Raw genomic sequence first — 131,980 nt, 5'->3', positions numbered from 1 at the left:
TGAATTTGCTCTTTAATCATGTCTCCTGTGCAGCCTCCTGGTAGAGCCAGTTTGACAACTTCTTTCTTTCTAAAATCATACAATTTTAAAACCAAGAACAAGTGCCAGAGTAGGAGGTAGGTTTGTACCCTCTGAGAGAGATTTCTGCAGAAGGAAGAGTCCAACTGTAGGCGTGAGAGGCAACAACATCATCATTAACAAGCAGTGTGTCCAGCGAGGCTCATATAATGCCTCTGGACCTCATTTCTGCATCTGCAAAATGAGAACACCAACACAGCTCCAAATCCCCATCAAGCTCAAACACTCTGTGACAAATTTCCAAGAGGGTGGATTCAGGAGACTGATTTTCAAATTGATTGAGCAGCATAGAGTTACTGCATGAAGAATTAAACTGCTGTTCCTAACAATTCATTTCCTGAGTTCAGCCTATCAACCAACATTTATTAAGCACCATTTACTTTGCGATAGCCTGGGCTGAGTGCTATGGAGACACAGAAGTGGTATCATACAGAATCCATCCCCTGGAGGAGTTTGTTATGTAATCAGAGTTTATTATATAATAAAAGCTTACCAAGCTCATGATCCTGCAAATTACTTTTTGTTTACCTAAAACTTGTCTGGAAAACAAAGTTTGCTTAAATAATTACATGTCGTCTTTATGTGAACGGTACGTTCTGCATGTCATTTCTGTTATTTTATTTGAAACACACACATATGTACTTTATGTTTAGATATAAATATACACTTTATATATGCTTAAACATATAATGATATGTTTAAGACATACATACTTAAAATAACTTCCTTGACAGGCTGTTTTTGTTGTTGTTGTTTTACTTTTTAATCTACCAAATGATCTAGATTTTCAAATACTCACAAAAGTAGAGGGAAGAATATTGAGCCCCACATGCTTATCACCGAACATCTGGACCTATGCACCTATGCACAGTCATCAACTTTCTGCTCCTGTCTTTCTTCAGTCTCCCATCCTTTTTGTTGTATGCCAAAGCATTGTTTCTAAAGCTATCAATGGCAAGAGATGTTCTCGGTTGATTTACAGTTTGCCATGGACCCATACTGGCACACATCTCAGGCCCATGCCACACACAACTTAGCACCTAAACTAGCTTCCATCCTGGTCAAGAGATGAGTCCACCAATCATGGCTTGGATTGCTATGGCAATGTCCATGTGTTACAACCATTTCTAAATACTTATTGTCAGTTCCTATACTTATTACAATCCAAGAGAACACAGTTTGCAAACTGGCATCAACCCATGGACCACACTTGGAGTAGTACTGCTCTAGAGTATTCTAATGCAAACCTTGGGCATTCTTTTATTGCACCTGTAAATTGATTCTGTATCTCTAATGGATAAGGACTTTTAAAATAACCAAAATACATGACTTCTCCCAAGGAAATCATCAATAATTTCTTAACATCATCTAATATTTAGTCCATGGTCAAGTTTCCCCAATTGTCTCAAAAATGCCTATTTAGAGCTGATGTGTTTGCATCAGGAGCCACATAAGGATTTGCCATTGCATTTGGTTGAAATACCTCTTATGCATCTTTCAAACTATAGTAGTCCCCCACTCCTTCAAAAGCTCTTTTAGAAGCTCCCTCCAAATAGATTGGTTTGCCCTTAACCATAAAAGTTTTCCTGACTCATAATGTTTCCACTGGTTTTTCCTGCATTTGCTATCGTGTGATCTTCCCTTTGCTTACAGGAAGGCTTAAAAATAAATGACTCCCTGTCTCCCATAATATATGCATGCTAACAATCACATTCCCACTCCTCACCTTTGTTTTAAGAACCACACAACTATTTAGATTTCTGTGATGTAAAAGTGCCAGTCTCTCTTATTGTCCTATCATCTCTGATTCTCTTTGTCTTCAGTGGCCTATTTGCATAACAGTTGTCTGTGAACTTTATTAATTGTACCATGGATTTTCTCACCTTTGGTATACTAGAGTGATGTTTAGCAGGTGTGTTCACTGTTGGGGGGACCTATGCACCTATGCACATATAGTGACTAAAGACACTCAAGTGATTTGATTTGGACTCAATCCAACTATGGTTTTCACACAATGAAATGTTTTTCTGTATCCCCACCCATTACCACTAAGAACGCAGACTCTTCTGCATCCTTCAAGTTTCTTCATCTTTCATTGGTCAACTCTTCATGTAGAATTATAGAACTTTAGAGTATTAAATTAAAGTCACCTTAGCAATTAAGTGGTTAGTCTTGCTAAAGGGAAAGAGACAAAGTCCTCCCCACCAACATCTAGATGCTCCCTGGACAAGATCCCAGGTCTCTGACCTCCAGAGGAGACTCTGCACATGATGGAATATCAATTTCTGTGCCTGTCAGGATACTGAGTTGTACATGAGAAAATTGAACTCTAAGTTCTGTAATGGAGAGGCAGTGGGTAGCTGATGGAATTGACTAGAAGAATGATAACCAGGTTTTAAAAACAGGATCTGAGGGAAGCTGGTCAGCAGGGACACAGCCAAAGTCATGCTTCAAGGACAATCAGGTTAGGATGTCTCAAACTCTGACCCTGCTGCCACTGTGGTTGTTGGACATCCCCACAGCTGAGCAGAGAGCCAGATGCCATGGCTGCTATGGAATTCGAAACTGTCCCTGAGTCCAAATGAAAAGTCCTAGTGTGAGCATGTGATTTGCTGAGTCTGGATTATACGACTGTCCTCTAGTGGCTGGGGACCAGAGAAAGGGCATCTAGCTTGACTCCCATCTATAGTAGGAAGTAGATCCTGCCTCTCATCATGATCCACATCACCAAAGGAAGGGCATTGGGTTGCTAAATAACCACCCATGATGACAAATGACCACTCCAACTCCATAATTGAACTTTGATTAGCATATAGACATAGGCAATATTTGCTCTCCCCAACAAGCCCAAATGCATATACCCCCAAACAACACTATTCTGAGTGCGAATTTGCAAGGGCTTTAAACTCATAAAAGAGGAAACAGTTTCTCCATGTGTCTTCGTGATTCTGTGATTGTCACCTGGCCCAATCTTGGAGGAGGACCAAAAATCAATCTGTCCACTTGACTTGTGCTGAGGCGTTCAGTGTGAGCACATTAGCTTCCAGGATTTTAAAACTTGTTCTCTAAGGGTTCCATTAGTGATTAGACTTGCACTTAAAAGTGTTTCATGCTCCTTCATATCAGATGGGGTCAGGGATGAAGTGGCACACAGGAGATTTCTTGAGGCAACAACAAGGATTCTGCCACCAGTTTTTCAGCATTTTCCTGATGGCTCTCAGATTCCATAATGGGAGGTGATGGTGTGTGGTTCAGTAATACGAGGCCAGAGCTGACACTGTGACAGCTATTCCCCAAGGCACAGGGTTTCTTTGTTACTAGGAGAAGATGCCCTTGAATTTTCTGGGTGGAGGTAACAGTGTTTGTCAGACCCCATTTACTCTGCTTTCTGATAGCCTCAGTGGATTACAAAATGGAAAATAATAAGCCAAAGGGACCTTCGGATTGTTTGTTCACTGCCTGTGTGTCTAGTTTAGATTCCCTTCATAAAAAGATTCTGAGGCACAAATTAAGTGCAAATAGTTTATTTGAGTAGAGGAATGGGGAACTGAGACAGAGTAAGGAAGGAAGCTGGTAGGAGGAAAGTTATCAAGCAATCAAGCAAGTTACCATTGTGGACTACTGGAGACTGATTTTTTTTTTTTTTTTTGTACCAGGGATAGAACGCAGGGGCACTCCCCACGTAACCACATCCCAAGCCCCCTTTATTATCTATTTCAAGACAAGGCCTCACTAAGTTACTTAGGGCCTCACTAAATAGCTTGGGCTGGCCTCAAACCTGCAATCCTCCTGCCTGAGTTGCTGGGATTACAGGCATAGGCCACCACAAACCCAAACTGGAGATTGATTTTACTGGGAAACTGCAGCCAGTGCAGAATGTGAGTCTTTGTTATCTCGCACAAGGAATGAGGGAGCTGAGGCATATAAATACCAATTCCCGTTAGTTTTTGGTTGAAAGCTGCGAAGAGCAGGATGCTATTTCTCCAGGATGGTTGGCCTACTATGTGCTTGGGTAGAGCAGTCCTTGGCCACTAGACAAAGCCCTAGTGCAAAGAGGCAGATGCTGCCAGTTGGAAGTGAGGCTGACCTGCATAAACTGCCAAGGCCCAAGGGCACCAGGGACTCCCTCAGCATCTGCTGCACTGGCACCCTCTCATCCTCCACACGTGGACAAACCTTCAGTCCCCCACTCATTCGAAGCCCAGCATAAGCCTCCCCAGAATCAGTCAGGAGGTACACATCCTCCGCCACCCCCTAAACTAAATTTTCAATTGGTACAAATTGCTTATCTCACTATTTAGTCCTCAGTATCTCTCCACCACATTTCAGGGTCATTCTGCAGTTTAGTTGTCTTTCAAACCCACCCAATAACTCATTAGCAGCCCACAGACTCTGACCTCAGCCCTGGAGTACCTGAATAAATGCTCACTGGCTGACTAAATCCCACTTTTTCCTATTTGGCTAATGTTCTGCCCTCTTCAAAACCCTGTAGTCCACAGCCTATGTGCTTTCAACCGGTCCTTGTCAGCTTTGATGGTTTTGAAGAGATTTATGATTTGCCACACATGATGAGTTCGAGAGAGGTGGAGAACTGTGATCTTGATAGAATGGTACTTGTGCTGCCGAAGCGAACAGATCTTGATGGAATGGAATATGTTTCTTCTCTGGGGGAAAGAGGCTGATTTCCTTCAGGATTCATTTAAATAAATGGTAGCATTTATTTAAACCAAGGGTCAGCCAGTTGGCAACCTGGGTTGGCAACCTGGTAAGGCTTGAGAGAGAGGCTGAGATGTTGGTGAATGCGAACACACTTGCTCAGTGCTCACTTATGTCTGGTGTATGAACAGCCAACTAACATTTACCAAATGAGTTGAAAGGCCATCTGAGGTTAGCTATGTGATCTCATATTAGTGAAGAGGTCTCTTGAAATCTAATGTCTCTCTGGTTTTCATTATTTCTTTTACCAAAGTATGAGCTGTTTGTATAAATTGAATATTTCAGGATTGGGTGGCTCTAACCAAAAGGGCCTTTGTAGATCATCTCAACTTCTCTTACTGCAGGCAACAGCACACTTAAACCATTTCGGACAGGTACTGCTTACCCATGGTTTGAAGACTCTCCCAAAAGAGGGTTGGAGATTTGCTACAGCTTGCCTAGTCTCCTTAATAAACAGGGCTTATGCTGGCTTGGGTTCCAGATTAAAATTTTTAGCAAATACTATAGCAACTTCCTTAATCCTGCAAAGATTTGTTCTGAAGAACATCTTGCTGGCTTAGTGTTTATTACTAACATCACAATATTGTTGCTTATGGGCTCTGATAAGCAACCAAAAGGCTCTCATTGTGACTTGGATTGGAGTGAGAAGGTAAGCACATGCCTGATGCTTTTCATTCATATTCTCTGCGGGCCTCCCAGGACCAGAGGGCACCTGGTGCAGACACATTGTCCCACAGTTTATCACACTAGAGATAAAAAACAATTTCCTTTCAAAAGGGCAATCACTGTACTTTGAGAAACTGATATGGTTTGATCACATCTTGTTCCTCCCAGATAGGTTTTGGGCTGGAACAAATACAGTGGGTCCGTGGGAAGCTGCAGAACTTGCTATTTCACCCAGGGTTCTTTGGGCCTCAGAATAGTGAAAGACATCTGATTCCATGATCAAAATGGCAACCCAGGTTGCCACCTTGCCTTAAGACTCCTTAGGCAAGTGAGCTGACTTCTCAGTCAAGACCAAAGTAAAATGATGTTTCCAGATGAAACTGAAGATAAGACAAGCAAGAAAAAAAAAATCCGTGTGGCTTCTGTAGCCTGTGATATTTGCTAGATAACGTTTCTTTCCTGTAGAAATCCATTGCCTGCTGGAGACCATTATTTTTCCTCCCAGAACAAGACTGGCCCTAGGCAGTTTCAAAACAGACTCTCGCTCACCTTTTTATATCCTCATTTGCTGTAATTTTCCCACATCCTTGAGGCTTGAAAGTGAGAAATCAGAAATTTTCTACTCATTATTATAAGTTTCTTAACATTTTTAAATAAATAAGACATTTCTGTTTAGTAGTACTCATAAAGAAATTTAGCCTATAGCAAATATCCAACCGTTGCAAAATGCCAGCAAACATTGTTGAATAAGTTTTGAATAACCCAGCATTTGAATCTAATTTAGCAAAAAGTTAACAGCATTGCACAAAAATAACATTTCAAAGTCACTGATTTGTGGACTTTTTGCTTCCAAAAGTTATTTCTGGGAACACACTCCTAGGATCTGTGTATGGTATGCTATAAAAAGTATGAAGTTATTAATATTTTTTATCTTCAAGTATGACTCCCAGATAGCAATAGACAGGGCCAGTGTATCATCCTTAAAGAAGAGGGGGACAGAAAAGCACTATGTCCCTCAACACTCTGTTCCCTTTTCCCCCCCAAACCTAGACAAATTAATGGAACAATAAGAACAATCCTGGGCCTGGATGTCCAGATATGTACTATTTTGAAGAACACTGGCTTTCTCTTATGCACACTGGGAACTGGGGGAGATTATCGTTATCTGTAGAAAGCTACTTTCTTTCTTGTACTCCAGGACAGTCACTCTTTGTGAAGCCAGAATTAGACAGGCAGATAGGCAAGGGTCAGATCCAGAGGAAGGAGGAATTGAAATGTTAATTTCCCTTCCTCCACCCTTATCAAGATAACCTGCTGCTGCTCCAACCTGTTGCTAAGGTAACCTGTCTCAGGGATTGTTCCTTTCTACAGGGAGTTGTTAATTATGCCCCCTTCTGTCAGATCACTCCAACTTGGCCCCTCCAGGAGCCCATCTGCTCCTCACCTTTTGACCATCTCCTGGGCCTAGTCACATGTGCAGGAAGGAGAGAGATAAGGGGAAGAGAGCAGGAGAACAAAAGAAGCTTAAGTTTTACAAAAAAGGCAGAACACCCTGGACTCTTGAGATACCAGATACCTGCTTTATATGCTTCTCTCATGTTATACTTCAACAAGGGAGGGAGCAGAACTCACCAGTAACTGGCACTATCACTTGGGATGCTGATCATGCAAGCAAACCAAGCAAGTTAATGCAATGATGTCACTGTTCCTTCAGCCTAACACAAAACCCCTCTGTCAGTGGCGACTGGGATGAAACTGAGGGCACTGTGAAAAGGATATGTGTTACTCATCCAAGGCCAGCATTGGACCAAACACTCAGGAAGACTGCTTGGAGAAGCACCTTGAGGGATGAGGTGCTACCTGATCAACCCGTCATCCCTGAACTCTTCTCGGAGCAGTCACGCTGTCTCGTATTCCCCAATGAATCATATGTCTTTCCAGGCACTTTCTTTGGCCTTTCAGCCACTTCCCCCACTGCCCTGGCACAACCGAGCTCTGGATATCACAGCCAAGAAAACACACTTCTAACAGGTAACAACTCTGAGCAAGACTGATCACCCCATGACATCTCTGGGACATTCTCTCTGGTTCCTAGAAATGTCCACCTCAGCCTTCAACTCCTGGATCACTGTTTCTGACTTTACTTTCAGTGGATCTCTTCAAACAAGGAGTGTCTCTGATGATTGTTAAGCTTTAATTTTCCCTGGAGAATTATAATAGGTTGAGCCAGAAATTTAATTTAGTGGTAAAGCGCTTGCCTGGCGTGCCCAAGGCCCTGGGTTCAGTCCCCAGCACTGCAAAAAAAAAAAAAAAAAAAAAAAAAAAGATAAAGAAAAGAAAGACAGAAAAGAAAAACAGAGAGAAAATTGAAATACTTTCTTGTATTTTTCCCATTTTTTCAACTGATTTGTCTCATAATTTGAGACTAGAAAAAGTATATAAATTGCCCAAGAAATGCTGGGAAGGAATTTTTCTCATGGCAACACTACCTGTCACTCATCAGTGGAGACTCCCTCTCTCCTGAATCTGTGTTGATTGCTCGAAGTCCTTTTCTACCTGGTCCCACTCAATTTGACTTTTCACCTGCATCATTTTTGCCTCCAAGATTGAAGCCTCCCCAGAAGTAAGGCTTCTGTTCCCTCTGGGTTGGTTTTAAACTTGAGGAGAAAAGCAATTCCACTCATCATTTCAGAGGTATGAAGAACTAATGTCTCTTGTGGTAATTAGAAGCATAATCAAGATAATAAAAGTAATTCTGCAAGTGTGGGGAAAACTGCCCAAAGCCTACCCTTCAAGGATCACAGAAGCTAATGATTTCAAAGGCCTCGTAGGTGACCAACTGTAGGGACTACATGGCTGTAAGGCCATAATGAGACAGAATGTGGTAAACACGAGAGTTTAAGCTGCAGTTCAAGGCTTAAATTCAAGTATTTAAAAGAATCAACCAGTGCAGACCAAACATAACCCACCGGAAGGTCATACTTGGCTTTTGGGCTATCAGTTTTCCATCTGCATTGAGTGCTCCAGTGAGATTCAGGCCTGAGACAAATCAATTCCTTCTGTTAAGCAGACTTCAGACTCCAGAGTCTTAAATCACAGATAAAAGATTCTAACTATCATATTTTAAAAAATCTAAATAAAGCCAGGAGCAGTGATGCATGCCTGTAATCCCAGCAACTTGGGAGTCTGAGGCAGGAGAATCACAAGTTTGAGGCCAGCCTCAGCAGGTTAGCAAGACCCTGTCTCAAATTTTTAAAAAAGAAAAAATTGGGGATGTAGCTCAGTTGTAAAGTGCCCCTGGGTTCAATTCCTGGACCCTCCCCTCTCCAATTTAAACCAAATAGGCAAATGTCAGCATTTGAAATGTGAGGCTTTTAATAAATTTAGAAATCAGAAGAAATTAGCTACACTGAGATTCCATCTCACTCCAGTCAGAATGGCAATTATCAAGAATACAAGTAACAATAAATGTTGAGGAGGATGTGGTGGGAAAGATACACTTATACATTGCTGGTGGGACTGCAAATTGGTGCAACCACTCTGGAGAACAGTATGGAGATTCCTCAGAAAACTTGGAATGGAACTACCATTTGATCCAGTTATCCCACTCTTTGGTGTATACCCAAAGGACTTCAATTCAACATTCAACAGTGATGCAGCCACATTAATGTTTATAGCAGCTCAATTCACAATAGCTAATCTGTGGAACAAACTTAGGTGCCCTTAGAAAAATGAATGGATAAAGAAAGTGGGGTGTATATATACACAATGCAATATTACTCAGCCATAAAAAGAATGATTTTATGACTTTTGCCAGTAAATGGATGGATCATGGTAAGTGAGATAAGCCAAAGGTCAAATGTACTTTCTGATATGCAGATGCTAACACACAAAAAGGGGGTGAAGAACAGAAGTTCAGTGGATTAGACAAAGGAGAATAAAGGGAAGGGAAGGAAGGAATAGGAAAGAAAGTAGAATGAATCTGAAATAACTTTCCTATGTTCACATATGAATACACAACCAGTGAAACTCCACATCATGTACAACCACAGGAATGGGATCTAAATTATTCGCTATGTAGGCATAAAATGTCAAAATACACTCTACTGTCTTGTATATCTAAACAGAACAAATAACATTTTTAAAAGAGGAGAAAGTCATATCCCATATATAGGCTGTAATTTTGTAAATCAAATATTATGGTTTGGATCAGAAGTATCATTCAAAAGCTCCTGTGTCGACTCATGAATATTTAGAGGTTAAATTATTGTATTATGCAAACTGTACCTAATCAGTCCATCCTAGTTTGAATGGACTGGGTAGTAACAATAAATAGGTGGTGTGTGGTTGGAGAAGGTGGTCACCCAGGACTTGCCCTGGAAGGGTGGATCTTCATCTACCAGCCCTTCTCCCATCTCTCTGCTTCCCACCTGCTCTGATTTGAGCAGCTCTCCTCTACCAAGCCCTTCTGCCATGATGATATGCCATCACCTCAGACCTAAAGCAATGGAGTGGACCAACCTTGGACTTAACCTGTGAAACCATGAACCAAACTAAGCTTTTCTTCCTCTACACTGTTCTTGTTAGGTATTTTGGTCACAGCAATGAGAAGCTGACTTACACACAAAGTGAGGTAGGGAATTCATGAAATTATAACTTTTTCTCTCCCTATTCAACTAGTGCACCTGTGTTAGGAATGTCCTGTTTATTAGGTACTGAGTTGATTACCTTCATCAATATACAAATTCAATGCAATCCTAATATTATATAACTCAGAGCATTTTTTTTACATGTATTTACCAAAGGGAATCATTGGTGGCTTTTATCAGTTAAATATTTTATAAATGCAATCACAATGCTAACCACAATTGTTTGATGTGATTCCTTATAATTCTAATGGGAACATATCTATTTTTTTAATATTTATTTTTTAGTTTTAGGTGGACGCAATATCTTTATTTTTTGTTTTTATGTGGTGTTGAGGTTCGAACCCAGCACCCCATGCATGACAGGTGAGCATGCTACCGCTTGAGCCACATCCCCAGCCCCAGAACATATCTATTTTTTAGTATTTTTTCTGTGTAAAAAATGTGTAGAATTTTGACTATTGCCTGCTATTCTAAATCGTTTTTCCTTTAACATGCTATGTAATTGTGGTGCCAAAGAAAAGATGTCACTTGAGAAAAATAAAAGATTCTAGCCACCATAAACAGCAGCTCTCAGATCACTTCTGAACATAATGGTGGTTTCCATGTACATAATGGGTCTCAGTTCTCTCAGAGGATTTTTCTTGGCATTTCTGTGATGATTCAAAATTCTATTCTTAAATGACTTCTGAATCTTTCTACCAGATTGAGATGATCTTTGCAATGAAGAAGGCCTTGAACTTTACTGAAGTCCTACATTAGTCAGCTTTCTATAACTATAACAAAACACCTGAGATAATTAATTTACAAGGAGAAAAGGGGGGTTTGGCTCACAGTTTCAGAGGTTCCAGTCCATGATTGATTGTCCTCATTTGTTTTGGACCTGTGACAAGGCTGCCAACATGGCAGGAGGACATACTACACCATCAGGAGCAAAACTACACACCTGATGGTCTGGGAAGAAAAAAGAGAGAATGAGGAAGGGGCTGGGGTCCCACAATCCCTTTCAAAGTCACTCTCAATGACCTAAGGACCTTCCACTGGCCCTATCTCCTAAAAATTTCACCACCTCCCATTAGTGTCATCTGTGGAACAATCTTTTAACACATGGGCCTTTGAGGATTGTTCAACATTCAAACTATAGCAGGTCCTAAAATCTCCTTTATGTGTGTGTGTGTGTGTGTGTGTTTATTTAAGAGTTTTAATATCCCATCACTGACTCTATCATTTGACACTGTTGAGATGGCCCTTTCCCACTTGGGAAGAACACCTGCCAGGTAGAGTGTCACAGGGGAAGGAATATGGGTATTAAAAGTCAATGAGCTTGTTTTAGATATCAGTTCTGTCATTAAAAGCTGTGTGAAGAGGGAAAAGAAGAGGAAATGAGTGCAAGCTGTGCAACCTTCAATAAGTTGCTTAACTTCTCTTAACTTCGGTATTCTTTCCTACAAAATGAAGGGAATGGCCCTACCTCTCATGGGAGTAATGACTTTTACAATATGGGAAGCACATCGTAGGGATGAAGGAGATGTAAGAAGGCCCTCAATGAGTGCCAACCATTCTTATTCTTCTCTGTTCCCCAGATATCCCTTACACTTCCCACCTTCCTGCCCCTTATGAGAGAGTTCTGCATCCATTTCCTAGGATGGCTTAAAAACAACAGGAATTTGTCTTCTCACAGTTCCAGAGCTTCAAGTCTGAAATCAAGGTGTCAGTGGGTGTTTCTCCTTCTGGAACCCATCAAAAGGGATTCTTCCTTGCCTCTTCCCAGTTTCTGGTGGTTGACAGCAGTTCTTGGCATTTCTTGGCTTGTAACTACATCACAAAAATTCCTGGGTCCCTCTTCATGTGACCTTCCCTGGGTCTCCTCTGTGTCTCTGTATCCAAAGCTCCCTCTCCTGTCTCTTATAAAGACACCAGTTACAGGAGTTAGCACCTGCATTAATCCAATGTGACATCACCTTAACTGACCGCATTTTTAGAAACCCTATTTTCAAAATAAGAACACATTTGAGGTTCCAAGTGGACATGACTCTATTCCATCCAGTACATTCACTTTGACTTATCCAGTGTCACCTGCCACAAAGGCCCCGCTCACCTTCTATCACCAGGTGTACTGTCTCTGTCAGTTGTTACAACCATCCCCTCAGACAAGCCACAGTAGCACACCTGTCCTGTGCTTAGGAATGGGCTAGTAATGTTTAGCAACCAGCTGCCTTGGGCAGGCATGGAGAGAGAAACCCTGATAGTCATAGAGCTGGTTTCTGTGTTGTAATTTCCCCCATCATAACAAAATTTAAGCTACCAATGTGATATTAACCCATCTTGAGATCCCTGAAAATGTATCACTTGGCTCTCCAGCTCCAACACCAGCTCCCCACTGCTGGAAACTGCTGTTTTGTCTTCAGTGTTATACATCCTATGAAATAATAAACTCGTCTGATATGTTTATTGAAAAGGCAGCTCAGAATCACTACCATGGAAGCCTTGAGAGCCCCCCTGCCAACCTTCAATACCTCTATTGGCCCTAACTTGTATTTTGTGTTTTCCTCCAAGGTAGCTCTCAAAATCCTGTATTACTGACGGTCCCTGAACGCCAATGCTAGTTTGACCTACAATTTTTCAAATTTATGATGATATAAAAGCCACGTACTTCAGTAGAAAACACATTTTGAATTTTGGTCTTTTCCTAGGCTACCCAAGTGCAGTGCAATTCTCTCATGCAATACTGGGCAGCAGCAATAAAGCACAGCTCCCAGTTACACAATCACCATGGAAAACAACTGATTCTCCACACTGGACTCTGTTGCTAAGCTGGGGCATTCTGCAGATTGTTTTAAATGCATTTCCAACTTGTGAGATTTTTTCAATTTACCAGAGGTTTGTCATGAAAAATCCCATCATAAAACAAGGAGCATCAGTATTTATTTGCTTCTTCCAAGTCCTAATAGGCTCACTGAGATCAGTTACTGTACGACGTAATTGTCCTTGAATTCCAACAATACATGCAGTATCAGACTTTCAGCAGGAGGTTTCTTGTCAAACTTAATTGAGCTCAGGGGCTACGGTCCATATCTTGTTTTGTGTGGGTACTAAAGGCCCCCTTTCCTCAAATCACTCAGTGTCATAGTTTTGGCCCCAAAACTAGACCATCTGTTGGTTGACTGTCTTTCCTAATTATGGTTCCTATATCTGCTTATATATTATGCATTCATTCAACAACAGGCACTGTACAGCCACCACAAGTCAAGTCCTGCTCTAGGTACTGGCAGTAGACTGCAGAATGAAACAGGCAAACCCCCATGCCCTCATGGAAGAGATGGGCAACAAATAAGTAAAACATATCTGGTGTTTTACTGATGGTGATAAATCCTTTGGAGAACAGTGAGCTAGAAGAAAGGATAGGGAATTTTGACAAAGAAAGAGGGGGAAGGTCTGTGATGGTCTCACTGAAAAGATGACAGTGAAGCAAAGCTCTAAAGGAGGTAGGAGGTGTTATGGGCCAGCCTAGGCAAAGACCAAACAGACTCCATTTTACCCTGAGACTCCATATCATGTAAGAAATGCTTCTCCTATGGGAAGGCCCCACCTCTGTACCCATTAATAGTTACCTAGCAGTTCTTATACAATGTAAAATTGTTCTCTTTGATTTGCATATTTCTTGGACAGTGTACCTTGTGAGAGATTAATTGTCTAGACATTAGTAACCATTCTCTAACTTGTACTCAACTAGGGTCATTTTGACCCACTTCCTGTCTGCTTGCTTGCTGCTATGCCAACCTGGAAAATCCTGTGGGAAATACCAATGTAACCCATTGCATTGTCTCATTAACTGCCCAACTCAGCTTCTGTACTTGCTTGTTTACATTGGCTAAACCCCCAAACATCCCTTTTGTGGTTTTTTGGCTTAAATATGAGGCCAAATGAAGATGGATGTGTCACTCTGACCATCTCACTTTTAGAGCGTAGAGTGTCCGCCACTGGCCAGCAATAAAGGCTTTATTGGCATAAAACTGTGTGATCTGAGAGTTATTTGAGGGTCTCAGTGTAATATTAGTTTTGGTATAACAGAGGGAGCATGTGGAGTTCTGGCCCTGTGTCAGGGCACAGTAAGTACAAAGGAGGCAGGAGGGTGCTTAGCAGGTATCAGGGATGGTACAGAGGCCAGTATTGCTCGAGAAGTGTGTGTGAGGGGGAGAAGGGGAGGAAAAGTGAGACAGGTAATGGAAACCAGATCATAAAGAGCTGGTGGACACCACAAGGACTCTTGCTTTGTGAGAGAGATGGAAGCCATTGGAGCATCTCCAACAGAGGAGTAGCAATACCTGACTAATCATTCTAGTATATGCCCTTTCTAGCTCCAAGTGGAGGAAAGACCATAAAGAGACAAGAGTAACATTTTAGGGCTCTAAAGACTTGACATTTTTCAAGATTCATGGGAATTTTATTTTGAATTTTCTGTGAGAGCATTCGCTAAGGAAATATTTTTTGGGGGGGGTGGGTGGATACTGGAGTTTAAACTCAGGGGCATTTAATTCCCAGCCCATTTTGTTTTTTATTTAGTGACAGGGTCTCACTGAGTTGCTTAGCACCTCGCTTTTGCTGAAGCTGGCTTTGAACTCATGATCTTCCTGCCTCAGCCTCCTGAGCCGCTGGGAGTGCGCCACTACACCTGGCTCACCAAGGAAATTTTAAAAAGCAACCCAAGGAAATGTGTAACCTGCCTAAAAGTAGAGTCAATACCAGAAGGAACTTCTAGAAAATCATCATGTATGAATACCACTGCAGCCACCAATGTGATAATCATGGTGATTTTTATCTTCTTACTAGGTAATAATAATAAAGAATATTATTACTATATGTTTCCACATACCTAATTTACTGATCTTTATATTTATTAAGTAGAATTATCAAATGTATTCTAAACTTTCCTTTTCTATTAGTGGAGTTACTCAATGAATATGAAAGCAATACAATTATATTTCTTCAAAATAAAAAAGAGAGAGAGAGAGAAGAGCAAAATCAGGGAGACCATGAAGGATAACAGAGACTTGTGGCAGTGATGGCAGTGATGGCACAAAAATATTTTTAAAAACCCACTTGTATGCTTTGAAAAGATATATTGTTATATCTCAATATAGTTGTTATTTCTTAAAACATAATATAAGCTACCATGTCTTGAGTGCTCCACATACCAGGCACAATGCTAGAGGGTTTACAAAAACTAGCTCGTTTGCTGCATAGCCCAGGCCTCTGAGGCTGGCCTTGTTACCCTCTTTTTTTAATTTTTTATTTTTTTGGAGGGGAGTACCAGGGATTGAGTACTCAGGGGCACTCAACCACTGAGTCACACTTTTTTTTGTATTTTATTTAGAGACAGGGTCTCACTGAGTTGCTTAGCACCTGGCTTTTGCAGAGGCTGGCTTTGAACTTGTGATCCTCCTGCCTCAGCTTCCTGAGCCACTGGGATTACAGGCGTGCACCACTGTGCCCAGCTTACCCTTCTTTTATAGATAAGGAAGGCAAGTTTCAGAATTAGGTTAACTTGTCCACAATCACACAGCTGATAAGTAGCCTAAGTGGGATTTGATTAGAGGTCTAAAACTCTTAACCACACGTTATATAATATTGGACTAGAATGGAGGTGGCTAGGAACAGGACAGAGACAAGGCCAGTTATAAGAACTCAGATTCCAGATTGGGCCAGACCATGTATAAATGTAATCTGATGCTAAATTCTGTGTCTCTCCTAACAGAGACTACAGGAGATTCCAAGACTCAGATGTGGCTGAGCTCATAAGTGTCAGGTAAAATGTGTTAGTTTTGAGTGAAAGAAAACAACAGAAGCAGTCAAGTGATGCTCTGAGATCAACACCCCTTTAACCCTGCTAAGATGCAGACCACCTGATCCAGGCAATCATCTCTGAGTTGGGGCTAGATGCTTCAGAGATAAACAAGAACCCATACCCTCTTCCTAGGAGTTCTGGAAGGCCTTCCAACCTACCACCTATTCTGCAGTACTCACTGAAATGTCCACTTGAGCAGGCTCCCCCCACCCCACCGCCAGGCTGTTACCATGAGAGTTATCAATTCCAGGTGAACCAGAGCAGAGTTGGCCCACTCAGTTAAGAACCATAGGTTATGAGCTGAGGTATCCTAAGAAGGTTCTTAATGGGAAGGGTGTCCCTGGTGGAACCTCTGCACTGAATCTGAAATTCTACTCATGTTCTCATTCCACTTTGGATGTCTTCTGGAACAGGTTGTTCTGAAATGGCTTCAGGGATAATTTGAGTTTGGAGCCTCCCAGCATTTACTAGCACTTCATAATAGCACATTTTGTGCTGATTACCTTTTTCACCTTTGGATATGGTATGGTGGGATGTTAATCAGGTTATTGAGAGGCAGGCAGATGATGCAGGTGGACTCATTTGGATGCTTACTCTGGAGCAGAATGACAAGAAGACAGAGAATAGTCTCTGAGTTACTCCCTCATCTTCCAAAGTTGCCTTGGTGTCTTCCTTTCATTGAGAAAGGCCAGGGGAAATGGAAGAAAAGAAACAGATTGGGGGACACTGACTGACTTGGTATTTTAACACCTGCTCTGAGCCTTGTGTGACCTTCTATGTGACTCTCAAAGTATGAAGCCGCTTCCAAGAATATCATGTGTGGGTTTACCAAGAGCAGAGGGTGGGAACTCTGTGTTACATTCTGCCTCTTACAAACACTTCCTGTTTCCTTTGTCTCTTCACATCCCCACTGTCCAAAATGTCATCCAAAGTTTTACAATGAAGTCTTGTGAGTTACTGTACAAACACATTGTTGCTCTAGCCTTTGAAGAATGCTGTGTGTCCATCTCACGGAGCCTTTAGGTGAATTTAAGAAATGAGGAGGGCACGGGTTGTGGCTCAGTGGTAGAGCACTTGCCTAGCATGTGTGAGGCACTGGTTTTGATCCTCAGCACCACGTACAAATAAATAAATAGATAAAATAAAAGTAAAAATGTTAAAAAATAAAGAAAGAAAGGAAGAAACAAGGGACTCAGGTTCACTTTGAAGTGACAAGTCCATTTATTTCCCTAGAGACAACTCCCATCCTCATGCTTCTCTGAACATTTTTATTTTTCAGTCCTTCCTTGTGTTGAAATTGGTAGGACTTTATGGTTGCCTTTTTACTTTCTCTTCTATCTCTGGCCTAGAAGTCAACTCATCTTCCAGCAGACTCCACGTCTGGAGAACCCTGATGATTCTGCTTTAGTCTGTCAAAACTTGGTTACCACTCCACCCCTTGGGTCACATTCCTGAAAATGACCTTGTCCTTTCCAAAGGTAAATTCTCCACTGTGCTTCTGGGAGGTATGGAAAAACCACATTCAGCAAGTCTTTTAATTTTTTTTATGTCTTTTAAGATAACATACCTTCTTAAAAAAAAAGATTAAGATTGCTTCATTTATTGGTCATTTAACAGTTTCAAACAAGACCGTGTTTCTATGGAAGTCTAAAATTATTTGGCACTCTTTTCTGAGCTTTGTGAGTAAACGAAAGAAAGAAAGAAAGAAAAGAGAAAAGCAGCTAAGAGAGAGGAACAATCCTTTAACAAAACTTATCAGAAGTGACCCACGGTACATCTCTATTTCTGTTACCCAGAACAAAAATATGGGCAATTATATTGTGGTAGGTTTCAGACTATGAATATTTACTTAACAATAATGGTTCCTCAAGGGCCATTATGAGTTATTGGGAAATAAAATATTCATAGGTGTAAAATTGAAATTAGCCTACATGAAATTTTCCTGGAGTTTACCTCTACAGAAAGCATTTTTGTTGAGGAGAGGCCGGCCTGGGAGTTAGTATGCGCTAATATTCACCATAAATAATTAAAAATTCTGCATCAGTGGAATGCTCCTCTCAGAGCTAAGTCAGCCAAATCTCTCAAAATCATAGAGGCAGAACCAACTTACATTTTATGACTCCTGAGGATGACTGCTGAGAGAAGGGCCAAAGGAATTCAGCAGGCAGAGCAGGATAGGGAGACCTCAAAACAATCAGCACAAGTCTGCTTCCAGATTTTTGATCTCAGCCATATTTGACTGTAAGTGGTGTGATTTCAGGATCACAGACCTCAATTCTGGCTGGGTGCTGCAAATGTGACATATTTAAATACATATTTGGGGATGAACTCAAATTTCAAAAATCCCTAGGAAGAGTGCCATAGAGAAAAGGTTTGTTTCAGAGGAAGAAAAGAAGGAGGCTGTGAGTTTCAAGGCACCAGAGGTAGAGTAGTAAGCTGCTAAGAGGTGGAAAGAACCAGAATGGGATGAGGGCTTGACACCTTAGGTACTCTCGCTCAGCTAAAGTTGGAGGAAGGAAGAGCCACCACACATTGTGCTTCTACCAGGGACCCCAGCCAGACTTCCCAATAGTTACCTTCAAGTCCCCTTCTGCTTCTGGGCTTGAAGGAACCCCAAATCTCCCCCAATCTTTTGCATTAGTCCTGAGAGTCTGAGATCTTTCTTCTCCAGTATGAACTCATCTGCTTTTATTTTTATTTTTTTGGTGGGGAGATTGTCAGAGTACTTCCTCTTGTATTGTAGCATCAATATTTGTAAACAATGGGTATATATTTTTCAATCCTATATTATACATATAGCATTTTGCAGATGATGAATTTGGAAGGTACATGCAGGAAACAGCTTCAACTGTTCTCTCACAACTTCCTTCAAACATGTTCTTGAAGGATCTCCCCTCCTGATCCTGGATTCAGGCTTTTCATTAACTCTGGGCCATACCAACAGACTTATCTAGGCCTGGATTTCCATGCAGATGCATGTGTGTGAAGCATCACTCTGATCTCTTGTGGAGCCTAAAGTTGAAGAAGACTGGAACATCCTCTCATTCTGCCACATTGATCTAGTCTTTCTGCTGTCAATTCTAGAAATAAATATTAAAGCAAAAGATGTTAAGGAAATGAACAAAATTAATAAAATATTCCCCCAGTGGGTTTCAGTACTCTTCCTGCATTGACTCTGCATTAGCACTGAATAAACAGGAATAACTTCTGTTTCTAGGTCCAAGCTTTGAGCAAATGTGTGAAGTAAGTGAAATGTGGTTTGCATTAGTCCTTTCTGAGAGTCTGTGGTTTGGTCTTTTTCTACCCAAGACATCTTGGAATGAAATGCCCCACTCCCAACTCCAGGGGGTTTGCACCAGGGTGTTACATCACAGAAGAGCGCCATGGGACATCCAAACAATCTAGATTTGAAACCCAGTCTCTCTCTGGTGTAGCCATTTTAGAAAACTAGTAGTGTCTGCTAGATCTGCTGAATAAGTGTACATAGAAGTGAATATTCATTAGAAAAAAGTGCCTATGTCTCACATAAGTCATATGTACACAAATATTCAGAGCATTATTCACAATATTTCCAAACTCGGACCAATCCAAATATCCACTAGCTGTGGAATACATAAACACATTCTTCTATGTTTATACTATGGAATACTATGTAGCAATTTGAAAAATGAATTTTTGCTATGCATAACAACATGGAGAATTCCCACAGACTTGAAACCAAGTGAAAGTAGTCAGACAAAAAAGAGCACAAAGTGTATGATGCCATTTATACAAAATTTTGACAGGCTAAAATAATTTCTGGTGGTTGACATCAGAAGAGTGGCTATATATGGTGGAAGTGTTGGTGGGGAGACACAAAAAAGCATTCTGGGGTTCTGGGAATGTTCTGGATCTGGATGGTGACTATATGCATGTATATATGTGTAAAACTCTAATGATTTATACACTTAAGATTTGTGTGTTTCACACTTGGCTCTATGTTAATACACTCAATTTTTAGAAACAAATTGCAAAAATTAATTTTAAGAAGTTAACGAAAACGAATCTCAATCCTGCCTCTTACCAATATGTGATCATGGACAAGATGTTTTGTTTTTTATTTTAACCTCATTTTCTTCATCTATGAAGTGATGATTGGAGACCTAAGCAGTCTGTTTCATCATTTTTTTAAATATAAAAACCCAATGTGCAACATTAATGAAAGTGCTTTGAAAAACGAAACTACTCTACTTAGTGAGCATGTCTTAGAGGGAGAGACACATAAAAGAACATGAAGCACCCTCCATTCTAGTTCTGTATCATGTGATGTTTTACTAACTCTAGAGATTTGTCAAGAGCCTGATGGTCTTGTCAACTCATTAGGCTTGAAGCACCCTTCTCTTGCCTACTTCCTAATGTCAGGGTCTTAATTTTTCATATATATATATATATATATATATATATATATATATATATATATATATTCATCTGCCACATTCCATTATATGTAAACTTCAGACTGAGAAGAATATTCTCTGCTCTGTCGCACTCCAATGATTGTGGTTTTACCTCTTGACTTCTCTTGAGAAGTGCTAATTTTCGTTAATACTTATCTACATGCAAGTTGCAAGGAGTTACATTATCTACAATGTGGTAGACTAACAAAACAGTCTCTATCCTCTCTTGAGATGAAGGTTTGGTTTGTAATTTTGTAAATACTTCTAAGTGCCTTAGGAGTTTTACCTGACATAAGAAACGTATGCCAGGACCAAATTACCCAAGGAAAATGACTTGTTGATATGGTGCTATTTATTAGGGAAAAAAAAACCTTAAAGTCATAAGAGATAAATGTTTATCTCATTGGTCACAAACACAGGGAATTCTGTGTTTTCAGGGAAGCAGTTTCCATGGTAATGCCATTTCCCCCGACATGCCATGCTCTCTCACCCTCCATCACTGGAACTGGAGTCTACTCCACACCTCACCCACGGTTACTCCCTAACTGGCTGCTGGACTCTCCTAGAGCAATAGGAGTGTACCCCTTTGCACCATTAACGTTGGATTTGACCATGTAATTTACTATAGCAAGAGGAATATGTGTTCATCACGGTATTTGACACATAGTCAGCATTCATATAGGCAAATAAACTGAACTAGTGATACCTCTATTCCTGGGTGGTTTTGATCTATATGCCATTCATTGTCTGTTTGCTTTCCACTTTTCTCCTCTGCACCATTCTGCATCACTGGGGGATGGGAGAACTAACCTTGCATACTGTATTTTCAGGCTTTTGTCAGTAGGTCCGAGATAGGTTCAGTCACTAAGAAGCACTAACAGTGAAAAGAAGGAAAAGCCAAGGTGTTTCTCTCCCTTTCTCTTCTTGGGAGGAAGAGGATGCATCTCTAGCAGGGGCTACTTCTCTTCTCTATTTCCAGCTCCCATCAGACAACCCTTCCTCCCCATGAATCCTGCCTTTCTGGCCTGCAGTTCTATGAAGTGGCCTGTGTTTCTGGGAAGCAGGGAGGACAGATCCTTCCTTAATCCTTCCATCCCTAGGGGTGAAGCAGCTGGCTGTGGTTGCTAATCTCTGGTTTTCCTTGCCTTTCCCTATTTGCTCTTTGAATGTTTCTAATCCCTGCTATTTCCCCTTATTAGTTTCATTTTTCAGGCTGGACTATTTCAGAAGCTATGTACAAAATCAGGCTTTGTCTTAAATTCTGGTCCCTTAAGGAGACATGTTTGTTTTCCTCTCTTTTTTGGAGAGGATTCCTGGAAGATATTTTTCTCTATGGCTTCTTTTCCTGCTATTTTGTACTACTTCAGATAAGACTGTATTCAGAATATTATCAGCAGTCAAAAAGCTAACTCTGGTGCTCGATTTGGCAATACATATGCTAAAATCGGAACAAAACAGAGAAGATTAGCATGGTCCTTGTGCAAGGATGACACCCAAATTTGGGAAGCATTCTATATTTTTTTGTGTGAACTAAATAAACTTTTCTATATTGTTGTACTGTTTTTTTTTTAAAGAGAGAGAGAGAGAGAATTTTTAATATTTATTTTTTAGTTTTCGGCGGACATAACATCTTTGTTTGTATGTGGTGTTGAGGATCAAACCCAGGCCGCATGCATGCCAGGAGAGCGCGCTACCGCTTGAGCCACATCCCCAGCCCCTATTGTTGTACTGTTGAAAAAAAAAAAAAAAAAAAAGCTAAACTGCTCAAAATTGTGAAGATGTCAGCTGTTCATAAATTGATCTATAGATTTGCTATAATTCCTCTCAACATTCTAATGTTTTTTTAAAAAATATTTTTTAGTTATAGATGAACACAATACCTTTATTTTATTTACTTATTTTTATGTGTTGCTGAGGATTGAACCCAGTGCCTCATACTTGAGAGGCAAGCGCTCTGCCACTGAGCCACAATTCCAGCCTTAATGTTGTTTTTTTTTTTTAATGGAAATTGACAACTGATTTCACAATCTTATGGAAATGTAAAGAGTCAAGAATAGCAAATACCCACCTAAAGAAAAACAAAGTGATAAGAGCTTTTCCACCAGATAGCAAGACATATTAAATAATATGATGCAGAGAAAGTGTGGTACTGCTTCAAGGAACAAGTAGAACAATGAAATGGAGTGCATCCATGGTCTAGAAGTGTCCAGAAACATACCCATAAATTAACTCTAGATTTTTTTTTCAAAACAACATTGAAAAACAGGTAAAAAAGGAAAGTGACTTTAATATAATATTTTCAGGACAATTTGGTGATGATATGGTAAAAAAAATGTGACCATACTCCTGTCTCATATCATGTTTATTCTGAACCCTGCTTCCTTAAGGAAATATTAATTTTCCTTCTTTATCTTGTTTCAGAGAATTCTTCAGAAATACTCCTCCTGATAACTTCTTTTATTCTGGAACAAATAGATATAGATGTAAGAGGTAAAATCATAAAAAGTTTATAAGATAATGAAGAGAGAGAGAAAAAAGGAAAGCTGAGTCTGAATGTGGAAACTGACTATAGGCCAGGGCTGCCTCCCCCACTCCATTCCAATTGGCAATAATGAAAAGACCTTTCCGACATCAAGGTTTTCTTGATGACTAATAAAATCATCAGCCCAAGCACACTCTGAAAAGCCACAAAATGATGTTAATGTGCTTACCAAGGAGCAAGAAAAAAGGAAAGCACTGGAAAATCAGAATGCAGATGCTTCTGGAAGGTGGTGATTTAAAGGCCTATTGGCAATCAGTACATTTTAAAGAGCAGTTGGAACCCTTATATAAATTCAACAGCAGAGAAAGAATCTCTCACTTATCTACATCAAGGAAGGGCCTCATTTGACATCTCCTTTTTCTGTACCCACTGCTTTACAGACGTTTTGAACAATATTTTTTGGGCCCTGAACATTCTTTTTCTTGTTTTGAAAGAATTTCAGATTTCAGACAAATATTAAAAATAGTATACATATCCCTATACGTTGTTCACCCCAATTGTCCAAATACTAACATATTGTCCTACTTGCCTTAGCATTCCCTTCTTCTTTTTCTACTTCTTTATTTTTTTCCTAAAAATTTGAGAGTAAGTTGTACATATGAGATCCTTTTACTTTTAGAGACCTCAATGTTCTTTTCCTAAAAACAAGGACATTCTCTTACATAATCACAGTACTAATTCTCAAAGCAGGAAATTAACATTAGACAATTAGACAATAAGATGATGTAATTCATAGATCATATTCCAATTTTACCAATTTTCCTACAAATATCCTTTTTAAGACGACTACTCTGTGAAATATTCTTTGGCTCTAGTTTTGGTGAGATAATTCCCAGCTTTTTCAGGAAGATGTAGCCAACCACTCAGCACATGCAAAAAGAATTTAAGCCTCATTATTTTTTAGTTGTACATGCAGGCAATATCTTTCCCCGAATGAAGAGAACCCAAATGAAACTTTGCTTTGTTCCCCAAAGCCTGTGTTATTAGAGAAGATTGTTTCTCTTCTCTGTAGGGTTCTTGCCTCATGTTTTTTCCTGATTCCTCATTAGGCTGAGGCAGTTCATGTAAAAAATACTCTGTAAGATGTTTTCATCTCCTCACATATAATAACAAGCTACTTTCCTATTTCAAATTAAAAGCAAGAGAGTATGCACAGGGTGTTCTAGTTCCTGAAAGCAGGTTATTCCATAAGCCACCCCTAATTCTATGCTTTTGTTATAAAGGAGTTATCAAAGGGCAAAGGGTAACAACCTAAATAAATGTCCATCAGAAAGAGAACTGGTTTGTCAGACATGGTGGCACACACCTGTGATCCCAGCGACTCCAGAGGCTGAGGCAGGAGCATTGCAAGTTCAAGGCCAGTCTCAACCTTGTCTTAAAAACAAAAACCAAAAGGGCTGGGGATGTAGCTCAGGGGCAAAATGCCCTTGGGTTCAATTCTAGTGAGAGAGAGATAGAGAGAGAGAGAGAGAGAGAGAGAGAGAGAGAGAGAGAGAGAGAGAGAGATGCTTGAATTCCAGCCTATCCATACTATGTAACAGTGCAGCCATTCAAAAGAAAATGCAGCTGTATAAGTTCCAAACCAAACTAAATCTAAACCATAGAAAGTGACTCTGAAGAGGGGAACTGGGGAACTTGAGAATTGAGACTGAGGTGGGAGTACACCATTTTGTATCCTCTGATTTTTAAAATTATGAGTATATATTATGTTTGGAGGGGTGGGAGAAATCATAAATGGTAGATAGATTCAAAGACCCCAAATTTGAAGGAACAGCAGGCCCCATAATCCCTAGCTGTGCCTTCTATTTTTAAAACCATCACTTCCTTTTTCATTTTCCCTGAACGACCATCTAGTACTGTCTCGTTAGCAGGAATCTTTCCCTCAGCTAGGTAGTGAAGTCACAAAACAGACCGAGTCATGCACACACTCTCAGCAGAACTGCCCGCACGTGCACACAGCCTCAACTACACGTTTTTAGATTTGGAGGGGTGTGTGTGTGTGTGTGTGTGTGTGTGTGTGTGTTGCGGGGGGGGGGGCGGGAGAGACGGGAAACAAGCTTGAGCAATCTAAACCAGACCCCCTACCTCTCCCGGTGTCGCAGATCTACACTACCTTCCGTCACCCCTTTCCTTCCACCGCCTTACTCCCCACCCCCCGCTCCAGACCTCGGAGCCTGGACTGGCGTAAATTTCCGCCTACTTGCGCCACCGCCCTGGGGGCTGCCTGATGACGTCAGGGCTGAGCGAGGGGGGTGCCGCCTTCTGGCTGCCCGCCCCTCCCAGGACTTGCGGCCCCCGCCAGCCCTTTAAAAGAGCGTGGCCTGCGCCAAACGCGCCACACCGCGGGGACCAGGACGCACAGCTGGTTTCCCGAGGCATCTCCATCTCGCCTTCCTTCGGCACCTCGCCTCCCTGGTCCAGCCGCATCCTTTTTTCCGCGAAGGTTTGGGCGAGTGGGGCCATGCAGCCGGCGGTGCTTCTCAGCATCCTGGGAGCCGCGGTGCTGGCCGGTGAGTGGGCGCGGTGGGCCCTTCAGCACCGCGGACAGCGCCAGCCCCGTTGTCCCCGCAGCTCCGGGCGTCCTGGCTGGCGAATAATGGGAATCAGGGAGGGTTAAGTGCAAGATTTCTCCCTTTACTTGAGGTTATTCATTTCTTCCCGTCCCTGGTTGTTTCCCTTAGATTATCCACCCCCGCCAGTGCTCCCCTCTGACTTGGAAAAGCCAGAGGATTCCCTAGCCCAGCCAGGAGAGTCTCGGTTTTGTCATGTGTGGTTTTCCAGGTAGCTAGAAAGGGAGAAAGCGTGCCGCACCTCCAAGGAAACCCCACATTTTTTGCTCACTTTAAAGATGTCACACTCTCTCTGCTGGTCTAGAAAGTCGTTGTTGAGGTCTGGATTCTGTATTTGTTTTGACTTTTTATAGCCAGGTGACTACAGAGAGGTGGAAATTATGTAGTATGATATTAGTTGGCACCTGAATAATTTATTTTATTATTATTACTATTACTTCGTAAACAATTAGGTAAAACTGAGTTCCATATGCATAAAAGATAAACCTTTTTCTTAACATGTTTATATGTATGTTCACATATATGTGTGTACACATTTAATATATTTCTGCAGTTTGTTTTTTTCATATCTGGAGAGAGGAGATTTCACATTCAGTTAATCTATTTTTAAGTTATGAATGGAAGCTGCACTAGACCTTTGTACTCCAGGAAAATAACTAGAGTATTTAATAATCACAAAAGTATCTCTGGAGTAGTGGAAAATATTTTGTTTTAGTCAGGTTGGGAAGATGAAAATTTTAAGTAGTAGATATTTGATAGTTTTTCTTTATGTGTGGAAGATTGTGGGTTCCTCTTTCAAACTACTCTGAACCTCAGAGAAATGATCTTGGAAGATTCAAAGTTGTGTGTGTGTGTGTGTGTGTGTGTGTGTGTTTTGAAGTAAAGTCCCAATGGATAATCAGTCTATTGAGAAGTAAGTATACCACCATCAAATTAAAATAGAGGTTTTCTTTAGCTGTTTTGATGACCTATCGGAAATTATTTTCTTCTGAGGTTGATATTCCTGTCTAGAATTGAGATATTGAATATTCATAGCTATACCCATATCCATGAGTATGAAACTCTTATCGACAGCAATTTCTGTGTCCAAAAAAAATGTTGAGACAAAATTAAAGCCAATGATAATTTATTTTATTGGAAACTACATGCATTCAGGATTTTCTAAAATCTTTGTCATGCTTGCAAATTGCTAATAAATGTTCTCAATTTAATTAAAGGAAACCAAATGAATAATTTAGAATTCTTTATGGTCAAAATATTTTTAAAAAGTAATTGCATAAGAGGACAAAGAAATGCTATCTATTGTGTTATAGACTAAAAAAAAGTGACATTTGTGGGACTTAAATAAGTGGGATCAACTATGATGATAAAATACTTACAGATCTTTCATATAAGAGAATATTGTAATCAAGGTTCATATGTTAATAGCAGCTAAAATGGAGTCATAATATTATTTTTAAATGTCTGTTAAGCTCTAATTCACACATCACAAAATCCACTCTTTTAAAGTGTATAATTCAATGGCTCATAGTATATTTACAGACCATGTGATCATTACCAATATCAAATTTGAGAACATTTTCATCACCCCGAAAAAATAACCCAAATCCCATTAGCAATCATCTCCCCAATCCCCCTCCCACACTCCTGGCAATGAGACATCATATCCTTCAATTGGAGTTTGTTATTTGGAAAAATCACAGGGCTGAGGGGAAACCTCAGAAAGCCATCTAGTTCATTTTCTACCCTTAAGAGCATCTAGAGGAAGTTCCACAACTGTCTATGGTAACTTTTGTGCATTTTAAAAATTAATGTAAGTGAAGTAGCCACATGATCACCATCTAGGTTTCTGGCATCTAGAGTTTGATTGACTTTCATTTTAGGAGGAACTTTGAGGTCTTTGTAGCTTATTAGCAGAAGAGCTTGCCTAATCTGTTTTGCAGTTATATTTTCAATCTGGAATCAAGCCTTAATAGTCTTATGCAATATTAACATTTTAGAAGTTATTCTCAGACTTATTATATTATTATATTATTTGGTATAATTTTTAACCACTTGATTACTTTTAACATGAGCATTAGATTGTTTTATCTTTTGAGCTCTTAGGATCTTACTTTCTACAAAACTAAGTTTAACTACATCATTTTGGCTATCATTTCATTGTCACAGATTCTATTGGAAGAAATACATTGACACTTATACATCTCTCCAAATGTATAATGTACTTACACAAATGGAGTCTAGCTCCTTTCCATCAAAAAGAGTCTGAAGACATTAATACCCTTTGTGCATATATGATTACATGACCGGTGCAATTCTACATCATGTACAACCAGAAGAATGAGAAATTATACCCCATTATGTATGAGGTGTCAAAATGCATTCTGCTGTCATATATATCTAATTAGAACTTAAATATATTTAAAAAAATAAAATAAAGAGTATGAAGAGCCTCAATTAGGGAAACAGCGCTGTTCTGTAATGTCATATGCAAACCCCAATTGTCTAGAATATTGAAGAAACATATCCCTCTCCATCTGATAACTGTTAATACTTTGGTAATGTCAGTAGTTAATAAAAGCATCTATTTTACATTTATGAAAGAAGACAGAAGTATTAGCCTGAAGCTGTGTTACCAGAGAAGGTTTACTAAAGCTGAATTTTTAAAAAGGCAACTTCTAGTGTATTAGGAGAGTAATTCTTTCAGTTAGTTCTTTCCAGAGGATTTTATAGCTTTCAATGAAAAGAGAAAGTGCCAGAGTAAGTAAGTATACCAAATAACAACCATTTGGTCTATAAAAGAATAGCCCAGAATATTGGATCCTGGGTACTAAAGGTTGGTCATTGAGATCTGGTGTGACCTGTACTGTAGGAATAAATCAGGGTCTTCATAGCTTGTTAGGCACTTCTCAAACATTTTTAAATAATTCTAATAATCTGGGCAATTTGGGGCCTCTTGAAACACTTTGGGTAGATCCCAGGCCCTGCTTTGTAAAGAGAAACTCAGTAAAGTAAGCAAATGAAATAGGTGTTTTATTTCTAGGCTGAACCCAATGATATGTAATTGATTGGATGAGGATGGGTTGATGTTTAAAGAGGCTTGGGGAACAAAGCATTTTGGAAGGAAAGGTCTAGTTACTGGTCACAAATAAACTACATATGAGTAGCTCCCATGTTTGGTGTCTGAGGGTTTTGCTCCAGCTAGTTCTTCTTTAGTTTCAGAGACCTAGAATAAATTTCTGTACTGTGTCTTTCATCATAATATCAGGAGTGCCAGAAGAACTGTAGAGATGGACCTACATGTAAAAAAAGCATTGAGCTTCTCCAATGGAAAGGGCGCAGGCAAGTTAAAGATAAAAGTGAAAGATAAAAGAATCAAAGCAGCATTGAGAGAGAAAAAATGGCACTGGAAAATTTAAATTACCTGAAACACTTCCTACAAGTTTTTAAAGCAGTCAAACTCTTGTGAAATTTGATATACATAAAATTAAAATTTTCTCCTTTTAAAATATTCGTATAAACCTATTGTTAAACATCAATTTGCATATGATATTATGAGCTCCATCCTGTACTGGGAGAACTTGATACTTCCCACATTCTTGACATGCTTATAGATAATAGAAAGAAAGGGAAACACAACATTGATAGGGATGCATAAGCAAACTTGTTCAGAAAAAGACCTTGGGTTAAAAAAAAAAAAAGCACATGTGGGAATTATTACCCAATGATAATGTTTTTGTAAAGTTAGTTTGAGGGAGGATATTTTATTGGGAACAAGCATAGGAAGAGAGAACTACAGATTTGTACCCATAGGGTATTGAGGAGGGTATATCTTAGACTATATTTTTAGTTTTAAATTTTTTAACTGAAATATATAGAAAACTGCAGGAATCATGAGTATACATCTTAATAAACTTTTTGCAAAGTTAGGACAACTGTGTCACCAGCATCCAGATCAAGAAATGAAACATTACCAAAATCCAAGAAGCTCCTCTTATTTTTGTTCTGGATTTGATCTATTCTAGATTTCTTATAGCATTCATTTTCAAAAGTTTGAAGCATTGCTCAGGAAAAACAACTATGTGTGTATGTGTACGTGTACATGTGCACATATGTATGTATGTGTGGGCCTGTGTGTATGTGTGTGCAATGTGTGCATGTGCAGTTGGGGCAATTGTGGCCACTGCAGCAGTTGTCCCCAGCCATCTGCACTCTGCTCAGTTCTGACTCTGTCCTTCTCTCCAAGTAATGTGGGGTGACTTGGGGAGTATGGGTGTATGGCTTCCAAAAATCAACTCAAACCAATTTTTTTCCACTCTTTTTCCTCCTTCAAAGCTGTCAGCTCTGTGCCAGTGGATAGCAGGAACCACAGTGAAGAGATGGTAAGTCAAATGTCAGTTGATTCTAGCTTCTCCTGCTCTTTAGCATACCAAACCCAACACAGTCTTACAAAGCCAGGTTTTCATCCATGAGAGAATGGTGACAAGGGATGCCCCTCCCGCACTGAGCTCCTACATCCTCTAGGGAAGGTTTAGCAACTCTGAGATAACTGTGTCATCATAACGTTTTCCTTCTGACCTGTTCAGGAAAGGAGTTTATTTCCCTTCTCGGGGTAATCACAATTCAGTGACTTCTTCCATCATTCTGGTGTAGGGGCTTAAGGGCTTCATCTAGGTACTGTGAATCTGTTTCCCTGCATTAAGAATCCTGCATCAGTAGTCAAGTCTACCTGACAGCGGTTCTGGGTTGAGTCATCATCCCAATGACACCAGTTTTTCCAACCTGCTTTTGTGTCCTCCCCCACTACTCTAGGTGACTCGATGTATCATTGAGGTCCTCTCCAATGCTCTATCAAAGTCCAACATTCCATCCATCACCCCTGAGTGCCGGCAAATTCTGAAGAAGAGTAAGTATACCATGCTGCAGGCAGACCAGCATCTCTGCAGTGATTCTTACTGCTGCTCCCTCCACCTCACCTACAGATGAGCCCAGGGCATAAGGCAGGAGGAGAAATAGTGTTGATTGACCAGACTAGTACCTGGGGATATGGAGATATGACTTCTATTCTCTGCTCTACCACTTGGTAACTGGGTGACCATAAGGGAAGACCCTTTGTCTCCCTATGTTTATTTCTTCAAAGTAAAATGAGGGAGATGAGCTCAAAGATGATCTTTGAGATGTTTATCAGTTCTTAAATTCCTTGGTTTCATATTTTAAAAACACATCTTCATTTGGGTGGAAGGAGCTGTGGGAAGTACTTCTTTTGTGATTAGATGAGGAGGGGTTTGGGGACATGCTAGATGATAAAAGTGCAGAGCTATATTTAAAAATCACTTTGCCCTCTACTTTTCCAACGGTGAGAAGTTAGAAACTTAGAAAGGCAATCCAAAGACTTCTGGCCTGTTTACATAACAAATTAGTTAAGACATTTTAATGCATAGCTTATTAGAGTGGAAGGTACTGCCAAATGGTACAGTAGTTTTAGTTCTGAAGACTGGAAGGGTTTATAGGGCAGAAGCAAAGCATCCTAATGAGTCAGACTAATGGCCTTCTGAGTCAAGACTGGGATGCTTTCTTTGCACTAAAGAGCTTCTGTGGGAAACAAGATTTGAATAGTGATAGAAGCAGCATTCATTGGGAACTGACATTATGAGATCAATTTTACAAAACTATGCAGTCCTTTTTATGCTTGAAGTCAGACTGAATCAATAAGTGGCCTCTACTTTTAGGTTTTTAGTTGAGCTAGGAACAGTAGTCTGCTGCCTTTAAAATCTTTAAAATATTGCAAGACAACATGCTCTTGCAATTGCTGCATATGAGTTCTCATGCATAGAATGGTAAAAACAAGTATTAGCAATTGGCCCAAAGAGTAACCTGGGTAGCTCAATCTGCCTTTGGGGTTTTCAGGATAACCATGGGAGCCTTGGTCATCAGGGATTCCACAAATAATGGAAGCTTTCCTATCACTCCCAGCCCACATGGCTTTCTTTGAATTTCATGTCAACTTTCCATTCCATCCATTACAGGAAGTGAGAGCAGAGTGGATCTTCAGCAGGGAATAAAGACTGCTCCTTGGTGCAACCCTATCTTGCTATCTCCCTTTCCCATTGTTTAGTGGATACATGCAGAAGTGAAGGGTCTGTTGTGTAAGGTCAGGATGTAATTATGATTGCTTAGGAAAAGTTATTAGATGTCAGGCTCTGCTTGCCTACCAAAGTCATATGCTTATCCCTCAGGTTGTAAACATAGTAATTCCAGCTTCTGCCTGTCACTAATTGTGCCCTGAGGTCTTTTGGAATCTATTGAGAGAGCACCAGGGAAAATGGTAAAAACCAAATGACCCATGTCTATAAGAACCTTGAAGATGTGGAGAGTGGCAGAATACTGAGACAGAAAAAGTTTAAGAGTTCTCCAAGGCTACAGCCTCAAAAACCAGTCAGGGCCAGACAAACAGATAATATAAAGAAATAAGGCAGGACAGGAAGTGAGTCACAAATTTGAGATCACATGTCCCTTCCGAGTGGAACATATGTTTCTCAACACTTATCCTTTTGTGGAGAACTATAGACCCTGCTTAAATCTTGCAACTTTTCAAAAGAAGTTACAACTTTTATTTTAATTAATTAATTAATTAATTATTTTTTTTCTGTGCTGGGGGTAGAAGCCGGGGCCTGCTGCATACTAGGCAAGTAAGTGCTCCAGAACTAAGCACCCCCAGCTAAAGTGTGCTCTTTAAGCCACATGCATTTAAATATTACCTCTGAATTCAAATTTACTAAAAATGCTGTTTAGGCCAAATAGAACTCATTTCTGGGCCACCAGTTTGCAACATCTGTCCTATTATAGTCTTAACTCTCTTGGCAATATATTCTAAGCTAACCAGAAGACCGGTAGAACTTTGGCCAATTTGATGCAAGATTCCTGCATGCCATCTCTGTTCTACCCCAAGCCCATCTCCTCCCACTCTCTTCTCCACATCTCTGAGTCAGCTGTGCTCATTGAGCAAATGAGCATTTGGGGAGAAGGAAAGAATCATTGTTTTATGGAGACTTTAGGGAATACATAAACCAATTTCTTAGCAGGTAAAAGGTCTTTCTGACTAGGGTCGATCTCATCATCCTTGCAGCATGGCAAAAGTACAAGGTGCATTTTCCCCTTTTAACTTTAAAGTAAGGGCGAGCTTTACACCTTGGTTTTACAGATTGACAATGACTGTGTGTTGATTACCACAGCCCTTTTCCAATCTCACCTGCGGGGGCTTAGAGCTAAATTTAGGAGGAAGTGGCTAAGCTTCAGGCACAAGCTGCCACAGGCAGTACACTTTTAACTGAGAAGAAATAAAAATACTTCTGTTCCTGTCACTTAAGACCTGTGTGCACCAGCAGGCCACATGTCCCCTTCCCCTGGAGGCTGAGATCTGTCTGATCTCAGATCAGCTCTCCTTCAGGTGACTCCAAAATGACATCAGCATCTGCCTGTCTCAGCTCAGGATGCTATAACAAATACCATAGGCTAGATAGCTTGAACAACAAATGGTTATTTCTGGTGTCCAAGATCAAGATGTCTAGTGAGGGCCCACTTCCTGGTTTATAGACAGCTACCTTCTCATTGTGTCCCTGTGTGGGGAAAAGAGATAAATGATCTCTCATGTCTCCCTAATTGGGGGACCAATGCCATCATGAGGGCTCCAACCTCATGATGTAAAGTACCTTCCCAAGGCCCCACTTCTTATTACCAGCACATTGGGAATTAGGACTTCAAAAAGAACTGAAAGATGAGGACACAAATATTCAGTACCACCCCAAACCTCCCTGTTTAACTGTGCCCACCTGCTAGCCTTGCCTCAATGTCGTACACACCATCATGGACTATTAAAGTTCAAAGAGACCAGTGATGGAAAGGCCAGCCCTCAGGTATCTGGATACGGAAGGTTAGAAACATTCCTATTGACTCATAAACTTGAGAATGTTATTATCATGACAGGCTTGGCTTTAAATAGAGAGGTACAGACTGTCTGCTATTTCTTGAACTTTTTTTTTAATAGAACAGATCAATTTTCTTTCCTTTTGTAAATATCAGCTCAAAATGACTCATCAGTGTCTTTCAGTAGAAAATTAATATGAGCCACAAATATAACTTCTAATTTTCAGGTAGCCATAGTTTTAAGAAGTAAAAATGAAATTAGTTTCAATAGTACATTTTATTTTATCCAAATAGGTTTTATCTAATTATAATTTTATATATCAAATATATTTGTAATATATTCTCTAATACCTTCAAAATATTATCATTTTCAACATATAATCAGTATGAATTTTTAAAAATATTTCACATTCTTTTTTTTTATATGAAGTCATGGAAATCTGATGTGCACTTTACACATACAACATGTCTTGATTTGGACAAGTGCTCCATAGTTCAAGGGCTCCACAGCCACAGGGGCAAGTGACTCCCACAATGGAGAGTGGAGATGTTGATGCCAGAGGCCTTGGCTTCAGGCTTTCTATCTGAACTTAGTGAGATAAGTTGAAGTTCAAGTCCTCCCTGCTAACCACTAAGACAATGTTAACTGTGTATATCCTTTCATGGGAGGTACAGACCATTTTGGTTAAGGAAGATCAATAAAAGAACTGTTGATATTTGGAAAAAATGGAAGAGAATAGCAACATATCAGTTAACCATCTACTGTTGACTTGTGAAACAGAAAAACAACTCAGTTTTCTGAAAATTATACTCAACATCTAAGAACATGTGAAGTAGATGTGACCTGAGTGAAGGAAGAAATGGTCCTTTCCATTGCAGTGCCATTTTCTCAGGGAAAAAAAAATATACCCTTATTATCACCAACCACAGTCATGCATTGCTTAACAAAGGGATTCATTCTAAAAAATGCACTGTTAGGCTATTTTCTTGTGGTGAAAACATAGGATGTCCTTATGCAAAATAAGATAGCTATGACATCAGTAGATAAAGTGATCTTATGGGCCCATCATCGTATATTTGGTCCATTGTTGGCTGAAACATCATTATGCAGTCCATAGTTATACTAAGTTAAGTTGCCATTTACTTGCAGGTTGTCTACACAGTTGATTGGATGATCAGGTCGTCAGATAAACAATTAAGTTTTTTTTAAAAAAATATTTATTTATTTATTTATTTAGTTTTCGGTGGACACAACATCTTTGTATGTGGTGCTGAGGATCGAACCCGGGCCGCACGCTTGCCAGGCGAGCGCGCTACCGCTTGAGCCACATCCCCAGCCCAACAATTAAGTTTTAAGTCCTCCTTTAATCTTGATATTACCTATTTGGGCTGCCTAACTTTATTTAGCTCAAGTATAGTTAGAACCATTCATGCAATGCTAACTTTTTCAGCCAACTTTGAGGAAATACAGGAAGAATGGTTCTGAATTTTACCACTCTGAGGATCAGAGTCCACCACATCTGCAAAAAAGAGGAGGTTGGACTGGAAGAATTCTAAGATTTCTTCTAGTTCTACACTCTAATATTTCATAAATCTATCTGGATTTTGATTTGATCATTGACAGTCCCAATAATAAAAGCTGATTGGATATTATGAAAACTTAAAAATATATAGAATTTATTATTAAATTCAAATGTAGTTAAGACGCTTCCATAGCATTTTAAAAGGAACTGTAGTATGTTTTTTTATTCATTTAAAAATTATCTAAGGGCTGGGGTTTGTCGCGATGGCAAAAGGTATGACTTATGCAGTTGGTGGTGGGAGGGGAGAATGTCCACATGCTTCCGCCCTTTTCAATGCTTTATTCACTCAAATCACTCAATACAATTTCACTCTATAAGTCCTTAATAAAGAAAATGACAATCCTTAAAAAAAAGAGAATGACAATCCTTAATGCTAGGCACTGCAATAGACATAATCAATTCACAGCAAACAATTATAGATTGATTCTCAGCACTGCAAACACACTTAATCATGACAGGCTCATGACAGACATTCCCTCTGCAGGCTAAGCTCAAGTGTCAGATCAAAAGTCTCAAGCCTTAGGCTCTAAGTCCAGCAGATGCACACTCATTCAGACAGTGGTGATCAGGTCAGGAACCAAGGCAGGCTTATCCTGAGATGGAGTGATGGCTGGCTGAGGAGAGGGTCGTAGGGAGAAGTCGCAGCTCTCATCAGGGTCAAGATGTGGCTATAAAATTTGAGAGCGGTGAGGAAGATGCAGAGGATCAGGCAGATGATGAGAAGAGTTGGGATGTCAGTCCAGGTCCTCATCAGGCTCTCAGCGTGAGGGCATCAGTGTCGGCTGCCTGAGTGTCTGTTCATTTGCTCCATATTTATACTAAATTTGGGGGTTTCTGACCATCCTTTCAATCCCTATCAGCTGCCATCAGATTTCTCAGTGATGTCATTTTCCCTGGGGTTAAAGCATCTGGTCTGGTGGTCCCCACCCTGATTTTCTTGCCTTTCCCCCTTATTGGGGTGAGAATAACATGACAGACTCTGAGCTTTTCAGGGTGAGGAGAAGTGACTTGTTTGTGCTTGAGGACCATACTGGAGGGCTCCGAAGTTGTGCCTGGGGAAACTGCAGGTTTCAAACCTGAGTTTTAAAATGGAGTTGCTTAGGTTCAGGCCTAAGGCCATCCTTACAGGGTTGTGGCTCATTGGTAGAATGCTTGCCTAGCATGTGTGAGGTACTGGGTTCAATCCTCATCACCCCATAAAAATAAATAAAAATTAAAAAGGTATTATGTCCATCTACAACTAAAAATTTTTTTAAAGAATTATCTAAATAATTTTTAGGGACCTCAAGATTTGAGGTGATTACTGAGGCTGGTACTTGTTGAACTACAAGCATGACTGATATTATCTTTACTCTTACATTTTCATGGTAGGTGGAAAAGAGGTCCAAGATGAAGAGAAAAGTGAAAATGAAAACACAAAGTTTGAAGTAAGATTGTTAAGAGACCCAGTTGGCACCTTGGAAGCCCACAAGCCCTCCAGTGAGGAGGAAGCAGGAGACCTGGGGGAAGAGGATCCTCAAGGTCCTACAAGGCCAAACCCAGAGAAGTGGGCAGAGGGAGGCAGGCATAGCAGAGAGGGAGCAGAGGATCCCCAAAGGAGCCCCCACCCTTCCAACAGTCAAGTACCCAAAGAAGCAAAGGCACACCATTCTGAGAAGAGCCAGGGAGAGGATGGAGAGGAGGAAGAGGGAGAGAACTATCAGAAAGGGGAGCGTGGGGAAGAGGCCAGGGAAGGGAAACCCCTTGAAGAGCCAGAAGAGACACAGAATACTTTTCTAAACAAAAGAAACCAGGCTGCAGCCAACAACAAAGAGGAATCAGTGGCCAAATCAGATGCACTCCCTGTTGGGCAGTCTGAGGAGAAGACGCACAGCAAGGAGAAGAGCAGCCAGGAGAGTGAAGAGGAGGTGGGGAGCCAGGAGAAACACCCTCAGGAGTCTGAAAGTCAACCCCAGAGCAGGGAGGAATCTGAGGAGAGCGAGGAAGACACTACCTCTGAGGTAACCAAACGACGCACAAGGCCCAGACACCACCACGGGAGGAGCAGGCCCGATAGGTCCTCTCAGGAAGGGAATCCTCCCTCTGAGGAAAGAGGACACACCCTCGAAGAACCTGAGGAGGCAAAGGTTGGGGAGAAGAAGGACCACCATTCAACCCACTACAGGACTTCAGAGGAGGAACCCGAATATGGGGGAGAAGTGAGGAATTATCCAGGCGTCCAGTCTCCCGAGGACCTGGGTGGGGGGCACTATGGGGGCAGAGGAAGTGAGGAATACAGAGCTTCAAGGCCTCATAGTGCCGAGATCCAGGAGGAGGAGGAGGAGGACAAGAGAAACCCCCCCAGCTCAGAGCTTGACCCCATGGCACACAGATATCGTAAGGAAAGTGAGGAAGAGAGGGGCCGCGAGAGGGGAACAGGACACCATCCCAGAGGCAAAGGAGGGGAACCCGGGGCCTATTTGACTCCTGACACCAGAGAAGAGAAAAGGTTCTTGGGAGAAGCCTATCACCATGTTCCAGAAAGCCAGAGGGATAAGGCCAAGAGGCACCGGCAAGGTGAGTGGCAGGAGCCGGACAGAACTTACCTCAACTATGATGAGGAAGGACTCCAAGGGAAGTGGCCACAGCAGGAGGACCCCAGGGACCTTAGAGAGGACAGGGAGGAAGCGAGTCTACAAGACAAACAATACGCCTCCCATCACACCACTGAGAAGAGGAAGAGACTAGGGGTGCTGTTTAACCCGTACTACGACCCTCTCCAGTGGAAGAGCAGCCGTTTTGAGAGAAAAGACAACGCAGATGACAGTTTTCTGGAAGGGGAAGAGGAAAATGGGCTGACCTTGAGTGAGAAGAATTTCTTCCCAGAATATAGCTATGACTGGTGGGAGAAAAAGCCCCTTGCAGATGATGTGAATTGGGGATATGAGAAGAGAAGCTACGCTAGGGCCCCCAAACTGGACCTGAAAAGGCAGTATGACAGAGTGGCCGAGCTGGACCAGCTCCTTCACTACAGGAAGAAGTCCGCTGAGTTTCCCGACTTCTATGACTCTGAGGAACAACAGATGGGCCCGCACCATGAGTCGGAAAATGACAAGGAGACGGCTGACCAGAGAGTTCTGACAGAGGAAGAGGTACACGGTGGAGATTTTTGTTTAAAGTTTATTTACTATGGTCAAGGTTAATATGTTCAACACTAATATGAATGGGGGAGAAACTGGGGAGAATTTGTCACCATGGGAACATAGCCCTAGAAACCAAGTGGAGGCCACTTCTGGGATTGAGTTCACATCCATCCCTACCCACCTCTCTCTAGCGGGGTGTTTCTTAACCCTGTCTGCACAATGGAATCACCTGGTGAGCTTTGAACTTTACCCTATTTGGGATCCACCCTCAGGGTTCTGTTTAATGGATCCTGGGTGCTACCTGGCCATCAGGTGATCCCAGTGTTTAGCCAAGGTTAACAAACACTGTTCTGGTGTCTTTCCTTTAATCATTTGACTGCTCATTCCTATCTCCCAGCGTCAGGAAAACAGATGATACAGAAATTAGTTACTTTGGTATGTCTTTTTGGTTCATGTCATACTTCAATCAGAAGTTTACATCTGGGAGAGGTAATATGATTGAAGATATACCTACCCAAACAATGCTTCCCACTCCCATTAATATGTTAGTTGGTGCTTCTCAAACTTGAATGTGCATCAGAATCATAAGGGATTTCTAACCCCCAGAGTTTCTGATTCAGTAGGTTTTGGGTGGGACCCCAAAATTTGTGTTTCTGACAAGTCCCTAGGAGATACTGGGAATGCTGATGCTACTGGTCAGGGGACTACACTGTGAGAACCACTGATATAGGTTGACTTGTGTACCTTGTAGCATATCTAAAATTCATACCCCCTCAAACTATAGCAACATCAATTGATCTGGAACCTCATATTTCCACTTTTTATTTTCCAGGAAAAAGAACTTGAAAATTTAGCTGCAATGGATTTGGAACTACAGAAAATAGCGGAGAAGTTCAGTCAAAGGGGCTGATGGTTATTGGAGCAGTGGTTGGTTTTAAGGAGCAGCAGCCCTGGCATTATCTATTTTCCACCACCGCACTGAAAGACACAATTTATTTATCCAAAGGCAGAAAGTAGGATGTACTACTCATTAAATGTTCGACACAATTGAAAATGTCATTAATTTTTTGCCAAAATGCTATTGAAAATATGAATAGCATGACTTGTAGCATATTCTTTCTTGCAAAGTAGATATGTTAACATGCTTGTGACAATGACTTTGTGCTACTGTCTTTGAAAATATGTTTGTCTCGATTTGAAATAATAAAAGATTCACCTGAGACCCAAAACTTCATGGTCCTCAGCTTCCTTTGGGCTAATTAGGAGGAGTGTGATTTTTAAATCATTCTGTAAATTCTGAAAGATGAAAGGATTTGTTGGTCTTTGGATGTGTAATAGAAAAAATGGAAAACCTTTTGAAGTAAAACAATGCACAAGATCTAAAGTGAATGAGATCAGGAAAAAATATCTGCTGCCCCAGTTGAGAGAGATTAGCTAGGCTTGAAGTACCTGTTTTTAACATAATCATAAAATACTACTTTAAAAACCCTATAAACTGGAGGCTGGGGGTTGGGCTATATCTAGCAGTACAGTGCTTGCCTAGCTTGCGTTTAAATCTCCAGCAACGGGTGGGGGGGTTGGTCAGGTAGAGTGGGGGAAGCAGTATAAAAGAAAAAGCGGCTGATCCTCATTATCAGCTGGGTACAGTGGTATGTGCCTGTAGTACCATCTACTTGGGACCCTGAGGCAGGAAGATTACTTGGGTCTAGGAGTTCAAGGCCAGCTTGGGCAACATTTATTAAAATCCATTTCAAAACAAATAAAAATTCTATAAACTAGAGAGCTCTAGGAGTAGCCAGCCAAGGGCCTCCTGTCCCCCACTACCCTGCCCCTGGCCCCACTGCTAAAAAGAAAGCCTGGATAACAGGAAGAGCCCTGATTGGCACACAGAACATCTGGTCTATTAGACAGTTCCTTGGTCCCTCTCTCATGACATGATTTCTCCCTGTAAGAAGACAGAGCTCTGACTTTGTTACTGTGTAATAGCAGCTGTGAGCCTTTGAGAAAGTGACTTTCCCTCTTTGAATCATCAATGGGACACTTGTCTGGTTGGGTTCTTACAAAATGATACAAGTTCATATGAAACACTCAACAAGGTGACTGGTATGTCAATGGCATAGGAAGTTTTGGATACTACAATTTTTATCCCCGTAGCTTCAAGACAGTTGGACAATTTCCCTTTTACCTTCTATTATTACCTGTCATTTTATTCCTCACCAATGACAGCTTCTGCTTGGCTATTTGTACTGTTTTGCAGTTCAGGTAATGAGCTGTTCTCTGAGAGGTGGAAAATAGATCTGGGGATCACAAGTTGTCTTTTATCCATCTAGGAAGTCTGGTTCCCTTCCTCTGTTAAGAATTGCTTCGCCCCAGCAACTTGGGAGGCTGAGGCAGGAGGATCCCAAGTTCAAAGCCAGCCTAAGCAACATCGAGGTGCTAAGCAACTCAATGAGACCCTGTCTCTAAATAAAATACAAAATAGAGCTGAGGATGTGGCTCAATAGTTGAGTGCCCCTGGGTTCAATCCCAGGTACCAAAAAATAAAATAAAAGAATCGCTTTGCTAATTTAACTAGTTTCTTTCCAGATAAACTTTCAGCGACATACTTTTTCCAGGTGAGTTGCAGTTTTATAATATGGATACAAGTGAACTGGTGCTATGAATTTGACAGCAAATTGTTCTAAACCTGGGCACATACTTCTAGAAGTTTGCTTACTATTTCTCTGCCTGGGATCATTTTTCCCTGGCCATAGAGTCATGACTTTGCAAAGGCCAAGGAGGGGTGCCAGGGAGATTGTGGCTTCTGGAGGTGGCCCTCATAGTGGATAAAGGACTGATATATAAGTATCATACTAGTTTCCAGGGCTACCGTAGGAAAGTACCACCAACTGCTTACAGCAACAGAAACATATTCCCTCGCAGTTCCGGAGGCCAGAAGTCCACATTAGGCATTAGCAGGGATGTGCCCCCTCCAGAGTCTATAGAGGAGGATACTTCCTTCCCTTTTCCTAGCAGCTTCTGATGGTCCCAGTCATTGCCTGGCTGGTGGAGGTATAACTCTAATCTCTGGGTCCTCTTCCTATGCCATCTCATTTTTTCTCCGTCTCTGTTGCTTCACATGGCACTCTTTTGATAGAAGTATACCAGTCATTTTGGTTAAGGGTCCATCCTACTCCAATATGATCTCATCTCTGCTAATTATATCTGCCATGGTCCTATTTCCAAATAGGGTCATATTTTGAAGTTCTGTGGGGTGGGACTTGAACATGTCTTTTTCTGGGTACTGGTTCAACCTATAACAAGACAGTCTAGCCACCATCTCCCTCTGGTGGAGTGACTCTGAAGCACATACTCTTCACTGCCTTCTGAGATTCCCTAGTGAGTTGGGCCCAGGTGACGCCACAGGGACCTTCTCCATCATCCTGCTCCATCTTTTACTGGCTGCCTTTACCCTCCTGTTTGCAGCCTTCTGGTGACCTTACTGGTATTTCCTGGGAAAACCTCCCTCATAAACTGCTTATCCTCAAATTCTTATCTGAGGATTTGCAACTGGAGGATCTTGACCTAAGAAACCATCCAAAGTTGAGGCAAGTATCTTTAACAAATAATAAAGCCACAGTTGTAATATATCAGAGTTTGTCTATCAAGACATGTAAGATACTAAAATGTAAGTTACCAAGAAATGCTTAACTTGTGCCCAAACACAGAACTCAGTAAGACTCTGCCTTGGACTGGGGTTGTGGCTTAGTGGCAGAGCGCTTGTCTTGCATGTGTGAGGCCCGGGTTCAATCTTCAGCACCACATAAAAATAAATAAAAATAAAGATATTGTGTCCATATACAACTAAAAAAATATTTTAAAAAAAGACTCTGCCTTTTTCCCAATTGCATCCCAGTGGAAAACAAAATCATTTCCTAAGTAAACAGCATTTGAGGGGCCCAAGATGGATAGGAGTTGATCTCACTAGAAGAGAGAAAGCAAAACACTGCAGTGCACCAAATGCCAGCCTAGCAAGTCTCACACACACACACACACACACACACACACACACAAATGCATTATGTGTTGCTTAGGGACAGGGACATGTTCTGAGAAATGAGTCCTCAGGAGATTTCTTCATGTGACCATCATAAAGTGCACTTGTACAACTAGGGGATATAGCCAAACACATATGTAGACTATGTGGTGTGTGTGTGTGTGTGTGTGTGTGTGTGTGTCTAAAATAGCATATGCTCTAAAGGCCATGATGAAGAGAACAATATGAGATTACATTGAGCACAGAGAAAAGGATGCAATCAAAAGAGACAGTAAACTTGGGGGAGGGAGGAGGGAAGGGAAAAAAGAAGGGAAAGAGGGAAAGAGATGCAGTCACCTGTTATTTTAGAGTTTTTAAAAAATTGAGTATTTTAATTGTCATGGCCTCTAATATGCTATCAACAGATGGGGAAGACTGCAGGAGGGACTAGCTTGGGAAGGAAGAGGCGGGGAGCTCAGGTTTGGATATGTTAAGTTTCAGATGAGAAAAAACACATGTGGAAGATGAGTTGGGCACGTAGGGCTGGCTGAGGGAAAGGACCTGTGCTGAAGACAACCTGGGACTCACTGTCCTGGAGATGGCATTTGAAGCTTTAAAACTGGGTGAGGTCCTTCACATTATATAAATGTCAAGGATGACCTCTGTGAGGTGACTCCTAGACTGCTTATTGCTTCATTGTAGGGCCAGACTGGTTAGCTCACCTATGCCAAATACAAATTTTATATATCTATTTTAGACACAGTGTAAGCAATCTTATTTAGCCATTTAGGGTCTGCTAGTCCCCTTCCTCCCCCTTGCCAACACACACAGCAGACTAAGCCCAACAAAGGTCAACCAATGACAGCCATTGATAGGAGAGAGCCTTGTGGTTTAAGAACCCAAGTTGCTTCCCAAGAATCCTGCTCAGCAACATCACCAAGATGAGCTGCCTCTTTCAGGTCCCCTCTCCCTGGGGTGGAGGTAGGGGTGCCTTGGCTTCCTTTCTCCCTTTCTGAGTAGTAACCCTGGTGGTAAGGCCTCTGGCCAGACTCATCCTCTCTTCCCCATACAAACCTGTTAAGAATGTTAGTTACCCAGTGAAGCATGTATGCTACTGCCACCTTATGGTCACATCTTTCTTTGATCGGCTCCCAAATCATCATTATCCTAGGGAACCAGTATAGTAGTAGAAGGAAGAAAGGTGCAAGGTTGAGCTCAGAGCACACCAGAGATGAGAAGGAAGCAGTGAAAGAAATCAGGATGGGAGGAAGCTGGGAGACAGTAGGGTCCTCCAAGTGAGCAGACCGGCAAAGGGAGTACTGGGTGGGCTGGTGATATGGCTCAGTTGGTAGAGTGCTTGCCTCACATGCACAAGGTCCTGGGTTTAATCCTCAGCACCACAAAAAAGAGGAATGGGATGCTGCTGACAGACTTAAGAGGTCTAAGAAACTCTGGATTTCCTTTTATATCTTTGCTGCCTACTCCAGACTGTCTGTGGTTTCATTCAAAACACAATGCCTATAAATGAAATTTTAATGGAACACTCTGCTTTCACACTGTGACACAGCTGAATAGTTGTGATTAAACCCCAAAATATTTACTGAGACCCTTTTTAGTTTGTTGATCCCTGAAAAGCTATGAGAGAGATTATGTCAGAGTAAGTTTGTGAACCACTGAATTAAGTCATTTATACTCACAAAGAAGTAAATTACATTTGAGAAAAAAAATAACACAAGTTCACTTTCGTTGTTGCTGGGGAGGAGTTAGGTTCTCTCTCAGGGCAGGAACATGTACAGGCAGGGCCTTGGTAGCTGAGACCTGACCCATCCCTCTGAGAACTGAGAACCCATGCCAAGGGGTTAGGGAAGGAAATGGGACTTGGAAACTGGTTGAGTTCCAAGTAGAACACTGTTTTAACAGTGACCAGAGGAGACAACGCTACTGAATCTCATCTACACAGTTTTGTCTTCTCGATAAACTTGACTGGTTGTATACAGATAGGTGAAAAATCTGATTGATATTCAGTGAGGTGTGCTCTCTACCAAGACAGACCATGCATCACAATTGACTGGAAGCTATCAATATGGCACCATGACTGCATCATTAATGACAGTTACACAGATCATAGTAGGAAACACTTTTATTCTTTAAAAACAACTGTTTTAAGAAAAAGGAATCAAAATTGTACTTGTTGGTAATCACACTGGCCATTATCAGAATAGCACATGCTGTTAGGAAAAAAATTTTTTCTGTGATTCCTCATTGGATGATAACCATCTATACTATGACAATGTGAACAATACACAAGAGCATGTTCTAGTAAGCAAGACTGATTCTCAAATGGATAAGAGCTGTGGCTTGCTCAGAACACTTTTATTTGCTGCAACAGATGATTAAATAATCTGATTATAATTTTTCAGAGTTTATAAAGGTTAACCACCTAGTCCTGGCAGAGCTTTTCAGACCAGTATTTAATAATCACCAGAAAAAGGCACTTTTAAAAAACATTTGACAAGGAGCAACAACAACGCAATGAGAACTGGTCTAAGTCCTGCACAAAATTTTATCATATTTCAAATAAATAATATGTTCTCTGTGTGTATTAATATAGGTAGTACATTCTCTGTGTGTATATATGTGTATATACCAACACCTATACACCCATATACATGTGTGTGCATGTGTGTATATATGTATATACAATCATCTATACATACATATATATACGTGTGTGCACAAGTGTGCATATATACACGCATGCATGTTGTATATCATTAAGTCTCTGGGGAAAACAATTGTTTCTTTAATTAAATATCATACAAAAATTCTAGTCACTTTATTTCAAACAGGGAATAAAAGGATTGGCAAATTAACACCAAAAAAGTACCTACTAAACCTTCCTAATGTTACCCCCCCGCCAAAAAAAAAAGAGACAGTAAAATGAATACTTCGAACTTTCTCAGGTTGACAACTATTAGAATAATAAAACCTAGCATTTAAAAAATGCTTTTTCCATGGTGGGGAACAGAGTGGATATTTTTGGTACTATAAATCTCATATACTCACACATTCATATTGCTTATGTTAAAGAGAATGGAATAAGCACAGGAAATTTCTTCCACAAATTCCTTCCCTTCAGTACCCATCAAGTTTTAGTTATATTGTGTTATTCCACTTAGCTTAAAATGCAAACAAGGTCTTGTATAAATACGTTTTCAGTATTCTGAAATTCTCAAGATATTTGCCGAGTATTTAGAATTACTCAGAGGATTTTTGTTAAATAAACAAAATTGTCTGATTAATCCACTACTGCATACTTGAGTTGTAGTTTGGACAGAGTAAACACATCTGTGTCAGAAGTGGACAAAGGCTATTCCTTCTTCCCAGAAGGCGTATACAGCCATGTTCTTATTCTCAGAATATGAAAAAGAACAGTTAACTGCAGAATGCCTGAGAACAAAAATCAAAGCCACTTGAAGAATTAAGAGCCAGATTCTGGGCATTTCTGTCTTTTAGCTGCTGGTTCTTCAGTCTTGTGTGATTCTAAAGTGCTCACGCTGGACTTGAGGCTGGTGTCTGCTCGAAGATTGTCCAAGACAACAGTGAAGCCTGACAGAAGGTACCCCCCGCCTCCACTCATCAGCAGCTTGGGATGACTTCGATCTGGCAAAACCTAATCAAAACAAAAAACAGACATTCACATTTTCCCAAGATGATAAAGTACATGCCAATGACACATTTACTAAGAATCATTAACAAATTCTCTTGAAGATTTAAATGAGTGAATTTCTAGAGTTCATTCCTCCACATGTCAGTGTAGAAATTGGGCAAATTGTTTGTGCAGTATTCTGGGTCTATGTGCTACTTTCCTCTTGGTTTTAGGAAGTTTCATAGCCAACATGGCACCTGGGTTTATGGAAAGGTGGCTACTAGATGCACACTCAGAACTCCCTTCCCTGCTGCCCTGTTAACTGACAAGAACTCTTCTCTCCTGTTACCCTTAATTAAATAAGACAACTTTCATAAAGGGTAAGGTCATTCAGGGCTCAACAACATCCCTACCACAGTATGACAAGATGCCAAGTAGTAGAACAGGGTGTGGTAGTATGGAAGAGCCCCCAGCCATTTTCCCCAGATGAGGGAACTGGCTTTGAGGCATCCAGGCAGCAGAAAGCTGCAGAAATCAGTTGCTGCTGCTTTGGGATCCACTACAGTAACCATACTGAGGGAGATCATGGCCTGCTCGCAGTGGTAACTGAGCAGAGATACCAAGAGTAGACCTTTCTGCCCAACACAGTACAATCTTTATTCCTGAGGTCCTCAATAGCTGGGCTGAAACTTTCTCAGAACAGCACTGCAGGCTCTTCCTCCCCTGCTCTCCTTCTTCCACCCTCCCACTTTAAAGGCATCAACCTGCACCTAATTCTGTTCCGTCTCACCTTACCTCTTTTTTTTGGTGGTGGTGGTAATGGGGACCCAGCATTGAACTCAGGGGCACTCGACCACTGAGCCATTTTCCCCAGCCCTATTTTGTACTTTATTTAGAGACAGGGTCTCACTGAGTTGCTTAGTGCCTTGCTTTTTGCGGAGGCAGGCTTTGAACTTGGGATTCTCCTGCCTCTGCCTCCAGAGCCACTGGGATTACAGGCATTTGCCACTGCACCCAGCTCTTTTTATCTTTCAAAGGCATTTTCCCAATAAATCTTATACTCGATTTCCATCTCAGCATATGTTTTTCAGAAAACCTAACTGACATAGACTCCACCTGCAAATCCTAAAAACATGCTGTGAAGATGTTCTAGCAGAGAGAGAGAGAGAGGGCCTCCCTCATTCACCTGAGGATTTTGCTATTATCGATTTGTCCCCTCTACAGAGATGTCGAGGTCTTGGGGAAATAAGAACTACAACTCTTTGTACTTTACAGGCTTCTGGGCTAGAGTAATGAACCTTGAAATGAAAAGAGAGTCAAGAATGGTAAGGGGCCCTTTCCCTGAGTCACAAGAAGAAAACATATCCATTGCAATAGCCAGAAATATTTCTACTTAACCACTTCCAGTACTACTGTAAGGAGCCGGCAACTCTGGAGAGCAGCTCCTCAGACAGACTGTAAGAACATGTACCTGATAATTTCTGAGCCAGGTTTCAGACAGCCTGAGGTTGATGACTCCTCCCCTCTCACGCAGTTTTGTGTAGCATTCCAACAAAGGCTGAAGGCAAAAACAGAGTTCTGTTAAGAAATACTTCCTGTGCTGCAGTTTGAGAATCAAAATTCAGATGTAAGAATGCCTGTCCATCTTGTTCTACTATTACCTCTTTATACTGACAGTAGACCACAAATGGCCTTGAAGGGGCCACAAAGTCCAACAAAGACAGCAGCAATGGAGTGGGATGGAAACGACTGGCTACAATTAAACTGCAAGGAAAATGTTAGACAAATTATTTCCCTACTACTCCGAAGTGAAATTTATTTAAAATAAATTTATTTATTTCACACAAGAAGGACTTAAATATGACATTCTAGAAATTCAAAACAATAAAATCATGAGCTATTTATTTCTAGGAAACACAAACTGGGTTATAGTTCTCAAATTTTTCTCTGGCAACAAGTCCAACACCAGATATACTGGTTCTGTAGATACTTAAATATAACTCTCCCTGTCAGGAGATTTTCATTAGATCTTGCCATTAGCCAGTATCACAGCTATTTAAATGTCCCACCCCTGCACCCAGTGGGACCACACAGCTTTGTCTGATGCATTGTCACTGGAGAACACTCAGATTTCTTCTGAAACAGACTAGCACCATCAATGTCCCACTTCAGCCAGATCCAGCCTTTCTTAAAAAATAGATAGAGAATCCTTATCTCGGTTCCCACTAGAATCAGAGCAGACAGGCAGAAAGAGAGTGCTGATCCATTTGAAGCAGAGCCTACGAGCACCAAAGAAGTACCCTGCATTCTTTATTAACACACCCATCTGCGTTCCTTTCACTCAGTAGAGCAGCAGCATCCAAGTGTCTCTTCCTCTGCTCTTCTTGTCTCCTTTGCTTTTCCTGAATCTTCAAGAAGAAAAAAAAGAAACTGATGTATGGAGGTTATTCAGTCAGGTTTACAGAAATACTTTGGTTTATCAAACATTTCAATGATATTTATCAACTCAGGCTAAAGCAACAGAAGGAGGGTCTTTGTAAGAATGATAAAAACCTATTATAAACCCCCACCAAGCAACTACACAATGTTTCTGAATCCTAGAGCTGCATTCCAAAGATTAAGTCACGTGTACGTGTGTGCACATACACAGTCTCCAACTATTTTGATATTTATCAACTTGGGCAGGGATGTTCCATAGCCAAATCAAATCTCATTACTTAAGTTAATGAAGGCCCTGGGAATATTACAAGGGATATGATTCTTGACATTCTTACATAATCTTTTTTGCTTCCTCTATCTTTAGGCTCCTTATATTCTGGATCTTGAGGAACAACTTCCATTGATTCTTGTTCTGGGTGATTGCTCTCTGGGGCCTCTGCCATGCTGTCTTCATTGTCTGGTTTAGAAGCCTGCTTTTCCTCAAGTGCACCATTACTTTCTTCAACTGATGCACTGTCTTTTGGCTCTGCATATAACATCTCAGCAGAAAATGTTCCATTTAGGAGACTGTCCACTTTGTTGAGGGGGAATTCATAAAGACCACTGAGAAAAGATTTGGGAAATCCAAAACACGCTGTTGCTACCCGAACAGGTCCGTCTCCAGGGTAGAGCTGAATAATGGAGCCAAAACCTGAGCAAATAAAAGAAACAAACATCTGCACAATGGAGGCAATTCTAGACTACATAAACACGTAGAGAGTTTTCCACAATAGTAAGACTTTCCTACTCTGTTTAGAGGCTGAGGAATGATACAGCTCCTCTGGGTCTATTTGGAGCCTATGCCTATTTCAAGTGAAGAAAACATAATTCCAAAACAGATAAATAAGAAGTCTTAAAGAAGCTACCCCCACTTGACGTTACCCTTAAAACCCTGGGATCATGGGTTGGGGTGTGGCTCAGTGGTAGAGCACTTGCCTAGCATATGTTAGGCTCTGGGTTCGATCCTCAACACCACATAAAAATATATAAATAATATAAAGGTACTGTGTCCAACTACAACTAAAAAATATTAAACAAACAACCCCTGGGATCATGTGAATTTGTCTTTTACTCCAATCCTTAAGCGGCATAATTTATATAACCTTCAGGCAAATCAGGTTGTATTCTTCCAGGAGACAATACTTCCCCAGTAGTTTTCCCACTCAATCCCTTCAATTTGGGTCAATAAAATGAGCACCAGCTATTTTACCGAAATCTGTCCTGAAGATCCTAGCCAGCCACAGGTCCCACACTCATCCCCCACTAATACTGAAGTGGAAAAGGACAACCATCAACAAGGGTACCAACACAGTAGGATAGATATACAGACCACAAAGGAAGGTCCCAGAACGGCAGTTATAAGAGTTCATGCCAAATCCCTTCATTAATCTTGAAGTAACAATCCAACTTTTAAATTTTTAATTTTTGGACTAGAGATTAAACCCAGGAGTGATTAACCACTAAGCTACATCCCCAGCCTTTTTTTTTAACTTTTAATTTTTAGAGCGGGTCTTACTAAGTTGCTAAGGGCCTTGCTAAACTGCTGAGGATGGCCTTGAACTTGCAATCCTTCTGTCTCAGCCTTCAGAGGGGCTGGGATTACAGGCATGTGCCACTACATAGGGTTTCCTTAACCCAGCTTCTTATCAGTTTACACTTTTGGGCCTCTCTACTAATGCTAGAGTAGGATTTTACTGAACTTGCAAATGTTAAATCTTACCTCCCATTCGTTCCATCATTGCACCCAGCACCAAGCCTGAACATGTTTCCATTACGATCATTTTATTGCCAGCACGGATATTTCCCAATGTCAGCATCTGGGCTAGTGTATCATATCTCATATGGCTAAAGAAAAAAAGGATGGTTCACTCACTTATTGCTAAGTAAAAGCCTCAAATTTTAATCATCATTTTCAAGTTTCACTTGCTTAATAAAAATTATGTTGATAAAGACTAGTGATTGCTTTGGAGGTGACAGTAAAAGGACTTACAATTTATGAGGTAGGAGGGCACTTTATGCAGGTGAGCAAGTTTTTCATTTTATTTAAAATCATGACTTTCTTAAAGATACATTTTCCCCCAATTATACTTTTGAAAGGAAACAAAGCGTACTTAATTTTTCCAGGTTCTCTTGCATAATACATAATTGAAAGAATACGGGTAGATGGCTTCAAAATAGTTATGACAGCTTCATATCTGGGGGAGTTAAAAACAGAAACCAAGTTTTTAACAAATGTTTAAAACATTTTATTTTTTAGTAATATGTACTTTATAAATACAAAAAAAATCAAATATTTTTCATCATTTCAAACTGAAACTACTTACTTCTTTTTCTTCTTTTTTATATATTTATCTTGAGCAAATTCTGTCTTGTCTCGGAATGTTGTACTATTTTCAATTAACTGCTGAACTATTTCCTATAAAAAAAGGAGCAAGCAGATTTCCTGAAACTTCACTTTCACAGAACAAATAACTTCAAGGGTTTCTTACCCCAGAATATATCCACAGGTCTGATTTTCCAGTCCCTCTTCCACAAAAGTCCAAATAGATCAACTCTGTAGTTCTATACTCTATTTAAAGTATTTTTTAAAATTCATTTAAACCAAGGTAAAGAAGAGAAATATCCAATAAAGAGATAAAAAACACTGTCATTTCTAAGGGCACTGGCTGAAAACATTACTAAAAATACAGTTAAATCCTAATATGTATTGTTATTAAATTCTATAGCATTAATACTATTGGTAATATTATTCACTTATATTCTTGCACTTAAGAAACAAAATCTTGGGCCGGGTTATGGCTCAGTGGTGCGGCGCTTGCCTAGAATGTGTGAAGCACTGGGTTCAATCCCAGGAACCACATAAAAATAAAATAAAGGTATTATGTCCATCTACAAAAAAAAAAAGAAAAAAGAAAAAAGAAACAAAATCTTGATTATTGAATCGCATGTACATTACAACCTATTTCTAACAAAAGTATAACATTATTTTTTCCATTTTGCCTTTGGTAAAGACTGCTTTAAAAACTGAACCATTTCCTATATACCAAGCAAAGACAAAACTTTAAAAATCCTTTGAATATTACCTCTCCTTTAATGCCCTTGTCTTTCAAAGCTTTAATGTCATCTTGAGTAAGTTTCTGAGATTTCCCATCATCAATTATATTTCGATTATCAGTGCCAGCTTCTTTGGTCTCTAAGGAAAAGAAATTGCTCTATGATAATGACATTTATTATCGGAAATTATTTTACAATTTTTTTTTTTCTCCAAGTAAATTACCACATCTATCCCATGGCCATTCCAGTGTGGCTTTCCAGTTCCTTTGCCCTCATTGCAGTCTACTCTCCTGTCTTGCGGTGACTAATCCAATCTTTTAACTCATTTTCCTGTTTCCACTCTTACCCTCTTCCTATCCACATGGATTCCAAAGTGCCGTTTTTAAAAATAAATACTGGTGCATCTATTTGGATGTTTAACAGCATAGAGTGGTTTCCCACAGCAATGAGAATGTGTTCCAAAAGTGACCTGCAAGGTCCTATCTATCTGATGTGGACCCTGCCTCCCTTTCCTGGCCTTATCTCCTGACCCCTAAGCATCAGCTATATTGCCCTTCTTTCTGTTCCTTGAACATTCCAACCAAGGTCCCTCAGCAGAATTTTGAGACTTGCTGCTCCCCTGCCTGGAAGGCTCTATGACATATCTCCAAGTGGCTGTTTCTTGGTCATCCCAGACAAGGTTCATCTTGTCCAATCAGGCTCTAGTACACACCCCCTGCTTTACTATTTTCACATGTACCATCATCAGAAATCATGCTATTTGCTTGTTTCCTTGATAATTTTGGTTATTCTCCACTGGTAAATACATTTTATAAGATACCATGTCTTATAAATTGCTATAATAGGGCTAGGGTTGTAGCTCAGTGGTACAGCGCTTGCCTTGCATGCGTGAGGGGCTGGGTTCGATCCTCAGTACCACATACAAATAAGTAAATAAAATAAAGACATTGTGTCCATCTACAACTAAAAAATATTAAATAAATAAATAAATAAAAAATAAAATAAATTGCTATTAAGTACCAAATAGGTGCCAGGCATGATTAGGGAACTAATCATGCCTGGCACCTATTTGATACTTAATAAAAATACAGATGTTAATTTTAAAGTATCTAATTGTTCTGACTTAGAACTTTAACAGTATTTAAATTAACTTTTAGTAATTATTTAAATATATTTTACTGGAAATGTTAATTTAAATAAGCAAGAATTTATCTTCAGTTAATAATAGCTAAAATTATAAGACCTGACTATAGGCAAGGCACTGTTGGGATCTTCCTAAGAAGGCTATGTCACTAAACACGCATCATAACCTAGGCATTAAACATGTTTATGTCCCCACTTAATGAATTAGAATCACACAAATCAAATCATCTGCCCGAAGTTGCAAGTCAAGTAATAAAGCAGGCACTAAACCTAGTCACTTTATTCAAAGCCAGATCCTAATCTTCACCCTATCCATGACTCTGCACCAGTTTCTTAGCTTTTGGATACTGAAAAAGTTTTTTGCAACAAAACAGCAAGACTCATGGGATTAACTGCCTGGTTCAAGGTCAGGGAGTCAGTTAATAGTGGGCTAGAGCCAGAATCCAGGTTATTTCATTGCTGAAGGAAGTATTTGCTTCATTCCACCAAGATACAGTTCTAATTGGTGCACCTGAAGTAGGCTCTTCCTTCTTTTTCTTGAGCTGAAGACCTCCTCCACTAGTCACTTCAAATGTGGCTCCATAATTATGGCCAATCACGTTATCCAGGTAGAACCACTGTTTTTCAAAAGTTACTTTCCTGGGGGAAGAAAAAGCAATTAATTAACTGATTTCTTTTGTATTCAGTCAAGAAAAGTCTGTTCATTCTAATTTATTTCAAAAGTGGTCTCCTCAACAGATGATCAACAGCACAAACTGACAAACTACAGGGAACAAGTTTGGGGCAGAGACATAAAATTAATAAAGAAGCCAGGAAAACACTGAATTTTGGAAAGAGGAAGCAAAGACAAAAGATGTTTCTCCTCTAGGGCATCATCTGAACCCCTTTTGTACTGTCTACCAGGATGTCCAAACTCATAGGCTCTGCAGATTCCTGAATAATACACATGGTCACCAAGATGCCAGGTCACTGGACATGCACCGTGACACCCCTCACAACTCACAAGTACCAAAACAGAACAATCACTGAGATGACAAGGATTACAATCAAGACCAAGGAACTCCTTGGTCTTGGTATACATAGCCATTTTACTGAAAAATTATCTAATACAAGCAAATCACATTTCAAATAAACATTACTGGCAATCTATATATTTCTATACATTTGGAAATGGAATCTAACACTGACAATGCTCTACTGTGACTGTGGACCAGGAAAGATTTTCTTATTACCCAGATTTGTATCTTACTGTTAGGAGGGGAAATCCCATAAAAACAAAAATCTTTCCTTTCAAAAGAAGAAAACTGATACCTGCTGCTGAACATCAACCAGAGATTAGGCACTATGTTATGCTTTTTAATTCTCATACTAATCCTGGGACACAGCTCTCTCCAAAAGAGAAATCTGAGGCTTAGGGAAAAATGTTCTGTTCAAGATTGAGTTACAAGGTGCTAGAGCTAGGATACAAATTCAGGTCTGTCTGACCTCAAGGAATAGTTAATTCCAATATATTACACAATATTTCTCAGCAAAGGCCAAATGACCTTAGGAAGTACCATTGAGCTTCAGGGCCCAGCCCACATCCAAAAATTTCTGAATTTTGGGAGATGTAGTGCCTGTCCTATTTGTGCCCTCCTTCACTCCTTATCTTCCTTTGAGCTCCTGGAGTATAACACAATGCATGCTGTATCACCTGGGTTCTCATCAAATGCTTCCCACCACTGCTAGTTCCCAGGTACGTCACCTTCATTTTTTTGGTTCCTTATATCCTGCCACACCTTTGTATGTGTACGTGTCCCATCTTCATTATATGTTACTTGACCACATGAGGGAAATACGGCATGATCCCAAGTGATCCAGACAAGGCCAATTCTTGTTTCGCTGGGTCCCCCAAAACTAACACATACCAGATATTCAAAATATTTGTTGACACAACCCCCTGAGAAGTTGAAACTCAGCTCAGATATACATCCGCCACCCTCATCCTTCAAACACTTTAGTGTTAATGAACCAATGGATCTAAGCTTGGGTGAGTTATGCCCCAGTCTACTTGATATGCAAAGGCAGGGAGGGGTGTCACTCAAACTGATTGGTTTGACAGGCCAATACACCAGGCGGGAAGGGCATGTGTAGTCAGAGAGGATGTGGACACCCCATCTTCACTGGGAAGGAGTAGGGCTTGCCGTTCTCAGAGAGGCAGAACCACTTCTACCTAACCAGATGAGTGCAGCCAAGAGTGAAAGATGATGGGAGTCTGGCCTGGGATGCAACTGAGCTCAGAGGGTCATTTTCTAATTAAAAATAGACATCATGGCTTTGTCAAGAGAGACCAAAAATAAGTGTTTCCAAATCAGGCCTAAAGAGAACCTATTAGAATTAAAGATGCTGCTATCTCCTTGGTAATGAAAAAGCTCCTGTTTAAAAGAGCACATAGTTAGAAGCACAACTATGCTTGAAAATTAAGGCACTTAGAAGAATAGTATGAAAAAGAAAGTAAAAATGCTTCACCTGGATAGTTATTATACAGATGTGTAAATTGGGCTTAATCATCAAACTATATACTTACAATTGTTATTCTTCAACGAAAAAGTTCAAGCAATTAGTATTGGAAAGCTCCAAAAATTTTGCACTTGGAAGCAGGCACAATTTTTTCCCCTTTTAAAAATTTGTTCTTTTTAGATATACATAAATAGAGTATATTATAACTTATTATACATACATGGAATATAACTTTAGAATAAAGCTAAATAATAAACCATTCTTGAGGTTCTACATGATATGGAGTTTCATTGGTAGTGGTGTGTTCATATATGAACACAGGAAAGTTGTTTCAGGTTCATTCCACTGTCTTTCCTATTCCTATCTCTCTCCCTTCCCTTCATTCCCCTTTGTCTAATTCACTGAACTTCTATTCTTTCCCTCCTACCCACTTGTTGTATATTAGCATCCTCATATCAGAGAGAACATTTGACCTTTGGTTTTTTGGGACTGGCTTATTTCACTTAGCATGATAGTGTCCAGATCCAGCCACTTACCAGCAAAAGTCATAAAGTCATTCTTGATGGCTCAGTAATATTCTATTGTGAATATATACCACATTCTCTTTATCCATTCATCTGGTGAATGAAGGACACCTAGGTTGGTTCCGTAGTTTAGCTATTATGAACTGAACTGCTATAAACATTGACTAATTTTTAATGATACGTGCTTCACCTTAAATACTAGTTTGATGAAAACAGTAGTAAAATAATTTATGTGAAGTAAGCATTTATCAGAAATTCAAAATACTTAATGCCTAGCTTTTGGGTCTGCAGTCTCCTGCCACTGCATTCAACCTGCACCTTACTTCTTTGTCAAGAGTTGATATAAGACTGAGGTTGTAGCTCAGTAGTACAGCACTTGCGTAGCATGTGTGAAGCCCTGGGTTTGATGACCAGCATTGCAACAAACAAACAAACAAAAAAGTAATATAATAACCTAGCTCAAAAAATAACTCTCAGTACAACCAAGCTATTAGAATTTAACAACCTCACCATTGTCATTGCCAGAGTTATCAAAATCCTACTTCACTAGTACTAACACAGAATATTAGGTAGCAGGTTCATAAATTCTGAGACCTTGAGTAAATTGCTTTTGAGCAATTCAACTTTTCTGGAATTTGAATACCTTGGTGTAAAAATGAAGCAAGCCCCATTGGACTCCATACTTTACAGGAAGTTGTCTTCTTTCCTTATTCCACGTAGACAGGTTTTCCCGTTTGGGTAGAGAAAAGGCCGGCCAGCCAGAAAGCCAGGCTAGGTAGAAGAGGTCATTTTTTTTGGCCGGGGGGTGGGGTGGGGGCTGAACTGATCCTGGCTGAGGGATAAAAAGGAAGGAGACCTGTGAGGAAAAGGGGGGCAAGCAAGGAGGAGACTCTGAGAAGTAAGGATGAGAACCCACATGAAAAGAGTGGGGGTCTGTAAGAACACAGAGCAGATCCTAAGAACCTAAAGATAGAAACCCAGGCGGTGGGAAGCGGGGACGACGACGGTGGAGAGGGAAGCATTCAAACTGAGCAATCAAGGACCAATAATGGGATTCTGGGGAAGGGTCTCGGTGGCAAAACTGGAAAGGATGCCGAAGGTAGACCGCCGGGTATGGAGTCGAGAAGGGGGACTCTGTGGGAAGGCAGGAGGGACATGGGAGAACCTGAGTGTCGAGACTGGATAAGAATCTCGGAGGAAAAGGCCACTGTGACAGGATTATTTGAGAAGAGGCAACGACTGCGGGGGATGGAGATCCAGTGAGTTAAGAATAGGATCCTGGAGAAAGAAAGGGGTTTTGGGAAGATCTGAAGGGAGGGAATATCTAGGTGGGGAGGGAGACCCCAAGGCCAGCAACCTGACTTACTTTCTCCGCTGGACCTGCACTGCTTTCAACACATCTTCCCGTTTCAGCACCACAAAGTCGCCCTCGTGGATGCGGTTATCCCCGGGATGCGGGGGCTGTGGGCTCGGGTGTTCCCCTGAGCCCTCCATGACGCTCAGCCGGTCTTGCTGTTCCGCCACGTCCCTGCAGTCCCAAGCGCCACGGCCGCGGCCGCCTGCCTCAATCCCCACAACACCACGGAATCAGGAGCCCTCCGACCGGCACCGCCCCCACGTGCCGTGCGCCGCTTCCGCTTTCCGGTCTGGTCCTTTCTTTCCGGGGGCTTCACGACTTCCGGCTGACCGAACTCTTTGATTGGCTACTCTTCGCCCTTCCCTTCTTGTTTCGCCGCTTCCTGGAACGGAAATTGCGTCACGGAAGCGCCAAAAAAGAATTAGAGGGAGACTGGACAGTGTCTTGAGATGTTGGGTCCGTTTTCTCCGGGGTTCTTTCCCGAGGTCGCAGTGGAAAAACTGAAGGTCCTGAGCTGCTGTGACTGAAGGGATCCGGCCCTGCGCAGGGACGTCAAAGAAGCTACGGCTGAAAAAACTCAAGACCTGAAGGGTCGTCTGAGGAGCTGGAGGCTCTTCATAGCCCCGTGTGCTTTCCACTAAGGAGGGAGGGAGAATCAGGCCGTTGGGATTAGCAGGTACCCCGGAGTCGTGAACTGGGAGAGCCTGTTTGAGTTTTCTCCATGCAAGTAAGAACAGCCTGAGGAGATGTAAATGAAGTATTTAACGACGCACAGCTGCCCTCTTAAGTTTGTGTTGGAATTATTACTATTCTCATATTTTCTTGTCTGAGAAGGGTATGGCACATAGCGTTATCTGAAGGAGCACTTCAGCTTGGGAGTCTGAAGACAGTTTGTCTGCTGTACTGTCACCAAACAAGTTTGATCTTCATTCGTTTCCTTAATTTCTCTGAGCTTCAGTTTCTCAATATATAATGTCTGGTTGATGATGAGAGACCTGTCCTGCCCTAGAATCGTGAACTTTTTAGTTATTAACTTATTTACTAACTAAGCCCTCTTTAAATAGGGATTTGTAAAGGTCTTTGTGATGAATTGCACTACAATGTACAGATATATTTTTATTTGTGTCAGTAGGATGTGGAGTTTTGTAAGTAGAACAATTTTTTAAAGAACAGTTTTAGTTTTTGGAAAAAATTGTGCAGAAAATGGATATGATACTGTGGGACTGGAGCTATGATGATGTTTCCCTGGTATCTCATAGTTCAGAATTATGTTCAACTATTCCTGCTCTGTAATAAGTTTTAAACACAGCAAGCAGGCATCTTAGAGTTAATTACTTGTCTTATCTTTATTTCTGTCATGGAAGCTCCTTGAAAACTGTTACAGTATAGTACCTTATTCTTATTCCATAAGAACTTAATGTTTTTAATAAAACATCTACTGTATACCTTAAAGAGTGGTGGAAATTAGAAGAGTAATTGCAGACTGTTTGAATTTTCTCCCATAGTATATACAACTTTGTAAACCTATATTCACTCAGAAGCAGAATAAATTTTCTGTTTTGTACTACATTAATACATTTTTAAGAGCACAACTTTCCCTCCTGTTTTGGTGAAGTCTTTTCTAATATCTATTTATTAGAAGACATGAATGGTGAGTGCAGAGGCAGAGGATTTGGACGGGGAAGATTTCAAAGCTGGAGAAGAGGAAGAGGTAGTGGGAACTTTTCAGGAAAATGGAGGGGAAGAGAACACAGACCTAACCTGAATAAAGCCATTGGAAAAAATAGCTCTGGTATGTATGACCATGTGAGACAATGATTGTTGTTTTTTCCTTTATGAAGCAAACAGTTCATCCCTATCAGACAAAGTAATTTAGCTCAAACTTCAATCTTTTATTTGATGTTACTCCTTAGCAAGTATTTGAAAATTAATGTGCACAATTCTTCCAGAAACCTTTTTTAGGTGCACTATTAATGTCATTTCGTTGTTGAAAGGGGAAACAAATTGGAGAGAAAAAAAAAAAAGCTTTGCTTTGTTTTTATTAACTTAGCATTTTAGTTTTTGTTTTGTTTTCCAGAACAAATCCCACAGCCTTTGCTACTACAGTCAACATTGGATCAATTCATACCATATAAAGGCTGGAAGCTTTATTTCTCTGAAGGTAGAATTAAAAGTACAAAAAGTACCATAAGTTATATTTCCTTAACTTGCCTTGTTACATCTTATGTTTCTGTGATTTATTTGGCTTACTGCTATGTACTTCCTAATCTTTGTTTTTTCAATTAAATCATGTTTATATTAAAGAGCGTTATTTTTAGGTTTTATATCAGGTGGTAAAATACACTAGGTATTTCAGAAGAGAGATTTATTATAAGAAATTGGACATTCAGATGAAAAACTGAAAGAGCAGAAAGGGGAGATCAAAGTAAAACCCCAGAAAGTAGTAATTTGAGGAAACAGTAGCCATTCTTAACTTTAGCAGAAGTTAAGAAATACTGAGATTATCAGAACCTAGGAATTCAAGGGTAGAGGCATAGCTGTTTGGCCTCTAAAGGGTACCCTATAAAGCTGTACTTAGGCCCCTGAGGGATACACTGTAGCACTGTGCTCAGATCACTGATATAAATGAAACTGGTTGTCACTGGTAACTCAGGGGGCATGACTTAGTTGTTGCTTGGACCTGGAGGCTAGAACTGTAGTTATCCTCTGCAGCTGTAGACATATTGAAAAGAATTGGAGACAAGAAGAAATTCCTTTCCCACTTCCTGCTTTCTTCCAGTTTTTTGAAGTGCCTCTAATTGGCAGAACCTAAAAGGAATCTGGGAGGTAGGGTGCAGATCTTGATCAGAGCAGAAAACAGACGATAGACCTGGAACCAGGAGCAAGTAACCAACACAGATTTCCATAGAAACCAGTTAAGAAATATCTCTGAATACCAATCTTTGTCATACATCTATGTGTATGGATATGGGGGGCTATCTTTTCTGTGCTCTTATAACATCTATGTGTTCGTTATCTCTCTTATAAGATATGGGTTTTGTTTTATATATATGTGTGTGTGTGTATGTCTGTGTTACACTGCTTGAAGTCAAGGACCCTGCCTCATACCAGACGCCCATGATTTATTTTATGAATGATGCTTTACAAATATTTTCCTTATTGGCAGTCTTTTTTTTTCCCCTATTAAATAGACACATGTGTTTCATAGATTGTCTTGTTGCTTCAGGATACATTAGTCACCAACACTTCAGTTATTCCCTTAGTGGTTAACCTCAGAACACTATAAGAGATTTTGGGACTGATCTTAAAAATAAAGTGCAAGAGATGCCTTAGGCATTACTTCATTATCCTGTTTCTTTGAGAGGGTACTTGAAAATATATAGCTTTAGGATGTTTAAAAAAAAATGGGGGCTGTGGATCTAGTTCAGTTGGTGGAGTGCTTGCATTGTATGGCACAAGGCCCTGGGTTCGATGATGTTTGGTTTTAGCTGTTGTGTAAGCTATTTGAACTGATATATCTAATTAGGTTTCTAAGGCTCCTCTAAAGGTTTCCCAGATATTGGGCTTTTTACAGAGATTTTCTGTCTGCATTTTGGATTATGCAGGCCTAAACATGTTTTAGAATCTTATGTATATGTTTATGCTAGTTCTTGTTTAAGTGTAATCAGAATACAGAGCAACTGGAAGAAAAAAAATCTGTCAAGTTTATAGTGTTATCTAATGAAAACATAGTGCTAATGCCATGTTTGTTGGATTAGTTTACAGTGATAACTCTCCTTTTATTGAGAAGATTCAAGCATTTGAAAAATTTTTCATAAGGCGTATTGACTTGTATGATAAGGTAAGATTTTCTTACAGTAACACTACCTGTTGACCTTTATGTGTCATCTTATTGAACAGTATATTTGAGGTGCTAGTGATTATGATCATATGCACTGGAGTTGGACTGCCTTCATACAAATCCCAGCTCTGCCACTTACCTACAGTATGACTTTGGTGAATTACTTAACTTCTCTGTGCCGCAGTTTTCTTTGTCTATCATTTGGAAGTAATAGTATAAATAGCTATCTCAAAGAATTGTTAAGAAGTACAAGTGAGTTAATATATTGAAAACATTAGGACTGTGCTTGGTGTAAAGCTTATATGGTACTTAGCATTTTCACCATATAAACATGGTATGCTTTCTCAAAGTATATAATTGAATGCTCAATTATGATAATTAACTCTAAAAGACCAATTGTTACTTTAAAACTTTAATCTTTTCTAGGATGAAATAGAAAGAAAAGGAAGTATTTTGGTGGATTTTAGAGAATTGACAAAAGATGATGAAATAACTAATTTGATACCAAATATAGCAAATGAACTAAGGGATGCACCTGAGAAAATCTTGGCTTGCATGGGTCTGGCAATACATCAGGTAAATATTTATCTTGTGCTGACTTACATCAGAATTTTAAAGAAAGATTCCAGTGTCAAGACTTTCTTTAAAAGATAATAAGATTACCTGGGTGTGGTGGTACATGCCTGTAATTCAAGCTACTCAGGAAGCTAAGGCAGAAGAATTGCAAGTTTTGAGTCCAAACTAGGCATCTAGCAAACAAGACCTTTAAAAAAATAAAATAGATTTTACTAACAGATAGTGGTTACTGGCTTGAAATGAAGGTTCACAATCTTGTGTTTAAAAATTACCATTCATTCTATGTATAAAAGCTTATCTAAATATAACATTATTTCTAATGTATTTGAATTAGCCTAATATCATTAAAAATGGGGCAGATATTAAACTTTATTTTGGGGGAACTGTTCAGTCTCATAGGAAAGATAAGACAAGGCATCATGATGTTGGCAGTTATGAACTTGGAGCAAAAGATCAACTTCAGATCTAGGTTCTATGGCATGAAGCAGATCACTTCATTTCTCATATGTAAAATAGAAATAACAGTTTATTTTGTTCTTGCCTGAGTTTTTTCTCAGGGTCAGATGGTATACATATATGAAAGCATTTTTCAGGCCAGCAAACAGGTAAATGCATTAAGGTAAAGAGTTGCAGATCTTAGGACAGACATAGATTGTATTGCTGATTGCAGTCAGAGGCAAATGTAATACCCTCACCTGTAGGGGGAGAATGGGGAAAACTCAGAGATTATAGTAGGTCTTAAGAGTGTAGCTAGAATTTGGACACTGAGCAGGTACAAGGAATAGTTTATCACAAAGGTCTACACTCCTAGAAATTCTAAATTGTAAACCTTGCCTGTTGTTTTCAGACTCATTCAGCACCTCATTAACCATATCTTTTCATTTCTCTTTCTAAAATGTCTCTTAAACTGGGTGTAGTGGAATGCTGCTGGAGTCCCAGTTACATTGGAGACTGAGGCAGGAAGATTGCTTGAGCCCAGAGTTTGAGGCAGGCCTAGGCAACATAGCAAGTTCAAACAAACAGAAAAATGTTTATTAAGTCTACCTCCTTTCTATCCTTACTACCTCTGTCTCAGGCTAGGCCTTTATTGTTGTTCTTAAACAATTGCTTTTGTAAAATATAATTTGTTCTTGAAAACTGGTCATCCTTTTCTTCTAAATGAAGTCAAAATCTTTTATATGAAATCTTTTATGTAAAATAAGTAGTTGTAATCTTTTATATGACTTTGAAAACCTTCCAAGATCTGGCTAAATTTCATCTCTCCTGTCTTACATTCACTATGACCCAACTAAACCGAGCTTCTTCCAGTATTCTCTAAGTACTCTTGTACATGTTGTCCATTCAATATAGCATTCTCTTTATCTCACATATCCAAATTCTTGTGGGCCTCTTTTCGCTTTGTAAAAGCTTTCTTAAAAATCGTTTTCAAAACTCACATGGCATTTTATCTATAAATCTTTATGGTCCTTATAACAATTATAACTATTTATGGGCATCTAATTTTGCCTCTTAGATGTCAGCACGCAAGTATTTTATATTTATTTAGTATCAAATGCCAACAGAGCTGGTATAGGGTATTTTATTTTTTTAAATTTATTTTTATATTTTATATATACATGACAACGGAATGCATTACAATTCTTATTACACATATAGAGCACAATTTTTCATATCTCTGGTTGTATACAAAGTATATTCACACCAATTCATGTCTTCATACATGTACTTTGGATAATAATGATCATCACATTCCACCATCATTTATAACCCCGTGCCCCCTCCCTTCCCTTCCAACCGCTCTGCTCTATCTAGAATTCGTCTATTCCTCCCATGTTCCCTCTCCCTATCCTACTATGAATCTGCCTCCTTATATCAAAGAAAACATTCGGCTTTTGGTTTTTTGGGATTAGGTAACTTCACTTAGCATTATCTTCTCTAACTCCATCCATTTACCTGCAAATGCCATGATTTTATTCTCTTTTATTGCTGAGTAATATTCCATTGTGTATATATGCTACATTTTTTTTTTTTTATCCATTCATCCCTATTGAAGGGCATTTAGGTTGGTTCCACAATTTAGCTATTGTAACTTGTGATGCTATAAACATTGATGTGGCTGTATCCTTGTAGTATGCTGTTTTTAAGTCCTTTGGGTATAGACCAAGGAGAGAGATAGCTTGGTCAAATGGTGGTTCCATTCCCAATTTTCCAAGAAATCTCCATATTGCTTTCCATATTGGCTGCACAATTTGCAGTCCCACCAGCAGTGTATGAGTGTACCTTTTCCCCTACATCCTTGCCAAGACTTATTGTTTGTCTTCATAGTAGCTGCGGTATTGGGTATTTTAAAAATCATTACTTTTTCTATCTTGATTAATCAATGAATATGGAGAAGTAGAAAAAAATTTTTATAGAAATCAAGGTATAATGGCTTTGGGGACTATTATAAGGACTTAATAATATTAAGTTTATTTGGGACAATAGGTAGCAGACAAGGATGCTGAACATTTCCAGTTCAGGGACAGCAAAATGCCAAGTAAAACAGTCTACTATAAAATAAGTAGTTGTAATTAAATATTAGACTTTCCAAGGGCTATTAGAATCTTGTTCTTATTCTGTCTTGTTCTGAACTGTTTATATTGGTAAACTTGAGATTCTCTCTATATAAAGTTCTGCTTAAAGAGGATACTTTATTTTTTAACTTTGAGTAAATGTTTGTTCTGTTTAGGTGTTAACTAAGGACCTTGAAAGGCATGCAGCTGAATTACAAGCCCAAGAAGGATTGTCTAGTGATGGGGAAACAATGGTAAATGTGCCACATATTTATGCAAGGTGAGCAACTTACTGGTGTTATTTAGAATATGGCCTAATGACTGTTTAAGGATGAGAACCTTATTTTATACGAACAAGGAAATAGTAAAAATGGTGTGAGTTCTTGCTAATTTCATAGATCATCATACCCACAGTGAACCTATTGAAAATTATTCAGAATGATCATGACAGAAATCAACATTTTCTGCCCAAATAGGTTGACTTTCCAACCTGTAAATATTGATTTTAGATATGTACTTAATCAAGACTCTGATGTACAAATTTAATAATCCACATAATATGCTAAGTGGTATGTATGTGTATTGTTAAATTGTCATGTTTCTACTAGACACAGGGAATAAATGAATTCTTGAATTCATCTTTATTGAATTCTACATTTTAAATTCATTGAGATATATAGGAATAAATAAGGAAATCATCAGGATTTTATTTTTATTTTCCAAATTTATTGAAGGTATGCTAAGAAGCAGGTGTTTAAAAATAAGTTAGAAATCCAAAGATTGTTGAATATATAGGTTTTCCTATATGCATTATATTTTTGCTTTTGTCTTTAATTTTTTTTTCCCTATAGACAACAGCCTATTGGAATAAGAAAAGTGAAGACATTGTTTTGGGGGGAGGAGGAATTGAACTCAGGGACACTTGACTACTGAGGCCACATCCCTAGCCCTATTTTATATTTTATTTAAAGATGGGGTCTGAATGAGTTGCTTAGTGCCTCGTTTTTGCTAAGGCTGCCTTTGAACTTGTGATCCTCCTGCCTCAGCCTCCTAAGCTGCTGGGATTAGAGGTGTGTGCCACTTCGCCTGGCAACATTTTTATTTTTAAAAATAATTTAATTCTTGGGAGATTTCTGATATATAAATGGTGATATTGTTTGGGAATTCCATAGTTGTTACTAAAAAGAACTTGTGAAAATACAGACATCAATTTTCTGTTCATTATATATATGTTCCTGTTTTATATTTAGGATATACAACTTTGAGCCCTTGACACATCTCAAGAATGTCCGAGCAAATTACTATGGAAAATACATTTCTCTAAGAGGGACAGTGGTTCGTGTCAGTAATGTAAAGCCTCTTTGCACCAAGATGGCTTTTCTGTGTGCTGCATGTGGAGAGGTTCAAAGTTTCCCTCTTCCAGATGGAAAATACAATCTTCCAACAAAGGTGATATATTTTTATAATTGTTTCTTTATTTATCTTGGTAATAAAGGCAAATCAGTTTACAGATACTATTTCCCAGTGTTTGTGAACACAGAGATTTTTATTTAATTATTAAATACTTCAGGATACAAGAAATACAGAAATAGATATTTTTCTATCCACTACCCAGAGTTTATATTTTCAGTTCCAGGTGTGTGTGTGTGTGTGTGTGTGTGTGTGTGTGTGTATGTATGTGTGTACACATTTTTACTTATTTATTTTTGTGGTGCTAGGGACTAATTAAACCCAGGGTGTTGTGCATGTGAGGCAAGCACTCTACCAACTGAGCTATATCCCCAGCCCTAGAAATTTTTAAATGACATCAGATTAAATTTCAGAAAGATGGCTATTCCCTAAAACTTAGGAGCTTAGGATAATAATCATGTTATTTCTGTGGGTCAGGAGTTTGGAAGAACTATTCTCCTGTGTAGTTGAGGCTCCAGGTCTCTGGAGATATAATCAGGTAGATTGTGGCTGGAGTTGGGAACAATAAGATGTTGTGTTGGCCAGGCATCTCTGTTTTCTCTGTGTGGCCTCTGCATGAGCTGTTTGTTTTTCACACAGAGTTTGGCAGATCAGAGTGCTTGGTCGGCTCATATGGTGCTGATAGCTGTAAGGTGATAAAGTCCAGTTGATAGACAGAAATTCTAGCCTTCAGAGTCATGCAGCATCACTTTTGTCAACATTCTGTTGATTACAGAGTGAGTCACCAACTTGCCCAAATTCTAGGAGAAGGAATTAAGACTCCATATGTGTTTTGTGTTTTCTCCACTACTAACCTCGCCACCCCCGATACTGGGAATTGAACCCAGGGCTTTCGGCATACTAGGCAAATGCTCTGTCACTGAGCTACATCTTCAGCCCTTTTTTTTGTTTTGTTTTATTTTGAGACGAAACTCATTACGTTACCCGTGCCGGCCTTGAACTTGCAATCCTCTGCCTCAGCCTCCCAAGTAGCTATAGATTCTATCTCTTGATGGGAGAATAGTAAGGTTCTGGAAAGATTTGAGGGAATACATTATTTATTTTTTTTGACATTAATTTTAAAGTAATTTTATTCTATTATTGACACATAACTTAACCAATTAGATGCAATTGTGAAGTTTAAAACAAAAGTACAGTCACACTGTTTACCTCTCCCCAATATCCTCATTCCTCTGTCCAAGAGGCAAATACTTCGGAATTTTTCAATTATTTAATCTGGAATTATATACATATATCCACAGTCCCAGCAAGTATCAGCAGAAACATAGTGGTCCTATAGTTCTAAAACTTCCCATAGCTCCTAAAATTATAGAGATAAACCATCTTGACTCAATAATGATTTAACTAAAATATGTGTGTTAATAATGGGCATTTGAAAGAAGAAAAACATCCATGCATGTGTGTGTATTCTGTGTTTATTTCAACCTAGTTGTAGGAAGTACTTTACTATGTGCTGCTATAGTTTTATCTTGTCCATGAGGGAATATATTATTGTAATCATATTTGTAAATCTGCCACTGAGTCTGAATTTACAATTGTATCTTGTGGTCCAAATGCCAAGCAAGTGACTTATGAAAACTTGAACAGAACTTGTTTTTATTTTGAGGACTGTGTGGTACAGTGAAAAATACTATGTGAACAGCACAAAAGGAAGATAGACAAAGAGTTGGGGATTAAAGACCTAGGGAAGGCTTTTGGGGCTGGACATACAGACTGAAGGAGGAGGAGTGTTCAAGGAGCCCATGGAATTAGGAGACTACATGGGCACAGAGGTAAGAATGAGTGCCTGGTCTAAGGCAGAGGAAGGTGCCTGCCTGCCTACAGCTGAAAGAATAGGAGCAGGGGGAGAGAGAGACCAGCTGGACAAATGCCTTGAAAGCTTATGACATTAAACTGTTTCTGTAGGAAATGGAACATTACAGCTCTTAGTCAGTTTACTTTAATGAAGTATATCTTGAAATTTCCTGAGATATGATTGTAGTTTATCAACATCTGAATGTGAATTACTTGTTGCAGTGTCCTGTGCCTGCATGTCGAGGGAAGTCTTTTGCTGCTCTCCGTAGTTCTCCTCTTACAGTAACAATGGACTGGCAGTCAATCAAGTAAGCAATCAAGACTTAAAAAGGGGCAGGTTTTAGGATCTTTGATACTGCTGAGTAAATCTATAATTGTATTGTATTGTACTGTAATTTTTATCTGTAAAAATGGTAAGTGTATAATAAATCTATTCAGTGACAAGTTTGTATGTTGAAATAGTAACTGTCTTTGAAATTTATTCTCTACTGGATGCCAGAAAGGATGTAAACATTATGAATCATTGCTACTGATAAATAGTTCATTTTATATTTCAATTATGTGATTCATTGAACAAAGATATATGATTCATTGCATAATAAGTTGTGATAGAAATAGTATTGAAGTTTTCAGAAAATCTCTTAGAGGTGGTCCTATTTGATTTCATGTTCTCATTGCCCACTAGGAATTTTATATTATGTTCCTATAGGCTCCCCCGACTATCCACACAAATCTATTAGTTGTTTCTGTTTATATTTTTCATCCAATAATTGTCCCATTTTTTTCCCTAGCCACAGGCCCATAACTCATCCCTAAATATAAAATAATGGATAGTTTTGAAGCCTAGAATGTTCTTTAGGAAACCTGGCTGAAATAGGAGATGGTCCTAAAAAATAGAACCTAGGAAAAAGATGAGGTGGCTTGCTACTAAGCCCTGTCCTAGCTTCTCCCCATTATTCCCTGTAAAAACCAAGACCCTAATGTATAGCATATATGTATGTATTATTTATTCAGAGATCTTTATAAATAACTGATTTTATAAAAGAGGAAGTGTTTAAGACTCTTGCATAGGATTGTGTCCTGCCTCCACCAAAGGAGGCAGAGGCATTTTATTCCTTCTGTTTACTTATGTTTTACAATTTTTCCAAAGGAGATATATGTAAATATATGCTATTTTAATAAGAAATAGCTATAAACATTTATTTATGGCAAAGTGATCTGAACATGTGTTATTCTGAGACTTCTTATTTTACTTTGCTAGTTCTCCCCCCACAGACACACATTTTCTATTGGTGCAAGAAAGTTGTACATAATGAAGCATTTGTTACATATAACAATATAATTTGGCCAATGCTACTCCCCAGCACTTACTCTACTAGTTTTGAATGTACAATTAGGGTGAACGAAGCTAACCATGGAGCCAGGTTTGAAGTTATGAAGATTAGATGGATGGTGTCTGGCCATTCTCTGAAGAAAATTGGGAGAATGTATTCCAAAGTTAATATTTTAATGTTGTGATTATACTTACATTAACTATTTAAATAAAAATGTTATACATGTAAATTTTCTTTTTAAATCCAATTATTATAAAGGGCAGTTCTATACAACTTTGAATAATATTCTTGGTCTCTCTCTTCCTTGGCTTTATTGCATCCACTTTTGGTGAGTAGATAACATTAGAGATGCTATACTAACTTTTATGACTTCTACTTCTAGACATTCTGATGTTACATTAAATCGTCAAAGTTTATTTTCTGTTTTCTAATTATAATAGTCTCCCAAGAAGAGATTGCATGGCAAACGTGGAAATCAGAGCCAAAAGGGTAGGCCCCATCTCTAGGCTCAGTCTCTGAATTCTTGAATCCTTGGGGGATATACCATATCCAAACCATACATTCTTTCTTAAATATATTATTGAATGCATGGAGTTCACCTTTTATTTTTTAATAAAATGAAAATTTTAAAAATGTACCTTCCTGAGTTCTACTTGAGTCTGGATCTCATGTTCTTTAGACCTGCAGTCCTACTTCATCCTGGGATTTTCTTCATTGCACAATTGAAATTAGGCCTCCCAACTTGGACTTTGTCTTCTACTTTTAATAATTCTAAATATTATTTTTCTGGAGAAATTATTAAGTAAATTTTTAGAAAGTGTGCATAGCTGGTAAAAAGTTCTGGGTCCTTGCATGTCTGGAAATATCTCTGGATCCTAGCTTGTGTAAGAGTTTGCCTGACTACCAAAGTAGTCTGTTTTGTCATCATTTCCCCTGCTGTCGATGAGAGGTTTGATTCTTATTCCTTTGAGGGGATTGGACTTTCCTTCCTTTGCAATCTCTTTAAAGGTTCTGCAACAGTTTATCTAGTTCTGAAATAGGTTTATCTAGTCATGTCTTCATCCTCCTAAGCCGAAGGGTCCTTTTGTCCTGCAGTCATCTTCAACCATATAGTGTCTTTTTTCTTCTCTTTTTGGGTTTCCTATGGGATGCATCCCTTTGATTGTTCATTTGTCTTAACTTTTGGTTCATGCTTCCATTTTCTTTATGCTGTTCTCTAAATTTCTTTGGCTTTTTCTTGTTTTCTATAGTTTAACTTTTATATACATATTTTTAATTTTCCTAATTTTACTTTTTTCATAATTCCTTTTTATAGCAGCTTATTTTTGTTTTACAACAGCAACATTTTCTCAAAACTCTTAGCTGTTTTTTTTTTAATATTCTTCTCCTTGAATTACTGCCATTTTATTCTTAAATATATGATGAAAAAAAGAAGAATTATTTTGAGTAGGATAAGTTTCCTTTGCTATTTTGTAGGCAGAAGTCTTTTCTCATGAGGCCTCATTCCTGAATAAGAAAGTAGGAATTTTGACTTATGTGTTTTTGAATTGGTTTCAGCTTCTCAAATGCCAAATGAGAAGGCTTTATTCTGGAGCTTTGATTGCTTCACTGGACACTAACTTTCCATATATAGGGAAGAGATCCATTTCTGTAGAACTATGCTCTAGTTTTTGCCAGATGCTTAAGTCCTCATTCTTTCCCTACGTGGCTGTCTACCCGCCTTCCAAAAAAATTCTGAATAGCTATTATCTTTTAATTGATAATCCTGTTTCTTCCTGTTCTCCATTCCTGCCATCTTCAATTTGGGACCTCTTCTAGGGTTCTGCTGAGAACATTGAGTGCCACTTCTCTTGTATCCTTATAATTTTTGTCTGCATGCATTCTGGATTTTGTTTGTTTTATCCTTTAGTACTTTCCTACTTGCTGTTTTCAAAAATTTTACTAACATTCTATTTACTGCATGCCCCAAAACAATTTTTGCTTTTTCAGTATCTTTTTATTTTGATTGCTCCTCAGAGGAAGGCTAGGCAAATGCGCATGTTCATTATGCCATCCTGAATTAGAAACTCTTAAAACAATTTTAGATATGTTGTTGATCTTATTTAAACTAATTTGCCCTTTAGCTAAGTACTGTGTGAGTCTGGAATAGTTAATATGCTAAAGAACCCAATGTAAGTATGTATTCTAACTGAAAACTTTTCACCTTTTTAGAATTCAGGAGCTTATGTCCGATGCTCAGAGAGAAGCAGGTCGAATTCCACGAACAATAGAATGTGAACTTGTGCATGACCTGGTGGATAGCTGTGTACCGGGAGACACAGTGACTGTTACTGGAATTGTCAAAGTCTCAAATGCTGAAGAAGGTATGGGGTGGCTCTTTCTTTTCTTTAATATTCTCTCAAAAATGATTTGTCAGTATTCATCTTTTCTCTTCATACTTCTAAATCTCAAACAATTTAGTAAATTCCTTGTTGCTTACATAAATGAAACTTCCTTTAAAATAAATTTAGCCACACGACCAGTACGCTAGCTTCATACTAGAGGTTCGAAACAGAAATTAACTAGTGAGTTCAAATTAAAGACAATTTACCTTTTTCTTGCCCAGCTCAGAGACGGCTCCTCCCAGCTCCTGCCTCTAGCCCCTGATGCGGTAGCGAGGTTTACACAAGAGGCCAGCAAGAGAGAGAGAAGCAAGCCAGGGAGTGAGCTTTTATTGGGGAACAAAAAATTCAGGGGAAAATTCCATCCAATGAAGGTCGAAGGGGGCAGCATTCCAAGGTCAGGGTCAGTGATTGGTTTTCAGGTCAGTGGTCAGTCACACCCCCACAAGCCATCGCCCCTGGGGAAGGGTGGGGAAGGCTCTGACACAGCTTGTCTAAGCGCATCACACCCAGCCAGGGAGGTAGCTCAAATCACGTGCTAGAACGGTTTCCCACAATAAATGTTTACTTATAGCTCTCTGTGACTTTAACATTTTAATTAAGTCATTGTAGGACAAATGAATGCCAATTGTTATATTTAATATTTTGAATTTACAGGTTCTCGAAACAAGAATGATAAATGTATGTTCCTTTTGTACATTGAAGCAAATTCTGTTAGCAATAGCAAAGGACAGAAAACAAAGACTTCTGAGGATGGCTGTAAGCATGGAACATTGATGGAGTTCTCACTTAAGGATCTTTATGCTATCCAAGAGATTCAAGCTGAAGAGAACCTGTTTAAACTTATTGTCAAGTATGTATGAGGGTATCTGAAATTTTTTTTACATATATGCAAGTTACGGGAATTCTTTGGTTACACATTAAAAACAGCTAGTCAAAATGGTCAGCAAACTAGAGTCCATAGACAAAATCCCAGTGCATTACTCATTTGGGCATAGCCCATTAACTAAGAATGGTTTTTATATTTTTTAATGGTTGAAAAGAAAGGAATATTTTATGACACGAGATTATGTGACATTCAGATTTCAGTGTACATAAATCAAGTTTTACTGGAACACAGCCACACTCAGTCATTTACATCGTGTCTTTGGCTGCTTTTGTGCTACAATTGTGCTACAGGCAGAGTTGAGTACATGTGACAACTCAGCTCGTTTAAGAAAATATATATTTAGCTTATAAGGTTGCCACTGACTTTTTACAGAAAAAGAATTTCTGATCTCAAGTTTAAGTAATAAGGAATATTTACTATCTTAAGAAGTCTACAACAAAAGGTTGTTCTGAAGGTTTAAATCAGATTTTGTAACATGCTTAACAGCGCATGCTCTTTTTTTTTGGTAGTCCCCTATACACACATCAATTGGGATCAAACCCAGGGTCTCTTGCATACTAGGCAAGGGCCCTACCACTGAGGTACATTCTTAGCCTTGTTTTTGATACTTCTATGACAATTTTTTGAGGAAATAGGGGCAAAACAAGAGACTGAATAATAGATGTACCTAAGAGAGGTAAAGAACTGAGAAAATTTCAAAATGGATTTTATCAGAAAAATTGTACTTGTCTTGCTTTCCTTTTCACCTATACTTTGGGCTCTAGGAGAATTTGATGCTTTTTCTTTCTGCACTTAGGGGTTATTTATTCTTAAATCCTCAGAGACTTCCATCTAAATAATGGTCCAGACCTACCATGAGAGAGAGGATGCTCTAACCTAGGGTTGGGAGTGAGCAGGCACGCAAGGAGAATCCAAACACCTGTTTGATTCTTCTTATTGGTCATAAATGAAAACTGAATATTTTCAATGGTCCTTCTGTCATGCTCGTAGAAGATAAGTTGTGTGAAAACTTGGGTTTTCTTCCCAGAGTTTGTTTTTATCTCCCATGTTTGTGATTTCAGCATCAGAACTAGAATTTTTCATGGTCCTACATTTATTAATCTAGCAGATTGACAAACTAGGCCAGTTGCCTATTTTTGTAAATAAAGTTTTAGTGGAACATAGGCCCACCCAGTTCATTCACATATTGTCAGTTGTTGCTTTCACTCTACACATTGAGTAGTTATGACTGAGACAGGGTAGCCTACAAAGTTGAAAATATTTACTTGCTAACCCTTTAAGAAAAAATTTATTGACCCATACTAGATAACAAATGGAGGACCATGAAAGGAGTAGGGAGAAGACAGTGAAAAGCTGTATTTAGATTCCTTTGGAAGGAATGATTTGGTTAAACATCATTTATTTGGGAGGTGGTCCTGGAAATACTGATATAGGAAGACAGAAGTAATACAGAGAAAGATATGGTGCTTTAATGAACACATTACCACTGGCATCCAGGACATAATCCTCCTGAGGCTTCTGGAACACTATATAAAAGTAGCCTCCATTTTTTTCCCCCCTTAAGGCCCTAGTTTGAGGATCCTCCTAGGATATGAAACACACCAGCACTTCTGGCCTGCCTATCCTGCGTGATGATGCTTTTGTGGCCATAGAAAGCCCTTTCGAATACAGGTATAGGTGCTTGGTAGGACACCAGCAGTAATCAGGCAAAGACATGCACAATAGTGAGTACCAATAGGATTATGACCAGGGCACCAACTTCTTCTGTGCTTACACATATTAAAGGGGATAAAGAGTTTCATTTTACTCCTGATTGTATTCTTCTATCACCCTGTCCATTTTTGTTTGTTCCTTGTTTATAAAATGGGCAAATGTAAATACACTTCTTTATATTCAGATTCTTATTTAATCTGACCCTTTCAGAATTGAACTAAAAATGAAATTTTATCCCATCTTAACATATTTTGTACTGAGCTCACTCCTTCGTCTCCTTCTTTCATTGACTTGGGTATATAGGTCTAAAGATGCCTCTTCATATAAAGTACATGTGATGATGGGTCTAAAGTGGAAGATCTTAAGTATGGAACATTTTAAAGTCTAGTTCTGTCAGAAAATCAATAGCATATTTGGTTACTTTACAGTGTTTTCCAAATATCAAGTCTCTTTTCCACAAGCATACTTTTTAAGGTATTCTTCCTTTTAAATATTAAGAACTGTTAGAAATTTACTTTTGAGGAGATGTAAATTTTTTATACTTGTCTTTTTTGGTTCTGAATAAAACAAGTTAATCAAATAACTCTAAAATATATCAACTGGATTAAGAATTGTAAGTAGAATTTATAAGTTGTATTCTGTTTTCCAGCTCACTTTGCCCTGTGATTTTTGGTCATGAAGTAAGTATTTTACTTCGTCTTTACTTAAAAAACATATAAAGTCAACAAAATAATACTTTATAAAAAAAAAGCTACTCTGTTAAAAAATAGGTACTCATTTTAACATGAATCTTTATTCTCCATGAATTAATGATATGGGAGGCAGACTATAGCCCCTTGTAAGAAAAAGCTGCTTATCAAGTACATTTATTTCATAGGAATGAGTTTTTTAAAAAAGTGACTAAGTTAAAGTAGGGACCATAAATATTTCTCACTTTTATGGAATGGATTTATGTCTTGCAAATTAGGCCTTTACTTAGCAGTTTGTAAGATATATTTCTTGTTTTAATGCATTCAAGCTTTTACTTTTTAAGCATTTGTTATAGTTCATTTCTAGATTTTTATTATAAAAAAAGTTAAATTTCAATTATGCTTTTAAAAAATCCTCAAACATCAGTGTTGAAGAATACTCCTTTTGCTAGTCATCTTTGTGGATGTCCCCCCCCCCCTATTTATTTATTTATTTATCTCTTTTACACCTTAGCTCGTTAAAGCAGCGTTGGCATTAGCACTCTTTGGAGGTACCCAGAAATATGCAGATGACAAAAACAGAATACCAATTCGAGGAGACCCACACGTCCTTGTTGTTGGAGATCCAGGCTTGGGAAAGAGTCAGATGCTACAGGTAAAAAAAATCAGTCCTTTTAGTGTTCGACCTTTTGCTTATAAAAGTGTATGAGTTATTGACAAGTGAATTTTCTCAAAGCATAGAATGTTTGTGTTTTAGAGGATATGCTTTGTTTGGTGGCAGAAGTAAGCTGGAGTTTGAATAACATATAACTTGTATCTGACCCTATTTTCAAATTGAATCAGTCTCCTGACATACAGGCTGCACAAGCATTCTGGTCTGATACTTCAACTATAAAGAAATGAAATGTTAACTGTTCTTTATTATTGTGATATGACCTCTTATATAAACAGGCTAGTTAAGGAGGTAAAACAGAGTCTCCCATTCTGTCTCCATACAAGCACATAAACATTGTATTGGGCTTTAAGAACAATCTGATAGAGGCAAGGGATCTGTCTTTATACTTCTCCATGTTTCTCCCGAATATAAAGCAAAGCAACTTCTTTTTTTTTTTTTTAACATTTATTTTTCAGTTTTAGGTGGACATAATATCTTTATTTTATTTTTACGTGGTGCCGAGAATCAAACCCAGTGCCTCATGCATGCCAGGCGAGTGCGTTACCACTTGAGCCACATCCCCAGCCCAAAGCAACTTCTTTGATCAGTTAATTGTTGGTCACCAAGAAGATTTTGTCCAGTGTTTTTTCCCTCCTGGGTTTGTGATGGTTCCAATAGATGCTGTTTGTTGGAGTGCTTGTGGTTTCCTCAGAGTGGTGCCTGGTAAGCCAGCCATACATATTGGTTTAATTCAGAATGCCCTTGACTCTTTTCTTCCCTGCCTAGTGGGGAAAATGTGGCTAGGCCAAGGGCTCCCTGTGAGTTGTAGTCCTGTAGTTCCTGAATCTTTGGGAACCCTGACTTTCCCTAAGAATCAACTTTGGAGCTCTTTGAAAATACTGTGGCCAGCCCAAGCCAATTGAATTAAGAGTCTCCAAGTTAGAGTCCCAGTATCTGTTCTTGTGTAATCCCACATAGTGATTCTGATATGCAGCCAGGATTGAGAACTACTTGGATCTTGCCATTGCAACTCCAGTGTCCCTCAGGTGTGAGTCATTCTTTATTCCCTGTGCTTGAATATTAAACCAGTCTTTATTTTAATTCCATTTAAGTATTGCATCCGTGTTTGATTCCTTTTGATGAGCTAAGCCTACTTAAAAAAAAAAAAATCTATTCTGAGCCCTTGCCACAGCATGACAATGGAGGCACAATACATAGTTGTAGGTGAAACAAAGTTCATAATAAAAATGAAAGCAGAATATTTCACCAAAATATGCAGGAGAAGGTATATGTGGAGATTTGCATTGTTACAGCTTTCTTTTCTTTTGTACTTGTGTGTTTTAGTACCAACAAATGTTAAAGCAGTGTTGGCATTAGCACTTTTCTTGATACTTAGAACCAGAATAAATGCTTTTGTGACTCTTGACTTAATTTTAAAATAGAAGCTGTAATATTAATGGAAATTAAACATTGTAAAAAAGGAGGGTATTGCATATAAGCCCCACTAAGCCAGGTTTTTAAAAATTAGGCTAATGCAGTTAAGAGCTGTTTACCTCTTAAAACTTGTTTTCCTCTGTTTAGTAAACTGTCTCACTCTCAAGAGTATCGTAAAGGGCTAGAGTTGTGGCTCAGTGGTAGAGCACTTTCCTGGCATGTGTGAGGCTCTGGGTTTGATCCTCAGCACCGCATATAAGTAAATAAAATAAAAGATTCATTGACAACTAAAAAATATTTTTTTAAAAAAGAGGTATCATAGGTTTTTCAAAAAGACTAAAAAATACGGAATTGCAAGTAACAAAAAAATGATAACTGTTTTTGAGCCAGTGTCATAGGGTCTTTTGGGGTGTGCCCTGTACAAGTCTAGAGTGTACCGCTGACAAAGATGACAATGTGATCCCAATAGTATATACAACTATAATGCAGGGGAAAAAAACAAAATAATGCAAATGCTATCTCCTGGAGTCAGGCAGTGCATATCCACATACCATGGCTTTGAGTTGTGTGCCTATGATGTACTTGTACCAGGTTAAGTGCCTTGCATACACTATTTCATAAGTTGAGGTTTGGTGAGATCCAAGAGCTACATAGCTGGTATATGGTAGATCCGGGATTTTAATGGGTCTGCCTGACTTCAGAGATTGGTGCTTTTAATTCAGTACTATTTACTTTTCTGACCTATCATAACTTATCTGCTTAGAAGGTAAATACATATTGAACAATTTTATTACCTGATCTTTAAAGCATTATTGAGCTTTTAAAATTAAAATTGGTATTCAGGATTTGCTGTTTGTACTTGAAAAATGAGCATAAAATGGAATTGTGTTAAACATTGACATGACCACAAACTCTAGGGTTAGATTGCCTGGATCTGATGGAATCCTGGCTTCCCACCTTCATAGCTCACTTCATTCTCACTCACTATAAGCTTTACTTTCTACATCAGTAAATAAGAATACTTTTCCCTTCATAGTGGTGAAGGTTGTATAGTAAAGCTCCTAAGAGAATTCTGAGCATGTAGCTAATATTTGTGAGCAATTAAGTATTTGCTATCATTTCTCTTTTACTCTGAGTGATTCTTTTATATGTTTTGTTTTGTAGGCAGTATGCAACGTTGCTCCACGTGGTGTGTATGTCTGTGGTAACACTACGACTAGCTCTGGTCTAACTGTAACTCTTTCAAAAGATAGTTCCTCTGGTGATTTTGCTTTGGAAGCTGGGGCTCTGGTACTTGGTGATCAAGGTGAGAGATAACAGGGATATTAGTCAATAATTCTTTGTTGTTGTTTTTAGATATACTTGCTAGTAGAGCATATTTTGACATATTATACATACATGGAGTATAACTTTGTTTTTGTGGTTGTACATGTTATGGAGTTAAACGGGTTGTGTATTCATATATAAACATAGGAAAATTATGTCTGATTCATTCTACTCTTTACTATTCCCCTCCCCCTTCCCTTCCCACTAATCAATAATTCTGCGTTTTTGTTCTTTTTTTTTTTTTCCAAGAGGCATTACATTTGGTCCAAGAGGCATTTGGATAGCATTGCTTAACCAGTGAGTTGCCAGTGAATGTCAGAATTCATAATTGAAAATATGGTACTTATAATGTTTATTTAGACTATAGAATTAAAACTGGAACTTAAGTCCTTTATTTTCAGAATCTCTTAGCACATACAATTACGTATAAAAATTAAGTTTTGGAGCTTGTAAGCTCTCTATAGAGTAGGATTTAGATATTTTGTTGATTGACTATTCACACTGACTAGTATTTAGGTGCTCATTTAATACATATTGAATGTATTAATGTTACTTAGTTCAAAATAGTCTGTTTACCTTGAACTCAAAAGAAAGTGGATGTCATCCTATACTAAAAAGAGACTTGCCATATAAGTTTAGAGCTGTCACTTTAGAATTTTAGTTTTCCTATATTTCAACCCATCTCATTAGGGTTTTTCCAGGGTTTGAGTGATAAGTAGGACTCAGCAAGAATGGATCCTCACATTAGATGTTAGTACTTAAGGAGCCTTAAAACATGTTCCTTATGCATGTGTCAGGAAGTGTCCAGATTCCAGGCCAATGGAGAATATTCTTTGAGCTTGCCAGTGATCTCATTATTTCTAAGTCCAGTATTGTCATCCACATTTGACACAGCGGATCACTCCTCCCTTTTGAAACACTTGAAACTCGGATGTCAGGCCACCATACTTTGCTAGGTTTCTTCTTACTTCACTTGCTATTCCTTCTCAGTCTTTAGTGCATCTTCATCTCCTCAGCCTCTTAACTAGTAGGTACTTTAGGTACTTAGTTCTTGAACCTTTTGTCTTCCAGGTCTATACTTACTTTATTGGAGGTCTTGAACTTAGTTTCATGGCTTTGTTTACCTACTTGTCTGCTAAAAATTCCAAAATTTATAATCTTTTCTCCTTTGAACACCAAGCACATATTCTTATCTATATAGTATCTCCATCAATTTCTCAAATGTAACATGTCTAAAGCCAAAATCCTCATCTTGCCTTTTAAGCCTATTCCTCATCAGTAAATAATTTCATAGTTCTATTTGCTTAAATCAGGAAACATGGAGGCATCCTTGACTTGTTTTTCATACACACACCTAACTTCTTAGTAAATCTTCCTTTACATTTAAAATCTATCCAGTATCTACTTCTTCATTGCTCCTACCCTGGTCTGTGACATCATCATCTCTCACTTGGATTCTTACCTTTAATGACTTTACCTCTTTCTATTGTTTTTAATGAAGTAGAGTAATCTCATAAAACCTTGATTTATGTTATTCTTTTGCTCAGCTGCTTATCTTAATCAGAGTGAAAGCCAAAGTCATGAGGGTAGTCAAGGGCCATTCACATTCTGGCCATTCATCACCTCTTCTGCCTCATTACTTACTGCTTGTCCTCTTCTCTAGCTATACTGGCCTCCTTGCTGTACCTTGAACATCATCAGAATTCCAGGTGTATCATATTCCTGCATCAGGGCCCTTGTTATTAATCCCAGGAATCCCACGTTTGTCTGCAAGCATTGTTCCTTTCCTACCTCATGTTTTTGCTCAAGCATTCTGCCCCAGCAAGTCTTTCTAAACATATTTTAAGTAGTCATAGCATCATCCTTCACACTGTTGCTGCCTTAGCAACTACTTTTTTTCTTTACACTACTTTTTCTTTCCATAGTACCTACCATTTCCCATATGATTTACATTTTTAATTGTCTGCCTCCTGTCAACTGAGAATAATGTAAGCTTCACAAGGGTAGGGAATATTGTCTTTTTAGTAGTATATCTTGCATGCCTAGAATATAGTACTGGTATGTAGAAGTTATTCAATATTTATTGAGTTAATAAACTCAAAATTATAATATAGCATATCAGAAGTGAGAGTATTTTTGCTGAGATACCAGGTGAAGGAAATAAGTACATGAAAAGAATACTTTTTGTTAAACCATAAAACTTCTCATTTAGAAGTTGAAGGTGATTTGGAGGTTTAGCTGTATAGACAGTTAATGGAATTTGGAATTTAAAATGCAGAATGTGAAGAACCAGTGTCATCTCTACCAAATATAAGTAGATAAGTTAGCGCTAGGATGGTGAACATAGCACTGTTAAAATAAAAAGAAATTTTACAAATACAAAGGAAAGGTCAGCAAAGATTGGGTTCTAGAAACAAACACAGGATCCTACTAAAATCTTTACTGAAGACTTTCAGGGGATAAAACAAGTAATAAAGCTGTGTAATACTTCCCTTCTTCAGCATCTAATGAAATGACCAAAAAATGTTAAATTGCATAATTTAACATTTATATTTGAACAGGAAAATGAGTTTAATGCTTTAAAATCAGGGGTCAGCAAATTTCAGTCTATAAATCAAGCTCAGCCTGTAATCTGTTCTAATACAGTACACAAGCTAAAACTGGTTTTTATGTTTTTAAAGGGTTGTAAAGAACAAACCCAAGAATGTACAAGACTGTAGTGGCCTGCAAAACTGGAATATATACAACTGTTCCTTTATATTAAAAGTTTGTTGTGTCCTACTTTACACTCTGCAAAGTAGCAGCCAGAGAAGAAGTAGCCTTGATTTTGTTCCTATCCCATCCCTACCTCTGAGGAAAAGTACTAGTCATTTTGAGAATTTCTAATAACACCATTGATTCCAGAGAGGTGTGGGCAGACAGAGTAATAGGCAACACATGGAAAATTTGAGATAAAGCCTTCACATACCCTACTGCCAAGACCAGGGAAAAATCATAGGGAAGGCTCACTATCATTCAGAGTGCTTTACTAAATAGCTGAGACAAGCTAATGTACAGGGATCTTCTGTAGTGAACATGGACACAGTCTCAACAGTGAGGGGAGAACCTTTTCAAAAGAGAGATGAGTAAGAAAGGTGGCCCAAAGTCCAACAAAGCCCCCTTGCTTCCTCTCCCAAATGTTTGGGATACTGAAAGGTAGGGTTAACACCCTAGTCTGCAAATTGTAGATAAAGAGGAAAAAAAATGGGTCAAAAAAGTGCCCAGCCTAGATGAAATTGTAATTGAAGGAACCAATGAAAATTCACCCTGAATTTTTCAAACATTTAATAAGTACATGAATTTAATGAAATAAAACAAGTGGAGGACGTGGTAAGGACACTATAGATAGCAAGTTGATGACTAGCAATATAATTACTAAAGCCGCATATAGCACTAATCCTGCCAAAGGAGAAATTAAAGGTACAGAGGAAGGTTTAAGATAATCTCAGCAAATGCAAAAGAAAAGAACAAAGTTTAAAATAATTAGAGGGGCAATTATAGAGACAAAAATGAAGGGCATTTGACATAAAATATACTTAACTCCATGAATTAGAGAACCCAGTAAATGGAACCAGAAGTGGATCATGGAATCTTGAAATTTATACAGAAGACTAATCAGCAGTTATTTCTCATAGCACCTCTGAGCTAGCTAATAAAGTTTACCTGGATATAGAGTAGATATACATGAGGTTAACCCACAGCAAAGTCCTTCAGATATGACCCCTTAACAGCTAATTTAACTGATCTGGGGAAGTGGGAAGAAGATATTACAATGTGATATTAGGAGGTTTTCATTAACTTATGGATTATATAACATTCTTGCCCTAGCACATAAAATGCCTTCAGTCAGTGGTGGTGCTTTGTTTTAGATTTAAGTTGGTTAAGTGATTCCCTGCAAGTGTATGATTAGAACCTGGTATTGTTGACAGCTGTCCCTAGATTTTCTGTTCTATAGGGCCCATACTCTTCCTCTCAAATTATGCTGTCCCACTATCCCTACAAGATCTCCTTTTAACCACTCCCCACTCCAGAAAACTCATCTTACATAATTATGCATATCTCATAGGATTTTTAAAGTATTTTTTAAGTATTTTTTAATTAAGTCCATAAGCATTTTGAGTATGCTTATATCTTCATTTTTGCAACTCTCACAACATAATGCTATGGAAAAGTGGTGAATAAATATTACATAAAACTTAGTTAAACAAAACAAATATAAAGCAAACAGTAATTTTCCATTGTATGACCTTTTTTTTAACTAGGAACAAATTGAAATAATTATTTATTGTAGAATAATCTATCTTACAAAATTTGGAACTTGACCAAAGAAAAATATTTTTTGTCCATATTATTCTACTGCGATTGTAGGCATTTGTGGAATAGATGAATTTGATAAGATGGGGAACCAACATCAAGCCTTGTTAGAAGCCATGGAACAGCAAAGTATTAGCCTTGCTAAGGCTGGTGTGGTTTGTAGCCTTCCTGCAAGAACTTCCATTATTGCTGCTGCAAATCCAGTTGGGGGACACTACAATAAAGCCAAAACAGTTTCTGAGAATTTGAAGTAAGTCTTTTCAAACTCAAATATTTATGACTTTAAGATCATGAACCCTTATAAACCAATAAAAAGATAATAGGATATAAATGGATAGTTCACAGAAGTTAAAAGTTCCAGTATATAAAATGTGCTTGAGTAGTGGAAATTAAAAACAATGTAGTACTATTGATAACTACCAGATGGACAAATATTTTAAATTTCAACAGTCATTATTGGCAAAGGAGTGGGGAAATGGGTTCTCACATACACCATTACTATTTTGAGGGAAGACCTGCTATGTTTATCACAATGTTGTAAATATATAATCACATTTGCTTCAACCATTTTACTTTTGGGAGTCTTGGTCACAGAAAAAAGGCATAAAGATATACTTTAGGGTGGCTATTGAACCACTCTTTATCACTGGGAAAAAAATCAGAATACTTAAAACCATATTAAAATTGCACAGTAGAGAGTAGCAATTTAAGAATGAAAGTGGCTTTGAATGTACTGATAGAAAAACATTTTTATGCTTTGTTATTGAGAAGACCATGTTACATACTTACAAATATATTGTGATCTCACTTTTTAAAAAAACAATGTTTATATGTTAAGCATGTGTACTTTCTCTTCTAATTAGTTTTGAACAGTTTGGATGAAATATGGAAAGTGGAAAACAGATTTAAGTATTGCAAAAGTGAGAAAAAGACTAGAGTACTTCATGTGAAAAATTAGAACCTTAAATCTAGTGAGGGGAGAAAGCTAATTTTCTAGTTTTTAAAATTTTATTTATTTATATTTGGGGGGTGGGTACTAGGATTGAACTCAGGGGCACTCAACCACTGAGCTACATCCCCAGCCTTATTTTATTTAGAGATACGGGGTCTCTCACTGAGTTGCTTGGTGACTCACTGTTGCTGAGGTTGGCTTTGAACTCACGACCCTCCAGCCTCAGCCTCCCAAGCACTGGGATTACAAGCGTGAGCCACTGCGTCTGGCTTTATTATTTATGTTTTTGAGATGAAGATCTCATTGTGTGGCCCAGGCTGGTCTTGAACTCAGGGCTCAAGTGAACCTTCTGTGTTAGCCTCTCCAGTAACTGGACCTACTAGGTGTGTAACATCACCCTGGCTAACTTCTTAATATTTAATGATTTATACTTCATATAAAAATAGTCTTTGATACATCATTAAATACACAATTATACTTGAGGATCTGGAGCATTTCCGTGCTATCACCACCAAAAATGTCAATCTATTAGGAATTTTTCTTTAGTGAAGTATTATAAAAATCAGAAAGATCCTCTTGAATAAAAATATAGGACACTTGGACTCTGATTTTAGTGGCATCATAGACCTGTTTTGGAGCCTTCATCACATTGTTCAGTCGCTCCAGATTTCATTTCTCATGTCTTTAATTAATTAATTAATTTTAATTAGGTATGCATGACAACAATGCATTTTGATTCATTGTACACAATAGCAGCACAACTTACATTTCTATGGTTGTACACAATGTAGCGACATCATAAGTGCAGTCATACATGTACCTAAGGTAATAATGTCCATTTCGTTCCACCATCTTTCCTGCCCCCTTGCACCCTCCCCTCTCTACCCTCCTTCCCTTTTGCCCAACCAAAGTTCCTCCATTTTTTCCCATGTCTCCCCCATATCCATTATGGATTAGCATCCACTTATCAGAGAGAACATTTGGTCTTTGGTTTTTTGGGATTGGCTTACTTCGCTTAGCATGATATTCTCCAACTCCATCCATTTACCTGCAAATGCCATGATTTTATTCTCTTTTAATGCTGAATTATATTCCATTGTGTATATATACCACAGTTTCTTTATCCATTCATCTATTGAAGGGCATCTAGGTTGCTTCCACAGTTTAGCTATTGTGAATTAAGCTGAAGTTACCTGGATTGATGGGTTCAGAGAAGATGACTAAATAGAACATTTTGCATTTTCTTTCTAATGACTAATAGACTTTGAAGAAAAAGTAGGTTTTTGCTTCTGAATGAGACAAGTACTTTGAGAATTTCAATGTTTTGGTTAGAAAAAAGATATAAAAGCTTAAGACTCAATTAAATACAGCCTCTGATAGAAAATATAACATTGCCAGTTAGTAATAATAGAACATAAAGGAGAAGTGGTTTTAAGGGTATGGAAAGGGGAAATGTATCCTCAGCCTACCAAGGTTAGGGTCATCTTTGTCTCATGCATATACTGAAGGTTGTAATAGATATGTTGAATCCAAAAAACTATTTGCTGATGTCTTTAACCTAAAGCTTGATTTAAGTTCTACATGGAACTTGGGCACTAAACAAGTGAGTAAATAGTAATCTAGATTTTCTACTTGTTTTGATTCCAATCATTGTTTCTTCTTTCTTTCATACTTCCTAGAATGGGGAGTGCCCTACTATCCAGATTCGATTTGGTCTTTATCCTGTTAGATACCCCAAATGAGCAGCACGATCACTTACTCTCTGAACATGTGATTGCAATAAGAGCTGGAAAGCAGAGAACTGTTAGCAGTGCCACAGTAGCTCGTATGAATAGTCAAGATTCAAATACTTCCATACTTGAAGTGGTTTCTGAGAAACCATTATCAGAAAGACTAAAGGTATACATGTTTTTCCTTAATCCTTCAGTTTGGTTCTATTTGAATGTTCAGTGTGTGACGGAAGTTGGGTTTATGGCACCATAATGGGACCTAGATTCAATTCCCAGCAACCAAAAAGAGATTAAAAAAAAAAAGTTCAGTGTTTGGTTTATGGTAGAGCAATAATATATAAACTTTCATACAATGATACTAGAGTTTATGTAAACTTTGAAATCATCTAAGTCAGTGAGAATGAGAACTACAGCTATAATGTTTTCTTTGTTTAGAAGTACATATTTTAGAATTATATATTTCTCTAAACAAGTTATTTTAGCAGGAAGATTTTATTGCTGCTTATTCTGTAATCTTGGGCCTTTCTATCATGCTTTAGGTGGTTCCTGGAGAAACAATAGATCTGATTCCTCACCAGCTATTGAGAAAGTATATTGGCTATGCTCGACAGTATGTCTACCCAAGGCTGTCCACAGAAGCTGCTCAAGTTCTTCAAGATTTCTACCTGGAGCTCCGGAAACAGAGCCAGCGGTTAAATAGCTCACCAATCACTACTAGGCAGCTGGAATCTTTGATCCGTCTAACAGAGGTTTGTTAATTTTACATTCATACTGTTTTTTTTTTTTTTTTTTTGGCAATAAGAGGGTAGATGTAATTTCCATTTTGATCAAATTGCTGCACAACTGACTTAGTTTTTCTTCCTATGGAGAGATGTTAAAAATTGATGTATAAGTGTTTAAAAAGATTGGTCACAACTGTAACATGTCAACATATAGTGATTTCTTTCTAGGCACTGGACCAGTTACTTACTATGTAACTTTTCTTTTTCTTTGAAACATTTGACCACTGAGCCACATCCCCAGCCCTATTTTGTATTTTATTTAGAGACAGTGTCTCACTGAGTTGTTTAGTGCCTCACTGTTGCTGAGGCTGGCTTTGAACTCTCAATCCTCCTGCCTCAGCCTCCCAAGCCACTGGGATTACAGGCATGTGCCACCATGCCCAACCCTTATTTTTTTTAATGGCACTTGGGAAATTCCTCAAGTGTCTGAAAAGACTATGTTGGGTATTTGGTAACATGAAATGTGCCAAGTACTTAGGTGTTTGATTTGATTACCTAATAGGTCTGTAAGGATAATGCCTATTTTTCTAACAGCAATATCTTTTCATTTCACATTTTGGGATGCTACAAGAATTTTGGTAGTTAAAATAATAAAATTTTCTGAAATGAACACTCTTAGAAAAAGATGTTAGTAGGTAGGAATAAGTTTTATCAGTATTTTAAATGTTATTTTTATACTCAAGCTTTTTAATTATTTTTGTAATTCTGACTTTTCCTATCTCCCTCAAAAGTCAGTTGTTATGTACAGTGAATAAATAAGTTAGACATAGCATACATGCTCAAACAGTAGTAAACATATTTAACTTTTGTTATTTTAAAATTCTTGTTTCTTTTCAAAGGCACGAGCAAGGTTAGAATTAAGAGAGGAAGCAACCAAAGAAGATGCTGAGGATATAGTTCAAATTATGAAATATAGGTGAGTTTAAAATTTTAAATTGAAAAGATAGTTATCTATCTTCCCATCTCAAATTATATTGTTAATAAGGTTATTTAGCTTATGAGATTATTTATTTTCCTTCAAAGAAATTATACTTTCTTGGTTTAAAATATTTCTGGCTGTGTAAATCTTTAGGTAATTTTTGAGCTTGGTGTGGTATTTCATGCCTATAATCCCAGCCACTTGGGAGGTTGATGCAGAAGGATTGTAAGCTAGGAAAATTTAGGGAAACCTTTGTCTCAAAAGAAAAAAAAAGGTTGGGGATGTAGCTCAGTGGTAGAGTGCCTCTGGGTTCAATCTCTAGTACTGAAGTTGGCGGGGAGAGTTAAAAAAAGAAAAAAAAATTTAATGGGTAATACATTCACATGGTTCTGAAATTAAAAAATACATATTTTGAGAATGCTTATTTTTATTCCATTTACCACTCATCCTTCCCCTCTGAGACAGCCATTACTTCCCCTTAAATAGCATACTGTTTACACTGTTCTGTACCATTTTTAAATTTAAGGCGGTATCCATAGATCATTCTTTATTAAATAATAGGGAACTTTTTAAATAGTTACATAGTATTCTGTTGTAAGATACATTGTAGTTTATTTAATCAGTCCCTCATTGCTAGATTCATGAATATTTTTGATTCTTGGCTATTAGAAACAGTGCTACATAAGTAATATTCTATATAAGATGCTTCACTTGTGGGTAAATTGTATTTTAATATATTCTTAAAAGTGATATTGCTGCTTACAAGGTAATTATATTTCAATTTTGATAAACAGTGCTCTCTTGTATCCTTTGCATTTTATATCATTAGGCAGATCATGATTTTTAGAAGGTAGAAAAGTTTTTATTTTAATTGAGTATATATGGATACCTTAGACATGTATTTATTTTTTTAATCAGCAAAAGTAAAAGCTAATTATTTTAGTGTTCTTTTCCCCCCAAATTTTAAATTTTAAATACATTTATAATAAAATTCAAAATTCCAAAGTTAAAAATTAGGTAGTAGAAAAGCTGTCTTCTTAACCTGCTTAATAGCTATCCAGTTCTTCCTCCTCCTGCCTTAGTAGCAACAAATATTACCAATTTTTTGTGTGACTTACAGATACAAAATACTCATCACAACTACATATGTGTATTTTCTTTTTTCCCCTTTGCAGACAGATGGTTGCATACCATATGCAATTGTATATTATATATGAATATTGTATATATTGTATATGTATATTGTATATAAACATTGATTTCATTTAGAATGTATTTTGGTTATTGTTCCATATCACTGCCTAGAAGAGTTCCGCCCTCATCTTCACAACTTTATCATAATTTAGGTATTAATTTTATTTTTTCAATATGCTCTCACAGCAAATAAAATTTAAATCAATTAGGATTCTATTTTTCCAAGGCCAAAAGTATGTTAAAGATTATTTTATCTTATGCTAAGTCATTTCTATTTCATCAAAGGTAGATGTATTAGTTTTCTAGTTGCTGATATTCTGGGGCTTGCATGGTGTCAGAACTAGGTGGCTTTGCCCAGTTGTTTCTCTTTGGCTATGAATTATAGTGCCTCACAGCTGGAAAAACAAGGCTGTAGAGTCCAGTCTGGAGCTGCTAGGCAAGTTAGACTCTGCTCTCAGTCTCTTGTATAAAACACACCACAAAGGATTGTGCTCTGATGTGTCTTCAGTGATGCTATTGAAGGTGATAAATGTGGTTCTGGCACAGTAGTGGACACTCAATGACACTATTTAGTCTCGGTGCCAGCTTTGATATTGAGAATATCCCCTCTTTCCTCTGGCTCATACCATAAACTGAACCCTTCAAAAACTGGCAAATTTTGGATCCCATATTAGAAGATTGCAAAATTACACCATCAAAGAATTTCTAGGGTCTAATTCTCAGTGCTGTCACTCTAAATTGTGCAACAGCCCTCAACTAGAGAATCTTTTTTCTCTTTCCTAATGGGGAAAGACTTTATCTAGTTTTCTTTATCCTCAGTCTGGTACTGCCTCATACATGGAGGCTGCTTGGTTCCCTCAGCTGTCTCTGCAGGTATGCATATGATTAGAAGAGAACCCAAACTGCCTCCTGAAGGCCTGAGCAATAATCTGAGCTTGTTTTTTTCTCTTATAAGCAGCGTATTAAAGAGGAGGGACTTTTTCTTTAATTCAGTATGTTAGAGTTTGTCAGCAACAATGAGGATAGAGAATGGATTGCAAATGATTTGAATTGTGTGTAGCATTATTTCCATGGTAGACCCAGTTAAACATATTGAGATTACATTGGATTATCTGTTTTCTATACTAAACGTGCTTTCTCCTTAGCCTATGAGAGCAGGGACCTTCTCAGTCTCATTTACCACAGTGTATTCTAAGGCCCAGAATCATGCCTGGCACACAGAAGGCCCACATTTAATGCTAAAAGTGAGCTTAGTAATCATTGTTCATTCTTTAAATTTTCTGTTTTAGAGTTTCTTATCTCTTCAGCTTCATTGAAGGTTTGCCCTTAAAGTGGTTTTTGAAACTGTAAAATTACATTTTAATTGGGAAGCCTAAGCTTGACTAAAAAAAATCTGAACTGTGACATAGTTCATCTGAGTTAGCAGGGCACACAGCTGTATATTTTTTGAAAATTAAATGTTTGCATTTAGTAAATGGTACATATAAGATTCTTCTAAAATTGAAAATACACTAGGAAACATAACAGAATAGAGCAACCTTTAAAGGTTGGAGATTATTTTGAGTTTTTTCTATTTCAGAAAGTAGCTCAAATATCTAACATATTTTTCTTCATATCTGCAACATTGTAGCATGGATTAAAATTCAAAATATGCCACTTATTAGTTGTGTGACCTTTGGCAAGTCACTTAACCTTACCAAGACTTTGTGTCTTCATATGTACAATGGAAATAATAGACTCTAAATCATAGGGTTTGGGGAAGGATTAAATTGGATAGCCTATGGTAAAAAAAATATATAATTAAGGTTAGTGTTACCTAATTATTAACCTAAAGCATTTTGACACCTTATAAGAAGCATACTATAATCATAAAAGCCTAAGTAAAATTATACTTTTCAGAGAAGAAAATACTCATCATAAGTTTTGTTGTTTTATTATAGTCTTATATTCCTATTAGTTCAGTTTGTTTTCTTTAATGTAGGCTATTATCTGTTCAAGGAACACCGTGAAAGTTTATTGTTAGTGACTTTAAGATCATTCCTATGAGCTCCATAAGTGCAGGGATTGTACCTGTCTTGTTCACCAATATAAACCCACTGCCTAGCAAGTGACTGATACATAGTTGATTAATTTCTGATTAAATAACATCTTTGCTTCTTAACCTGGCTATGAGTTTGTATCTGTTTCATTGTACAGTTAGGGAACTGGCAATAAAGCTAGATTATAGGCTGGTTAATTTAATCTCTAACTGGTGTTTTCAGACTTCCAGCTAAAACTCACTGTCAAGTGCATATTTCTTTCTTTGGTGATATTGTAAAAATAAGAGAAAGTGAAAGAGAGCTGGAGGTAATATCTAACCATCATTACTGCGCATCAGCATAAGCCTAGTTCATTTGTAGAGTATTTTAAAATGTCTTTTCTTTGCCAGATGCCTCCTCTCTAGGAAATAGGAACATATCTTTACCAAATAAAACCTAAATTTATTATGTTTAGAATTTCTTCTTTTCATAATTTAAAAAGAATGTTTCAGGTGTTGTTGTAGTTTATCAACTCTGCTTTTATGTGTTTCTCTTTTCAAATTTAAAATTTTCTTAAAAGCAGTTGTAACTGTGTCCAAAATGTTCTTATCCTAAACAAATCTATACCATACTGGATTTCAAAGTGGTCACTCAAAAAATACGTTTGAATCTTTGCTAAGTGAGAATCTCATGGCTACTTCCAGGTTTTTCTGGTTTTTTTTTTTTTCTTCTTTTTTTTGTACTAGAGATTGAACCCAGGGGTGCTTTACCACTGAGTTATATCCGCAGCCCTTTCTAATTTTTTATGTTTTGTTTTGAGACAGGTTTTTGCTAAGTTTCTAAGGCTGGCCTTGAAGTTGTGATCCTACCTCAGCCTCCCATGTCGCTGGGATACACTTAGAAACCCAGAACAAAAATTCCTATAGCCATGCTATATTGGATAACATTTTCTTTCCCTTTCCTTAAGCATGCTAGGAACTTACTCTGATGAATTTGGAAACCTAGATTTTGAGCGATCACAGCACGGCTCTGGAATGAGCAATAGGTCAACAGCAAAAAGATTTATTTCTGCTCTCAACAGCATTGCTGAAAGAACTTATAATAATCTGTTTCAATTCCATCAACTTCGACAGATTGCCAAAGAGCTAAATATTCAGGTATGATAAACTAAATACTTAATCTTTTTTTATTAATAATTTCAGGAGTCTCATTAATGTATAATAGAACAAAAACAGTTTTTATTTAAGATTTATACCTACCTCTTTACAAAGTTCTTTCAACATCTTCATAGCTAGAGGGAAGCATCATAGCAAGACCCAGTCTCCATACGGGGATTGCTGACAATCCCTGTGGGCAATTCATCTTATTGTCTTTGAACCTCAGTTTCTTCATCTGTTATATGTACATCATTCCATCCATTCTTCCTATTTCAGAGTTCTAGGGAAAAATCAATGTAATTGCATTTTTAAACATGTAAAACAGTTTACATGTTTTGGTAAAATTACTTAATTTTAAAAGCTAGTCTAATTTTTGTTTTTACACTAAAAATATACTGAGGTACAGTAAAAAGTACAAATAATTTTATTTCCCCAAGAAACTTGATAGTTACATATTACTATTGGAGAGATTAAAAAGTCATATTTTGGCTATTACTTAACAGGCTAATTTTTTTTTTTTTTGATGTTTTCTTCCAGGTTGCTGATTTTGAAAACTTTATTGGATCACTCAATGACCAAGGTTTCCTCTTGAAAAAAGGCCCAAAGATTTACCAGCTTCAAACTATGTGAAATGGCTTTGGCATGTCAAGGACTTCATTTAAAGCTGTCTCAAAAATGAAGACTATGTAAAAAATTGTTCTGAAAGATAATGATCTAAAAGTAATACATTAGGAAGAAAGTGTTATAATATAAAAAGTGATAGTCATGTGTTAAAATTTTATAGATTCTCCAAAAAACAAATTATTTACATTGTTTTATCTAAATGAAATAAATTATTTATAGTTGAATTTTTGAATTTTTTTTTTAATATTTCAGTTTTACATATATTAGATGTTCATCAGGGAAAACATTCAGATAATACCTAAACAAATGAGTCTGTCCATGTTCCAATAAAATTTTCAACACTAAAATCTGAATTTTATAAAACTTTCATGTTGAGAATATAAAATATTCTGAATTTTTAAAAAATAACTATTTAGCAATTATAAGCAGGGTGTCTGATTTGACCCACAGGCTAGTTTTTGTAGACTCTTGGTTGCAAGCAGTAGAACTTGATTAAGTAAGAGAAGAAGTTTTGGGGAAGAATTTTGGTTACCTTACAGAATTGTAAGAAGGCAGATGATCCAAGAGGATAAGCTTCCAGAAGCAATTTGTAAAACTATGCCTTAGAACTGGCCTGAAAAGGAAACTGCTACCACCCTACTGCCACACTGGATGCTAAATAGGAATGTGCTACAGCCCCCATGCCCCACTGATGTCACTTACATACCAGGAACCTCTGCAGAAAGACTAAAGAATACCCCGTACCCACACCAGAAGAGCAACAAAGGGATTCTTCATGGGCATCTTTAAATTGCTGAATTCTAAAGAGAAGCCTAATCCAGAGACAGTTAAAGAAGGCTTTTCATAGGATGCTAGGGAGTTTTCCCAGTTCTAGTTCAGGAGACTGGACCACTTATGTCAGAATTTCCCACATTTTGTGAGTGAATTAAAATGGAACTAGGCTGCCAGCCAAACTAGCATTTGTGTATGTAGCCAGCAAACACTTTTAACATACAGGCAGTGTGAGCCATTTGGAAAATCTACTAAAACTTTCAGCAAACCAGATGAATGAAAAAAAAATTTAAAAAAACAAGGTACATTGAATATTTAAACAACAATAATAAGATCAAAACTAAAATGAATGTGGGATTAATATTCAATGTGAATATTAAAAGCTGATTTTTTGAAAAGGTAGATGGTAATGTAACTATGTCTTTAAAGAATAAACAGACAGTATGTTTCATAAGAACTCAAGAGATGATATCAAAAGTAGTAGACATTAAAGAGGAAATAGGACCTTTTGGATCTTTGAAAGATCAAAGGGTAATAATATTAGGTAAAGTTAAGTTTATGTTTCACTTCCTGCCCAATAGGGGGCCTCCCCTCCTATAAGCTTTTATTACTAATAGTAATAAAAGCTCTGGACTAGGCTTTCCTCTCCTTCCTTCTGCCCAATTTTCCCTTACCAGGGTTATTCAAAATCCATGTCTACCTAGGAGAATTGTAAATGTCTGATTCCAGAGCTTGTTTCTACAATGCTAGAACAAAAAAATCAGTTTTTCCCTCAGTATCAGCATTTCAACATGTGCATAAGAAATTAAAGATAATCTTGATAAAATGCTCAGGTCTATAATTATGTTCAATTTCAATTGGTCTTTAAGGTCAACTTTAAAGTGGGTATGCCATCACAGACCACCCCCTGGAAGGGTGTAATGGAAGCCACAAGACCCATTCATATTGTTTGGTACAGCAGAAGATGTAGCTCCATGGTAGTGGCACCTCAAATAACCAACAATGTTAATGTGTTAATATGTAACATGTTAGTACTGAATACATAATAATCAATGATTAACTAATTCATGACTACTTGGGATTTTCTTAGAACAAGCAAGTTTTTTTAACCTCTAAACCTAATTGTTTTCTATAACTAAAAGTAAAGGTAATACTGGAGGAGCCTGTGTTAGAATTGGGAGGATTAAATGAGATAATAATGCACTTTAGCCTTTATAGTAAGTTCTCTTCCCGGGTAAACAATTAGCAATTTTTATTACTGACATTCTCCATTATTCCTATTTTACACCTAGATATATATATGTTCATTTTAATAAAAGCAGGAAAGGAACAGAGAGCTAATACTTAGGCTACACCAGATACTTGACTAATATTTTAAGCCTCCCACAAGGACCCCAAAGCTCCACATACATCTCAAAGGTTGTTTTATGTCGACCAGCCTCGGAGGATTTCACCCTGCTACCTTAGATGACGCCTGCTGCCTTCCAGCCACTTTGGCCAAACAGTCACATGAGTCCGTGCTCCTCTCCCCCTTTCCCAGCCCACTGGCTTTGGTTCTGAGGCCGCGCCAGGTACCCACCACTTCCGCAAAGCCCGCGGGATCCTAACGGCACACACCTCCCGTTGCCGCCCGGGGGCGCTGGGGAGCCGAATAGCGTCGATGTCGCAAAAGTGTCGCGAAAGCGTACTTCCTTGGAGGTTCCAGGCCACCTGTATAAGCGGAGCGTGCTGGGATTTGAAACTAGTATGGAGGCACCAGCGGCCGTGCTTCCCCGGCACTTCGGGGTCTCTATGGAGAAGAGGCTCGCCGGTGACCCGAGCTGCTGAGCTTTCGCCGCCTCGGCCCTCGCGGCACGGCCGCAGGGCCATGCTGGCCTCGCGCTTGGCGCGCGGCTCGTGGGGGGCCCTGCGTGCGGCCGCCTGGGTGCTAGGGGTGCGGTCGGGTAAGGGGCGCTCCCGCGGGGCCTTGCTGCCGCTCGTGCCCTGCTGCCTGAGCTGCCAGGCCGAGCGCTGGTCGCTGCGCCCGGCCGCGCTTGCCCTGCGGCTGCCCAGAGCCGGCCCACGGAGCCACTGCTCAGGCGCGGGCAAAGCGGCCCCCGGGCCTGCGGCAGGAGGGGACGCCGCCGCGGAGGCCCCGGGCGGCGGGTGGGTCCCGGCGAGCGCCCCCAGTCCGGTACGTACCGAGCGGGGCGCGAGGGGCGCCGGCTTTCCGGGGTTGGTCCTGGGCGGGAGTGGCGGACGGTGGGCTGTCCCAACGGTTTGGTTTCAGAACTTTTCCACCATTTCCTGAGAAGTATTCGGCCAGGATGAATTTCAGGGGTACCATCGGGGTCGCCTCCAGTTTAGGTTGTCAAGTTAGAAACCTCGTTCTTATCCTTCTTTATCTGCACCCGTTGCCGAAAGCGCCTATGCATATTGCATTGGTTTTAAAAAAAAAAAAAAGTCTTCGCTAGCCTTATCGAAAGTTTGTTTTTAGTTTTCTAAAGCGAATCCCTAAGGTATAGGGCGAATCTGTGGGAATCTTCAGAAAAGTATACAGTCCCTTCCCTTTGCTTGTGCAGGTTTGATTCACCGTAATTTGACCTGACACATTAGGATGAAGTATAATTAAATAGTTTATTAGGTGTAATTTTAAAAGTCCTTTCACCTTGAGTTATAGAGAAAGATTAAAACTGTTAACGGAAATAAATACCTGTCCACTTACCTGTTGAAATACTTCTCAGGCAGAAGACATCAGAGCATGAGTGAGACAGCTTTTGATGTCATGTCAGCAAGGCTGATGCAATTATTACATCTTCAATTGTTAGGTCTTCAGTGGGCCCCTGTACTGCTTTCATCAGTTGTACAGCATGGGTTGAGGTGGCCACATCCTGGCAGGAGTCTCAACTCCACTAATAGCTAAAGCATGTTGGGGTTTGAATGCTGGATGCTTTGAAATTGCCCTGTCCTGGCTGAAGTCCTTCTCAGAACGGCAGTAGTTGGTCGAGTATGCCACAGGTTATCTGGTTGGGTAATCTGAGATTAGCTCTCCTAATATTAACTTTGAAACTTACAAATTTAATAGCTAGAAATTAATGAGGTACTTTATTTTACTGAAATATTTTATGTAGAGCTTAAAAGAACTCTTTAACTGTTCCAATAACTTTCAGTTATTTATTAATACACCAAAGTGGAAGTGGCTTTTTGCAATTTTGTGTTTAATTTTGTCTGATAAGTATCTCTGAGATTATTATTTTGGGGCTCTTCGTTGTGATCTTGATTTGCTTTCCCATTTTCTCAATCATGAATGTTCCCTCTCCACCCCTTCTGTGCGTTGTTGTACCTTTGAATCAGTATTTGACTTCTCTGTACCACAGTATTGTCAACAGACTTTATCTTTTTTCCTTTGGACTCTGACACACTATGATGATTTGCAGGAGTGGAAGATACTGGAGATTGAACCCAGGGGCATTTTACCACTGAGCTACATCCCCAGCTCTTTTAGTTTTTTATTTTGAGACGGTCTCGGTAACTTGTGAGGCTGGCCTCCAATTTACAGTCCTGCCTCACCCTCCCAAGTTGCTGAGATTACAGGTGTGTGCCATCACTCCTGGCTCTAAAACACTGTAATATTTGAACTTAAATTTGAAATATATTCTTAGAATGTTTTCATGTAATTATAATGTGTCCTATTTTTAATAAAAGATCTCAAGTAGAGGTTTGATTCTTGTTTAGTGACTGTTCACTGGGAAATATGAAGTTGTTCTGTAGTTTTCAGTTACAGTATTCTGCCACCTGACCCCTCAAACAGTCTCTCTCTCTTACCCCTGTGAACTGAGATGCTTTCTTGCTGGATTCTGTTTATAAACTCAAACTTAGTATTTTTAGAGATGCTTTCTTTAGAGAATGCCTTTTCTTACCCAGTAGTTCATGGTATTTTGAAAGATGAAAGATTTAGGCAACTTGATTACTGATTAAGAAAAGAGTTAAGTGTAGGGTTAGTTCTTTAAAATCTCACGGGGTGAAACTGTCAGTCTTGATTCAGTAGAGAAAAAAATCTAGGCTTTAGGGAAAGGCATTTTCTTGTTATTTCTGTACCCTGTTGTGCCGAGAGTCTTAGCTCCGTTAGGCTAAGGGTTTTTTTTACATTGAAATACCTTCTTATGAATCAGATTCTTTTTGGCAAGGAAGGGGGTTGTTCTTTAGAGCAGCTGTCAAAGAGCTCTTTGGTTAATGCCAGCTTCTAACAGCTTGGTTCCAAATGAAGTTTCAAGGAATCAAACTTCTCATATGGAACTGTGAAAGCCCTGGGTTTCTACTTGAGGGTGTAACATTGCCATTGCTATTTTGAACATATTTACAAATGTCTGTCATAGGAAAATAAAGATATTCCTGTATGTATTTCCTTCCAGCAATTCTCTGACTTAGTGATGAGATTATTGAATTAAGTCTGTGTAAGGGAATGAGGGAAGTAGATTGCAATAAATGTTTGAAGTTGCAGTGCCTGGGTTGATAATTTGACTTTTTTCTAATACTTTCTAGACTTGTCTACTTAATAAGATCGTTCAGAAATTTAACTTTTAAAAGCAGTATTAAATAATAAAGGCTTAACTTACATGATAATACATGTTGTCTCTTCAGTCTTTAGAATGAAAACTCAGTCTATACACACACACACACTTATATATGAGTACAAAGTTTAAAATTTATGTAGCTTCTTATTGTTAAGTTTATTAAGTGGACTTTTTGATGTATAAGTTTATTTAAAGTGTGAATTTTTATTATTTAAGTTTTGTTGTCTTTGTGTTTCAGTATGAAAATCCATGGACAATCCCAAATATGTTGTCAATGACAAGAATTGGCTTGGCCCCAATTTTGGGATATTTGATTATTGAAGAAGATTTTAATGTTGCACTAGGAGTTTTTGCTTTAGCTGGGCTAACCGATTTGGTAAGTTGTAAATGCACGGTTGTTTTGCTCCCTTCCTACATTCCATGCTCTCTACTACTGTCCTGAAATAGCACAGCCTTAGTCAGCTTTTCCTTGGAAGGAAATCCTCAAGATGAATTTGACCTAGTTCTTTATGTAAGGACTTGTCTTTAGCATCTGTGTGGAATATTTTTATATATAGTCTAAGGGGAGGAAGTAAAGGTTTTAGGAAGGAATGACACTTTTTACTGTTGGTTTTAAACGTCTTTATAAAAGGAGTACCCTTAGAAGTTTCCAAGAGCTGAGTGCTTGCTTTAGGATAGAAATAAAGAAGAGAGGTTATGAGATTGTTTTTCTGTTTATTGTGATAGAAATTCTCTGATCTCCAACAAGAGTTAGTTTTCCTAATGGAGAAGAAAACAATTGTTATGGCCTAGGGAGCTAGGATGTGCCCCAAGAGCTTGTAGAGGTCAGAGCTCTTTTCAGCTTTAATGTTAGCATGAGGCTGCAGTTACCTCACAAATTTGGTCCTTGATTCTGCTCCATACCCCTCTGAGTACCCTGCAGAAGACCTTGCTTTTGGAGGAGGCATTTGGGCATCTTTCCTTCTTCCACTGTCCCTGGAGATGGACAAAAGAGAGAAGAGCTCTTTGACACCAGTATGTCAGTTTGGGGGAGGGTAGATTTATTTGAGTCATCTCAAATTAGAACTGGGGAAATAACCTTATAACAGAAGGCTATATTACTTTTGTGGACTGTCATCATCTATGACATTATTTGTAATTACCACCAACCTTGTTTCATAAAAGATTTGAAGTAACTTATAAAACTACACATACTATAAAAACAGTTGGGAGCAGTACAGAAAAGGTAGAGGAAAAATTACAAATCAGGACAAAGTTAGTGTGTGGATGATAACTTCCTGCACAGGGCTGGTTTGAGGTCCATGTGAGTACCTAAATAGGCAATAATAATTTGGTGCCTCTTCAAACCAATTTGCTTTTGAAAAGTTTTGCTTGATATTTATTCAGTGAGAATAGAGAGAAACTAATTTATGATAAATAAAAGTGATAAGCATCTTTCTTTGTAATGTCAACTGTTTCTTTTGAGGTTCATAGAAACAAAATTCTACCTTCCTAGTACTAGTACATTGGTGTGTAGTATAGAATTAGCTGATGGTTTTAAAGGATAAACAAAGGACATTGTTTACATTGTTATATGGTATTTCCAAATATAGCCTCTCAAATTAGCTCTTTTTTTCCATAGTTTAGCTATTTTTTTGTCACCTCCTTGTCCCATTCTTAGAATCTATCTCCCTTTCTTTTATGCCTTCTTTTATTTCTGAAGCCTAAAGGTCTTCACTCATTAGTGTGATCTCTAAGTCTGTCAAAGATTATTACACTGATAATGAAAATTTTTACATATTAGGACAACAACTTTTTCAGTTATTGGATTCACCATTTTTGTTTGCTAGTTTTTTTGGTTTTTTTTTTTTTTTTGTTGTTGTTGCTGTTGTTTTTTGAGGGGATAGTTAGCTGCCACATGAGATTGCAATATTCACTACAAGGAAGAGAGGCTCCATTAATATTTTTCTGTGTATATGATGTGCATGGAAACCTGAGTTGACTGATATCATATTTCTCGTTTACTCCATGGAAGTTTTGATGGCTTCAGATTGGCCACAAATCAGATGGCCAGACTTCTGTTTTAGCAGGGGTTTGGCAGGTCTAGATTGAATTGTATATAGGAAATGGGCTATAGGAAGGTAAGAATAGAAGCTTACCTAGGAAAGAAATGGTGGTAGCTTGGACTGGGATGGGAGTTAGAATTGGAAATGGATGGGTTTGAGATAATATTTTGAAGATAGTGTTGATATGTTGACAAAGTGGATATATGGAGTGAAGGAGGAGTCAAATATGAACACTAGACTGTTACTTTTTAAAAAATTTTCCTCTTTTCAACAGCCAGGTGCGTGGAAGTAACATTTTCTAGAATGAGCAACATTTGGGGTTTAGGGAAAAATAGGAAGAATTCTGATGCCTGTCCATGTAGAGGCATCAGTTGGAAGTCAAATGTAGTGTGGAGTTGTAGGAAGTCATCATTATAGAAGTGCAGATTTGGGAGCAGTCAGGTACATTTGGTCAAAATTGGGTGAAATATCTAGGCTGAGGTAAAAAAAGAGAAATGAGAGGTTAGCGAAATGAGCAACAAGTGGAAGAATAGGGAAGTCAGTGAAGGACACTGAGAAAAGAATATTCGGTGAGAAAGGAGGAAAATTAGTATTCCAGAGTAAAGAAAGTGCTACATGCATTGAGGTCAAATAAAAATGCAGAATTCATAGGTGACCTTTGTAAAAGCCATCTCTAGAGGAGTCGGGGGGCCTAGTGGAGTGGGTTGATGACAAATGTGAGATGGTAAGATGTCCTTACAGCACACCCAAATGTTAGGTGGTAACATCTTATCTTACCACCTCACATTTGGGTGTGTTGTAAGGAAGTTTTGCTTTGCAGTGGGATAGAGAATTAGGATCAAATAAGGGTAGTTTTAAAGATACATGTACAAAGTGGATTTTTTGTTAGCTGATTAATGTAATGGGAAGGAATTGATTGATGATGCAGGGGAGATAGAAAGGAGATAAATCACAGAAGGTGAGAGAGCTTGGTATAGAGATCAAGGAATACAGTGAGGATAAATGGATGCATCTTGGAGGTGGGAATATGAGGGAGTACTAAAAATGGCTTTTGTTTCTTTTTTTTTTTTCCTCAAGGAAAATATAGATATGGATATGGGTTAGAATGAGAGAGTTTAGAAAAAGTGAAGTAGTATGGAAAGAGAAGGTGAATATCATTGGCAGATATAAGATTGTCAGGCGATGTTGAGTGCCACCAGAGGTTTGTGGTCATGAATTTGGAACAAAACCAAATTTTGCTCCAACCATGTATGTATTTATCTTTAACAGTATTGAGCTGCTTGCCTAGAGTCCTGGAATATATGGATGGTTGTTTTGTGGTGGTATCCAGGGAGAATATAGAGTTTACAAAGTTGTAGATGTTTACTAAGGAATGGTGATTGTTGACCTTGAAATCTAGTGTGAATCCAAGTAGTGAGAACAAGAAGGTAGAAGTTAAAGAAAAAGTGGAAGGTTAAGTCTCCTGAGATCAAATAACTAGCTTACAAGTTGGAGCTTATAAGGTCCCAGCTCCCCATTCTAGAGGCTTTCTATTAGACAACATTGCCTTTAGTCTGCTTAATAAGAAAATGGATTGTTTCCATTGAGAAAGTAATAGCTAGTAACTGCTTTTTTTTGTTTTGAGGATTTACTAAGTGCTGAGCACTGAACAAATATTAAATCTCATTATGTGCTGAAGATAACCAAGCCTCTGAGGTAGGTGATATTATGTTTCACAGATGAGGAAACTCAGAGGCCAAATAATTTGCCCAGGGTCACACAGTAAGTGGCAGAGCCAGGACTTGAGCCAGTTCTATTCTGCTATAAAGACCACATTTTTAACCACTGAACTATTGCTGATTCCTTTAACTCATGGAATACTTGAGATATGGAAGACTTTTTAATCCTTTAAAATGTACTGTATTTAATTATATCTATTTTATTTTTCTTAGAAATAGGAATAAAAAATTCAAACATTTGTTGAAGGTTGTTGTTAAATAAAATGAGTAAAAAGCCTAGTAGGAACTGGGATAAACCAGAAAATGTCTGCTTTGGTTAATATGGGTAGGCAGTATTTGGTTTTGTGGCCCCCGCCTGACAGGTCTTTGTCTCTCAAGTTAGGCTATAGATCTGGATTTTTATGGTAAATATTGACAATTAGTTACTATTTTTAAAAGCTTTGGCAGATCAAATAAAACCAGGCTTCAGGACCCATTTGACCCACTGGCAACTGGATTTTAGTCTCAGCTTTAAAATATGTTTTCAATAATAAGTAATAAAAATAAGTATTTTAAATATCAGCATTATAACTAGACCAGGTATAGAGGACCAAGCTTTTTTTTCAGATACAGGTAATGCAAAATACAGACAGAATATAGATTTAACAGTGGGACTGAACAAAATAAATTATAAAATTAAAAATAAGTTGTAAGGAATTGAATCATATTATGGAAAAGTAGACAGGAAGATGTTTGGTATCTCACAGGTAGAGAAATTCTCATAAATAAAGGCAGCTGTTTTGGCTGCAGTGAATGTAACCCAGGGATCAAAAGCTCTGTTAGTCATGCTTTCTGTGAGTTTTGTATGGCTTCCTCTAAATTGGTGTCTGGTTTCATTCCACAAAGAGACACTGTGAAATAGTGAGAAATAAGACCCTTGAAGGGGGGGAAAAAGTAATGTAAAGTCTGAAATTATTTTCAGACCAGTTGTTAATTTAAAAGAATGAGAATACTGTTTGTGGGGGTAAAGAAACAGAAGAGATTTTATTAACATTTTATGAAAGTGTAGTTGTGTTTCTGGTATCTCTTAAACTTCAAGATATCTACTCTGTTCCTATCATGACATTTATAAAAAAAACACTTCTATTTTCAGTTGGATGGATTTATTGCTCGAAACTGGGCCAATCAAAAATCAGCTTTGGGAAGTGCTCTTGATCCACTTGCTGATAAAATACTTATCAGTATCTTATATGTTAGCTTGACCTATGCAGATCTTATTCCAGGTAAGAATGCCATCATGCGAACTTTTAAATAGCATAGGGAAGAATGACATTGGTCTTAGGATTTCTCTAGAGAGACATTATTTTTGTTCCAAAAATTGATTTTGCAACTTTAAACTGTTTCCTTAATTTTAAACTGTTGAACTGTTTTGCTAATAAAACTGTTTATTTTAGAATTTACATCCTTGTTATACTAATAAAAGCAGTTGTTTTCTTAGTAAGATTGTTTAAAATTTAAATTAAGCAAATATCTCACAGTGCCAATTCATATTATTTAAAAATGTTTTGGTGCTCTAGTATATATTTTTAGTGCTTAACTTTTTAAAAGTAATTTAAGGTTTTCCTAAGTCTCTGATTATCTTTATAAAGTACAGTTTAATTATAATGAGAACTCTGAAATCCTGAAGGTATCTATAAAATTTCACGCTATGATTATTTAGACAGTATTGTGCAATTTTCAAATCACACATATAGTTTGTATATTATCTTAATATTTTTTCTGACATTTTATGAACTTTTGCTTTGTGTTTTTGCATGTTCATTTTCTACTTCAATTGTACTGTTCCCCCCCCGCCCTTGATCCAGATTAAACTGTATTTTTTTCCCCAAGAGTTAGAAATCTAAGAACAGTGAAGCTTCCATATGGCCCTTTAGTGTCACATCACTATTGATATTTCATGGAAAGAAGTATAGTGGCAGTTCAGTCTAGTGTAGTCTCTTCAAGCTCAAAGTTCTTTTTCTCCTTTTCCTCAGTTTTCTAAATTATCAAACCAAATTAAAAATAACAGATTAATGTTTATATTTATATGCTGCTTTGAAAGTTAGAAGGTGTGTATGTAATTGGGAGGTTTGAAGAGGGAGGGGGTGCTCTCTCATTCTAATGCATATAAATTTCTAGGGAAAAAAACCTGTAGAGCATTCTGTGGACATTCAAAATTCAGTTGATCTTTTTATTTTTTAATTTTTTTTAGTGTATTTTCATACCTCTCATTTTTCTTTAAGTTACATTGTATTTTGTTATGTTGTTTTATTCAGGTTGGCCATTTCATTTTCCTGTTGAATATTGTTTCCAGGTTTTTGGTATTATGTAATGTTGCTATGAACTTCCCTTAAGTAATTGGAATGGGTTGCTTTCCAAGTTGATTTTCTCTTCACTACCATTCTGTCTGTTTTTCCAGGCCTCTCCTGTCTTCCTTTTTACCAAGTATCCCCTTTGGTGAAGTTCATCCTTCACTTGTTTTCTATAAAAGGATGTAGTTTGGCAGCAAAACTTCTGGCAGTTTTAGACATTTAAAATATCTTTTGTTTACCCTCTATACTTTATTGGCAGTTGAACTGGGCATAATTTTTCAGTTGCAGATCACTTTCATACAGAATTCTGAGGATGTTCTTAAACTTCCAAATTTTATCTTGCTGTAGAGAATTTCATGCCATTCTGATACTTTTTCTATTATATGTGATTGTATTTTATATTATAAATCTTTAAGGATTTATTTTCCTAGTTGATTTTTAAAAAATAATCTAAATCTTATCTAATCATTTTCTTCCACCTATTTGGGTATTCAGTTATCCCAGCACTGTTTGTTCATTAATAAACATGTATTGTCCAAACTCACTGTAATATCCATGTATACCTGGGTCCATTTCTGGGTTTTCTATTTTTTTTTTTTTTTTTTCTGTTGATTTGCCTGTCTGCACCACTAACACTTTTCTTGTTGTTTTGCTAAAAGTTCTGATAAGTGATAGAGCAAGTCCTTCTACCTTGGATATTCTTAGACCATTCCATTTGTTTATAAATTTTAGGATTATTTTTCCCAAATCAGTAATTCTATGAGCTGGAGGGGGGCAATCTGTTGATTTTGATTAGAATTGCATTGAATCTATAGATCTATTTGGAAGAATTGACTTTTTTTAAAATGAGAGTAAATCTTTAATCCATTTGGGTCTTTATTGTCTCCGACAGTTTTTTTACTATTCTCCAGAGAGGTAATAAATTTGTTGATAGGTTTACTCCTAAGTACTTAGTAGTTCTTGATACTTTTATAAATGGTAGCTTTTAAATTTTTATTTTATAATAATTGCTGTTATGATGAAAGTCAGTTCTATTTCTAATGTTGATTTATGTGTAGCAAAACTTAATTAAAATGAATTCTGTTGGACTTTCTACATCTTCTGCTATGTACTGATTAATAACAATATTTTTCCTTTTCCAATCCTTTCACCTTTTCTTTTACTTACTGCACCACTCATACAAGGAAAAGGAAAAGTGACATCTGTCTTATGAGACAGATGAATCACAGAGAAAGCATTTAACATTTCACTATTGAAGGTTCCTATAGGGATTTTTAGAATTCCTTTTTTTCAAGTTAGAAAGTTCATGTCTGGGGCTGGGGATGTGGCTCAAGTGGTAGCACGCTCGTCTGGCATGCGTGTGGCCCGGGTTCAATCCTCAGCACCACATACCAACAAAGATGTTGTGTCTGCCAATAACTTAAAATAAATAAATAAATATGTTTTTTTTTTTTTTAAAAAAAAGGAAAGTTCATGTCTGTTGGGAGGTTGTTAAGTTTTAATTACAATTGGATATTGAAGATTCTTTGTGTAAATGTGATGATCAGATCATTTTTCCCTTTTAGCTGTTAATGTGGGATCAAGTACATTATTGATTTTCTAGTGTTAAAACAACCTGAAGGGCTGGGGATGTGGCTCAAGCGGTAATGCACTCACCTGGCATGCGCAGGGCGCTGGGTTCGATCCTCAGCACCACATAAAAAATAAAAAAAATAAAGATGTTGTGTCCACCAAAAACTAAAAAATAAATATTAAAAAAATTCTCTCTCTCTCTCTTTCTCTCTCTCTCTCTCTCAAAAACAAAACAAAACAAAACAAAAAACTGAAATTGCTGGTTTAAATCCAGTATGGCCGTAGTAAATAATAGAGATATTGTTGGATTTAGTCTGCTATAATTTTGTTGAAGATTTCACATACAGATTCATGAAATTGGTCTGGAATTCTTTTCTCCAAATATTCTGGTTAGGTTTAGTATAAAATTTATAACTAACCTCATAAAACAAGCTAGGGAATTTTTGGTTTTGCTTTTGTTTTCTTTCCATTATTGTGAAATGTTTTTGTGAGATTGTACTTATTTTCTAATTTTAAATATTTCATATAATTTGTTGAAGCCCGTAAGGCCTAGAGTTTTCTTCAAGGGAGAGTTGAAAGAGGTGATTCGTTTTTCTTCAGTTGTTATAGGATTATTCAATTTTAATAATTCATCTTTTTAATAGTTTATCTTTTGATCATTTTTAAAATTATGACGTTTTTCCAGAAATTCATCGATTTCATCTGTATTATTAAAATTTTATTATAAGCTATTGACGCTTTTCCTCTCCTTTAATGTTTTTTCTGATCCATCTTGCCAGAGACTTGTCTATTTATGAGTTAACCAACTTTGAGTTTTGTCAGACCTCTCTGATACGTTGTTTACTACTTCATTAAACCTTGCTCTTTTTTTCTGTTTGTTTTCTCTTCTTTGAATTTTCTTTGCTGTTCTTTCTCAAAATTCTTCAGATTAGTTAGTTCTCTCTAGTAGAAATAAAGTAGGAACCACATATGTAATTAAAAATTTTCTAGTAGCAATGTTAAAAATTAAAAAATAAGAGGAATCAGGTGAAAATAATTTCAGTGAATTATTTAACCTAGTATATTTTAAACCATGTCATTTCAACATGATTGATAAGAAGTGATTGACTTTTTAAAAAATACTATGCTTTTGAAGTCTGTATTATGTTTTGCATTTATTGTCCCTCCCAGTTCTAACATTTCTGGTACTTATACATGGCTATTCTATTAGAGAGTGCAGCTATAGATGGATATGTATGTAACTCACTTCTTTTTACCTTTTCTAAAGTTTGCATGTAAGACTTTACATTTCCCCCTAAATACACTTTTGTTGCATCTTGTATATTAATATTAGTGTTTTTATTGTCCATTATAGAATATTTTCCTGTTTCTATTATGATTCTCTCCTCTACTTGTATAGTTAATATTAAGTGTTTTTTAATTCATTGTCAAATTGTGGAGATCTTTCTAGCTTTCTTTTCCAGAGAACATGTTCTGTGATTTCAGTCTTTCAATCTAGTGTATAAATTTGTTGAACATTCCACATGTGCTTCAAGTGAATTTATATTCTGCAGTAATTGGGTCTGATATTCTGTATATATCCATTAGATCAAGTTTTCAATCCTGTTAAGTCTTCTATTTTTTTGATACTGGGAATTGAACCCCCTGGGGTGCTTAAACCACTGAGCCATATCCCCAGCCCTTTAATTTTTATTTTGAAACAAGGTCTCACTAAGTTGCTTAGGGCCTCCGCCTCCTGAGCCGCTGGGATTACAGGTGTGCACCACCATGCCCTGGAGTCTTATTTCTTTATTGATTTTTCTTACTCTTTGTTCTGTTTGTTCTGTTAGTTACTGGGAGAATGGTTAACATTTCCTTATGTGTATCTAGTTTTCTGTTGTTTTTCTTTGCAGTTCTGATTTTGCTTTGTATCCTTTGAAATCATGCTGTTAATATCTTCTTGGTGAATTGAATATTTTAATGGTGACCCACGAGACAATTGCAGGTGGTAAAATAAGTTCATAGGTGATAATCCCTGGGTCACACTGCTGGGTTTCAGCCCAGTGCACTGCCCAGCATAGCCTGAATTCCATAGACATGAATTTTAATTTGCATGAGTTTGCTGCATTTTTAAAAGTATGATTGGTGTTAGAGTTTACCAGCTAATGATTGCTATAGAAAAGTTTGTTCCATAGGTTTAAAAAGGCTTCTAAAAATCATGGTTTGCTGTTTTTTTAGCTTGGTTAGTATGCCATTACTTGAGTGCATTAGGATTTTCTCCTTGGAATAGTGTTGTAATAGAGGACTGGGCCAAGGATCAGCACTTACATCATATCTATGACCAATAGAGCTTGAAAGTTTAATTCTGAGCCAGGTGTGGTAGTGCACGCCTATAATCCCAGCAGTTTGGGAGACTGAGATAGGAGGATCACAAGTTCAAAGCCAGCCTCAGCAACTTAGTGAGGCCTGTGCAACTTAGTGAGACCCTGTCTCAAAATTTTAAAAAAAAGGGGGGGCTGGGGATGTGGCTCAATGGTTAAGAGCCTCTGGGTTCAATCCCCAGTATGTACATTTGTACATACATACATTTGTTTAAATCTGCAATTAGTGAGATTTGTTCAAATGGAAGAGCCAAAGCCAAAGACTGGATAGGACCACAAATACAACGTCATGTGCTTCATAAAAGGGTTGTTTGAAACTGTTATGGAAGAGATATATATTATACACACACACACACACACACACACACACATATGATTCTTTTATTTTGATAATTGAAACAATTTGAACTGAGTGACTCAGGATTCTTTTCCCTTAAAAAAATTTTTTTTCTTAGAAAAGATATAGGGTCATGGTTAAAATTTCCTTTAGTGCAGAAGGATATAAAGTGAAGTAAGTGTCTGCCCTCCCATTTCTATTCAACAAAAAGAGTAGGGATGCCTTGGCTATCCATCTAAAATATTCTTTTGGCTCTGGTTATAGGACCATGTTGCAAAATCTGAGGAATACAGCATCTCTGATGACATGTTCAAAAAGTTTTGGATTTTGGAGCATTTCAAATTTTGGATATTTAGATTGGGGATGTAGCTGATAAAGCCCAAGCAAATATTCCAGAATCTAAAAAACTGAAATCTGAATCACTTCTTGTCCTAAGCACTTTGAATAAAGGATACTCAACCTGTATTAAAAATTAAAAAAAAAAAAATAGACAAGTTAAATTCCTTCAGTGCTTGTGTGGGGAGAAAAATAATAGTTGCCTGGGTGGAACTTTCTGGACTAGACTAGAATGAAAATATTTTTTGTTTTTCTACAAGTTGTACATATAGCAGGTTTTACTCTTCAGAGAATAGTTTAAAATGCAGAAGCAAGTAATCAAAGCTCCAGATGAGTTTAAGTCCTCCTGCATCCTTCTTAACTTCATTATCATCTCTTTCCATTTAATTCTAGTGGGCATGGCAATTTTTTTTTCCTGAATTCACAAAGCTGAGAAAAGATTGGGGGGAGGAGGGGCTGAGTAAAGCTGTCACTGATATCTGCAAACTTACAGCTTATAAACATATGAAGGAAAAAACAAAAAGAGGCAAGAGGACTGACATTCTGAAAGGCAGATGGAGACTTTGAAAATCTTGTTTGCATTTCACTTTTGTTAAAAAATGAATCTAAAGATCATCAATGAGTGTTTATCATGAAATTTTTACTTATAGAAAACATCAGCTCATGGTCAAGCTGAATTTTTACTTATATAAAACATCAGCTCATGGTAGTCATATTAGTAATTTGCAAAGTCCTTGTTAAAATTATTTTTTATTTAATTTTCAGTTCCACTTACTTATATGATAATTTCAAGAGATGTAATGTTGATTGCTGCTGTTTTTTATGTCAGATATCGAACTCTTCCAACACCGGTGAGTATTTTTCCAAAAATTATTCTTTTAGCATTATTTATGACTTTAGGCAAAAGTCAAGATTCATTGTATTATATGCTGTTTTGCTTTGTGAGAATAATTTGTAGCAGTATTTTTTATTCATTTACCATAGACTTTTAAAAAATTAACTGTGCTATTTAGATCACACTAAAATATTTATTTATGGAACTCATGAATGGCCCATTTTAAAAAGGCACATTTCTGTTTAAGTCCAACTCTTTTTCAGTCACTGGTACATGAAATCTTGCACAGCTGGTCCCCATCCTTACTTAACAAACTGTTAAGAGGAATTTTACATGACCCTAAGCCATATTGTTGTCTTATTTATTAGCCTTTACTATGGATTATTTAGAACTGGTTTCTAAGATCACAGTTGTACAAATATGGGATGATTTGCTTACATACTTGGTCATTGATGATGTAAATATCTGAGCACGTAAGCATAGCATAATAACCTTTTTTTGATTGCCAGTCCAGTGAAAATAAAACAGTATTTTATTCATTTTGTTTTTTAAGAAAATAGTGATAAGAGAATGTCATTAGTTTATTTACCAAAAGATGTGACTTAGGATTTTATAGGATTTGAGAAATAAATTTGTAATATTTAAAGAATTGATTTCTTTCAAGAGCCTGTGCATGATTTGTAAGGAATGTAGATGCTCTTATTTAACATAATTAGAAGAATGCATATAAGAGCCAGGCGTATGCTAAGTATTCAGTAACTGTTATCTACATATAAAAAATGTTTTAAACTTGAACAATAAATTGAAACTTTATCTTTTTTTTGTCCTCTGCCAGCGAACACTAGCTAAGTATTTCAATCCTTGTTATGCTACTGCTAGATTAAAACCAACGTTCATCAGCAAGGTAAGAGACACACAAAATCCTTTTTAAGTTATTCCTTTGTGAATTTTTACATTACAAACCTCAAGAGCAACTGAAGCTGGATCAAATTAAACACACTGAGTAAAGGGGATAGAAAAAGGGGTCAGGTAGACAGTTATAACACAATTCTTTTGTCCTCCAAGCTTTTTGGGTTCTTATATTACATTTTGCCTCATGTTGGTGGTCTGAGTTTAAGCTTAAAGAGTCACCACAAAGTGGAAAGGGATAGGAAAAAAGTTTCGTTTTTTTTTTAAAACTGTTACTCTTAGTTATCCCTTTTGTTTTCCTTCTTTTTCAAGGTAATAACTGTACACCTGTCTTTGCACACAATATTATGAAGCCATATATACACACACACACATACACACACACTTTTTTTTTTTTTTCTTTTTCTGATAGCCTTAATTTGCTCAAATCTTTCCTGTTTCATCCCTTAGGAAAGATTTATTAGGTTAGGAAAGCTGATCAGCTTCAAGGCAGACGAGCCATTGCTTTTGTTAAAGACTTATGGGGTGGACTTTTACCTACATACATAGGAGCTTTTTTGGCTTTGAGTGACTTGTATTTATGTCAAATATAGCAATTGGAGTGTAGTACTACATAGAAAATGGCTTAGGAGGTGCTGGGACAAATTGCATCAAAACAATTTGTTCTTTAAGGAGTCTTCCAGATAGAATTTATCATTTATTTTTTAAACGAAATGGAATCCTTATCATTTGGCTATGGAATGATTGCTAGAACTGAAGTGCTTCTCTGCACACATCACCCACTGCTTCATAATCACAGACTCTTTCATAAAACACTTCTCATCATAATAAGTGGATGGTGTCTTCAGACTATTTCTTGTTTTGTTTCCTTTTTCCCCACTGCTATATTTCTGTTTTCTAGCCTCATATGATCTGATAGGCAAATTAAAGGAACACTGGATAGGCAGTGGGGAATCTGGATTACAGGTTTGATTCTTCTGTGACTGCAGGCAAATCACCTAATTCATGTCCTCTCAGTTAGGAAGAGGCAGCTTGATTATTTCCATATTCACAGCACTGCTTTAATTGGCAGCTGGTAAAAAGGGAATGAGTTTTACAACATTATATGGATTGCTGTGGAAATTCAAGGTGGTAGTATTTTTCTGATAGTCATTACCCTCACTATAATAGGCAGCTATGGAGACAGATGGGTGAATGAAGCTGACCCTTTTATGTGTTCTCACTTGTGAATGCCAACTTCTTTGGCATGGATATTGCAGGCCATCTTTAAGCCTGCTGAGTGTATGTCATGATGGACTATGCTTGAATCAGGATCCACTCACACAATAACTTTTTTTTTTTAGGTAAACACAGCAGTTCAGTTAATCTTGGTGGCAGCTTCTTTGGCAGCTCCAGTTTTCAATTATGGTGATAGCATTTACCTTCGGATGCTTTGGTAAGCTAACTTTAGCATTGCTTTTGGAGAATGTCAACACAGTAGCTTACTCTGACAATCCTAGAATGACTTTATGTTTAATGGACACCTAACTGGAGAAAGTGGAGACCATATTTTATGATTAATAATCATTTTTAAGAAGCTTACTCTCAAGAATTGGGGTATAAAAGCTAGTTTTCATGAATTAAAAGGAATGAGGGGTACTGCTAATGCATTAGGGTTTGAGCAGAGGAAAGATTTTTTCAGGTAAGAGGAAGAGGGAGGTTAGCTTCAGGGAGTAAGTAGCATTGAGCCACGAGATAGAGGTAGATTTTGTATAGGGCAGCCATCAGGTGGGAGGACAGATCCTCAACAAGGTCAGTTTAAGAGAGCAGTAGACAGGGAAAAGGAGTCCAACCTAGGGAAAAGGTATAGTGAGAGGGACCCCTGGAGAAAGGAGTTTGAATCTTACTTTAATTGTTTATTTATATAGTCTTGAAAATTCAAACTTTAGGAATTCAAAATGTGACACAAATTTTTGGTCCATTTTTACCAATAATTAAAACTGTCTTGCTTGTTGCAATCTGAGCCAGAAAGTATTGGTTAATCAGAGAGTTAAACCAAAGAATCTTTTTAAATGATGCATACTCTAATTTTTTTAAATTTTAATTTAAAAAACTTACTCTGGTTCATTTTATGTGTTACTATATAAAATGAAAGCTTTTTCGGGGCTGGGGTAGTTGCTCAGACGTAGAGCGCTCACCTAGCATGCGTGAGGCACTGGGTTCGATCTTCACCACATTTAAAAAAAAATAATAAAAGATATTGTGTCAACCTATAACTAAAAAATAAATATTAAAAAAAATGAAGGCTTTTTCTTTGGATATAGGCCCATCAGTGGGAGTTTTCTCTCTTGAATAAACCATATCCACAATACAGCCTCTCTGATTTCCATATTTTGTTTCTTTCAGGTGATGTAAGAACTTTATGATTGTTGATTTGTCTTTTGTTTTGGGTTTTTTTTTTTTGTAGTGCTGGGGATTGAACCTGGACCTTACATATGCTAGGCAAGAGCTCTAGCACTGAGCTACACCCATCCTTACACAAGAACTGCAAAGCAATCTAAGTGTAGGATACATCTAAATGTTTATCATATTTTTCCAGGTTTTTTTTCACAGCCATCTTATATTTATTTTGAATAGTATTTTTTAAATCAACTTGGCTTTTGATTTTCTAAAGCATCCATTCTAGTTCTCAGTAGCAATTCTTCGTACATTTGTATTTCATTGTTTATATATGAATTTAGAATACCAAACTGACATGAACACAGATCTGGGATCAAACAAAAATGAGTCTTAATGATTGTACATCACCTGGTGGAAACATAATCAAGTGGGTACCCTGGGAAGTAACCTGTTAATTGGCTCGTGTTCCTCATGCCAAGGGCATCCCTCATGTCATCCCAAGGGGAATTTGATTAACCTGGCAGTTCACTTAAGGAAAAGTAAATAAAGTTGAATTTTATTTAAATGATGCAGATATCCTTAGACTTTTAAAAAACTGTATTAAAAAAATAGAATCTAATATTCTAAGCATCATGGAACAGTGGAAAGAGTACATGGGCTTTTGAGTTGAAACCAAGCCAGGTGCCTGCTTAATTCTGTTATATCCCTGAGCAAGTTCTCTTGTCCTCATTTCTCATCTGTAGGTAGAACTTATTGTGAGAATAAAATAGAAACATGAGACATCTAGAATAATATCTGCCTAAAAATGATAGTTGCTGTCCTGGGGTCATGACTTAGTGGCAGAGTGCTTGCCTAGCACGGGTAAGGTTTGGCACCATATAAAAATAAAGTAAAGGTATTGTGCCCATCTACAACTAAAAATATTTTTTAAAAAATGACAGTTGCTAATATTATCGTTAACTTTTAGGGCTTATTAACTAGATTAATTTTTTTGACATTAGTAATTCAAATGAGGTCTTAAAAAATGCTATATAGATTTTTATAATTTAAAAAAATTATGACAGTCTTTTTGTTTTTTAAATAGATCTTTTACATGAATTCTTTATGATTATCTGGTTATTGTTTTTTAGATTTGATGACTCAGTCTTTCTTTCCTTCCATAAAAGGTATTTTACAGCTTTCACCACAGCTGCATCAGCTTACAGTTATTATCATTATGGTCGGAAAACTGTTCAGGTGATAAAAGGCAGATGAGAGTCACCCATCACCATTAGCAAGGAAGCAATACACATCATCCGTGGCAATGCCAGCGAAAATCTACAGGAGTTTCCCTATTTTGGTGTTCAGCTTGTAAAAGGACTTGTCAGAACAAACCATGTCATCAAAATTGAAGTAATGTGCATTGAAAATAAGCTTGATCATGGGCATATGCAGAATTTCCAATGTATTTTTAAGTATAAATAAAACTATAATTTAGAATTTTTAATCTTAGGTTTCTTGACTATAAAGAGATGAATTATTCCAATTATTGTCAGTCCTTTTTTATGTTTTTTAAAAATATAGTTCAGAGCATGGAAACTGAAGTGTTGACACCTGTCTCTAGAATCTAAGTTGCTCATGGAGCCATAGGGACTTGCCTGGGATTAAATATATATCTTATATAACTTGGCTATTCATTTTTATGTTTGATTTTTAGATTCATGTATACATTAACAGTTCATGTGGTTATTATTTGGTCATTTAGGGTAGTGAGAATAAAGCAAAATTGTAAAGAGATAAGTGTGGTAAGTTTTAAAAATAAATAAGATCAAACAAAATAGAAGGTATTGAAGCTCATCTCATGTTCAGTAGTCTTCCAGCCTCTCAGGTGCCTAATAGTTCATATATCAGGATATAACAAGTAACAAAGATAGTTGAAATATGAGAACTTGTCCATTAGTCTTTCATCTAAAAGCAGTGAGTTACATCATGCCTTCCAACTGTGTTTCTAACATTACAATATTTGTATGATATTGGAACCTGTACTCATATATTGTGTAAATAATATGAAACTGTATATTTTTCAAAGATTTTTTAAACTTTGGGAAATCTTCTTTTGTTAAGATGTTAAAGGAATAAAAGCTGGAAAAAAAATAAAACTGTACCTTCAACTTGGGTTGTTCATGGTGTGTATTCATCCTCTCCCATTATGTAAGTTTTCTGATTCATGAAGTCCATTTTCAGTTGTACTTAATTGTAAAAGTCATTGATTTGGGACCATCTAATATAAAAGACCTTATTGCTACACTATCATGTTGAAGAGAGTGGGGAGTACAAGTCGGGGAGGAGAAGACTAGCTGGTGTTGGTTGGTTCCTATTAATAGTGGAGGTCTGTTGCTGCCCATTGTTCCTGGTTTTAACCCAAGTATAACATGAGATCATACTGTGAGATTATCCAGTCCACAGCCTGTTGATCTGCTTTAAGTTAAAATGGGAAGTTAGAAGTAAAGCTTATGCCTTTTTAGCATTGTGCCTCAGTGTGCCCCCTCTTGCTTGCTGGTCCTGGCTTTCCTGTTGTCATATAAGCAGCTTAACCACTCTAGGCTTGGAGCTTTCTGAAGCCTGCAGTCAGAAACACTACCACCACTGGATCTTACATGGAGGCAGGTAAGAAGGAAAAGAAGATTGGCGTGGAGCTGGCTGTTCGCCCTCTCATAGGCTGGAGGTGGGAATCCCACTGACAAGACCATCCAAGAAGTATGCAGAGGGCATCTCAGCACTAGCCAGGTGTGAGCACAGAAAAATATATATTTTTTTAAAAAGGAGACTTGTAGTTATGGGGAAATTGAGGATTTCATGCATTGTTAACACTTATTTACATTTTAGTGTTGCTATTTGGGGTGATATGAGTTGGATCCATAATCATGTTGAGATTAAGATCAATCTGGCTCTGTTCTATATACTTTTTCCACATCTACCATTAGAAAAAATGGTCCAAGTCTCCTCAGATTCTTGGAGCCTGGATTGTTATAAATTCTGCCATTTTATAAAACATTGCAATTGTAGTAAATTAGGCATATTCAAGTACGTGTGCATATAGACTCAAAATACACAAAGTTGAAGTCTTCACCGAATAGACAATATTAGTAAAAACATTGGGATCGTTTAATTACATGTCAAGATTTTACATTAATTTGTCACATTTTTGGCTTTTTTTGCAGTTTTGAAGTAGGAGCTGGGAGACATCTTTTAAATCAGTCTAATTCTCTTGGTTGCATATGTGATGAAGTTAGAGATACACAAGAATTTCAGGAAACTCAAAATTTCAAACACCTAGAAATATAGTGTTCAGTTATTCAGTTCAAAATTTGATATGCTTTAGCTTCTGCAGAATGTTTTGGGAACGAAATATATAGGATTCAAATGGCTTTTTCTTAGAAAAGAAAAAAATTGCTGTTATGGAGTAAATCATGCCCCCCAGAAGATATGGTCAAGTCCTTAAGAGTACCTGTGAATTGACCTTGTTTGGAAATAGGGTCTTTGCAGATTTAATCAGGTCAGGATGAGGTCATACTGGATTACAGTGGGCCTTAATAAATGACTAATGTCCACAGGAAAAGGGAAATTTGGACACAATGTCATGCGATGATGGAAATAATATCTTACAAGCTAAGGAGCACCAAGGATTGCCACCAACCATCAGAAGTGAAGGGAAAAAGAAGCAAAGGTTCCATCAGAACCTTCAAGAGGAGGAACCAACCCTGCTAACTTGATTTGGGGTTTCTGGTCTGAACTACAAAAAGTAAATTTCTGCTGTTTTGAGCCATTTAGTTTCTGGTAATATGGCAGCCACAGAAGATTAATGCTAATACAGAATGTCAAAATCTAGAAATAAAGGCCCCAGTTATAATTTCATAGAATCACTTTCCCCCCCTAAGTTTGTCATAAATGAAAGAGTAGATGCATCCTACACAAAGACACAAATCATAAGACATTGATATAATTGAGAGATGCTTTGGCTTCTGGCCAGAGCTTAGAGGTTCTTTTTTGCCCATTTCTTTTCTAGATCTAAACAAAGTTTGTAAAAGTAAGCTTATTCTTCCTTAAATAGGAATTTATAGTAACGTTGTCCACTTAGACTTGGGTGAAATGCAGTAAGTGCTGACTTTTAAGCTAAGAGCCTTTTCCTGCATTTCAGAGATGTTCCCAGAAGACCAGTTTTAACTGTAAGGCAGTAAGGACATTTTTTTGCAATGCAACTAATAAACCCAGAAGGCCTTCAGGAAACCACAGTAGCTCTTTTCCCTGGCTGCCAGTTCTCAGATTAAGAATCCACTGGAGTTAAGTCCTTGAATAATACAGCTCATTAATTGTGCCTTAGCCAAAGGTTGACCGTAAGGGGACTTTGGCTAAGAAGACCCAAGGAAGTCATTTCCCATATGACAGAAGACATTGGGTTATGTAATTTCTGTTTTTCTCTCTTCCAACTTCCATATATTATTCTACTGGATACTGAGGAACACTTAACTGCTGAAAACCCAATGAGACCACACAAAAGAATGGCAGGTGCGAATGAGAGTGTTCTGACATTTACCAGGTTTCTGAGCAAAGTAGAAGGAAGGGAAAGCAGTTGTTCCTTGAGCTAAAAAACAGTATGGCAAGTTCCCTGTGTGCCCCGGGCATGCTGGCTTCATGGAATTGGAGCCCACTGGGCCACTGTTCTGTTGTCCTTTGTTTAGTCCTCTGTATTTTCTTCTGCACATAGATGGAGTTTGATTAGAAGGAAGCTGGGCTAATTGAGGATCTGGAGCTCCAGCAGATAACCAAAGGCTGGTTGTTTGGTTTTGGTAATGGGGATCGAACTCAGGGCCTGGTACACACGAGGCAAGTGCTCTACCACTGAGCTACGCTTTCAGCCATCACTGGGTTTTTGAAGGCCACCAAGTGTGTATCGTAGCGCTGCCTGTGTGATGTCCAACCCCGCCTGCAGAGACACACAGACAGCACTAGCGTGCTGATAAGCAGAAGACTGCTGGTTGCACACAGTCCTGCCAAGATGCCCAAGTAGCTGGGCTTGGTGGTGAAGTTGGTGCATGCCCTCCTCCAGCCTGAGGCCCGAGGCAGGCTCAGGCCAGCCCTGTTGGCTGCCAGCACACACACGCGGTATGTGGTGCCAGGCGAGAGCCCATACAAAGGGTGCTGACGGGCGGTGGCATAGATGTTCTCTACCACTGTCTGGTTCTCTGCCTTGCCCTCTGCGAAGTAGCGGATCTGGTACCTATGCACCACTGAGTTGGGGGCACACCAGAGGATGAGTGCTGATGTGTCTGTCATTTCTGACACCCCCTGCAGCCTGGGGGGGTCTGGAATAGTGTCTTCCCGGCTGAGGCCAGGGCAGCTGCACCCTGAGTGCCTCTGCAGTTCGGCGCATGGGGTCTGCAAGTGCTTGCATGGATGGTAATCACAAGCGACATACTGTTCAGGTGCTCTCACCTCTTCCTTGGTCCCTTCCTCTTCACCATAGTCATCCAACAAGACGACTGGAATCCCACCCTCCGAAGGACTCGGCTGGGGAACCTGGGGGGTGGCCTGTGACCTCTGATCAGTCTGAGATGTGTGCACGGGGTTCCTTGAGGTGGGGAAGGGACCACGGTGTTTGCTGGCCTGTGGGGTGGAGGCAGCTGAGACATCAGTTTCAAGGACAATCCTGGTAGTATGTTTTCCTCCATGATTTGTCCCAGCTGTGCTGGCAGCATTGGGTGGAACACTGAAGTTATAGTAACTTGCCGTGGAGTTGACACTGGACTGGGCAGTCCCCTCCCCAGCATCACCATGAGTCCATGCAGCTTGTGAGAGGGAAACCGCAGGGTGGGAGGGGGTGTTGGTGACGCTCTGTTGGCCTCCTGAAGGCTGGGTGGAGGGACCCTGTGTAGATGGTGTATAGCCTGAGTGGTCAAAGGAGGGTGGGTTTGAAGCCAGGACGGTGGTCCTGTGGTCTGACCTGCACAGATCAGGCAGCTGGGAGAGCAGAAGAGGAACCGAGAAGGGACCTCCAGATCCAGCAGCTGGTATGCACATAGTGTCTTTGGCCCTAGAGAGGAAGCCAACCAATTAGAAGATGCCTGGCTCTGAGGCTGCATGTGAGCTGGGTGTCAAATCCTCAGAGCATTTGTCCCGTCCTGCCAAGGCTTGTCAACATGTCTCTTGCCAACACGTCTAACTTGGCATGTGCTTCTCACACATGGCCTCACTGAACCTCAATATATCTATTCAGAAGGCTCCTATCACCACTTCCATTGGGCAGAGGGGGAAACTGATTTTCATAAAGAAGAACCAACTGCCCAAAATACCATGGCTAGTCAATGGCAGAACCTAACCTGGGGCAAGCACTCTGGGCATCCCAACTCTCTAAGGATAGTTGGCCATTTTGTTCGCACCTGTCCGCTTCCTGGCAGTGAGTACTCATGATAATATTCACACACTTGGTAACATTTCTGAGTGCTGCCATGTGCTGGATTCTATCCTTCACACTTTAAACTAATTTAGTCTATGCTATCTTATGAGGTAGGCACCATTATACCCATTTTCTAGTTAAGGCAGTAGAGGTACAGAGAGATTAAGTGACCACCAAATCAATAGTAGGAGGTGGTAGGAAGCCACACTCTAGCTCCAGCCTGAACTCTCAACTCCTTCATCAATACCATAGCAAGAAACCCTGGATGGCAGAGGGCCTGGGCACCTATGTTGGGAAGCAACCTGGGGAACAGGAGTACAGATTATGTCTCACATTGCAGCTGGGCTTGGGTGGGAGGTAGAAAAGAATCCTGCAGATGGGAGGATTGTTTCCCAAATAGGAGCAGTTGGCTGGTGGAGCTGGTTGGAGAGTACTCATCATGGGGGATATTTCTAGTGCCCCAGTCCCCATCTTCTCCTGGTACCAGCCTGGGTGTGGCTCCCTCACTGCAAAAACAGCTCTTCCAGCCAAAACTTGCATAAGAATTCTTTTTTTTCGCTGTCCTGCAAGACAGCTCTGAAAGCCTACAGGCCTTGAGTTAAATGGCCCAGGAGCAGGAAGCCAGACTCCATCTTGGAGATTCAGCAGGGTCTGGTGGTTGAGAGTCAAGTTTTGGAGGAAGATAGAACCTGACTTCTCCATCCAGTGGCTGCATGAATTTAAGCAAGTACCTCATCTGTTTGGGTCCCATTTCCTTCGTCTGTAAAATGGGACAAAAATACATACACTTGCTTTAGCAGAGACAAGCTAGCTGTTCACCTGACTCACCTCCTTTTCCCACTGGGCACATGGCTAGACGACAAATCCCAACTTTCTTTGCAGTTAGATGTGGCCTGTTGACTGAGATTTTGAGCAGAAGCGAGGTCACCACCTACCAGCCTGACCCATATAAAATCTCCCAAGGCAGCTCCTCCATGTTCTTTGCCCCTTCTGGCTGGCAGGAAAGGGGACAGAGCCTCCACCACCCTGGTGTAACTAAATGGAGGAGGGGATGCTCTGTGCAAAGCTGCTCAAAGGCCCAGCATCATCACATGAGCAAAGATGCACGCTGAGACAACTTTCCCTCCTGAAGGCGAAGTAACCTCAGTCATCTTGTTTTGTAAGTGTGTTACCTGCTTAGGATAGTTCTCTTTGCATCCACAAGGAGCCAGGACAGCTCACAGCTGCAAGTGAGAGGGTTGCCGAAGAGGTTGATGGACAGAACCTGGGAGGAATTCATGGTCCAAGGAGGGAAGGAACTCAAGTTGCAACTGAATAACACACACAAACACACACACACACACACACACACACATACATACACAAAAAAAGAAAAAAATCAATTAACTCAGGCTTTTACAGACACTTTAAAAAAGTTCCCCAGAGAGCTGGGTGTGGTGGCTCATGCCTGTAATCCCAGTGGCTTGGGAGGCTGAGGCAGGAGGAAAACAAGTTCAAAACCATTTTCAACAAAAGCAAGGCACTAAGAAACTCAGTGAGACCCTGTGTCTAAATAAAATACAAAATAGGGCTGGGGATGTGGCTCAGAGGTCGAGTACCCCTCAGTTCAATTCCTGGTACCAAAAAAAATGTTTCCCAGAAAGGCATGGTGGTGTTATAGAAAAATCATTCTGTTAGGGGTTAGAGGATATTGCTTTGGATAAAACATTCGATGATTTTGAACCTCATTTTTTGCCAACCTAATGGAGTCAATATCATTTCTCATATAAAATAAGGATAACACTTTCATGCCAATAGGTCATATCATGCTGAAGGTATTTATGAATGAAAATCTCTATACATAAGTAGATATTTTTATTATAGACCAGAGACAATAATTGGTAGATTATTTTTTTTCTTTGCAGTGCTGGGCATCAAATCTAGGACCTCTCACATGCTAGGCAATTGCTCTACCACTGAGCTATACCCCCAGCCCAAATTTCTTAATGAGAACTTTATTAATGGATGCAACTGCAGCTGTAGCATAGGTGATGGCACACGACACCAGTCCTAGGAAAGATGCCTCACTTAAGTATATCAGTTAGCTCTGGCTAAGTAGAGAACTGTGCCCCAAAACTTAATAGCTTGATCCAATAAATATTTTCTTTCTTTCACATGATTCTGAGGGTTTGCTTGGTGCTTCTTGTAGTCCAGGCCAGCTCGGCTGAGGCCATAGGATCTTGGATGTTCCCACATGTATGTGGCCTCAACAGTGTGTGCTAGGACCTTTCTCCTTGCATCTCATCACTCAGGAGGTCAGCCTAGACTTTTACATGGTAAAAGACTTTTACATGGGTCCCCAAAACAAGAGAGGGCCAGCCTGTGTTCAACTGTGTTCTAGTTTATGCTTACATCACATTTGCTAATATCCCATTGGCTTAAGCAAATCACAGAGCCAAACCCAACTTCAAGCAGTGAAGAAATAGACACCACCTTTTGGGGCACGCCGACAGGGGTGAGAGGAATTACCATGGTCATTTTTTGCAAATAGTATTAGCAACAGCAATCCATTCTTGGTTCTCCTTCCTTTATTCCCTAGAGTCCCCACAGAGTATTTGGCCTCAACTCCTTCCTCTCCAAGTCTCCTGGCCCTCATAGATTTTGCATCCTTTACATGGATTCAGTTAGAATTCATCATTAACATGAGCTGGGCTTTTCCTGAAAGCCCCGTCTTATCAAAGGATGCCTTTCTTCCATTTATCTGGGAACCTGCCTCCTCTTACTAGTACTCTGGGGCAGATGCTAATGTTCTGGGTAAGGAATGACATACCACCCAGATCTGCTCTATCACTTCTGGCCACCAGGAAGGTGAAAGGCATCACCTCTGGAATGCCAGCTATAAGTGTGTGCCATTTATATTGAAACTTAAACCATGCCCACATAAACAAGCTTGGATTCACCTTCATACCTATTCTTCCCAATCCAGTCTGATGAATTGTTATTTCCATCTACTTTATAACACAGCACATGGCATGTGCTTCTGCTATTGGTCACATATTGAACTGTGAGCTCCTTGAAAACAGGGGCCATCACCACCATCACCATCACCGCCATCATCATCGCTATTTCTATAAGACACCCACTATATGCCAGAAATTAAGTGTTCTACACATGAAAAGCCCCAAGGTAAAATACTATTGTCATATCTCTGTTTTACAGAAAAAGAAACTTTATGTTGTTGATATTCTGGCACATTACACAGTTCTTGGATTTTTATCAAGTTCAAAAAAAGAGTTAGAGCCAGACACATACAGTGTTTTCCCTCATAATGTTGTGTGCTCAATGAATGAAGGAAAGAAGGAGTGAACGGCTCTGTCTTTGAATAACTATTCAGCCTTTTAGTCCATCTCTAGTGACTTTGTTGGGTAAGACAGAACTAACAAGACCCACTTCTAAACTTCCCAGGGATTTTTGTCAATAATACATCCAGTGATATTTGCAGAATTCTTTGGTATTTTTTATAACAGTATCTACTGGATTCTGGAAGGCAGGTGGGGAGGTATTATTATTCTTCTTTTACTTAAAAATACCAGGCTGTGCCAGGTGTAGTGGCACATACTTATAATCCTAGTGGCTTGGGAGGCTGAGGTGGGAGGACTCCAAGTTCAAAGCCAGCCTCAGAAATTTAGCAAGACTCTGTCTCAAAATAAAAAGGACTGGGGATGTGGCTCAGTGGCAAAGTGCCCTGGCTTCCATCCCTAGTACCAAAAACAAACAAACAATCAAAAATGTCATCCAAATCAGTGGTTGCTCCTGGGCACCAAAGTGGGACACACTGGACATCCACCATGCCAGAGGGCACCAACTCCAGATCTTAGCTGCAAGACCTTCCCTCCCAGACCTGCTCAAACCCTGCAAGGGACTGAACTTGTATGATGTGTGGGAAAGGAGGTGGATCCAGTAGAGAAAACATCCAGCCTGATGTTTTCACCCCCTCTTCCTACTGCACATTTCTCAGCTGGACTGAAAAGAAACTTGTATATCTAAGAGTTTGGATCTTTAATATGACTATGAACTGGACTGAATTGCTGGTTATTAGGCTGGGTGGATCATCTGAGACCTGTCCCAATTGCCCCAAAGGATGAGGAAGAATAAAACCCCAGAGAAGATTTGGAAGAGCAGGGAGAGAAAGATTAAGATCCAGTTTGTTCTATAAAATTCAACACAATATAATAGAACAAAAATCAATTCTGTGATTAAGATGTGTCTTAGAAACACTTACTTCTGGAACAGAAGGACCTGTAGACAAGGAGTGTCTTGAAAGATGTGTGTGTGGACGGAAGTAAGTGCTGGGGAGGCCTGACAATCCAGATGCTGGAGGTTAGGGGTCATCTTGAAAATGTCTCCCTCCAGGATCCTCAGCCTGGGCATCTTCCTCAGGTAAAGGGACGTGAGCTTCGGCAGGTCTCTGATCCACCCAGTTTCAACTGAAACACAGAGGGGACACTGTCCTTTACCCCAAAAGACACAAATTCAGGTCAGCCCATCATTAAGGAAACAACAAAGTGACAAGAGGAGTCACAAGCATGGGTGCAGTTATTGATTTGGGGGATCTCAGAAGAATGGCCATTTTAGCTGGAAGGGCCCTCAGGGATGACCAGTCCTTCCTGTCTTCTAGCCAAAGTTGTCTAGGAGAACTGTTGGCCCAAAGCCATACAGCTGAGAAGGGACAGAGTAAGACTGGTACCCAGGACATTCCAAGCCCACTGCTGCCTCACCTGATTAAACTCCGCACACAAAATAACCAGACTTCACTGCGATGGCTCCCAGGAGTGAGGAACCTTTGAGGCATGTAAGTAAGGAGAGGGGATCAGCCCAGAGTAGAACCAGAAGCCAATTTTTGTGGCTTTCCCAATAAATGGAGAATGTGCTTCTTCTCCTCTGTATTTTCCATTCTTGTTTTTTTCTTGTTTCTTTGTCCCTGACAGACAGGTGGTTATAGACACATGAAGTTTTTTTTTTTTTTTAAAGAAAAAAAAAAAAAAAAGCAATAAAACCAACCTTGCAAATCAAAGTAAGAACACCAAGCACAAGAGAACCATTTTCCTCACCTCCTGCCTGGGTCCTGTTCAAATGATTCAACATTCACGGAAACAATGTTATCCAAGGGAGTAGAAAAATCAATGAATTAATCTTGAGATCATCAGTTACTTCACATTAACTGCACGTTTGGTGCCAAGTTCATACATCAATGAACCCCAAAAGTGACCATTAACGTGTCCATTCCACAAGCATTCATCTAACCATACTGGGAAGCAATACAAAACAGTGACCATGCCGGGCAGGATGGCGCACGTTTGTAATCCCAGCAGCTCGGGAGGCTGAGGCAGGAGGATCACGAGTTCAAAGCCAGCCTTAGCAACTTAGCAAGGAATTAAGCAACTCAGTGAGACCTTGTCTCTAAAAAAAAAAAAAAAAAAAAAAAAAAAAAAAAAGTATTTTAAAAAGGACTGGGGATGTGGATTAGTCGCTAAGCGCCCTGGGTACATCGGTACCAAAAAACAAAACAAAAAAAAAAGTGACTACGCTTTGGGCTCTGGACCCAGGATGGCCGGATGGATGATGGACTCCGATTTGGGAGCACCAAACATTAAATGACCTGTGCCATTCCACCTTCCTGTGACTTGATAACCTCCTACTTAAAATGGAGATTGTAAAGTTCCCACTGCTGGGGAAATGTAGCTGGTGTTATTGTTGACCACTACTGTGAACTTAAACACTCGGGTCACGCCTAGAGGAACCCTTCCTGTCCCGGGCAGCGTGTGCATAGCCGGGTTCTGTGCTCCCGGCCTCACCTCGCTCTAGGTATGTGCTGCTGAGATCCAGGGTTTCGAGCGCGGCCAGAGGCTCGCCATCCGCCCCAGCGAACGCTCCGTCGGTGATGCCACCCTGGAATCCGAGGCCCAGAGCGGAGGCCGAGAGGTTGAGGAGCTGTAGCGCGGGGAAGCAGGCGAAGGCCCGAGGCTGCAGCGCCTGCAGTGGGTTCCCGGCAAGGATCAGCACGCGGAGGTTGCTTAGCGCAGACCCCGCGCAGGGAGGCAGGGCGGCCAGTTGATTGTAGCTAAGGTCCAGCGTGTGCAGCCCCCCTGGGCCGCCGGGGCTCCAGCGCACCGCTGCGATGCGGTTGTGGCGCAGCGTCAGCACCTGCAGCTGCGGCAGGTGGCGGAGCTCGGGCATGTTCAGGGCGCGCAGCAGGTTGTGGCTGCCGTCGAGGCTGTGCAGCGAGCGAGGCAGGCAGCTGGGCAGGCGCTCCAGGCTGCGGTTGGCCAGGTTCAAGGCCGAGGCTCCTGTGGCCAGGAGCCCCTCGCAGGGCGAGCCCGTGGCATTGCTGGCGTCACTCTCCCAGGGCCCCTGCTGAGTGAGTCGGAAGAGCGGGACCTTCTCCTGGAAAGTCTCTGCCTGGCTCCGGTGCAGCACATTCAGCAGCCGCAGTAGCAGCAGGGTCCACCGCATGGTGAGTGCCTGGGGGAAAGACAGCCGGGCAACCCGTTAAATCCAGTGAAACCCCCAAACGAAGGGCAAATGTGTGTTCCCACCCCAGGGTGCAAGCCCTGGATGTTCATTGTGGACATCTCCTGTGTCGCCAGGTGCGTGGCGATTTTGCCCCTGTCTGCTTTCCCCCATCAAGAACCCCAGGCACTGTGACACTTCTTGCCCTTTCTTCTCTTAGCAATGCCTTTCCCTCTTCTTGTGGGAGGCCTCCCGCATTGGTCCACTGTGGTCCTGAATCTCCCAGTAACCCCCTTCTTTTATTTATTCTTATCTCTTGAGCTTCAGTAGAGAGGGAATATTCCCCTTTCTGCTGTAAACAGATTGTAGATTCATAGCCGTGAATATCCTCGGTATTCTTCTGGGATAGAAATATGGGACTCACGGAAGATTTTTGTCATACCCAATAACACTCAATTGTCACGATTTTCCCATTAGAACTGCCCAGCTGTGGGTAAGTTGTAGTTTGCATAAAATAAATTCTGAGGTCCCTTTTTTAGGGGTAAGTTGAGGTTTGCCTTCAGGATAAGAAAACAGCCTTGGGGATTGGGACATTGGAGTGAACGATTTCTTGGTCCTATATAGGTTTCAACAAAACCTCAGGCCTTCAGTGTCAGCACTGCCAGGGAAGGGTGGTTGAGAGTTGCTAGGTGGGAGTTTTAGGAGTACCTGGGATTGCACAGAGAAGCTGGGAGATCAGATTGTGATAGATCACTCTGCTGTGGATTGGCTAGAGAGTGGCAAAACTACTTCTATCAGGCCTTGGTCTTGAAGTTACTGCATGATACTGCTCCCCCCCCCCCCCTTACTACAGATGTGTGTTTCTGCCTTGGCTGTAGGCTGACTACTAGATCTGAGCCACCACCCAGGCTCCAGGGAAAGGACCTCCCTGCTGCTATTTGAGGGTCAATGCAGGGAGAAAGATCCTAGAAACTGAGGCCAGAAACACATTCATCCAGCAATATGTCGTACTCACCCAGAAGCTGCCTTGTGGAGTGTGGATACCCCTTGACAGTCTTTGATCTTGTTTTATGTATTCCAGGAACCAGTGACTTAGAGAGCAACTCAGCTTTGAATGCCAGAGGGATTACTTTTTCTCAGCTGCCCTTCCCCCTCCCTGTCCACTGAGAGAGCCTGAGATTCTCCAGACTTGCAGCCCCTCCTTCCCCAAGACATTGTTGACTTTAACCAACACCACATTGCCTGTCTCTCTCCTCCCTTCTGGGAAGTGGGCTGCCCCTCTCCAGATCGGGCACCTCCTCCCAGCCCTCCCCATCTCCACCTTTCCTTACTCCACCTCTCCAGGCTTGAGGAATGGAGGCAGAGAGCAGCTAGAGGTACATGAGGCAGAGGCAGCTCTGTCATTTCTCAGGAATCCCATTCTGTCTGCCAGGTGCTTCTCATTTTTTGGGATGGGTGGAGGCTGAATGGTGGGCTAGTAATGGTGAGTTGAATCCCCCTCTCCCAAGGAAGGCACGGGGCTCTAGTCTAGGGAAGGGCTTGCAGAGATTCACAGGAAAGTGACAGGAAAGGGGAACTTCAGAGGAGACAGAAGACAGATCTGCCTTTGGTTGCTCTGAGAACCAGTTCAGTGACAGCGTAGATGTTTGTCTCTCCTAAGGAGTGGGAACAAATAAAGGAGGCAGAAGTGGGGAAAGAGCATCCTTGCCCAGGGACTGGGACTATGGCTCCTGATTGTCAAAGTCCCCAGGTCTCTTAAAGATGTGATGGGACACCATGAACTTTGTTTACAGCATTGTTTAGAGCAGAGAGCACCCTTCTTCCGCAGAGCTTCAGAGAGCAGAGATGACGCATTTTACTTAAGAACCTTTGATCTCACTCTCTCCCTTCATTTCTCCCAGCCCCCCAGGAGGCCTGAGAGCAGGCCTGGGCTCATTTTCCCCAGTTCTGTTGAGTGCAAATCCTGAGACCAGAACTTTATATCTTTCCTTCTGTCACTCCTTATCTGGGCAACCCTGAGCAGTCCCAGGACAACGTTGGCTTATTTGGATAATTGTATGTCCTAGAGGTTTCCTTTGACCTCTTCTCTACCCAAAGCTTCAAAAACACCCTTGTCATGTAGATGTTAGTGAGGGGAAGAGGTGTTGCTCAAAAATATTGCTTGGTCTGTCCAAGCTGGGGCTGGTGGTACTGGGGAGGTCTGTTCTATACTCAGGATTGGGCCAATGCAGTCTCCACCCAGAGCGTCTGGGCCCTGGCTCCAGAGCTAGAAATACTGCACTGTGCATGACCAAGAGTCCTAGCAGGAGGGAGAAGTTGAGAGAAAGGTGGGAAGGGGAGGGACAAGGGGGCTGGCCCAGAGGGACCAGCCAGTGGGCAGCCTGCAGTTGAGGCCCTTCCCTCTGCCTTTGCATCAAGAGTTCCCCAACCAAGAATCAAAGCCTGAGGCTTCCTTCAGAGTTAAACCAACTCAATCCACCCAGGTGAGATGATTGGCCACCTTGAGGCCAGCAGGGGCTTGGGGAATCCAGGCAAAGCTGGCCAGATAAGAAGAATCCAGATCCACTGAAATGTACCCTGTTCAAAAGAGATCCCAGGAGGAAGGAAATTGGTGAACCAGGAAGGTCTATAAAATAGGACCTCAGGGAGCCACGTCAATGGCACTCCTCTGTGAACCCCCAGGGTGAGTGGTCTGGAGAGGCCCTGGCTGAGGAAATCCCTGAGGTTATCACCTGTGCTTGCCTGGTGCTCAGGTCCTCCAAACCGGCTTCTTATCATGGGCTTCTTCAATAGTCCATCAGTGGTGGCAAGGGTCTGGCCTCTATAGATAGCTGATGTGCTGTCTGAACTTGGCTCTCTGGGCTGTTCTATTGTTATGGTCACCCCCCCGCCCCCCAGCAGATACAACCACGGTGGGCTGTCCAGTCAGGTCCTTGAGCTAGGAAGGTTAATGAGGCAGAGGCAGCTCTGTGTGGAAGAGTTTGCTTATTGTCCCTCCTCAGGTAGGGAGGTGGCTTTGCCCTTGTCTCCTCCAGTGACAGTATACACTATCATCATCACAGCTCCTTTTTAAAAAGATAGAGCCTAATGCCGTATGCATTTTCTATTGAGTTCTCTCCAAGTATGATTTTTCTCATGTTACAGTTAAAGAAACTGAGGCTCACAGAAGCTGAGTAGGTTCTGGAGTGCTGTCTGACTTAACTGGTGAGCTGTCTGACTTAAGCACGGAGTTCAATCACCTTCCATGGGCTTTATTTAGCATGTTAAATTACAGAGTTAATCTGTAATATTCCCCTTAAGCACAAAGAAATTTCTCCAGATATTTAGATAGACTCAAATCATGGAAGAAGTCAGAATGAGGGAGAAATTTTCTTTCATGGTTGAGCAGTTTATTCGTAAAATGCACTGAGCTGACTTCTTGGGTCACTGGGCACAGGACTGCAGAAGAATCCTGAGCAGGGCCCACCGGGCACCTCTCATGGAGGCCCCAGCCAGTTTTTTCCAATCCTTTCTCCTCTTCTAACATGTCTTGGAGGTCAGGAAAGGGTGACTGAAGTGTTGTTCCCTTCATGGAAGGATGCCAAGAAGTATATGAAATTTCCAAGTGCCACACCAAATGTCACATGCCAAATGCCACACTGGGTCCTATCCCCCATGGCTTTCCCTGAGCCGTTCCTCCTGCCTGAGTGCTCCTCCACTCTTCCTTGATTGACTTAGTCTCTTGCATCAAGTGGTGAGAAGCCAGCCTCTGGTTCTGATTGGTTCCATGGTTCTTCTAGCAGCTTCAACCTCTGGGTACATCTGCCTTTTCCAGAACATAAAACAGCAACTCCACGGAGGGCTATGGGACCATGGATGGGTACTGACAGCACCTGCTATAGCTCCCATCAAGATTTCACCCAAGCAGACCCTCCCTTGCCTCCCGCAAGCTATATTAGGTGCCCTTCCTTGTTGTTCTTTTTCAGGTGATATTGGCTGCCTGCCCTGGGTGCTTGACATGTTTCTTCCATCACTTAGGAATGAACTTCCTGACAACAGGACCCCATTGGTTATCTCATTAGCCCCAGAGTATGGCACTTAGGAGAATGTAAAAAGGAAAAGGCATGGGAGGAATATGGTGGATCGTGATGTTCTCCAGTGTCCAGTGGGTGGATGGAGTGGGACTCAAAATAGGACAAATTAAACCCAAGAGCCTAAGATTTGCAATTCAAGTCCTCCAACATCCCAGTGTTGAGAAAGGCTAAGGTGAGGGTGAAGATGATGGAGGTAGAAAATTGAGTCACAAAGAATTTTGCAGCCCATTTTCCAACACACTCATGGATCTTGGGTGGAAATTTCTCTTAGAAGATCTATGTTAATAGAAACAGCAGCAGGGGAAGAAAGAACCAGTAATTAGGGGCTGGGGATGTGGCTCAAGCGATAGCGTGCTCGCCTGGCATGCATGCGGCCCGGGGTTCGATCCTCAGCACCACATACAAACAAAGATGTTGTGTCTGCCAAAAACTAAAATAATAATAATAATAATAATAAGTATTAAAAAATAAAAAGAACCAGTAATTACACACTTGGCTAACCTTCCTTTTTGGATTTAGATAAAAACCAGGGTTATAGATCCTTGGCTTCAACAGGCACTTTAGAACTTATCTGGTCTCATCACCCCACATCATCAGAGGGAGAAAACTGAGCCCCAAAGAGAAGGATATTGGCTTGTCTGAGGTCGCATAGTGGGGAATTCTTCTTTGTCCAGTGAGAAGGAAGGGAGACTCATTCTCACAATTCCGTTCTGTGTTATTTACATAGATGACCAGGTCACTCCTATCCAACATTAGCAATGTGTGCTTATCCCCATAGGTATGGCTGAGTCAATTTTCCTGGTGGGAGCCAAGCCCTGAAAAGAGTTTCTAGTGGTTTTGACTCCTGCTGTACCATCCCATCCCGTAAATACAGGAACAAATACCCCTAACACAGGTTGCCCCAGAAAATAAAAGAGTCCTATTTGGCTTTCTTCAAAACTCTGGCAGCCCTGAGTGGGGTGAGGGGAACTGGCCTGGGTGACAGGTGACTGCCCAGCCCTGCTCTCCCCATGCCAGCTGGCTCTGCTGCAGGTTCTTTCCCCAAATGCTGGATCTGGAATGTGCAAACTTCAAACTACATTCTTCTCTGACACTAGAGATAAACCACAGGAATGGGAGGGCGACTGAGGGAGGAGATGGTACCAGGTAGACAAGTCTCCGGAAGAGCAGTCTCCCCTGGAGTGGAATGCAGTTAAGGGGCTTTTAAGAAAAAGACCAAGATAACCAAATGAGTTCACGGATGTCCTGCCTGCAAGGAAGTGACCTTAAGGAAAAAACAGAGTCATGGGCTGAGAATTGGATTTATTTTCCTACTGAGGTTCACTCATTAGTAGTACTACTACTGATAAGATTGCAACCTGAGAATTTGTGGTAAGTGTTGATTGTAAGAAGATACCATTAAAAGAGATCTTAAAAATCTGTAGCAGCAGAGGAAAGGTTCAAACTGGAAATGAGAGGCCAGACTCCAGTCTACCACTGGAAGGTCATGTGGCTGAAGGTCATGAGAGGAGACTGTATACACGGACTGTACACACATTCTGGAATTTATCCCAGGCAGAGGCAGCACATTAGAGGGAAAACAAACAAAAAACAAACAAACCTTAAACTGGGACACAGGTTGCTGGATTCTCATCCCCACACGGCTCCCATCTTACTGTGTTCTTAAGCTTCTGACAGTCTCAGTTTTCATCTGTAAAGTAAATGAATTGATACAGCAATTCAGCACACAAATCCAGAGAACACGCCAGAGCGTGCTCTAGGGAGACACACACACACACACACACACATACTCTGAAATCAGTAAGACTTGCACCTGCCTTCAAGCAGCTCCCAGTCTAGAACAGGCAGAAGACGGAACAACCATGCACAGTGTGTGCACTGAACCATGAGCTCTGATAGCTCAGGGAACGAGTCCAGCTTGTTTAGTGCTCTGTCTCCCCCAGGGTATTGGCAGTTCACTCATACAACGCATATGCCATAGTTTGGGTATAAAATATCCTCCGAAGGCCCATGTATTATTAAAGGCTTGGTTGCCAGCCAAGCACTACTGGAAGATACTGGACCCTGTAGGAGGCAGGGCTACTAAACAGAAGTTACGTCATTGGGAGTGTGCTCTTGAAGGGGACATTGGGACCCTGGCCTCTCCTTTCTCTTTCTCTGATTTCCAGCCACTATGAGGTGATCAGGACTGTTCTACCACATGCTACTGCCACGATATACTCCCGCCTTGTCACAGGCCCCAAAGCAACTGGCCAATCAACCATGGACTGAAAACCCAAAACCTTGAGCCAAAATAAACCTTTCCTCCTTACAAGTTGGTTATCTCAGGTATTTTGTTATAATAACAGCTGACTAACAACATGCTTAAGATAGTTGCTGCAGGAGTGAGTGTTTATTATCTGTTTCCTTCCCTTCCTCTATTTCTTTTTCTCCCCTTTCTCTATTTTTGATCAGTTTTATTTCCTTATTTGAATTTTCTATAGAAGAGCAGTCAGGATTTGCCTGTGTATTTATTTAGATTTCTAATATGTTAAGAAAACATAAAAGTGCTCAAGTTGTACAAACAAAGCCATGATTCAGAATCTTATGGAACTTGAATGTTATCTATTCCCCTTTCCTATAACAACTTGCATGTGCAATGTGAATTTTGTTAAGTGAAGAAATGCACATTGTCCAGTAAACATCTGAGCATGGGTTAGACATCATTACTCAACAGGAAAATGCAACTTTAAGCCACAGTGAGATATCAGTATGCAGCACTCTAATGACAGAATTAAAAGACTGATGATTTCAAGTGCTTCTTCCAAGGATGTGGGGCAAAAAGAATTCTTTTGCAATGCTTGTGAGAGTGCTAAAAGTTACAGTACTTTGGAAAATGGTTTGGCACTACTTATGAATGCTAAGAATATGTCTACTCTATTACTCAGCAGTTACACTCCTGGGTTCGTACGCAAGGGAAATGAGTGCATATAGCCACCAAAATGTTTGCAGCAAATTTATTTGTAAATGCTCCAAACTGGAAATAATCCCCAAACGCTTTAATAAATAGAGAAATGGACTCATAAACTATGGTATAGTCATGCAATGAGCTACTGCAGAGTTACAGAAAAGAAGGAAAAATGCTACTCTCAATAACACAGATGAGTCTCAAAACATTATGTTTAACAACAGAAGGCAGGCACACAGAATATGTACCATATGGTCCCACTGATACAAAGTTCAAGAACAGGCAAAAATTAACTGATGAGCAGGGTGGTGGTTATCTCTGAAGAGCATCCCAGGTGGGGATCCAGTATGTGTGCAAGACTGGAGGTATGGTGGCATCGAGATGTGTTGAAGGGATGGACAATTCGATATGGCGGGAGGATAGCAGAGGCGACAGAGGAGGAGGGCAGGGAGAGAAGAGAAGGATGTTTGGGAGTCTTTTTGTAAAAGGCTCTGCAGTAGTCATTGACACTGTTTTCCACATAATTCCAGGCCGTCTCTCTTCTGGTTATTTGGTAGAATTGTACTTCCCGGCTTTTGTGATTGGGAGGGGCAGTGTTTCTATGCTTTGTTCTGATCAATGAATTCAAACAGAAAATGATGAATGTCGCTTCCAGACAATGCAT

At 39.2% G+C, this 131,980-nt stretch overlaps 5 protein-coding genes and 1 non-coding gene across 17 annotated transcripts; 4 read left to right on the top strand and 2 right to left on the bottom strand.

The window, feature by feature from the left end:
• Positions 1-21,801: 21,801 nt before the first annotated feature.
• LOC114081202 (U6 spliceosomal RNA) lies at positions 21,802-21,908 on the top strand. Its single transcript, XR_003580742.3, has one exon. It is a non-coding gene; the product is annotated as a U6 spliceosomal RNA (small nuclear RNA).
• A 3,482-nt stretch (positions 21,909-25,390) lies between these two features.
• Positions 25,391-39,037, top strand: Chgb (chromogranin B). The gene is made up of 5 exons (XM_027953854.3): positions 25,391-25,439; positions 29,835-29,881; positions 30,312-30,405; positions 36,377-38,136; positions 38,960-39,037. Exons 1-5 carry the CDS (start codon positions 25,391-25,393, stop codon positions 39,035-39,037), a joined length of 2,028 nt encoding a protein of 675 aa, XP_027809655.3.
• Positions 39,038-44,264: 5,227 nt separating this feature from the next.
• Positions 44,265-57,263, bottom strand: Trmt6 (tRNA methyltransferase 6 non-catalytic subunit). 3 transcript variants are annotated; one of them, XM_027922461.3, is made up of 11 exons: positions 56,856-57,263; positions 52,978-53,105; positions 51,353-51,462; positions 50,594-50,685; positions 50,381-50,464; positions 49,990-50,114; positions 48,566-48,921; positions 48,114-48,199; positions 47,453-47,555; positions 47,263-47,349; positions 44,265-45,815 (listed from the first exon to the last, which is right to left on the bottom strand). In XM_027922461.3, the coding sequence occupies exons 1-11, from the start codon at positions 56,981-56,983 to the stop codon at positions 45,624-45,626; spliced, it is 1,491 nt and encodes a 496-aa protein (XP_027778262.3). In that variant the 5' UTR covers positions 56,984-57,263; the 3' UTR covers positions 44,265-45,623. The 3 variants fall into 3 exon arrangements, with proteins under 3 accessions (XP_027778262.3, XP_071464857.1, XP_071464858.1); XM_071608756.1 differs by having other exon boundaries at positions 45,697-45,815; positions 47,263-47,369; XM_071608757.1 differs by lacking the exon at positions 47,453-47,555 and having other exon boundaries at positions 45,697-45,815.
• On the top strand, positions 57,231-91,453 carry Mcm8 (minichromosome maintenance 8 homologous recombination repair factor). Of its 4 annotated transcripts, none has more exons than XM_027922544.3 (19): positions 57,231-57,522; positions 58,486-58,638; positions 58,924-59,007; positions 60,605-60,687; positions 61,114-61,263; positions 63,992-64,095; positions 65,066-65,264; positions 67,302-67,387; positions 70,625-70,776; positions 71,452-71,647; positions 74,046-74,076; positions 74,600-74,740; positions 77,339-77,480; positions 81,908-82,103; positions 84,485-84,704; positions 85,075-85,284; positions 86,157-86,233; positions 90,416-90,605; positions 91,143-91,453. In XM_027922544.3, exons 2-19 carry the CDS (start codon positions 58,491-58,493, stop codon positions 91,233-91,235), a joined length of 2,502 nt encoding a protein of 833 aa, XP_027778345.3. In that variant the 5' UTR covers positions 57,231-57,522; positions 58,486-58,490; the 3' UTR covers positions 91,236-91,453. The 4 variants fall into 4 exon arrangements, with proteins under 4 accessions (XP_027778345.3, XP_071464855.1, XP_071464854.1 ...); XM_071608754.1 differs by having other exon boundaries at positions 57,231-57,573; XM_071608753.1 differs by having other exon boundaries at positions 57,231-57,633.
• Positions 91,454-93,731: 2,278 nt separating this feature from the next.
• On the top strand, positions 93,732-113,400 carry Crls1 (cardiolipin synthase 1). 7 transcript variants are annotated; one of them, XM_071608760.1, is made up of 8 exons: positions 94,092-94,173; positions 95,417-95,573; positions 96,792-96,929; positions 101,449-101,578; positions 108,017-108,102; positions 108,922-108,990; positions 110,339-110,430; positions 112,541-113,400. In XM_071608760.1, the coding sequence occupies exons 3-8, from the start codon at positions 96,819-96,821 to the stop codon at positions 112,626-112,628; spliced, it is 576 nt and encodes a 191-aa protein (XP_071464861.1). In that variant the 5' UTR covers positions 94,092-94,173; positions 95,417-95,573; positions 96,792-96,818; the 3' UTR covers positions 112,629-113,400. The 7 variants fall into 7 exon arrangements, with proteins under 7 accessions (XP_027811480.3, XP_071464861.1, XP_071464860.1 ...); XM_027955679.3 differs by lacking the exon at positions 95,417-95,573 and having other exon boundaries at positions 93,732-94,173; XM_071608759.1 differs by lacking the exons at positions 94,092-94,173; positions 95,417-95,573 and adding an exon at positions 94,828-94,986.
• Positions 113,401-116,246: 2,846 nt separating this feature from the next.
• On the bottom strand, positions 116,247-124,299 carry Lrrn4 (leucine rich repeat neuronal 4). Its single transcript, XM_027953939.2, has 4 exons — positions 123,642-124,299; positions 122,069-122,273; positions 118,980-119,117; positions 116,247-117,444 (listed from the first exon to the last, which is right to left on the bottom strand). The coding sequence occupies exons 1-4, from the start codon at positions 124,297-124,299 to the stop codon at positions 116,247-116,249; spliced, it is 2,199 nt and encodes a 732-aa protein (XP_027809740.2).
• Positions 124,300-131,980: the final 7,681 nt, after the last annotated feature.

The sequence above is a fragment of the Marmota flaviventris genome, chromosome 2 (assembly GCF_047511675.1).
Source record: "Marmota flaviventris isolate mMarFla1 chromosome 2, mMarFla1.hap1, whole genome shotgun sequence".
Classification (NCBI taxonomy): Eukaryota; Metazoa; Chordata; class Mammalia; order Rodentia; family Sciuridae; genus Marmota; species Marmota flaviventris.
This window is presented reverse-complemented; position numbering and strand designations above follow the sequence as displayed.

Excerpts from the sequence above, each read along its gene's own strand:
- Crls1 (XM_027955679.3), top strand. The coding sequence starts at position 93,868 with ATGCTGGCCTCGCGCTTGGCGCGCGGCTCGTGGGGGGCCCTGCGTGCG. Across the intron at positions 108,103-108,921 it reads ATCGAACTCTTCCAACACCG|CGAACACTAGCTAAGTATTT; the intron begins GTGAGTATTTTT and ends GTCCTCTGCCAG. Across the intron at positions 110,431-112,540 it reads ATTTACCTTCGGATGCTTTG|GTATTTTACAGCTTTCACCA; the intron begins GTAAGCTAACTT and ends CTTCCATAAAAG.
- Mcm8 (XM_027922544.3), top strand. The coding sequence starts at position 58,491 with ATGAATGGTGAGTGCAGAGGCAGAGGATTTGGACGGGGAAGATTTCAA. Across the intron at positions 64,096-65,065 it reads GTGCCACATATTTATGCAAG|GATATACAACTTTGAGCCCT; the intron begins GTGAGCAACTTA and ends TTTTATATTTAG. Across the intron at positions 86,234-90,415 it reads GTTCAAATTATGAAATATAG|CATGCTAGGAACTTACTCTG; the intron begins GTGAGTTTAAAA and ends CCTTTCCTTAAG.
- Chgb (XM_027953854.3), top strand. The coding sequence starts at position 25,391 with ATGCAGCCGGCGGTGCTTCTCAGCATCCTGGGAGCCGCGGTGCTGGCC. Across the intron at positions 29,882-30,311 it reads GGAACCACAGTGAAGAGATG|GTGACTCGATGTATCATTGA; the intron begins GTAAGTCAAATG and ends CCACTACTCTAG. Across the intron at positions 38,137-38,959 it reads GAGTTCTGACAGAGGAAGAG|GAAAAAGAACTTGAAAATTT; the intron begins GTACACGGTGGA and ends TTTATTTTCCAG.
- Trmt6 (XM_027922461.3), bottom strand. The coding sequence starts at position 56,983 with ATGGAGGGCTCAGGGGAACACCCGAGCCCACAGCCCCCGCATCCCGGG. Across the intron at positions 53,106-56,855 it reads GTGCAGGTCCAGCGGAGAAA|GAAAGTAACTTTTGAAAAAC; the intron begins GTAAGTCAGGTT and ends TTCTTCCCCCAG. Across the intron at positions 47,350-47,452 it reads TCTACTGTCAGTATAAAGAG|CCTTTGTTGGAATGCTACAC; the intron begins GTAATAGTAGAA and ends TTTTGCCTTCAG.
- Lrrn4 (XM_027953939.2), bottom strand. The coding sequence starts at position 124,299 with ATGCGGTGGACCCTGCTGCTACTGCGGCTGCTGAATGTGCTGCACCGG. Across the intron at positions 119,118-122,068 it reads CAGGTCCTTCTGTTCCAGAA|TTGCAACTTGAGTTCCTTCC; the intron begins GTAAGTGTTTCT and ends TGTGTTATTCAG. Across the intron at positions 117,445-118,979 it reads AAGAGAACTATCCTAAGCAG|GGCCAAAGACACTATGTGCA; the intron begins GTAACACACTTA and ends CTTCCTCTCTAG.